We start from the raw sequence: 101,823 nt of genomic DNA on the forward strand, positions 1-101,823 counted from the left end.
AAGCGAGATTTCAGTTATTTTTACCATTTTCTTGCTTCTGCACATGCGCGGAAGCAAAAATATCGAGATTTTGGCAATTTTCATCGATTATTTTGCTTCTGCGCAAGCACGGAAGCACAAATATCGGCGAAAAATGCCAAAATCTCAATTGCACAAGTGTCTTCACCCAGGATTGCTGCGCATGCGCAGAAGCGAAATCTCGCGCTGATGGGCGCGCACACACCCGCGACAGCATCAGAGGGTACACTGGTAGTGCTGAAGACAACAGGCCTTCACTGCAGTGATGGCCCTAGGGATGACGTTGAGGCCTGCGCTAATGTTCAGGGTGGCCTAGATGGGGGTAGGGAATTATTTCTTGTGCATGTGTGTGAGAGAGAGAGAGGGAGAGGGAGACAAAGAGAAAGAGAGAGAGGTCAGCAGTTAGGCATTTTCTGAACTTTTGACATGTCGAGCCAAAAGGTTCGCCATCACTGGTCTAGGAACTACCCCTTCCTTACCTGCCGCGGAGTGGAGGGAGGAATCTTTTTTTGTTATTTATCTGTGTCTGTCATTCCCTAGAGAAAATGCCCACTGCTCCTCTCTCTGAGCATCGCCAACTGACTCCCTGCTTTGCCCACATTTTCTCACAACCTGAACTGTCTCATCTAACCATGCCCACTGCCAAGCTGCCAAAAAACCAGACTGTCTACTTGCTGTAGATGTAAGAGCCCTGGATTTCCACACCATGAAGCCACTAATTTCTACAACGAGCGAGGAGAAAAGATCTTTTGCAGCCAACGTTATAAGCAGGGAAAGGTGGTAGATGAATGGAAGAACTCCCACCTCTCTCTCTGTTTCATCCCTTATGTATATGCTGTATAATGGCTAAGCTCAGCTAATGATATAATTATTGAATAAAGATTTTTTTTTTTTAAAGGATGCACCTTTCTTTTCTTTTGTGTGGTGTGTGGCAAATTAAATCATGTAAGAAAGTTAAAGGAAGATTGTCAGAGTTATTTTGAATTTGCGTTGGAATCGTGGTGGATACCAGGTACAAGGTAGTTTTCTCAGTAAGGATACAACAGCAGGAGTTCGTCCTTCAGAAGGCTCTTTTACTTCTTCAGTAGTACCAAAAAGTAACTACTCTACACTATGACAGAACAAGCCACCAACTAACCAATTACTATTAGACCATACTATACTAAACCACTAAACCAAACCAGACCACACCCACACAAAAGGTGTATTACATTATATATATGTACTGACCAATCAGATCATAGAGCAGATTGCATCATTCTGCTGAAGCACCATGACTCAGCATTCACTTTACTTCTACTGTACAGTGGTCCCTCGATTTTCACGGGTTCGAACTTCGCCAAACTGCTATACCACGGTTTTTCAAAAATATTAATTAAAAAATACTTTGCTGTTTTTTCCCCTATACCATGGTTTTTCCCACCCAATGACGTCATACGTCATCGCCAAACTTTCGTCCACCTTTAATAAATATTTTTTAATAAACTTTAATAAATAAACATGGTGAGTAATAATCTAACTGGTTGCTAAGGGAATGAGAAATTGCACTTTAGGGGTTTAAAATGTTAAGGGAAGGCTTGTGATACTGTTCATAGCCAAAAATAGTGTATTTACTTCCGCATCTCTACTTAGCGGAAATTCGACTTTCGCAGGCGGTCTCGGAACGCATCCCCCCGCGAAAATCGAGGGAACACTGTACAGTACTTGTAATATTACTTCAGGTTTATACCCTGACAAAGATTACTGTCCATTCTTCCCTTGGGGTGGCATCTGCAGACAGACTGGGGGGAAGAGTTAAGAGGGGGCTGAGTTTAGAGTCTTTGCACTGCAGAAAGGAACATCGGCCTTGTTATGTAGTGAGGTAGGGGATAAATTTGCATGTCACTCACTGATTGGGCCAGTTGCAAGCGGGAGTTTTGAATGGCTGTCAGAAGCCGGCAGCCTCCAAAGCAAGCCCTTAAAAGCAGTCTGCCTGGAGCCTGCTGGCATTCTGCATTCGATACAGCTGAGATACTATAAAGCCTTTATTGTGTCTCCGATCTCCTTGTTATAGGAATCTAAAAGGCCTGACCTACCTCTGAATCCCTGAAGGTTTAACGGACTTTCCCCAAGGGAATGTGCTCAATCTAGTGAGATATTTTTTTTTTGCAACAAGTGACTTAACAATAAAGCTACTGCTTGAGACAATTCACGAGTGGTTCTGGATGCTAGCACTTGACATTCCCTAATGAAACTGTCTCCGATGAGTAACCAACCAAATTATGAAATACTTGATCTCCCAAGGTGGGAGTCCTAAGGACCTCATAAGTGATCTCCTGGGGATAAGAGGGAAAGGCAGAGTAAAGTTTTAGAATAAGAGTAAGTAAAACACTGCATTTTTTGGAGTATGACAGTCCTTTTTCCTCCCTAAAAGAGGCTGAAAATTCAGGTGCATCTTATACTCTGAATGTAGCTTTTTTAAAAGCTTTTTTTAATCCCAGCCCTAACTAGATGCTAACAATCTTCACAGCTCTTACCTTGCTAGTTCTTTCATTGTTACTCTTTGCGAAGAATGTTTTCCAAGCCCTAAGTCTTTGCAGGGGTTTTTTCATTGCTCTACTTGCTCCGAATGTTTCTTTCCAGCTCTAACCAGGTGCTAATGATTTTCCCAGCTCTTACTGGCTTGCAAGCTCTTTCATTGTTACTCTCTCTGAATAATATTTTTTTAAAAGATTTGACCAGAATATAAAATAATGTGCTGAAGCTGACCAGACTAAGGTTGCTAGCCAGATGAATATCTGGTAAGCAGATTATTTTCCCTATTTTCCTCTCCAAAACGAAGGTGCATCTTATACTCTGAAAAATACGGTAGTTCAGCCAACCTGCCTGGGTTGTGTAAGGCAGGAAAGATGTTGGCTGTCTTTAGTAATGAATGTGTGCAAATACAAACATGCATAGAATCTATTGATACAATTTTGGGCATGGGGCCAAACAGGAGAAGATGTATGTTGTATGAGTCAGATGGTCATTTAGAAGAAAGATTAATATTCTCAATCAAGAAGATTCCAATTGACTAAGAGAACTCCAGACTGTCTAAGCAAGCAGACTGGTCTCAAATTAGAACTTTAACAATCTAGCTGTGCGGATTATTTTTTGTCAGCCTAAGTAAACTGACAATAGCTGAGCAAAAGCATATACAGTGATACCTCATCTTACGAACCGCCTCTTCTAACGAACTTTTCGAGATACGAACCCGGTGTTTAAGATTTTTTTTGCCTCTTCTTCCGAACTATTTTCACCTTACGAACCCAAGCCGCTGCTGCTGAGATGAAGGAGTTTCTTTTTTCCCCCTTTTTTGAAGAAAGAAAAGGGAGGGGCGGCTTGGAGGGGGAAAGAGTTTGCATTTTAAAAAGTAGGAGAACAGTGTGCTTGCACAGGCACTGAAAGGGTGCCTTTTGAAGAAAGAAAAGGGAGGGGCATCCCCCTTGCCTTTCTTCCTTCCCACTCACCCTTTAGCCTAGCTTTGCTTCTTCCACCCCGCCCCCCTTTAGCTGCTCCTCCCCTGCCCTCTGTTCGCCTCCATTCTAAAGTTTGGGATTTTCCTGAAGGATTTGTATGCATTATTTGCTTTTACATTGATTCCTATGGGAAACGTTTCACCTTACGAACTTTTCACCTTACGAACCTCCTCCTAGAACCAATTAAGTTCGTATCATGAGGTACCACTGTATAACAATCACTATCATTAGAGTGAGCCCTACCATTAGACAGATTTTGGAATATAAGTGAGTCTAAAATGATTGGTTGCTGCTGCAATACTCAATTTTTACTACTGATTTGACAGTCAGACGTTTAATCAGTCTGGGTAGCTTTAGGTAGCATACATCTTGCTATGGCTGACGTGTCATTTGCTGTTCCACTTCAGCAAAAAATAAAAAATAAAATCTTGGTACCCATTAGCATGAAGCAGGAATGTTCCCACATAATGTGTTGTAGGTGAATCAGTGTGTGAAATTAGTATCATTTGTAACAATGCACGAATGGACCATAATTAAGATTTTCTGTAATTTGATCATTGAAATAATCTGATTTAGCAGGTTGTCTTGATTTATTAGGATTCTGAAACTGCTGCTATAAAAGATAAGTATTTTCTGCACACCCGTTGCGTAGTATTATCCTATGAAGCCCAGATCTGAATTCTGTCTTGTTCTTGTGATGATGGCGTGTTGCATAGCCTATGGTAGTCTTTGGATAGATATGCGGTAATAAGTTACAAGTTCTTTTTAATTGTTCTTCATTTGTTTTTATGTTCTATGATGTACACGAGTCAGTTACAGAGATGGGCAGTTCTAGAAATTAACTAGAGAGATTATAAATATAGATGATATGGATAGATAGATGGTGATGATGATAGAATAGATAGGAAAGAGAGGGAGAGATGAGAGGAAAAGAGAGCGGGTAGATAAAAAAACTGCAATTTTTTAAAATCTCAAATTATTATTTTAAAACATACCATAAATGGTAAAACAGTTGGGGGTTAGATAATCCTAGGCAAATAGAATGTAATGAAAAAAATAGTTCTCCCCATTCTCTGATAAGAATTATGATTTGGCAATTGCATATGGAAAATATATTGACAATTGCTAAGAAGTTAAATGGTTTGGGGCTTTTGTTTTTGCAATAAGGAGGCTATTAAAAGGCCTTTTTAAAGAGTAGAATAGAATAGAATTCTTTATTGGCCAAGTGTGATTGGACACACAAGGAATTTGTCATTGGTGCATATGCTCTCAGTGTACATAAAGAAACGATACATTTGTCAAGAATCATGAGCTACAACACAATGATTGTCATAGGGTACAAATAACCAATCAGGAAAATCACTATTAATATAAATCATAAGGATACAAGCAACAAGTTACAGTCATAAAGTAATAAGTGGGAGGAGATGGATGATAAACTAATAAGAGAAGACTAATAATAGTAGTAATGCGAATAGTAGTAATGTGAATAGTTTGACAGTGGTGAAGGAATTATTTGTTTAGCAGAGTGAGGGTATTTGGGGGAAAACTGTTCTTATACCTAGTTGTCTTGGTGTGCAGTGCTCTATAGCGTCCCTTTGAGGGAAGGAATTGAAACAATTTCTGTCCAAGATGTGAGATGTCTGTAAATATTTTCACAGCCCACTTTTTGACTCATGCAGTATTTCCTCAATGGAAAGCAGGTTGGCAGCAATTGTTTTTTCTGCTGTTCTGATTATCCTCTGAAGTCTGTGTCTATCTTGTTGGGTTGCAGAACTGAACCAGACAGTTATAAAGGTACAGATGACAGACTCAATAATTTAGTTGCCATCTATCTCATCTCTCAGCAGATGCATCTTAAGGGAGACTTCTGAAGATTATATTAACATCTGGGCAAGAGTGTGTGAAGGAAAAGTGTGGTCCCAGACTGATTAATGTTTTAAGGGGAGTATTAACACTTTGAACCAAGTCTGGAAATGAACTTATCAAGTATCATGAGGCATAGACATAACATGATAATATCAGCCAGTTTCCTATTAACTATCTCACTGTCTTTTTAAGTCTGTTGAAATTTCTGGCATTTTCAAAGACGACACACCATTCACCATACTGTTAAAATTCAAACACAGTACAGTATTACCAATTTCTTCCAAAACTAACTTTCTGGAGTTGGATGTTGATTTAAAGATCAGGAAGATCTTTAATTCAGATCTTGTCCATCCTAGACAGCTCTAACTACACCATTTGTTCAAAAGATTGGCTTATTATCTCTCATCAAGGAGGGATTCATCATTTCCTGGACACAGCTGGGCATGTCATAAGTAACAAAGGACAAAAATCAAACTCACAGATAATCAGTAAGGTTTGTTCAAGCAACTTTAAAATGAGCAACTTGGTACAAGAACCCACCCTGATTCTAGAGCTTTATAAAAGCTATGGTCCATTTATAATTTTTTAAAGAGATAATTTATTGGATATACTTTCTTTGCTTTCTTTGTTCTTTTCAGAATTAACAAGATCTCAGCTGCTCACAATACAAGAGAAACCCAAACAATAAACTGACTACATACAATACAATTAAAATATTAAAGTAATTACAGATGAGCTAGAATATTTTAATTGTTGGGGTTGGTTTTATGACTGGGTGGAAAAAAGGGAAAAGCAAAGTCAATTAATGTTAGAAAATTGGAGAGTAAATGACAGAGGAACCGTTTAAAAGGGAAAGAAGAGATACCTGAATATGACCAATGTATAGAAATGATGTACATTGTCAGCCTCACTATGTTTCATCTCTCTACACGCTTCAGCTGTCATAAGTAACGGGGGTATGGGATATTTGGGAGGGGGAAGTTTCTGGAGGGCCCTGATAAGTTTTGCTTCTCTGGCAAAGACCAGAATTTCGATTTCCTGGAGAAGAGGTGAGAAGAAAGTCCTTTAGAAGATGCATTCCATAAGTATGACATGGGTGTGAAGATGCGTCCACCTGACAAAGACGGACAATGGGGATTGACTATTTCCCAAAGGGGGGGGGCAAATGGACTCTGAGTTTTATTTTTCTTAAATTGTGATTGAAGCTAACCTGACATACATTATGCAAATATAAGCTATGTAATAGAAAACAAGTACACTTAGAGCTGTATTACAGGCACGTTACACAATGTCCAACAATTTTAAATGTTTTGTTTTTCTATAAATCAAGTTTATTTTTTTTTAAAAGATATACGTATTAAAGTAATACAACAGTACAGATAGTCCTCATTTAGCTAGCACATTTGGGACTGGCTGCTCTGCCGGTAAGAGAAGCAATTGTTAAGTGAGAAATCACATGACCATGACTTTGCTTTCTTTTTCCTTTCCCCATGTTTTGGGTTGCTTGCCTCACTCCTGGAATAATCAAGAAGAAAGGAAATACAGCAATATTACATTCATTGGAGAAGAAGGGATTACAAGAGAGTAACAGGCTCACAATGCGGAATACACCAGGCTGTAGCATGTTCATAGTTCCCGCCCGAGATCTGAGAGTGTTTGGTCTTGCCAGCAACATCACATTGTTTTTGATGTGTATTCCCCATTGTGTGCCTGATTAGTCTCTTGTAATCTCTTTCTTTTCAGTCTCTGCGAGTGGAGAAAGGAGAGAAGGAAGTCAGAGCAATGGGAAGTGATTGTAATGACCATCATCATGACTGAGAGACGCTGCAAAGGTCATAACTGTGAGCATTGATTGTAAGGATTTTTTTTCTCAGCACTGTTATTTACCTCAGCCATTGAATGAAGCAGTTATTAGGTGAGGACCACGTATAAGGGAATCTTCTAACACAAAATGTTGATGGCATCAGTTCAACCTCTGAAAGCTGTCTAAAAATGAATGAAAATCAATGATATAAGGGGCCAATCAAATTTTCAGGAAAAGCTATTCCATAATATAGATGAATCCCCAAGAAGTAATATCTATAACTGCAGCTTCATGCCTTCATAGATCACCTTCCCTTTTATAAAGCTATATGATTGCTTGAGAAGATCCTTTGATCGATTAAATTGGTCAACATAAAAAAATCATCAGCAAAAGTAATATGTCTGTTTTATAGAGTTGGATGTGCTGATTCCAAAAATATGTTTAGTTTTACTCTATTAAATAAAGTGTCTGATATAGAAGCATTTTTGTTATTACATTTTTTCTGATATGTAGATTACTGTTTTCTTAATGTCACCAGTATATTTTCTATACCCCAATCACACTTGGCCAATAAAGAATTCTATTCTATTCTATTCTATTCTTATAATGATGCTGCTCGGTGGAAATTCTACCTGCTACAGAAAAATATATACTGTTTTTGAAATCAAAACAAAAAATTATTCAGAAAAGTACAAGGTCAACTGCGATGATTACAAAAAATCATCATCATTTTTTTAGAAAATGAGTTATGTGGACATGGCTTAAGCAGGATGCCCTGCATTTTCTTTCAACATCTTTCAGTGCAAATTGGGTGCTCTGGGGTGCTCTACCCCACTGCATTCCCCCCCCCCCAATCCAGGCAGTATCCCACCCCGGTTATGTGCCATCATATCATTCTTAGCAATCATTTTTTCCATGACAATCTTTCCTATCATCCAATGGTACACTTCTAATCTAATCTATTTGCCTTGCTGCTAGTATTGTCAGGCCAAAGCCATTTTACTTGGCCTGCCACACTTTATGCTATTTAAAAATGTATTCTTTTTTGAGGGAATCTGGGAGGGGTCGTTGCATGAGGGATGTCTGCATGTAACCATAACAAAGTCCTTCTAGATTGTCAAGGTCATCCTTTGTCTTTGCACTCCTGCACCTGCACGGAAGGAGATGGGAGTTTCTGCCAAGTCGTCAGATGAAGATTGGTCAATGTGATGGATTTGGGGGTGTGGAGACAAGGGCTCAAACTTTCAGCTGGATGGAGAAACCCCTCGGACGTCAGATTCGAGTTTCTCCCTGATGTGCCAACATAGGGACCTGCACTGGCTGCCGATCGGTTTCCGGTCACAATTCAAAGTGTTGGTAATGACCTTTAAAGCCCTACATGGCATTGGGCCAGAATACATCCGGAACCGCCTTCTACTGCATGAATCCCAGTGGCCGATAAGGCCCCACAGAGTTGGCCTTCTTTGGGTCCCGTCGACCAAACAATGTCGTTTGGCGGGCCCCAGGGGAAGAGCCTTCTCTGTGGCAGCCCCGGCCCTCTGGAACCAACTCCCCCCAGAGATTAGAACGGCCCCCACCCTCCTTGTCTTTCGCAAATTACTTAAGACCCACCTTTGTCGCTAGGCATGGGGGAGTTAAGTTATCCTTTCCTCCTAGGCTATTACAAGTTATGCATGGTATGTTTGTGTGTATGTTTGGTTTTTTAGAATAAGGGTTTTTTAGTTGTTTTTATTAATTGGATTGTTCATGTTGTTTTACCACTGTTGTTAGCCGCCCCGAGTCTGCGGAGAGGGGCGGCATACAAATCCAATTATTATTATTAATAATAATAATAATAATAATAATAATAATAATAATAATAGCTCTGTTAATAAATTGGAACTTGGTGGAATACTTTGCCTCGGTCTCTGATTTAGTTTTCGATGCTATTTGGAACCATGATGGGTATTCCTCTTCTTCCAATATTTTCAGCATCATGGTCTCCTCCAGAGAACTCCGTCTTCACTTAATATGTCTGAAGTCGGTCAATTTCAGCCTATTCATTTGTGCCTGAAGTGAAAACTCTGGATTGATTTATCGAATAATACCTTTATTTACTATTTCAGTAGTCTTAAGAGTCTTCTCTAAAACAAAAGTTCAAAAGCATAAATTCTTCCTATCTTACTTCTTCAAAGCCCAATTTTACCTTCTACCAGTAATAAGAATGTCACAGGGAATATCATGGCTTGCCCAATTCTGTTTTTTAAAGGTATAAACCTCTATTTGAATATGTTTTCTAATGCCATCATTACATCTACCAAGTGCTACACTGTGATGTATTTCTTCACTTATCATGATGGCTGATCCTATGGGGAGTGCTTAAATAGTGGATTGCAATCTTGTGGGTACTCAGAAAATTATCTTATGATGCTCGGATATTATATGTTTTTGTTTTACGTTATATATTTTATTTTTATTTTTTATTTTATGGTAAGCCACCCAGTCACATATTTGAGGTGGGTGGCTATACAAGTAGAATAAATAGACAGGCTTTCTCCCTGGAGGCGCTTGATCATAAAGAAATCTTATCTCTGTTATTCAAAGAGCCCTTTTCATATAATTAAAAATCCACTGTTTCACCCAAACTTCCTTTTGGGTGAATTGCAGGCAAAATTTTCTTTCTTGTTTACTTCCATCTATTTTAATGAATATCTTATGTTAATTGCTTTATTAACATTCATCATTAGCACTTCTATTTCTACTAGTTTTTTCTCATCATTCTTATCACCCATTCCCTCCCACTTAAGACTGTATGACTGTAACTTGTTGCTCGTATCCTAAGATTCTTATTACTATTGATTGTTTCTTCACTGCTTATTTGACTCCTATGACAACCATTAAGTATTGTACCACATGATTCTTGACAAATTTATATTTTCTTTTATGTACACTGAGAGCATATGCACCAAGACAAATTCCTTGTGTGTCCAATCACACTTGGCCAGTAAAGAATTCTATTCTAATCTATTCTATTCTATTCTATTTTAGCATTAGGGCTTAAACTGCTTCAAGATAGCAATAGAAATTGTTTGTTTAATGACTGCCCTGCTTAACAATCATTTGAAGTTACCATGGCTCTGCAAAAGCTTTATGATGGTGCTTACACTTATGACAATTTCAGAGTGCCCATGAACGCATGATTGAGATTCAGTCAATTTACAGCTGGCAGGTGTTTACAAATGCTGCAGTATCCCACAATCACATGGTTGCCATTTGAGTCTTACTAATCAGCTTCCAATAAGCAGAGTCAATGGAGAAATTAGCAGTAAAATTGCAAATTGTGATCTTCTGATGTTGAGATGACTTTGAGTGATTTGTTTAACAATCACAGTGGAATTGTGATCATCAGCTCATTGTGGTCATCTGATGCCTTAATGACCGAGCAACAAAGATGCCCAATCTAGGACTCCCTCTATACAAATGTTTTAAGTGTATAAATGAATGTTCTTGTGTGAACGATTAGAAGTCACCAGGTAAAACTAGAATAAACAGATTGCATTAATAGTAGATTAAAAGCCATGACTGATGAAAAAAAGGTTTTCCTGTTCAAAGTGCTTTTCAAACTCCACAGCATGTAGTTGAGATTCAATTTTTCCCCTTAGCCCAGATGCAGCAGACTGTGAATCACTCAGAAAAACACTGCAGGATGACAGATCTACCCGCAGAAAAGACTCCCCCAGAGCTCCACAGAAACTATTAGACATTTTAACATTTAATTTCACTTGTAGAGCGGAAGGGTCCAACGCATTTAAATTTAGGAGGGAATATCTACCCTTCACAAGAAGGTAGAAATTTCCACCCAGTTTCAAATTCTGCTCAGTGAAGAAAATGAAATAAAAAGGCGTCTCATATGTATTGAGCCAATGAATTATTGGGTTGGAACATAAAAGCACTCATTTGGCACACAAGATAAAAGCACTCATTTGGCACTTTAATAGACTCGAAGCTGGTAACGGACTTACCCTACACAAGTACAAAGAGACACATTAATAAATCAAAAGAATCATCCATAAAGGAATAGCTGGCACGTCATTTAGCTGTTTGGCAGCTTGCAGCTGACAGCAATGAAGCTGATAATGTTGTTGAGGCATGGAGGAATAGAATAGAATGGAATGGAATGGAATGGAATTGAATGGACTAGACTAGACTAGACTAGAATGGAATGGAATGGAATGGACTAGACTAGAATAGAATAGAATGGAATGGAATGGACTAGACTAGAATAGAATAGAATAGAATGGAATGGAATGGACTAGACTAGACTAGAATAGAATAGAATAGAATGGAATAGAATGGAATAGAATAGAATGGACTAGAATGGAATGGAATGGAATGGACTAGACTAGAATAGAATAGAATAGAATGGAATGGAATAGAATAGGATGGAATAGAATAGAATGGAATGGACTAGACTAGACTAGACTAGACTAGAATAGAATAGAATAGAATAGAATATTGGCCAAGTGTGATTGGGCACACAAGGAATTTGTCTTTGGTGCATCTGCTCTCAGTGTACATAAAAGTAAATATACATTTGTCAAGAATCATGAGGTACAACACTTAATGATTGTCATAGGGGTCAAATAAGCAATCAGGAAACAATCAATATTAATAAATATTAATAAAAATCTCAAGGATTCAAGCAACAAGTTACAGTCATACAGTCATAAGTGGGAGGAGTCCACTTATGACAAATTGTCTAGTCCAAGAAACACTATACCATTTCAGATAAATGTTTGTCCAATCTCTTCTTAAAAACTTCACAACTTCTGTAGGAAAGTTGTTCCATTGGTTAAGTGTTCTGTCAGGAAATTTCTCCTTATTTCTATGTTAGAAATAAGGAGAAAGAACCGGGGTGGCGCAGCAGGTAGAGTGCTGTATTGCAGGCCACTGAAGCTGACTGTAGATCTATAGGTCAGCGGTTCAAATCTCATCACCGGCTCAAGGTTGACTCAGCCTTCCATCCTTCCGAGGTGGGTAAAATGAGGACCCGGATTGTGGGGGCAATAGGCTGGCTCTGCTAAAAAGTGCTATTGCTAACATGTTGTAAGCCGCCCTGAGTCTAAGGAGAAGGGCAGCATAAAAATTCAATAAATAAATTGAATTGAATAAATAAATAAATAAATAAATAAATGAATGAATGAATAAATAAATAAGTAAATAAATAAATACTTCTCTCCTTGATTAGTTTCCACCCATTGCTTCTTGTCCTATTATTTGGAGCAGGGGTGGGCAATTAATTTTGCCATGGGGCCGCATGAGAAATTGGGATGGTTTTAGAAGGCCGGACTAATATAATTAACTCAGTTCTACCTGATACTGTATGTACGTTAGACCAAGCAGATAGCATAGCTGACCTCTGACTTAAGATGACCTTTCTGGCCTCTTCCAACTCTATCATTCTTGGCTGGCTGGGAAATCCTGGGAGTTGAAGTCTTCAAGTGTCCAAGTTTGGGAATTCCTGATCTAGGCCAAGACTGTTCAAGCTTGACCAGTTGTAAAACTTCAACTCCCAGAATTCTCCTGACTTAAGCTGACCTTTCTGGTCTCTTTCAGCTACCCGCTTCCTTCCTTCCTTCCGCTCTCCTCCACAGAATCCCGACTTTCTTGCTTCTACACGGGGTGAAGCACCTGGTGTCCCCATACACACACATATACACCTGGGCTAGGCCCAACAGCTCATCTTCTGGATGGTAACCGGCGTTACCCAAAGATGTTGGGGCCGCAAATGCCACCAACATCTTTGCCTGAAGATGCCTCAGCGCAGCATGACAGCTCCCTTCTTGACACCTCTTGGTGGCCCCAAATAAAAAAAGATGTTTAAAAAATCCCCAGAAAAGACGGGCTACTTGAAGGGAGGAAGCAGTTACAAGTTGGGCAGAGCCATTAATTGCCTCAAAAAGTGTGTTTGTGTGTGAGGTGAAGGCGGGAGGGCCTGCTATGGCGGGCCAGTCACAGACAGCAGGCCCGATGTGGCCTATGGGCTGCCCCTTGCCCAGGTCTGATTTGGAGAATAGATTGACTCCCTCTTCCTTATGGCAACCCCTGAGATATTGGAACACTGCTATCATGCCTCCCCTGGTCCTCCTTTTCATTAAACAAAGACATACCCAGTTCCTGCAATTGCTCTTTATATGTTTTAGCCTACAGTCCCCAATCATCTTTGTTGCTCTTCTCCGCACTCTTTCTAGAGAATTTGCCAGTAAATCGCTTAGGCCAGTGTTTCCCAACCTTGGCAACTTGAATGTATCTGGACTTCAATTCCCAGAATTCCCCAGCCAGCATTCGCTGGCTGGGGAATTCTGGGAGTTGAAGTCCAAATATTTTCAAGTTTCCAAGGTTGGGAAACACTGGCTTAGGCAATGGATCCTTCCTGACTGACAACAGAGATGTTTGAGAATGATAGATTTCTTTTCAGTGAAGATGTTGGTGAACTTTGGTGAGGTGAGCTACTACATATTTGGCCACCCGACTATACGTTGTGAAGGGCTGCCGGTTGATATTTATATACACAACAATTCCCCTTCTTGCCCCTCCCCTCCATCTGGACTCTGCATTGTTAGGAATCACATGTATTCCAGCAACAAAAATGTGATTTTGGATAAAATATATTAAATGATGATTAGATAAAATATTTTATATGTTTTGCTTCCCATCAGCTATTTGTTGTTAATAAATCTGTACCACCAAAAATAAGACCATTACTTTTCTCCTGTTTACCACTTTCTGATTTTCTTTGTGGACATTTTTTTACAATTGTGGAAGTAGGTTTTAGCTATGCTTTCCTACTGTGGTTATTTAATTAAAAAAAAAACCCCACCCCAAACATTAAAAAAAAAAAGTAGCCAGAAGGGCTAAGTTGAAAAAAGTTACTCTTCACTATTCCCTTGGTCTGACTACATACATACTAAATTAGAGCTCTGGGCCATGAGTTATTGAGGAAAGAGATTGAATTGTGGATTGAACTGGTAAACCAAAGCAGAGTTAGGCCTGGGGACAAAAAACAGCATTATATTCATAGGAGAGGAAAAATGTGAAAAGGGGATTATTGTAAACATGGCGGGTTGCTTTTCATCTAATTTAGCCTCTTAATCCCACAAAATTCTCCCTCCTCACCTGAGAGCTTCAATAACTTATTTGTGAGTCTTGGAACCATGTTATATGAATTTTCCAAGTATATATTAAAACTGAAATACAAATTGGAGAACCTCTATATTCTCAGATAGCTTTACAGATAGCATTACATATGTCAACTAGTTATCAATCAATGGAGAAAGATGTGTGAGTGCTTATCAGACATAGAGTTTAAGAAAACCCACAGGATTGGGCAGCATAGAAGATAGATAGATAGATAGATAGATAGATAGATAGACAGACAGACAGACAGACAGACAGACAGACAGACAGACAGACAGACAGACAGACAGACAGACAGACAGACAGACATAGACAGATAGACAGATAAAAACATTTTGATTGCTTTTAACATTTCTGGTGGGGTTATTGATGGGGAAATTTTTCTGGTGGTGGTGGTAAATTTCCTTGTTTTGGTATAAAAGGAACTGTACATAGCTTAATACAATACTTGCAAAATTAAAAATAGATTAGCCTCTAACTTAGCCTAACAAAAATGCTCCCCTATTACATCCACCAAGCTCACCAGGATAGAGAGGCAGGCTATGTTGTGACCCCTTTATTAAGGATATACATCTGGTGGGACACAAAAAAGGCCTTCTTGGGGATGACCCTTTCTCTGTGGAACATCATTCTTCCAACATAGGATTGGTCCCCATCCTGTTGCTTTTTTGAGAGGCCCTAAAGATATTGTTTTGTCAAAGAGTCTGGGGATCACAAATGGAGTTGATCAAATGATTGATTTAACTGCATTGTTGCTGGCTGCTATGGGTGAAAGGGGTAGCGTGAATTTCTAATGTTGCTTGCAAGTCACCCAAAGTCACCTATTTTATTTATTGTTAGAGTTGAAAGGGACCATGAAGGCCATCGAGTTCAACCCCCTGCCCAAGCCGGAACCCTATAGTACACCAGTCATGTGGCAGTTCAATCTTCTCTTAAAAATGTCTAGAGTGTTGGAGTTCACAACGTCCGCTGGTAGGTTGTTCCATTGGTTGATCGCTCTGACCGTCAGGAAGTTCCTCCTTATCTCCATGTTGAATCTCTCCTTGGTCAGCTTTCAGCCGTTGTTCCTCGTCCTGCCCTCTGGTGCCCTGGAGAATAAAGTGATCCCCTCCTCCCTGTGACATCCCCTCGTATACTTGTAGACTGCTATCATGTCCGCTCTGGCCCTCCTTTTCTCTAGGCTATCCATGCCCAGTTCCCTCAGTCTCTCTTCGTAAGTCTTTTTTTTTTTTTTAATAATTTTATTTATTGATTTTTAACAATTTTAAAATCACACAACATAAAACAGTGTGTAGTGAAATGTGAATTGTGCCCACCACCCCGACATACACACATTCCCCACCACCAAATTGGGGGTATTTCTTTTATAATCCACTTAACCCAAGAGCAATATATCTGTCTACATATTATAGAGTGATTCTAGTTTATTTCTTGTAGCTTGGTCTCGGATTCTACTCGTCATATATCGTCTTACCTTGACCCACCGTCCCATCAGCCGTCCCAAATCAGTTTCATTATCCAAATTTATCCTTTTTTCCATAATTTCAAATTGAATATGATCCACCATGTACCTATACCAATTTTGCATTGTCCATTTTGTCGCATCCTTCCAACCCAAAACTATTACTGCCTGAGCACTTTCTATTGCTGCTTTTTTTATTTCTCTAAATTCTCCCATCGCATTGCTTTTTACTAGTACTGCCATTTCCTTAGTGATTGTCCATTGTATATTTAACATTCCATTGATATCCTCTTTCACTTTTTGCCAAAATTCCTGCACTATCGGGCATTCCCAAAACATATGCATAAACACTCCTTTATCTTGACAACCATGCCAACAATTCCCCCTGACATTCTGCTGAAAATGTGCAAATTGAATGGGAGTAAAATACCACTTATGTAATATTTTCCTTCTCATTTCCCTAATTCTTGTATTTTTAATTTTCCTTATATCTTCTACTATATTTTCCATTTCTTGTACCTCTACTAATATCTCATTTTGCCACCATTTAGTCAATCCGTTGTTCCTCGTCCTGCCCTCTGGTGCCCTGGAGAATAAAGTGATCCCCTCCTCCCTGTGACATCCCCTCGTATACTTGTAGACTGCTATCATGTCCGCTCTGGCCCTCCTTTTCTCTAGGCTATCCATGCCCAGTTCCCTCAGTCTCTCTTCGTAAGTCTTGGTTTCCAATCCCCTAATCATCTTGGTTGCTCTTTTTTGCACTTTCTCCAGAGTTTCAATGTCTCTTTTGAAATGTGGTGACCAGAACTGAATACAGTACTCCAGATGTGGTCGGACCAGGGCGTAGTAGAGTGGTATTAAGACTTCCCTGGTCTTGGAGTGTATTCCCCTGTTGATGCAGCTTAGGATTGTGTTGGCTTTTTAAGCTGCTGCTGCACATTGTTGGCTCATGTTTAGTTGATTGTCCACCAAGACTCCGAGGTTTCTTTCGCAGTCGCTACTGCTAAGAGGGGTTTCTCCCAGGTTGTATGTGTGTCCAGGGTTTTTTCTACCAAGGTGAAGAACTTTGCTCTTGTCGATGTTAAACATCATTTTGTTGGTGTGGGCCCACTGTGTTAGTCTGTCTAGGTCTTTCTGTAATTTGAGCCTGTCTTCTAGGGTATTGGCTACCCCCGCCAGCTACCTGTGTTAGAAGGGCGGCCATATAATTTTTTATAGTAAATAAAATATTCATACAATTGCTTTCTAGTCTAGTGCAAGACCCCTTCAGCCATACCATAGATTAAAGGACAACATCCAGGAATCCATTGGTTTACACAGCTGTCTGCTATGGTTCCATTGCTTAGAGAACAAGGAAAGAATGCAAATAAGTTCAGAATTATGCCTCTGAGTGAAGTAAACCTCACGCAGCAGATAGTATATTATCTAAAGTGCAAAATAAACCCAGTTTTAACAATAAAACATTTCTGCTTGTTCCTGCTGCTCATTGGAGCTAAAAAGACAAAAGGTCAACTTCTGCACACAGAACATAATACATTATTATGTATTTCAGTAGACAATCTTCTCAGATCTCAAAAACCTAAGTGAAGTTGGATTTGATTAATACTTGGATATCAGTCCACTGGAAAATACCATGGTTGACTGCTCAACTAAGAAGTCTAGAAAACAACCTAGGAAAAGGCAATGGAAAACTACTATATTGCCAAAATTTAATACCACATGTCACTGAAAATGTCAGGAGTTGAGTTTGACTTGAAAGATATTTTATCTTCAGGGAGAAAAGATACCATATATTTTCGCACAGGTGCTGAACCAAACAGAGCTTTCAACTTGATCTAAGTGGACTCATAATTCAGTCCAGCAGCCCTTTTTATCTCCTTGATACCGGTAGAAAATAATCTAATAGATCAAAGTATGTATTATTGTTAGTTCTCAGCAAAAGGCACCTAGGGCAGAAGATGCAGATTAGAAATCAATGACTGTGATTCATTAATGAGGATAGATTAAAACCAACCAAAGCTGTATTCTTACAATACACATGATTCAGCTTTTTGTGGCATAGCGTGTTGTGCAAAACTGATTGGTTTAATTTGTGTTCGATTCAAATTATTGTGTGAGCCCAGAAAATTGGTTAATTCAATAATCAAGGTGCATTATGTGAATGTAGCTAGTGTTTGTTTCTTGGGAGAAATTTATGAGCTGAGTTCATTTATTTATTTTGTCCAATACATAATACACATTGAAGAGAATAGATATGTAATATTATAAGTAAAGAAAAGAATAGAAGAAAAGATATAAAAGTATAGGTGAACATATTTGAAAGGAAGAAAAGATAAATGAGATAAGGAGAGACAATTGGACAGGGGACGGAAGGCACACTGGTGCACTTATGCACGCCCCTTACTGACCTCTAAGGAACCTGGAGAGGTCAATCGTGCATAGTCCAAGGGAAAAATGTTGCGGGTTAGGGGTTGACACTGCTGAGTCAGGTAATGAGTTCCATGCTTCGACAACTCGGTTGCTGAAGTCATATTTTTTACAGTCAAGTTTGGAGCGGTTAATATTAAGTTTGAATCTGTTGCGTGCTCTTGTGTTGTTGCGATTGAAGCTGAAGTAGTCATTGACAGGTAGAACGTTGCCTTAATCTCTTCCTTAATTTTGATTTGACATCCCTCCCTTGTCCTACCACCATAATAAGCTTCTCTCCACACTTGACCAACCTTTCCCTTCCCTCTTTCTTCTTGACAAATATCTTCTCTTTTCCAGTGCTACCCATTTTCTCTATCATTCATCAGCTTTTGTTCCTTTCCTCTGAATTTATTTATTTCATTTACTATTTATTCTTGCTGTTTTAATCCTCTTTCTTCTATCTCTGCTCTTCAGCACTTCTGGCTTCCTTCACCCTTCAAAGATTCTTCAGGAGACTCAACAATTACTTAATTATTAGTGCAAACTGAGAATGCAGTGTGTAGTTATAGCATTTCTTAGTGTCCTCCTATTGATGGTATGGTTGATTGTTTTCTCTACTCACTCTTATCAATGCGCTAACACACCATGATTCCAGCTTCAGTTGTTTGCCATGTTTGCCGTAATTGGATTTTTAATATTCACAGAATGGGAAACATATCCCTTCACTTTCTTCCTTTCTGTTGAGGCTCCTCAGAGAGCAGCTGTTATTCTCCTTTTCTTTTTCTGCAGATCATTCTTGAGGGCTTCTAAATATTCTGTGATTTTCAGTTTTGCCTCTGTGAAGGCAATCATCTGCATATGTATGATTGATTATCTGCCAACTTTACTGTTCTCTTCTCCTTAATTCTACACTTCCAATCCTTTTTTAATACTCACTTTAGATTATACATATTGTTTATAAGCTTAGCATATAAGCATATGTTTATAAGCTTAGCATCTTGACAAATGTATATTTTTCTTTTATGTATACTGTTGTGGTTAGCTCTGGCCCAGCTCCTGCCCCGAGGACTGTGGATGTGGGGGAGACATCCACATGCTGCAGGCCTGTTTTGCTCCCGGTGGAATCTGATGATGAAGGCTCCTCTGACCAAGAAGACATGAGTGACAGGGAGGAGGAGAGTGTGGCAGACAGCTCAGAAGGAGATCAATTATCTAGCTCCTCTTTGGATTCGGAACAAGAGTTAATGATACAGCCAGGCATGCGGAGAGCGATGCATAGGCAGCAATAACTGAGAGATTATTATCAAAGAAAATGAGGCCACCTGTGGTTGGGTGGGGCTGTGGTAATTAGTGAAGCTGCTATAAAGAGCAGCCTGTGGGTTTAGCCATTGTGGAGGATTATCTGATCGTTGTGTTTCATGACTGCTTTACTGACTTTGACCTTTTGTGTGCTGATTTCCCCCCGCTTTGAAACTAAACCAGGGCAAAGTGTGTTTCACTTTGTGAAAGAAGGACTGTGAATTGCCTCACAGCTGCAAGCTAAGTATCACAGAACTGATAAGGGACTTGTACAAATTACCAGTTTCTTTGGAGACAGGTGCTCTTTGCTATACAAAAAGAGTGCTCCATTTATTTGCATTTTCGGTATAAAGAACATTGTTTTGAATTGTCAAACGTGTGTGTGTCTGAAATTTTATCTGTGCATTTTCGGGAGGATTCTACTACAGAGCTCGACAGAACATATACTGAGAGCATATGCACCAAGACAAATCCCTTGTGTGTCCAATTACACTTGGCCAATAAAAATTCTATTCCATTTTATTCTATTCTATTCTATATTAACACCTAATTATTTCTTTCTTCCAAAACTCACTTCCTTGGTTCACTCCTTTTTTTAATGGACAATACAGTGATCCCCCGATCATTGCGAGGGTTCCGTTCCAGGACCCCTCGCAATGATTGGTTTTTCTGAAGTAGCGCTGCGGAAGTAAAAACACCATCTGCGCATGCGCAGATGGTGTTTTTACTTCCGCCGCAGCAGCGAGGAGCCGAAGATTGGGGTTTCCCCGCCGCCCACGCAGACTCCTCGCTGCCGCTCGCCCGCCCTTCGCCCGCCCACGCCGTTCGCTCGCGCCGCTTCCCAGCTGAGTCCTGAAGCGAATTCGCTTCAGGACTCAGCTGGGAAGCGGCGCGAGCGAACGGCGTGGGGCGGGCGAAGGGCGGGCGAGCGGCGGGCGCGCGGGCAGGCAGGCGGCGGACAAGCCGTTCGCTCGCGCCGCTTCCCAGCTGAGTGCTGAAGCCAATTCGCTTCAGGACTCAGCTGGGAAGCCGCGCGGCTGTTTTAAAACGTCGCCGCCGGCATGGGGGGCTTCCTAGCAGCCCCCCAAACCTGGGTTGGGGGCCCGGGGGGTGCTGGCAAACCCCCATGCCGGCGGCGACATTTTAAAACAGCCGCGCGGCTTCCCAGCTGAGTCCTGAAGCGAACTTCCGCGTTTGGCTTCGGGACTCAGTTGGGAAGCCGTGCGGCTGTTTTAAAACGTCGCCGCCGGCATGGGGGGCTTGCCAGCACCCCCTCGAACCCGGGTGGCCGGGCGAGCAGCGAGCGAACGGCGGGTGGCCGGGCGAAGGGCGGGCGAGCGGCGAAGGGCGGGCGAGCGGGTGCTGGGGGGGCCTTCTCGCCCTCCCGCCAGCAAGAGGGGGAAGACCCAGGGAAGCCGCCCAGCAGCTGATCTGCCCGGCGCCATCTACGCATGCATGGCCATAAAAAAAAGGGCGCGCATGCGCAGATGGTGTTTTGACTTCCGGGTTGAAAAATCGCCATATAGCCGTTTCGCAATGATCGGGATCGCAATACCCAGGGGATCACTGTATTGCCTTCATCATGCTGAACAATTGCCTTTCTGTTTTTATTCAAGCATGATTTTGTAATAGGAATATTGTTAAAGGTCATGCTATCCCCTTACAGCAGTGATAGCGGACCTATGGCATGGGCGTCCCAGGTGGCACGTGGAGCCATATCTGCTGGCACGCAACCCGTTGCCCTAGTTCATCTCCAACGTGCATGCGTGCCAGCCAGCTGATTTTTGGCTCTTGGAGGGTGTTTTTGGCTTCCAGAGAGCCTCCTGGGGGATGGGAGAGAGTATTTTTACCCTCCCCCAGCTGCAGGGAAGCCTGGGGCGGGCAAAACACGAGCCTACTGGGCCCATCAGAACTTGGGAAACTAAACTAACCATGGCAGTCAGAAATGAAACTGAGTCCTCATTTAATAACTGTTGGGATCCCTTCTACAGATGGTTTTTTAAAAAAAGAGAATAATATGCTGTAATAATGGAATGATCTGTATAAATTTGACCAGATACAAATCCGGTATATAATCTTTTTTTCCCCCTTTTTAATAGTTACAAGAGATATTAGATATATAAATATGAAATTTTTATTTTTAGTTTCAAAATCTCTATATTTCGATTAATTCAACGCTTGATTCTACTTATCTACATGACTAATCTGACCCAAGGTAACTGTTCTGTCTGGGTTCCCCCAGACCTCAACACCAACTGGAAAAAACAGCCAGACACTCTGGTAAAAGCCAAAAGTATTTTATAACTGGAAAAAATAAGCACAGAGGAAAACCTGTTCTTCCCAACAGACAGGATATAATACGGTACAGCAGGGTCCTGATGTCCAGACAATACAGCAAGCTTCTTGCTGGCACCCCCCCCCCCCCAAGGTTTCAATAGTCAAAGGCACAAACCAGGATTCCAAGACGCCAAAGTTCACAGTCAGGTCCCACGACTCTCAAAGATAAAACTCCACAAGCCAGGAAGGGTGGGTCTGCCTTTTAGCCTTTCCCAAGAGCACCACACCCAAACCCAGCTGTTGCCACTTTAATGCTGAAAGTATTTAGCCAATTGATTCCGTCTCTGAGTAGCTCTTCGTTGTCGCAGATCAATTATGGCTTGTGCACTTTCCTCTAAGGAATCCAGGCTGCTTGCTGGGGAGAGCTCCCCCTGGTGGGACTCTGGCTGTCCTCCCTCTTCTTCAGCCTGGGATTCCTCCTCCTCGTCTGTCTGCACCTCCTGTTCCTCAGCCTCTCCCTCTGAGCTGGAAACCGACAGAAGGTCAGCCGTTCCCGGAGGGGCCTCAGACGGAACCACAACAGTAACGAGCTAATAAATTTGAAATCAGTTCACATTCTCAACACAGCTCCACCGTACACTCGCCCACCCCTTCCTTTCCCTTTTCTTTCTCCTTTCTTTTGTCTTCTTGCTTCTCCCCTTTCTCTTTCCCCTTCTTCTCCTACCTATTTTCTATCTTCCCTCTATCCCCCTCTCTATAAGTCTATATGTTTACTAACTGTTATACTTTTACATTTAGACATATTGTATTGTACTAAGACTCAATTGTTCATTGTTATGATTATTTTTTATGTTTTGTATATTTGTAAATAAAAAATTTATTAAAAAAAAAAAAGAACTTGGGAAACAGGCCGTTTCCGGCCTCCAGAGGGCCTTCAGGGGGAGTTGATAGTGTGCGAACACATTCTTTCAGTACCCAAGGAAAAAAAGATTCGCCATCACAGTAGGCTCGACTACTGTAACGCTCTCTACCTTTGGGCTACCTTTGAAAAGTGTTCGGAAACTTCAGATCGTGCAGAATGCAGCTGCGAGAGCAATCATGGGCTTCTCCAAGTATGCCCATATCACTCCAACACTCCGCAGTCTGCATTGGCTGCCGATCAGTTTCCGGTCACAATTCAAAGTGTTGGTTATGACCTATAAAGCCCTTCATGGCACCGGACCAGAATATCTTCGGGACTGCCTCCTGCCGCACGAATCCCAGCGACCGGTTAGGTCTCACAGAGTTGGCCTTCTCCGGGTCCCGTCGACTAAACAATGTCGTCTGGCGGGACCCAGGGGAAGAGCCTTCTCTGTGGGGGGCCCGACCCTCTGGAACCAGCTCCCCCCTGAGATTAGGATTGCCCCCACCCTCCCTGCCTTTCGTAAACTCCTTAAGACCCACCTTTGCCGTCAGGCATGGGGGAACTAAAACACCTCCCCCTTGCCCATGTTGTTTTGTTGATTGATTGACTGTGTGCCTGTTTTTTATATATACTGTTTTTATGAGATTATTAATTTAAATTGGAACTAGATGGGTGGGCATTGGATTTGGTATTATGTACTGTACTGTTTTTTATTATTATTGTGAGCCGCCCCGAGTTTGCGGAGAGGGGCGGCATATAAATCCAATAAACCTAAAACTAACCTAAACCTTATAGCATGGACAAAGTGAAGCAGCAAGAAGGATGTTAGTGGTACAGAGTGAGAAAGAAGCAGAGGTGGACCAATGATCTTCCTGAATGGCATCCTTTCCTTTCAGCAAAATTTCTAATCCATGTCTGCTTCACTAATTCTAATTTTAGATTTAGACTTACTAGTCCACTAACCAAGGGACCTGAAGAAATAGCTAGTAAATATTCAATAAAACTCTTTCTACAGTAGTTCAGAGGTAGGTTCCTCCTGGTTTGTTCTGGTTCTATAGAACCGGCAGTAAACCAATAGTGACTTTACAGAGCTGGTTCTATTAGTGCTAGGCTGTCCAAACCGCCATGTATTTATTATTATTATTATTATTATTATTATTATTATTATTATTATTATTGTTATTGTTATTGTTATTGTTATTATTGTTATTATTATGTCAATACAACACAGCAAACGAGATCACTATACTGGATTTCGTATTTCATCACCAGTCGGGCACTTCCCAAGCACCTAGGACTGCATGATGTAGCGGCGAATTATGTGTACCGATCCCAGTAAAGCGGCCTTTTGCAATTGACAGATGGAGATTTTGTCAATTCCGATGGTTTTCAAATGTCTGTTGACATCCTTTGGCACTGCGCCCAGCATGCCAAGTACCACTGGGACCACTTTCACTGGTTTATGCCAGAGTCGTTGCAGCTCGATTTTTAGATCTTCATATTTCACTAATTTCTCTAGCTGCTTCTCCTCAATTCTGTTGTCCCCTGGGATTGCGATGTTGATGACCCATACTTTCTTTTTCTCCACAATCAGGATGTCTGGTGTGTTATTTATTTGTTAATAATAATAATAATAATAATAATAATAACAACAACAACAACAACAACAATAATTTTGTGTATGTTGGTTTTTGCTTCTGTGCATGCACATAAGCCGAGTTTTCAGCATTGTGCATGAGTGACCATGCGTGGGGGGCTTTTTTTGATATTTTCTGCTTGTTTTTCAGCAATATGTGCACAGCCACAGTGCAGGAGGAAGCAAACCGGCAGCAAGGTAAGTTAGAAACTACCCCTGCAGTTGATAATTCAGGTAAAAGCTGACCTTTTCTTGGCCTTTCCAGCAAAAGCTGGAAATAGCAGCTATTCCAGCAAATGGCAATAGCACTTATATATTGCTCCATACTGCTTTACAGCCACCTTTAATTCAGCCTATTGCCCCCAACAATCTGGTTCCTCGTTTTGCTGACCTAGGAAGGAGGGAAGGCTAAATCAACCTTGAGCTGGTCAAGATTTAACTCCTGGCTTTGGGCATTTTTAGTCTGAAATACTGCATTTAACCACTGTGCTACCATGGCTAACTACTGTGCCACTACGGCAAATGACATTCAACAATGACTAAGACTGTATAGTAAGGAAAAGCAACACAAGAGTTAAAACGCTCACTTTGGAAATGTGTGATTGATAAGAGACAGTATCTTTCAGGCATGCTGACATGTTTGTCCTCTCTTTTGGGAAGAGGTAAAACATATGCTACCAGTATTTGTTCTCTGTTGCAGCTTCATGTAAGTAAAGACATATTCCAGATATTTCAAGAGTTTAGCTTTCAAATTTAGAGAAAAGCTGGGATTAGCCCAGCTACATGCAAATAAATGAATACAATAGCATGGATATGGGAGGCATTTGTGTCAGAGTAACTAACATCAGAACAACCGAACATGTATGTACAAGTAATCTCTGGATTACACCCTCCCCGACTTACAGTGTTTCGTGGTTACGACACGAAACCGGCCCCCTCCTCCTGCCACACTGCACTCTTGGTTTGCTCTCACCGCCACAAATTTTGGCAGCGGGCTCCAGAATCGCTGGCATTCGCCGGCTCCGGTGCTTTCTGAACCGCGGGGGGTTGGAAGAAGGCATGAATGAAGCGCTTTAGCAAGCAGGCAATTTTTTTAGTTGCCGCGGTGACGTCATGATGTGACGACCCGGGGGCAGCAAGGCCCTCCAAATTTGTGTATTCAAAGCTCAAATGGAGCTTTAGAGTAGCTGGCCATGCTACAGGCTTGGGGGGAATCAGGCGAAACAGCGTTAGAGCGAAATGGAGGAAGATTCCGACTTACACCAATATTCGGCTTACAATCCACCATAGGAACAGATCGACGTCGTAAGTCGGGGACTACTTGTATCTATCAACCACCCTGCTCCTACTGATTTTTGTTTTTAATTTATTTTTCTACATTATATACTGCTCAAAAAAAAATAAAGGAAACACTCAAATAACACATCCTAGATCTGAATGAATGAAATATTCTCATTGAATGTTTTGTACAAAGTTGAATGTGCGTAACAGCATGTGAATGTGATTGTCAATCTGTGTTGCTTCCTAAGTGGACAGTTTGATTTCACAGACGTTTGATTTACTTGGAGTTATATTGTGTTGTTTAAGTATTCTGTTTATTTTTTTGAGGAGTGTAGAAAGATTGTTTACAGAACTGGAAGAATATTAGTATAGTTCTCTGAGAAGAAAAACAAGACAACAAACTTACTAGGGCCATTTACGTAACTACTCTCACTCCTTTCAAGATCTGTTTATTCAGAATCTGGTTTTGGTGGTTCACAATACTCAAGGGAAGGAATGTGTGTGCTGCATAGAAACCAGAGAAATAAATAAACACGTAGTGCAGAGGCCCTACTAGTAATAACACCAATCTATCATTAATTTGTTAGCAGAAAACTTATTGTTCCAAGTAATAGAGCCCCAATATAAAGGTGCACCTCTCGTGAATTTAAAGGCCTGGTCAGATCTGGGCAACCTACAGGTCCACTCAAGGCCCTCAGCCTAGTTTCAAATTCCTTCTTGTGCAAGGAATCAATTCAGATCTCCATTCTTTACTCTCTCTCTGTGTGTGTGTATGTGTGTGTGTGAGATAGAGAGAGAGAACGAGAGAGAAGATACTGTCAAATAGAAAAAGTTGGTATCCTCACCCTAAGCCAGTGATGGTGAACCTTGGTGGGTGCGAGTGCCCACACCCATAATTCAATGCTTGGGGACAGCGAAAATGGCTTTCCCCGCCTCCCACCCAGGCCCTCTGGAGGCCTGAAACAGCCCATTTCCCAAAATCTGGCAGGCCTGGTGGCTCGTTTTTCACCCTCCCAGGCTCCAGAAGCAAAAATGCCCTCTCCACCCCCCCAGAGACTCTCTGGAAGCAAAAAATGTCTCCCAGAGCCTCCGGGTGAGCCAAAATTCAGCTGGCCAGCACACACATGCACATTGGAGGTGAGCTAGGGCCAGGGTAGGCAAAGTTGGCTCTTCTATGACATGTGGACTTCAACTCCCAGAATTACTGAGCTACCATGATTGGCTCAGGAATTCTGGAAGTTGAAGCCCACAAGTCATAGAGGACTATGCCACCTGTGCCATAGGTTAACCATCACTGCCCTAAGCTCTCACCCCACCCTTTCTTTGCTTCAGTATCAATGCTCTGCAGCCCCACTTCCTCTCCATCTCTTAAGACCATGTGGCCAAAAAAAAGGTTGCCCACCTAGTGAGGAAGCCATCTTTAAATCTAAGGACTGAAGGCAGAAAAGATTTAGAATCCAGAATGGAGATGAGTCAGTCACACCCACATAAACACCCCTCACACACACACCTCGCCGCCATGTCTGATTCACAGAAAGTGAGACCCAGACTGTCCTCTGAATGTATTTATTCCCCACATTGAGCAGCACAACACAGGAAGACAACCATCCTCACTCACAGTGACTTTGCCCACTGCAATAATCTGTCGGGAGACCCCGAAGCAGCAGTGGGGAGCGAGACAACAGGAGGGGCAGTCTAGTCTCTGCCAAGCACTGAAGAGAAAGGTAGAAAGGCAGGAGGATAGCAAGGCAACAGGCCCCTCTTCAGGAGCATCTGGTTGTAGGAGTGGGAGAAGTTGCTGGGGTGACTCAGATCTCTCAGCTAGGCCTCCAAATACCCATCCAGTCCACGGGACCTATAGGGAGATGCCTCCGATCAGGCCTTTTCCCCGCAGCCCCAGAAACTCAGAAATCTTCATCCCAGCCGGAGAACTCCTCCTCGGGCAGCTGCCGTGAAACAGAGTACCGCTTGAAATTGATGTAAGGAAAACCCTGGAGGAAGAACAAGAAACCAAATACCGTGGTACCTCTACCTAAGAAAGCCTCTACTTACGAACTTTTCTAGATAAGAACCAGGTGTTCAAGATTTTTTTGCCTCTTTTCATGAACCATTTTCCACTTACAAACCTGAGCCTCCGAAACTGTAACCGGAAAAGGCAGGGAGAAGCCTCCGTGGGGCCTCTCTAGGAATCTCCTGGGAGGAAATAGGGCTGGAAAAGGCGGGGAGAAGCCTCCATGGGGCCTCTCTAGGAATCTCCTGGGAGGAAACAGGCCCAGAAAAGGCAGGGAGAAGCCTCTGTGGGGCCTCTTCTAGGAATCTCCTGGGGGGAAACAGGGCCAGAAAAGGCAGGGAGAAACCTCCGTGGGGCATCTCTAGGAATCTCCTGGGAGGAAACAGAGCCAGAAAAGGCGGGGAGAAGCCTCCATGGGGCCTCTCTAGGAATCTCCTGGGAGGAAACAGTGCCGGAAAAGGTGGAAAGAAGCCTCTGTGGGGCTTCTCTAGGAATCTCCTGGGAGGAAACAGGGCCTCCACCCTCCCCGTGGTTTCCCCAATTGCACGCATTATTTTATTTTATTTTATTGATTCCTATGGGAAAAATTGCTTCTTCTTACAAACTTTTCTACTTAAGAACCTGGTCACGGAACAAATTAAGTTCATAAATAGAGGTGCCACTGTACAAATATTTGAAAGCTAAAAGAAAATGTGTTTTCTGCTGTTGTTTTCGTAAGCAGAGGTACCACTGTAGTAGGAACAGGAGCAGCTTTCCAACCTGTTTGGTATGGGGAAAGCAGAAGGATAGGGCCCCTGAAGGTTATTTTCATACCTGTTTGAGCAGCACTGTGGTGGGAGCCTCTATCTGACGCAGTGCCAGCTTCTTCCAGGAAAGAGAGCTGAACCACCTGAGGACAGAAGAAGCCCATCTTAAAGTTGCCAAGAAACACTGTTCTAGAGTACTAGGATTCATAGAAACATAGAAGATTGATGGCAGAAAAAGACCTCATGGTCCATCTAGTCTGCTCTTATACTACATTTCCTGTATTTTAGGATGGATATATGTTTATCCCAAGCATGTTTAAATTCAGTTACTGTGGATTTACCAACCACGTCTGCTGGGAGTTTGTTCCAAGCATCTACTACTCTTTCAGTAAAATATTTTCTCATGTTGCTTCTGATCTTTCCCCCCAAAAACCTCAGGTTGTGCCCCCTTGTTCTTGTGTTCACTTTCCTATTAAAAACACTTCCCTCCTGAACCTTATTTAAGCTTTTAACATATTTAAATGTTTCGATCACGTCCCCCCCTTTCCCTTCTGTCCTCCAGACTATACAGGTTGAGTTCATTAAGTATTTCTTAAACTTTCAAAGCCAGATAAATGAAAGTGTCTGCAGACTCTGCAGTTGAGCACTTACCGTATTTTTCAGAGTATAAGATGCGCCTTCCTTCCCCCGAGAGGCTGAAAATTTGGGTGCGTTTTAAACTCTGTGGCTTTTTGAAGCTTTTTTTTCTAGCTCTAATTTATTTTTTGTTTGTTTATTTGTTTGTTAGATTTCTAAGCCACCCAACTCCTTACGGACTCTGATTTTTTTATTCCTACACCCTGCAAATAAGGTTTTTTCCAGCCCTAAGTCTTTGCAGGCTTTTTTTCATTCCTACTCCCTCCGAAGATTTCTTTCAGCCCTAACCAGGGGATAAAAGAATGTGCTGAAGCCAACCAGACTAAGGACGCTAGCCAGATAAATATCTGGTAGGCAGATTCCACCCCCCCACGCACACACTATTTTCCTCCCCCAAAACTAAGGTGCGTCTTATACTGTGGTACATCTTATACTCTGAAAAATATCCTATAATGCACTTGGGGAAAAGGAATCCTCAATCTGAGTATTGCATTGGCAGTTCTGTGTTAGCAAAAACTTCAGAAGAAAAGTATTTAGGGGTAGTGATTTCAGACAGTCTCAAAATGGGTGAGCAGTGTGGTCGGGCAGTAGGAAAAGCAAGTAGGATGCTTGGCTGCATAGCTAGAGGTATAACAAGCAGGAAGAGGGAGATTGTGATCCCCTTATATAGAGCACTGGTGAGGAGACCTCACCTACAAAAAGATATTGACAAAATTGAACGGGTCCAAAGACGGGCTACAAGAATGGTGGAAGGTCTTAAGCATAAAACGTATCAGGAAAGACTTAATGAACTCAATCTGTATAGTCTGGAGGACAGAAGGAAAAGGGGGGACATGATCGAAACATTTAAAAATGTTAAAGGGTTAAATAAGGTTCAGGAGGGAAGTGTTTTTAATAGGAAAGTGAACACAAAAACAAGGGGACACAATCTGAAGTTAGTTGGGGGAAAGATCAGAAGCAACGTGAGAAAATATTATTTCACTGAAAGAGTAGTAGATCCTTGGAACAAACTTCCAGCAGATGTGGTTGGTAAATCCACAGTAACTGAATTTAAACATGCCTGGGATAAACATATATCCATTGTACGATAAAATGCAGGAAATAGTATAAGGGCAGACTAGATGGACCATGAGGTCTTTTTCTGCCGTCAGTCTTCTATGTTTCTATGTTTCTATTTACAATTGTCACATTTCCCCAAGCCATACAGTGAACATGTTCTAGTAACCTATTTAATGCTGTGTTTTTAAGATATTTCCTACATGTACCCATAATTCATAGCTGAAGCCACATAAGAATTATTTAACTGATATTTATATTTATTTATTTTGTTTATTTATTATTTGTATTTATATGCCGCCCTCCTCTGAAGACTCGGGGCGGCTAACAACATATAAAAGAACAACAGAAAACATCCTAAATCCAAAATTAAAATTAAAATTTCACTAATCTAAAACCCTAATTCCTTGTTTCCATGATAGCATTTTTGGCCTTGACATAGTTTTTGCTATACAGTCTAGCATTACTTCATCACCGTTATGGATGCTGACACTGTCCAGAAGCTCAGATATTATTGGTCATTTTGAACCCTGTCCCTTTATCTCTGGATTGAAACCCCAATAGCCATTTTGATACAAGCTTCAAGAAAAAGTGGAGACTTCTTCATGTAATGCACTCCTTGGAAGACTGCTAGATTAATTTTCTGAGTTTAGCACTAGAGCAGCAGACTTGTGTTAAAAAAACAGGACTAATACTATCTAGAGCAGACTGGGCAAGGGGTGGTCCACGGGCCGCATCCGGCCCACCCACTGCCTGTGATCGGCCCGCAAGCTATCTGTGACTGGTCCGCGGAGGTCGGGGTCTGCTCCAGTGTGAGGATGAAAGAACTCACCACATCTGCTGGGACTCCTCCGGTTCCTACTTTCCTGATCAGGAAAGCAGGAACCGGAGAAGTCCTGGCAGACGCGGTGAGCCCTTTCATCCTCATACTAGAACAGCTCCCGACCTCCTACCGAGAGCGGCGGAGCACAGAAACAAGGCAAACACTCCAGCGTAGTGACTGTGGTGCACCGGGTTGCCGTAAAGCAAACAATTAGGGGTCTGTAGAGTGGGTCTGGGTGTTTAAGTCAGGCCAGGGTCTGGGTCTTTACAGTATTGGGTAGAACTGAGTTAATTATATTAGTCCGGCCCTCTAAAACCATCCCAATTTCTCATGCGGCCCCATGGGAAAATTAATTGCCCACCCCTGATCTAGGGAGTAATAGCATTGATGATGTTACCTAGTTTGGTAATGAAATGTCTACAAGAAAACAACCACGCTCAGAGAGCCTCATGGATGCCACAGTTCAATCCTGAGCTACAAATGTTCACTTCTGTAGGGATATTTAGTGCTAGCTAGCATGCCATAAACAAATAACAAACTATCACAATAATGATCTGATCATTGTTCTCAAATAGTTCTCAAAAACAGTTCATTAGCTACAAATGAGCATTATGCCTTTCAGTGACAATAGGGAAATTGAACATCTGGAAATGCATTGATCTTCTTACCAATTTCTGTACATTTTGAATTACTCCACAGCTCCATCCTATTTTTCTATAGCATATGGTCCTTTTTTATTACTCCTGTGCCACCTTTTGGCAGAGACAGGTTCTGCAATTTGAGCTGATAATTTTTCTCTGCCCGGGATTATTTATTTATTTGTTTGTTTGTTTGTTTTGTCAAGTAATATTGGAGGTATGTAAAGATATAATAATATTTATGTACATACTAGTAAAAAGAAAAATAAGAAAAAAACATTAGATATAATAATATTCATATACATGGTACTAGTAAAAATATAAAGAAACATTAGGACAGGGGAAGGAAGGCACGCCAGTGCACTTTAAGTTCGTATCTGTTGTGTGCTTGTGTGTTGTTGTGGTTGAAGCTGAAGTAGTGGTTGACAGGAAGGACGTTGTAGCAGATGATTTTATGGGCTATGCTTAGATCATGCTTAAGGTGACGTAGTTCTAAACCTAGGATTGTAAGTCTAGTTGCGTAGGGTATTTGGTTGTAAGTGGAGGAGTGGAGGGCTCTTCTGGTAAAGTATCTCTGGACATTTTCTAGAGTGTTTATGTCCGAAATGCAGTGTACCTGTGCTTCCGAATGCCCCGAATCCCACTGCTGGTATTGCCCAGTCTCTGCCCTGGTCGACGCCTGCCGAGGGGGTAAGGAAGGGAAGAAAAAACAACAGCACTGTTTTCTTAGCATACGTTTAGTGGGATAAATTGGCATACAACAGGTAATGAAATGATTTGATTCCTTTTCGTACAAGAAAAGGTTACCAGCGTTTATGATCTATTATTATTATTATTATTATTATTATTATTATTATTATTATTATACTGTATTATTGTTTTATATTTCTCCTCCATACATCAAAAAATTACATCAAGAATTATAGTAAATATACTTAATTGATTTAGAATGTATACAGAAAAAAGAACGGTAAACTGTTGAAATGTAAGCCTAAGAGTTTCAACCAAGGCTAAGCATGTTTGTTAATTTTGTTTAATTGTTCAAATAAAGTCTTTCTTTTAAATAAACAAAAGAAAAAACAAAAAATTACATCAACATACACAAAGCATAATAAAAAATCACAAAAAATACTTTGCTTTGGCTTCAATCTAAACCATTACTATCAATGTTTGCCAGTCTGACCTTCCATTATCTATTCACTCAACCTTCCTTTCCCTTCCTCTTCTCCCCATCCTTCTACTTTCTTTAACTTTCTCTCCCTTTTCTTTCTCCATCCTCTTCACCCTCTATCTCCTCCTTCCTTTCTACTTCCTCTCCTTCTTTTTTTCCCTTCCTTGAGTGGAGTATCTCTAATTCTGACAGTCATTTGTTGAAGCAGCCTGGCAGTTTCTTTCTACTATCTTGTATTCTTGCCAAAGCTTTTATTATTGTGCTATCATTTTCAATCTGACCTGAAGATTTATCTTGGATGTACAATCTTTATCCGTGCTGCCTTCCTGCTCCCTACTATTCTCGTCACCTGGGTTGATAATAAAACTTCTAATCCCCCATTTCAATTTATTCATTCATTCATTCATTCATTCATTCATTTATTTATTTATTTAATGGGATTTATATGCCGCCCCTCTCCGAGGACTCGGGGCGTCTCACAGCATGTACAGAAAAAACAGGAAACAATAATAATCCAATTATACCTTTAAAAAAACAATCTTAAAATTCTAATTAAAAACTATTAATATAATTCATTCAGCAGTCAAACTAAGCATTCATCGGTCAGGGTGGAAGGTCTAAGGAACTCCAGGCCTGGCGGCAAAGATGAGTTTTTAAACTTTTTTAGAAGGGAAGGACGGTGGGGGCAGTACGAATCTCTGGGGGAAGCTGATTCCAGAGGGCTGGGCCCCCCACAAAGAAGGCTCTTCCCCTAGGTCCTGCCAGCCAACATTGTTTGGTCGACGGGACCCTAAGGAGACCAACTCTGTGGGACCTCACCGGTCGCTGGGATTCTTGCGGCAGAAGGCGGCCTCGGAGAGATTTATTCTTTAATCAATTTCTTTCCTAATTAAATTTCTTATTTATTTATTTCTTTATTCAATTTTTTTATGCCGGCCTTCTCCTTAGACTCAGGGTGGCTTACAACATGTTAGCAATAGCACTTTTTAACAGAGCCAGCCTATTGACCCCACAATCCCTTATCCAACTACACATAGAATTTCGCCCACAGTTTATAATATTCAGAGTCTTCTTTGTCTTTGATCCTCATTGTCAATCTATTCATTTCTGCACATTCTAGTATCTTCTTTAACATTTATCCTTCCGTCGGCACCACCTTTAACTCATTTATGACCTTTTAATTTACAAAACAAAACAGAGGTGAGATATGGAGTGTCAGGACGGATAGAAGTGCATAAAATGATTAGAATAGACAGAAGTGATATTTTCCTCCCACATTTACAATATTTAGCACATGTGTATCTTCCACTCAAGGGCTGCAGTGGTTCAGTGGCTAAGGTGCTGAGCTTGTTGATCGAAAGGTCGGCAGCTCAGCGGCTCAAATCCCTAATGCCGCTTAATGGGGTGAACTCCCGTTACTTGTCCCAGCTTCTGCCAACCTAGCAGTTCGAAAGCACATTAAAAAATGCAAGTAGATAAATAGGGAGCACCTTTGGTGGGAAGGTAACAGCATTCTGTCCGCCTTTGGTATTTAGTCATGCCAGCCACATGACCATGGCGACATCTTCAGACAGCACTGGCTCTTCGCCTTTGAAATGGAGTTGATGAGCACTGCCCCCTAGAGTCGGGAACGACTAGCATGTATGCGCGAGGGGAACCTTTACCTTTACTATCTCCCACTCAGTTTCTGATTTTATTTTATTTTATTTTATTTTATTTTATTTTTTATTTTATTTTATTTATTTTATTTATTTTATTTATTTTATTTATTTTATTTATTTTATTTATTTTATTTATTTTATTTATTTATTTTATTTATTTTATTTATTTTATTTATTTATTATATTATTTTATTTATTATTTTATTTTATTTATTTTATTTATTTTATTTATTTTATTTATTTTATTTATTTTATTTATTTTATTTATTTTATTTATTTTATTTATTTTATTTATTTATTATATTATTTTATTTATTATTTTATTTTATTTATTTTATTTATTTTATTTATTTTATTTATTTTATTTATTTTATTTATTTTATTTATTTTATTTATTTTATTTATTTTATTTATTTTATTTATTATTTTATTTATTTTATTTATTTTATAATTTAATTTAATTTAATTTAATTTAGTTTAGTTTAGTTTAGTTTAGTTTAGTTTAGTTTAATTTAATTTAATTTAATTTAATTTTGTTTGTTTATTTATTAGATTTCTATGTTGCCCTTTTCCTCACTCAGGGCAGCTCACAACCAAATGAAATACAAAAACATGTAGAGATCTAAAATTAAATACATTTCTAAAACCCCAATGATTTAAAACCAATCATCCACATTCATTCTATCATACATATAAATTCATTCATTAGCCAGGGCTAGATGTTAAACTTTGTGGCCCCAAACCTGCCAACAAAGATGAGTTTTTAAGGCATTGCGGAAGGCGGGGCGAGTGGTGGCAGTACGAATCTCTGGAGGGAGTTGATTCCAAAGGGCCGGGGCTGCCACAGAAAAGGCTCTTCCCCTAGGCCCCGCCAGATGGCATTGTCTGGCTGACGGGACCTGGAGAAGGTTAACTCTGTGGGACCTGACTAGCCACTGGGATACATAAAGCAGAAGGCGGTCCCATAAGTAATTTGGCCCAATGCCATATAGGGCTTTATAGGTCACAAACATCACTTTGAATTGCGTTTGGAGACCAATCGCCAGCCAATGCAGCTCGCAGAGTGCTGGAGAAAAATGGACAGATGAAAAACTTATGGTTTTCTTGGCAAGGTTCTTTGCAAGTGGTTTGCCACTGCTCCTTCCCAAGGGTGAAGGAGAATAACTGGCTCAAGATTCCCCTGCTCACGTTGTATCTAATGTGGGACTCACAGACTCCTGGTTTCCAGCCCGAGGGGGATCCTTGAGGGTCTCTGAGCCTTGCTTGTTTTCTTGCAGACAATTCATCACCCAAACTAGTGATGCCTTAACCACTACACCAAACTGCCTCTCTACTAGAAGTGGGGATTGTTTTAGCTGAACAGGATATCTCTGGATATCACTCACAGATTATTATCTTTTGTTTTTCATGGGAGCTTTTCAGAGGCATGATGGGCAATTTCACCAATTCTTTTTATGTTCATGCTTTCTGGAATAGGTGGCCAGGGGCCTGGACTCTTCACATTATTGGGGTTATTTCACATTTGCTAAATTGCAGTTGACACCGAAACCAGACATTAATCTGCAGGCCGGGGAAGTGCCATTATTAAAGCCCTCGTCTACATTTTCCACTACGTTCTCGCTACGCCCATTTGTCTAGTTTGAATTAGGTTGAGCATGTTTACCCACCCGATTCCTTCCTTCAGTTTTACTTAAGGGAGAACTTAATCGTAGCACAGCCCTGTCTGCTGTCCTATTGATTGGAATGAATGGCATCAGGAAGTCATACCTGCAAAGCTTGGCTACGAGGGAGCATGCAGCCTCACTGACAAAGGCAGGAAAAGAGAAGACACCATCCATGATCCTGCTGTATATCTTTTGAGGTTCAGTACTGTGGAATGGGGGCCTAAGAAAGAGAAGAGGAAAACGTGGATGTATAGATACTACTGTGAGACAGACCCAGCCACATCCCCACAACCAGAAGTTCCTCACCAGTGATGCCCACTCTTCAACTTGTCTAAATAGCATGACAGAGTTGGAAGGGACCTTGGAGGTCTTCTAGTCCAACCCCCTGCTTAGGCACTTGAGACAAATGGTTATCCAACATCTACTTAAAAACTACCAGTGTTGGAGCATTCACAACTTCTGGAGACAAACTGTTCCACTGATTAATTGTTCTAACATAGAAACATAGAAACATAGAAACATAGAAGTCTGACGGCAGAAAAAGACCTCATGGTCCATCTAGTCTGCCCTTATACTATTTTCTGTATTTTATCTTAGGATGGATATATGTTTATCCCAGGCATGTTTAAATTCAGTTACTGTGGATTTACCAACCACGTCTGCTGGAAGTTTGTTCCAAGGATCTACTACTCTTTCAGTAAAATAATATTTTCTCATGTTGCTAACCGTCAGGAAATTTCTCTTTAGTTCTAAGTTGCTTCTCTCCTTGTTTAGTTTCCACCCATTGCTTCTTATACTTATTCTTATTCGCCCGTAATTACAGGGTAAGCATCCAGGTGCTTTGGATAATAGTTCTGACACCCTTTTCTTTGTGGCAACCCCTGAACACTGCTATTATGTCTCCCTTGGTCCTTCTTTTTTCATTAAACTAGCCATGCCTAGTTCTTGCAACCGTTCTTCATGTTTTAGCCTCCAGTCTAATCATTTTTGTTGCTCTTCTCTGCACTTTTTCTAGAGTCTCAACATCCATTTTACATCGTGACAACCAAAACTGAATGCAGTATTCCAAGTGTGGCCTTACCAAGGCCTTATAAAGTGGTATTAACACTTCGCGTGATCTTGATTCTCTCCCTCTGTTAATGCAGCCTAGAACTGTGTTGGCTTTTTTGGCAGCTGCTGCACACTTTTGGTTCATACCGTGTTTCCCCGAAAATAAGACACTGTCTTATATTAATTTTTGCTCCAAAAGTTGTGCTACGTCTTATTTTTGGGGGGTGCCTTATATTTCTCAAATAAGACAAATTCACAGGCAGAAAAGCTGTCACCCCCCAAAGAAACTGTACCATACGGTACACTGATTACGGTACGGTACCTGTCAGTATGGCGCCCACACACACAAACGACGGCACTTATATGGTACAACAGTATACTCCCGCTATTGCAGCTTCCGGCCACCAGAGGAACTACAGTAGTCCCTCACCTATCGCTGGTGTTACGTTCCAGACCTGGCCGCGATAGGTGAAATCCGCGATGGGGAATTTATCGACTGATAGTACTTATTTAAGTATTTATATTGTAATTGTTTGGTAAGTTTTCATTGTTTTAAGTGTTTATCAACCCTTCCCACACAGTATTTATTTTAGATACAGTATTTAAATACAGTTTTTACAATTTTAGATATATATTTTTTTTGAAAAACCTGCCGATCGAGTTTGGCGGGCTGTTTAAATCTGCCAATTGACTTCCTCAGAAACCCGCAATGAAGTGAAGCTGCAGTAGGTGAAGCGCGGTATAGCGAGGGACTACTGTACAGTCTAAGCACTGTAGTGGAGACTGTAATGGCGGTGAACAGCAGCAGACTGTGTCTGCTGTACTGGACAGTACAAAGCGATGGAAGGGGCCAGCAGGGGACGCCACATTATTACGGTACCGCTATGAACAGCTTTGAATGGTACTGTATGTTTTTCCACCGTACCGTATGTAAACTTGACTACGCCTTATTTTCGGGGGGTGCCTTATATTAGCAAATTCTGCAAAACCTCTGACATGCCTTACTTTCGGGGTACGTCTTATTTTCGGGGAAACAGGGTATTTAAATGGTGTTCCACTAGGACTCCAAGATCCTTCTCACTGTTGAGCAATGTACCACATATACTGTACCAGTGCATTTTGAATGATGGTTTATCACCAGGAGGAACAATCCTTGCTATGTCCCAGCAGCAACTATAACTGAACCTCTACCATGTCTGCCTGTATTGTCAGCTTGGTCAACTGAACTCTAAACAAATCTAATAAATGGCTCTGAAATGCCATTCAGAATCTATAGTGCATAGTTAATGCTTTGTCTCTCTTTCTCCAGTTCTTGCCAATTCCACCCCCACCGCCCGTAATTACAGGGTAATTAGTCCAGAAAGACACACACCACACGATAGAAGGAAAACCCAAAAGTCTTTATCAACAGAAAAACAGAAACAGCTCCCTTTTTAAATGTCAAAAGGATTTTCTGGTACACACAAGGCACAGGTGAAATGCAATCCAAATTCTCACCCAATAATTGGGAAATTGAGTCCAATTCTAAAGTCCAGAAAGTCCACACACAATCTTGAACAGAAAAAACCACGATCTTGACGAAACTATGAATCAGATAAACTGCCATGAGGCTAAAACAGCAGGCTGCTCTTTTATCTGTAGCACTAATTACAGCAGCCCCACCCAACCACAGGTGGCCTCATTTATCTCCTATAATAATCCTTCAGTTGTTGTCTCCTATGCATCACTCTACGCATGCGTGGATGCGTCATATATTCTTGTTCAGAATCCAGGGATGATAAGGATGATTGATCTCCTCCTGGGCTGTCTGCCAAACTCCCCTCTTCCAAGTCACCCCCACCTTCTTCTTCTTCCGAGGAAACTTCACTACCTGACTCTGTCAGCAATAAAACAGGCCTATGACATGTTGATGTTTTCCCTGCATCCACCTCCACATTCCTTGGGGCAGGAGCTGGGCCAGAGCTAACCACAACCCCCCCCACCCCCCAAAAAAAATTCTTCTCCCTCAACAATTACTTCTAGAGGAGAAGAAAGGAAGAAGATACACCAGGAAGTAGTGTGTGTCCCCCATTGCTGAACGCCTGGAGAAATGCAGAGACAGACTTACCGTCCTACAAGCATTTCAAAGATAAGCACACCAAGTGTCCAGAAGTCCACAGCATAATCGTGTCCTTCATGGCGCAAGATCTCAGGGGCCAGGTACTCAGGAGTCCCACAAAAGGAGTAAGTCTTCTCCCCGCGTCTGAGTGCCTTGGCAAAGCCAAAGTCCACCTATTAAAAAAAGTATTGGGGAGGGGGGGAATAGTATTTATTTTATTTATTTATTTATTTTGTCCAATACACAATGAGGGTTTTAGTGGGTATATATCTATATACACATAATAAAATACATGATGAAGGTTATAGAGGAGATACTCATAGTAAAATATATCTAAAAATAATAGAAAAGAAGATAAAGTAATAGAACATATCAATGAAAGAATAGCATAGGAATAGAAGAGAGGTATAGGAAATATAGGAGAGCAATAGGACAGGGGACGGAAGGCACTCTAGTGCACTTGTACTCGCCCCTTACTGACCTCTTGGGAATCTGGATAGGTCAACCATGGATAATCTAAGGGTAAAGTGTTTGGGGTTTGGGGATGACACTATGGAGTCTGGTAATTAGTTCCACGCTTCGACAACTCGGTTACTGAAGTCATATTTTTTACAGTCAAGTTTGGAGCGGTTAATATTAAGTTTAAATGTGTTGTGTGCTCTTGTGTTGTTGTGGTTGAAGCTGAAGTAGTCGCCGACAGGCAGGACGTTACAGCATATGATCTTGTGGGCAATACTTAGATCTTGTTTAAGGCGTCTTAGTTCTAAAATTTCTAGGCCCAAGATTGAAAGTCTAGTCTCATAGGGCAGTGATTTTCAACCTTTTTTGAGCTGCGGCACATTTTTTACATATACAAAATCATGGGGCACATTGAGCGGGGGGAGTGGGGGGGCTAAAAAAAGTTTGGACAAAACAAATTTCTTTCTCTCTTTTCCTTCCTTCCCCTCTCTGTCCATCCCTCTTTCTTTCTCTCTTCCTTCCTCTCTTTTTTGGTCTCTTTCTATCTCTCCCTCCTTCCCTGCCTCTCTCTCTCTTGCTTTCTTTCTCTCTCTCTCTCTTGCTTTCTTTCTCTCTCTCTCTTGCTTTCTCTCTCTCTCTCTTGCTTTCTTTCTCTCTCTCTCTTGCTTTCTTTTTCTCTCTTGTTTTCTCTCTCTTTCTCTCTTGCTTTCTCTCTCTCTCTCTTGCTTTCTTTCTCTCTTGCTTTCTCTCTCTCTTTCTCTCTTGCTTTCTTTCTCTCTCTTTCTCTCTCTCTCTTGCTTTCTCTCTCTCTTTCTCTCTCTCTCTCTCTCTTTCTTTCTTTCTTTCTCTCTCTTTCTCTTTCTTGCTGAGCTTCGCGGCACACTTGACCATGTCTCGCGGCACACTAGTGTGCCACGGCACACTGGTTGAAAAACACTGTCATAGGGTATTCTATTTCGAGTGGAGGAGTGAAGAGCTCTTCTGCTGAAGTATCTTTGGACATTTTCAAGGGTGTTAATGTCTGAGATGCGATATGGGTTCCAAACAGATGAGCTGTATTCGAGGATGGGTCTGGCAAAAGTTTTGTAAGCTCTGGTAAGTAGTGTGAGATTGCCAGAGCAGAAGCTACGTAGGATTAGGTTTACAACTCTTGAAGCCTTCTTGGCTATATTGTTGCAGTGGGCTTTGGCACTTAAATCTTTTGTTATTAGTATACCAAGGTCTTTAACCGAGTGGGGATTATCTGTGATAATTTGATTACTCAGTTCTTATTTGGAGTTCAGATTCTTCTTCCCAATGTGTAGGACAGAGCATTTGCTAGTTGAGATTTGGAGTTGCCATGTGTTAGTAGGTAGGAATGGAGGACAAAAAAAATGACACTTGTTTTTCCGCTGAATCCCACAGCCCCCCCACCGTATGTATATTATGCTCTAAAAAAATGGCTTTTAAAAAATTAGAAAAATAAAGGGAGTAAGTGGAAGAGAATTCAGGCAGTGGTGGGAAAGTAATTTTTTTTCTATTTAGAGATACTCTGACATGGGAAAAAAACAAAAACCCACCTAACTGTAGCAGTGAAGAAAAGAAAGAAAGCAGTTTTCTCCACTTGACCGCTCCAAACTCGATTGTAGAAAATATGACTTCAGCAACCGAGTTGTTAATGCATGGAACTCACTCACAACTCTGTTGTTTCATCACCAAACCACCAAACCTTTACCCTTAAACTATCCACTGTTGACTTCACCTGATTCCTAAGAGGTCAGTAAGGGGCGTGCATAAGTGTACCACTGTGCCTTCTGTCCCTGTCCTAATTTTTCCCTCTTATTAGTACCAGTATTATGTATATAAAACAGTTTTATTTCTCTATACACTACCAATAACATTAATAGACTTTCTACTTTACTAGCAAATCCACTTCTGGAAAGGGTCCAAGGAAAACAATTGAGAAAAAAGCCACACAAATCCAACTCACTACCTGAGTCTTTAGTATCACCTAACCCCCAAAACTTTACCCTTCGACTATCCACTGTTGACCTCTCCCGATTCCTAAGAGGTCAGTAAGGGGCGTGCATAAGTGTACAGTACTAGCATGCCTTCCGTCCCCTGTCCTAATGTTTCTCTCTTACTAGTATCATGTATATAAACAGTTATATCTTTGTATACCTCCCATGTGTAACTGACAAAACAAATAAATAAAATAAAACAAATAAATACAGTGGTACATCATCTTACGAACGCCTCTTCTAATGAACTTTTCAAGATACGAACCCGGTGTTTAAGATTTTTTTGCCTCTTCTTCCGAACTATTTTCACCTTACGAACCCAAGCAGCTGCTACTGGAATGAAGGGGTTTCTTTTTCCCCCTTTTTTTGAAGAAAGAAAAGGGAGGGGCAGCTTGGAGGAGTAAAGATTTTGCATGCTTGCAAAGGCACTGAAATGGTGTCTTTTTAAGAAAGAAAAGGGAGGGCAGCTTGGAGGAGTAAAGATTTTGCATGCTTGCAAAGGCACTGAAACGGTGTCTTTTTAAGAAAGAAAAGGGAGGGGCAGCTTGGAGGAGTAAAGATTTTGCATGCTTGCAAAGGCACTGAAACGGTGTCTTTTTAAGAAAGAAAAGGGAGGGGCAGCTTGGAGGAGTAAAGATTTTGCATGCTTGCAAAGGCACTAAAACGGTGTCTTTTTAAGAAAGAAAAGGGAGGGGCGTCCCCCTTGCCTTTCTTCCTTCCCACTCACCCTTTAGCCTAGCCTTGCTTCTTCCACCCGCCCCCTTTAGCTGCTCCTCCCTGTCCTCTGTTCGCCTCCCTTCTAAAGTTTGGGATTTTCCTGAAGGATTTACACGCATTACATGTATTTGCTTTTACATTGATTCCTATGGGAAACATTGTTTCATCTTACGAACTTTTCACCTTACGAACCTCCTCCTGGAACCAATTAAGTTCGTATGATGAGGTACCACTGTAATAGATAAGACAATCAACCTTTTATATGGGGATTGCAATAGAGGAGGCCTCGTAGCATAGTCTATCAATGGAAACCCTCACATCCTCATGAGATCATGGAAAGAAAAGTCACTGGTATTTGTTCCCTAGGAGCAGGTTGGAGGGGTAAAGTAGCAGGTGGATTCACAAATATCACCATTGGGAAAGGACATCTGGGCTGAACTGTTGCCACAGCTGAAGAACAGCTTAAAATCTGGAGAGCAATGTCATTTCCAGCTGTTTTCAGCGTGGCAGATAAGCAGCTTAGGGCCGCTGTGTGGAAAAATGCTTAATTCCTCAGCCTCCGTTACCAGTTTTATGTAGCCCTTGGCATCCAACATGAGGTTCTCAGGCTTCAAGTCACGATATACAATGCCCTGTCCGTGCAAGTAGTCCAGAGCCTCAACCACGCAAGCAGAACAGAAGATGGACACAGGTTCTGAGAAGCAGCGGCTGGAAATTAAAAAGAAAGGATTTAAGTGGTAGAGTATATTTATTGGCTGTTCACATATAACACACCAGATCTAGTGACTGCCAGTGATGGGCTGCTGACCCCACGGGGGTAGGCACAGTGGGGGCAGTAGGTTTATGCATTATTTATTGAATAATTAATTGTTTTTTATTGGCCTTCCTTCTCTAGTACATTAGTATGATCCATAATTACTTTTAAAATAGGAAATAATAGTATGTTTTTACCCATAAACACATAGAAACATAGAAGATTGACAGCAGAAAAAGACCTCCTGGTCCATCTAGTCTGCCCTTATACTATTTCTTGTATTTTATCTTAGGATGGATATATGTTTATCCCAGGCAGGATTAAATTCAGTTACTGTGGATTTACCAACCTCGTCTGCTGGAAGTTTGTTCCAAGCATCTACTACTCTTTCAGTAAAATAATATTTTCTCACATTACTGTACTTTCATCATTTTAATCATTATCTAGAACTGAACTTTTATATTAATTAAAGAAACTTGAGCTACTTGCCTAATCTGTTACTGTACTGAACCTTGTGGGTTCAGTACAAAGCCTTAAAATGTTACTGTGCTCCTCAACAACTCAACGAGTCTACGCAGAGGGGGGGCATACAAATCTAATAAATAAATAAACAAATAATGATGTCTACCATTTATCCTTTTTGTGGCTATTCAAATAATGTGACTTAATCAACTGAAAAAGAGTCCAAGAACCTGTTTGAAAACATATCTTGGTCGATAAGCCACTCCCACCCAGTCACATGTCATTTAAGCCACCCCGTTCACAATTGTCAAGCCACTCCTACCCAGTCACATGACCATCAAGCCACACCCACACAATAAGCCAGTCCCACAGTGTGGTAATAAAAAAAATTTCAGCCCTTCAATATATTTAATTCAATAGATTGTGCAAATCCAGAAAATGGATTAGCTGTCAACTATGAAGTGAACCTAGGTCAGTGTTTCGCCTACCGCACCAGTAGCAACCCACCACTGATGTTAATACAATTTGAATACAAATGATCTCATATTCAGTCCAGGTTATCTCCAATTTGGGCCAGGAACAACTCTTATGTGCCCTTCTGGGATGCTGCTGCTTGAGGTAGCTTCCCTCATGAACAGAGAAGCCACTTCATCAGCTCCGTGTTTTCTCTCCTGCCCATCCCTCACAAGCAATTGTAGGACAGGACTCACCCCCCTATTAGACTAGTTAAAGTGGAGCTGAGTTTTCCAGAGGTAGAAAATTGTGTGGACCTTCCTATTATTTTAGACTGTTGTTCCATGAGTACATTAAGCCATGATGCAATTCTTGTTTAGGGGCATAACATGCTTCAGAGAGATAGCAATCGACTGCATTACCTACATTTTCAGTTGTTGCCACAAACTAAGCCATGAACAAAAATCTAACCAAAGTTCACACTAAGAGTCACCTTTAGTTCTTTACCTGAGTTGGTTCAGCATACTGTATAGATACTGTGCTTTACTAGCCAAGTTTTAAAGATTGTTATGTGAACTTATCCAATATCTACATGGAAAGCTCGAAATCCTTCAAAACTTAGATGGTGATAATTGAGGGCAGTATATGGAGGACAAAGCATTGTCTGTGACTCTTCCTTGGCACTGGGTCAGAAGTGTATATCCTAAGTGGAAGGTGATGGCAAACCTTTTTTCCCTTGGGTGCTGAAAGAGTGTTGGCGCGTGCTAGCGCACAGGTGTGAGTGCCCACACCCATAATTCAATGCCTGGGGAGGGTGAAAACAGCTTCCCAGGCCCCCCGGAGGCCGGAAATGGCTTGTTTCCCAATTTCTGATGGGCCCATTACGTTTGTGTTTCGCCCTCCCCAGGTTCCAAAGGCTTCCCTGGAGCATGGAGAGGGTAAAAATGCCCTCCCCATCCCCCCAGAGGCTTTCTGGAAGCCAAAAATGCCCTCCCAGTGCCTCTGTGTGAGCCAAAAATCAGCTGGCCGGAACACACATGCACATTGGAGGTGAGCTGGGGCAACACCTCGCGTGCCAGCAGATATGGCTCCGCGTGCAACCTTTGGCAACCGTGCCATAGGTTTGACATCACTGGTATATTTATTTATTTATTTGTTTGTTTGTTTGTTTGTTTGTTTATTTATTAGATTTGTATGCCGCCCCTCTCCGGAGACTCGGGGCGGCTAACAGCAACAATAAAGCAGTGTACAATAGTAGTCTGGTGTTAGAAATAACTAAAAGCCCATTAATATATATATAAAAAAAAATCCAAACATACATACATACCATGTATAGAATTGTAAAGGCCTAGGGGGAAGAGGGTCTCAATTCCCCCATGCCTGATGGCAGAGGTGGGTTTTAAGCAGCTTACGAAAGGCAAGGAGGGTGAGGGCAATTCTAATCTTTGGGGGGAGTTGGTTCCAGAGGGCCGGGGCAGCCACAGAGAAGGCTCTTCCCCTGGGTCCCGCCAAGCAACATTCTTTAGTTGACGGGACCCGGAGAAGATCCACTCTGTGGGACCTAACTGGTCGCTGGGATTCGTGCGGCAGAAGGCGGTCCCTGAGATAATCTGGTCCGGTACCATGAAAGGCTTTATAGGTCATAACCAACACTTTGAATTGTGATCGGAAACTGATCGGCAACCAATGCAGACTGCGGAGTGCTGGTGCAACATGGGCATATTTGGGAAAGCCAATGATTGCTCTCACAGCTGCATTCTGCACGATCTGAAGTTTCCAAACCTTTTTCAAAGGTAGCCCCATGTAGAGAGCGTTGTGGGCCAAGAAGCAAAACTAGCAACTTCCATATGAGCGCTTTTTTAAGGCCCGCAAACTCCTTGACCTCCTTGAATAACTGGAAAAGACGTGCAGGAGATCATTTTCTACCCCACCCCTTCCATCCTGCCCAGTGGTGGGCTACCAAAATATTTACTACCACACTGTGGGCGTGGCTTATGCAGATCACCCTGCATTTTTTTGCAACATCTTTCAGTGCAAAATGGGTGCTCTGGGGTGAAGTTCCATTTTTACTACTCCACTGCATTCTCCCCCCTGGTCCGGGCAGTAGCCCACCCCTGGTCCTGCCCCACACTGCCCAAGTCCCATGGCTGCATCTTCATACACTTCACGCAGCTTGGCCCATAGCTCGCCTCCTTGGCAGAACTCCAGCAGCAGGTAGACATGGCGGCTATCTCGAAAGGTTGAAAAAAGCCTAGGGAGGGTAAAAGAGAGATGGGCAGAATTAATCCCAGTGGCATCGAAGGGAACTGAAGCACTTTAGATCAATCAACAATGGACAGGACAATCCACGTTCTTCCTCAAAGCCCCTTTGCCTTCAAGATAACTCTCCTGTAACTCTCCCAGCAATAGCCTCCTTTCACTAAAGCCACCAAGCTCAGAGAAGGCATTTCTGTTAAAGTCATTTTAAACCTTGGAGCATGATCAAAAACAATGCTTTCTTTGCTTTTTCCAGCTCCTGTAGAGAAGGCTCCTCGGGCTACTTTCGCTTTTTGCAAAAGCATTTGTCCAGCTCCACAGCTGGAAACAGACTATGGTGTTTTGTTTAATTGGGCATTTGACTAGAACAGCGTTTCTCAACCTTGGCAACTTTAAGATACGTGGACTTCAACGCCTCGGTTTCCCCAGCGGGTATGAAGCAAGAGAAAAAGAGCAAAATGCACAAGTACGACACTATTAAAAGCACATTTGATGAATAGGGAAAGTTCTGAGTTTCTGGGCCACTATGTGAATGCAAATGAATATACGAAATGTAAATAAGACATTAAATATTCTCCAGAGCCCCAGGGTTAATTTAATTCAGCTACTTATGAAAAATCCAACGGAACGCTAAGTACCATGTGAACATAAATTGTCTTTCAACTACCAAGGTAGTTGCAGCCATAATAATTTCAGTTTGTGGGAGCTTTTTCCCCATATTCCCCTATATTATTGTTCTTTTTCAAGCTGGGATAAGTAATATTATAGAACAGGCGGCTTCTGGGCCAGATGCGTCACGTGCCGGCCACACCCAATTTAGCAAAGGGGGAGGAGTCATGATACATCATGTGACATCATGACAACGTGAGTTTGACACCCTGGTGACAGAAGAATCTGGGCAACGTTTAACCTGTATGGACTTCAACTCCCTGAATTCAAACCCCACTCCTTACTTGCACTGAGGATGTTTGGGTAATTGGGATAAAATGAAATATCGACAAGAAAATAACCGAGCTCAAGGAGCATCAAGGACCCTTCAATTCTGAGAGTTCTATTGAAGAATTATTTATTGTTTATTTATTAGTTGGGCTTATATGCCGCCCAACTCCCGAAGGACTCTGGACAGCTTCCAACAAGTTAAAACAATTCTTAAAAATGACATTAAAGAACCATTAATTAAAACAATTCTTAATAACATAACAACCATTAATTAAAAACCTCACTGAAACACACATATTCCCACTATCATTTGTCATTCATGGCCGGATCTAGGTCTCATTCAATCAGAAATTAGGATTTGAAATGATTTTACAAGCAACAAGGCTGAATGCAAGGTAGATGAATATGACATTCTATGTTTAGTTATAAAGGATATTATAGCATTAAAGGGGTGTCTGGATGGAGTACAGGTGAAAAAATGTGTTTCCCAGTTGGATGGACAAGGACTAGTAGCAATTTCAAAATGTATTGAATCCGACAGGCTTAACCAAGCATACTATTGGAGGCCAATTAAGTGTCTTGCAGGAGGCAGGATCAACTTGGCATCTATTGGCACGCTTAGGCTGTTATGAGTAGTGATGGGCGAACTGAACCCGCACAATTCGGGTCCGTACTGAATTTTGCGGTGTTCGGTATGCTGAACATGAACCCGAAATTTTTCCAAACTTTAGGCAAAGTTTGGGGTCATGTTCGGCATTCGGAGCTTTGATGTCACCTGCAGGTTGCTAAGGACGCCAAGGTGATCACTTCCTGGATTCCATGGAATCCAGGAAGTGATCACCTTGGCGTCCTTAGCAACCTGCCGGTGACATCAAAGCTCCGCCCCCGGAATCTCTTCATGGGAGGGATTCTCCGTTCGGGTTCGAGTTCGTGTTTGGTTCAGGTTCGGCCGAATTTTGCGTAAAATTCGGCTGAACTTGCCGAACCCGAACACTATTGGGTTCGCCCATCACTAGTTATGAGCCTGTCTTCCTCTTCAATTCTCTAGTACGCTCTTCTACAACCCCCCTTTTCCCCTCCTCCAACTCTGCAGAAAGCTGAAAGGCTGAGGTTTTCTGAAAGAGGGGATTCTGGCTCTTTTATAGCCCCAACACCAGGGTGAAATGCTATTGGTTTGGCCCACTTTGGGCATACCGGCACACACTTCCAAACCTGTAGGGAACATAGGTACCATATTTTTTGGAGTATAAAACACACCTTTTTCCTCCCTAAAAGAGGCTAAAAATTTGGATGTGTCTTATGCTCTGAATGTAGCTTTTTTCCCAGCTCTTATCTTGCAAGCTCTTTCATTGTTACTCTCTGCAAAAAATGTTTTCCAAGCCCTAAGTATGTGCATACTTTTTTTCATTGCTCTACTTGCTCTGAATGTTTCTTTCCAGCCCTAACTAGCTGCTAACAATCTTCCCAGCTCTTACCTTGCAAGCTCTTTCATTGTTACTCTCTGCAAAGAATGTTTTCCAAGCCTTAAGTCTGTGCAGGATTTTTTTCATTGCTCTAATTGTTCCAGATGTTTTTTTTACTTATTTATTTAATTTATTTGATTTTTATGCCGCCCTTCTCCTTAGACTCAGGGTGACTTACAACATGTTAGCAATAGCACTTGTTAACAGAGCCAGCCTATTGCCCCCACAATCTGGGTCCTTTTTTCCAGCTCTAACCAGGTGTTAATGATGTTCCCAGCTCTTACCTGCTTGCAAGCTCTTTCATTGTTACTCTCTCCGAATAATGCTTTTTTTAAGCCCTAACCAGGGATAAAATAATGTGCTAAAGCTGACCAGACTAAGGACGCTAGCAGATGAATATCTGGTAGGCAGATATTTTTTCCTATTTTCCTCCCCAAAAACTAAGGTGCGTCTTATACTCCAGTGCATCTTATACTCCAAAAATATGGTAGATTTCACCATTGCCCAACATCCACATGTTTGAAAAGTTGATCATTGGGCTTATGGAAATTCCAGGATTGAAAGAGAAGGTCTCCTCTACTTGACCAGTGCCTATTTGCTGCTTCTTCAAAACTCTATTCACCCAACTCTATTCGTTTCAATTCAATTTGAATCAATTTCTGGCATGGTTGGTGGATGATTTCCCACTATTTGACCATTTCCTGAAAAGACGGTAGCCAGGTCAGAGCGTTTACTCAATCCTTTTGAAAAACGTCCTATATAAGACAAAAGAGTTCTATGCGAACTCAAGGACAAGTAGATTGTAGTTTAACTTTCCTTTGGGGAAAGCCATTCATTAATGAGCAGAATAGCAGAAACATTTGAGGAAACTAATTTTACAATGCTTGAGTTTGATTTTAAGGGAAATGGAAGCTTGACTCAATTGAACACATGTTTGAAACTTTAAAATGCTCAGAGCAATGATAAATATAATTTAATGGCAAGAGAAGCAACAGTAATGGGCTAACAAAAACTATCACAAGGATGGAAGTTCTTTAAACAGAGATGCTTAAAGTTCACTTGCAGGTCATTGAGACAAAATAAAGGTCAGGAAACAACAACAACAACAACAAAAAACCTTAGTGAAGTTCTGAAAATAAAAGAACACAAACTGAAGCAATAAGATGGGCTGGCAGATACAGTCAGCCAGCCTGGGTTTAGAACTGTAGGAAGATTTTAGTCCAAGCTACATAATCAGCTACAAGAAATCACAAAAACGGCAATAGAATTCACACCGGAACTCTTACTATTGGGAATATTTAAAAACAATTATAATAAGAATATAAAATATTTTATCTTACATATCGCTATTGCAGCTAGACTAGCATATACGCAATGTTGGAAAAACACTAAAGTACCCACAGGAAGTTTAATAATTAAAAAACTTATGACTGCATGGAAATGGACAGATTTACGATAGAATTATGAGGACAAAAAGAGTCAACTTACTATAACATATGGGAAAAATGGTATCGGTGGATAGAACACAGAAAGAAAAAAGGAAAGTTAAATAAGTATAGAATTCTGTAATTAGGTAAATGTCAATGTCAATGTAAATATGGTGAATGATAAGATAATATGCAATATATTAATATAGTAATGAATTAATTAGAGATGAATGCACATGAGCTAATGTAGAATTACTTAAAGATGTACCACGGTGATTTTTTAAAAAAAGACTTGAAAATTAATAAAGTTTATTTTTTTAAAAAGAACTGTAGGATTTGTAGGAAATGGTAAGATTGGTAAACGATGCTAAGAATGATCCAAATACCTCCTTAACTATTGTAGAAGGAAAACAAAACATATCCCAGCATCTCATGAAAAAAGGACATAATAACATACAATAAGAAAAAGGCCCAGTTGATCAACCATTAACAGAGGTCCATCTTCTCCAACAAGATGGTTTGTCTTTCAACATTTTAAACTTAGCAACTTCAAGATGTGTGAACTTCAACTCCCAGAATTTCACAGCATGCTGGCTTGGAAATTCCAGGTGTAAAATTCTACGATGTTAGCAAGGCTGAGAAACGCTGCATTAGATGTTTCCCTAGTATCTCATTCACCATTATAGGAATTTGGGGGTCTTATTATTCAAGGGGGTGACCTTCTTACAAAATACACCAAGACAAATTCCTTGTGTGTCCAATCACACTTGGCCAATAAAGAATTCTATTCTATTCTGTTCTATTCTATTCTATTCTAATCTATTCTATTCTATTCTATTCTATTCTAATTCTATTCCATATCAATTGATTTTTATTTTAATTCTCTTTCCTCTTAGCTGCTTTCTTTCAGACTCTTTTACAAGCTCACCCAAGCAGTCTATTAAAACGATCACATCAAATAAGTCAGAAACCATGTTGGTTGGCTAACGGCCTTGTACTTGCAGAGCTGATATAGCAACCATTACTCATCTTTGAATGTTACATGTACTCTAATGAGAGTAACCAGCAAAAATATGTCCACTGAAATCTTGATTCTCAGGCTGATTTTATGCTGCAGATCTCATGACTGAAACACCTAGCGCAGCTTACTTCTTTCTTACCACCCATCTTTGTACTCTCTGGAAACGATATTTTCTAAAACCTTGCCCACTTATTTGCATCAGTGTGGATGGATTTGCTAAAGATATTATCCAATTATGGATTTGGGGTTTCCCCACCCCCTGAAAATGGAAGAGTTATGTTTGCTTTTTACGTACTAGGCAGGTTCTTCGCAGGGCCCTTGTTAAATACGAGGGTCACCCAGAAAGTAATGCACCACTTTTTTTTTCTCAGCCTATTGTAATGGTACGAATGCGAAACTTTAGATGTTATTTGAATTGTAAGGAATGTGTGTGTAAATTTTGCGTTTCTTCAGATGGCGTAGCTGCAGCAGTGTTTCGAAATGGCGTCTGTAAGTGATGTACTTTACAAGCAGCGTGTCATCACTGAATTTCTCACTGCGGAGAAGGAAACTATTGGGAACAGTCACAAACGTTAGTGTACAGTTTATGGACACTCTGCAGTTGACAGAAGTACGGTTAGTCGCTGGGCACAGAGGGTGAGACCAGAACAAGGAGTGGTACCGACAGGGCATACACACCCTTGTGTCTCGCTGGAGGAAGGTCATAGAACGGGACAGAGATTTCGTGGAAAAATAAGGAGTGTAGTAGAAACATCATTCTTTCCTGTGTGTAAGTTTGATTGTGTTTAATAAATAATTGTTGAAGAAAAATAATGTGGTGCATTACTTTCTGGGCGACCCTCATATCAGCTAGGGCTATGATACCTTGGCTCAAAATTTTGGACACACCTCTAAACAGCAGGAACAAGTCCTAATGATCATACAGACTTAGGATAGTCTTTATCGAGGCATCGGGGCATATGAGACCAAAATCTGGCTTCTGAAACGTGGGCCATGATCGTTGCTATCTCTGCAGTTCCAGCCGTCACCTCATCCCCATCCCACTGTGTGACACAGAATGCTGGACTTGATGGACTTTGGCCTGATTCAGCATGGCTCTTCTTATGTTCTTATATCTGTCTGTCTGTCCTTCTTTCCTTCCTTCCTTCCTTCCTTCCACCCACCCACCCACCCACCCATCCATCCATCCATCCATCCTTCCACCCACAGCATGAGAATTCCAACCTGACAATGAAGGGGCAGTGGCTTTGCTGCAGGACTTTCTTCTCCATCAGAACATGGTCTTGTTGACGCTTCTGCACCACATGGTCCTTCCTCAGGCGCTTAAGGGCAAAGAAATAGTCCTGGCCCTCCACTGTGTTTCGGACCTGCAGAAGGAAGGTAACTCAGAAATTCTCACTCCTCCGACCCAAAGAGCAAGATGCGTGTAAACCCAGATGCGTTTGATGGCCTCTTCTTAGTGAGCAAATGGAAGATCTAAGCTTGGGAAGATAATGAAATAGGTGGGCCAGATAGGTTTTATCCATGTGGGAGATTGAGAACCTTGTTCTCTTGGAAGAAAAGAGCTGGCAGTCCCACTTCTTGTTACCATTTCAATGGCACAAAAATACCATATCAGCCTTAATATTTCCCCCTTCAGTTCACGACAACTGCTGTATTTTGAACCTAGCCCAAGATTTCAACATTTTGTGCCAATACTTGTTATAGCGCAAGCTCATTTTTTTTCCTGCTTAAACTCACATAAAGCTAGATTTGTGGTTTCATCATAGTACTAGGCTGCCTTTTTTTTTTTTTTGGCGAAGATGTGTTCATGTGACCAGATCAGCTTTTATTAGTCATCAGAAGATTCCCAGAGGGGTAGCTCTCTTAGAAGGCAAGGTGAGAAATTCATGTAATTGGCTTCTTCCAAAAAAAAAACAACTACCAAGGAGGCTACTTCGTTTTGTTAACTAGCTAGGACAGCAATGAAAGTCAGATCATCAAATCTCTATTCCCCCAAAGCCATTAGGAACGTATTTCTTATTCCATTACCAGCTTCCTCCCAATTAAGATGACCCCCTGCTGTTAAAAGAGCACCTTCGCTTTGCTGCAGATATAGAAAGATTGCAAGAGTAGCAGATCCTCAAGGTATCTCTTAAAGAGCCAGGAGGCAGCAAGCTCCTGGTGTAGACCAGTAGGAGCAAAGTGATGAGCAAAGCCTTAACAAACAGGTGTTCCAAGAGCCTTCTTCCATCTATCAATTGTTCTTTAGGTTGCAGGTTCTTATGCAATGATCATTCTTATTTACAATAGGTCTCTATATTAGAATATACAGTGATACCTCGTCTTACGAACTTAATTGGCTCTGGGAGGAGGTTTGTAAGGTGAAAAGTTTGTAAGACGAAACAATGTTTCCCATAGGAATCAATGGAAAAGCGATTAATGCGTGCAAGCGCAAAACTCACCCTTTTTGCCAGCTGAAGCTCCCGTTTTTGCGCTGCTGGGATTCCCCTGAGGCTCCCCTCCATGGGAAACCCCACCTATGGACTGCCGGGTTTTTGTGATGCTGCAGGGGAATCCCAGCAGGGGACTCCCAGCAGCGCAAAAATGGGTGCTTCGCTGGCAATGGAAGTCCGGAGGTGGGGTTTCCCGGCGAGGGGAGCCTCAGTGAAATTGCAGCATCGCAAAAACACGTAAGTCCTCGAAACCCTTCCAATTTCGCTGAGGCTTCCCTCGCTGGGAAACCCCACCTCCGGACTTCCATTGCCAGTGAAGCGCCTGTTTTTGCGCTGCTGGGATTCCCCTGCAGCATTGCAAAAACACGGAAGTCCAGAGGTGGTGTTTCCCATGGAGGGGAGCCTCAGGGGAATCCCAGCAGCGCAAAAACGGGTGCTTCAGCTGGCAAAAGGGCGCTTCGCTGGCAACAGAAGTCCAGAGATGGGGCATCCCAGTGGCGGCGGCTTGGGTTTGTAAGGTGAAAATAGTTTGAAAGAACTTATCTTAAACCCCGGGTTTGTATCTCGAAAACTTTGTATGATGAAGGGTTTGTAAGACGAGGTATCACTGTAGTGTGAAGTTTGTGTGATGAGATAGCTTGCAGGGTGGTGGTGGTATAATTTTATTCATACAATATAATCAACAGGTCACTTTAAGATATAATGCTGCCATTCATGGCATGTTAAACCTGATTCATGTTGATTTGGTTAGGTTTGTGAAAACAGGTTTTCCATTAAATAGATCCTCAGCTGTCACCCTGAAGGCATTTTTTCAGTTTGCTCAGTCAGAATTCCCATCAAACCCTTTCTAATCCCCATGTCCATACATTCATCTGTCTGCTAGCTTGAACTTCCAACAATCTTCTGCCTAGCTTTTGTCCCAGCATTGTTGAGGATGCCAGTGTCTTGAGAAGACTGTCTGGGTGGAACAGAAGCTTCCATGGGACTAAATTTCCCCATAAAAATAGCCTTGTTGAACCCAACCAAGGCTTCTCTTAATTCACATTTTATTTTCAGTCAAATGCCTCTGGAGTCCTCATAATTCTTACAAATGGCATTTGGAGACAGGTTGTACCTCGTACAAAAATCTTAAAAAGATGAATAGCTCTTGAAATACTTGTCCTTGGGACTTTATCTAATCTCCCTTTTTAAAGCTGCCCAAATTAGTGGCCATCAACACAATCTTGGGTAATGGATTCAAACAGTCAGTTATGCAATGCGTGAAGAAAATACCTTTTTGCCTGTTCTAAAGCTACTTCCAATTATTCATCGAATAACCTTTGATCCTAATACATGGAGAGACTCTTCTCTAACTAATTTCTCCACACCAGATTTTATACACTTACTGCTTTTTCTTTCTCAGCTAACTAGTTCTAAATATTTTAGCTTTTTCTCATGAAGCAAGTTTTAAGTAATTTTTTTCCTGTAGTCCTCTTGTGCACTTTTTCCATCTCTACTATCTATCTATCTATCTATCTATCTATCTATCTATCTATCTATCTATCTATCTATCTCTCTCTCTCTCTCTCTCTCTCTCTCTCTCTATCTCTATCTATCTATCTCTATCTATCTATCTATCTATCTATCTCTATCTATCTATCTATCTCTATCTATCTATCTATCTATCTATCTCTATCTATCTATCTATCTATCTCTATCTATCTATCTATCTATCTCTATCTATCTATCTATCTATCTATCTCTATCTATCTATCTATCTATCTCTATCTATCTATCTATCTATCTCTATCTATCTATCTATCTATCTATCTATCTAATCTATCGATCTATCAATCTATTGATTTATCTAATCTATCTATTGATCTATCTATCTATCTATCTATCTATCTATCTATCGATCGATCGATCTATCTATCTATTAGATTTGTATGCCGCCCCTCTCCGGAGACTCGCAATACAAAACAATACAAATCCATTGATTAAAACAATTTAAAACCCTTAATATAAAAAAAAACAATCATGCATCTCATATAAACCATACATAAAACGGAAAACGGCCCAGGGGGATCAATTTCCCCATGCCTGACGACAGAGGTGGGTTTTAAGGAGTTTGTGAAAGGCAAGGAGGGTGGGGGCAATCCTAATCTCCAGGGGAAGTTGATTCCAGAGGGTCGGGGCCACCACAAAGAAGGCTCTTCCCCTGGGTCCCGCCAGACGACATTGTTTCATCAACGGGACCCGGAGAAGGCCAACTATGTGGGACCTAACCGGTCGCTGGGATTCGTGCGTTTCCTTTCAACTATGAATACCAGAATTTCACACAGTATTCCTGGTTGAAACATATATCCCACAGATTTCTACAATGCTCTTTTATGGTAAATTGAGCGGCTGAATATAGTTGGGAACAACCTAAAATGATATAACAATAATGAAGTTAGCCCAGGGCTAGAGAGACCAAGACTCAGGTTTTTCCTCAACTATGGAAAACACTGGATAGTTATTCTTTCTCAGCAAAACATACCTTGAGGGGCCTTGGTGTTCTCTGAGTTTGGTTGAGCAGATGTTTTATTATCCAAATTACATAAAATCACCTGTGCTTTCATCGGAGCACTGATGATGTCACCTATTTGGGTAGTGAAACGTCTTCAAGAAGAACACCAAGCTCAGAAAATACCAACCTTCTCTCATTTCAACCTTGAGCTTGAACTATTTTCTCCTTTATTGGTAAAACATGTTGGATTCCACAGAGTTGGAGAATTACTTTCAATAGCACTGAGGGATTTCTAACATTTTGGATCAGTAAGTTTGTGTTACATATTCTGTTCTTTTAGCGTGTGGCACCCATTTGCTGAATTAAGAAATCAAGCCTTAATTGGGGATTGAAATTTTGGATAATGAATTTCATATTAAAAAACCTTTGAAAATTGAGGTAACAGGAAGGCATACATAACCCAACCATAATCATCCCATTTACCCCCCAAAAAAATTTGAACATGAACACTTATGTTCTTAAACACAAAAACACAGGGATTGTTTAATTGTGTGGTCTATGATCAGAGCAAATTTGAATAATAGTCTAATGAGGGGGAAATGGATATATTTCCCTCCTTGGCTATAGGATCAAGACAAATTGCCATACCTACTCAGGGCATGCATCCACAGTATAAGCTAAATCTTATAGAGGTTGACAACTATTTTCTCCTTTATTGGTAAAACATGTTTTGCCAAGTTCCTTTGGTTGGAAAACCTGGAGGTGGGAACAGTATGTACGCAATCCTGAGTTTCAGGAGGAAAGCTGTAATGTAAACCCAACGGCATATTTCTGGTGTCAGGCCACCAAAAGCTGTGAGATAAGTCAAAGTAGATACAAGCTTTAACCTCTGCACACACACCCCCACGCAAACCATTCTTTACCAGCTCAACAGTGCCAAATCCACCAGTGCCTAAAACCACTGGCTTCCCTCTCTGCTCCCCATCCTCATAGAAAACAGGCAGAAGATCCTGGAGTCGCACTGGAGTTGGGGGGCCCTCTAGGAAGGAACCCCTGGGAAGAGGAAAGAATAAGGAGAGGAAGAGAGAGAGAGAGAGAGAGATTGCCCATCAATAATATGAAGATTCAGGATTTCCCAAGACCAATATTAATAATCAATCTTTCTTCCACAGACAGCAAACAATCGATCTGCTACAAAATGGATTAAGAAACCTGCAGAAAAATGTCTGCTCTTCCTCTAACAACCCAACATCACAAATTCTCTGTGTGATGCAGAGAAACACAATAATCTGAAGGAACAGATCTGGCTATTTATTGAGAACATCCCCATTCTTTACTTTATTCTTAGTGAAGTCTACAATACAATGCATTTTTTTCTTCTTCATTGCTTATATGGACTGAAGTTATATACTGCTCAAAAAAATAAAGGGAACACTCAAATAACACATCCTAGATCTGAATGAATGAAATATTCTCATTGAATACTTTATTCTGTACAAAGTTGAATGTGCACAACAGCCTGTGAAATTGATTCTCCATCAGTGTTGCTTCCTAGGTGGACAGTTTGATTTCACAGAAGTTTGATTTACTTGGGAGTTATATTGTGTTATTTAAGTGTTCCCTTTATTTTTTTGAGCAGTGTATAATAATAATAATAAGGTTTGTTTCGGGAAATCTGCAAAATCAGAAGACTTTTAGCTATTATATTTCAGCTCATTAGATTTGTTATTTGAATTAAAAAATAGCCACTTGCTCATTTCAAAGACTGCACTGTGCTTTGAATCAAATAGGTGCACTTCACACATGATGCTATACACCTAACCAAGGATAACATGCTTGTCAATGCAGCTGCTAAACTGCCAATTGTCCTTGTTTAACGTTTTGTGTGAATGTAGCTGCAGGAAGGCCTTCCTTGGGACAGGGTTTTAAACTGGTGACTTGATGCGCTCCATTCTCGAGATTAACTTTGCTCAAAGCATCAGTCTAGCACAGTGATGGCAAACCTATGGCACGGGTGCCACAGGTGGCACGCAGAGCTATATTTGCTGGCACGCAAGCTGTTGCCCTAGCTCATAGAAACATAGAAACATAGAAGTCTGACGACAGAAAAAGACCTCATGGTCCATCTAGTCTGCCCTTATATTATTTTCTGTATTTTATCTTAGGATGGATATATGTTTATCCCAGGCATGTTTAAATTCAGTTACTGTGGATTTATCTACCACGTCTGCTGGAAGTTTGTTCCAAGGATCTACTACTCTTTCAGTGAAATAATATTTTCTCATGTTGCTTTTGATCTTTCCCCCAACTAACTTCAGATTGTGTCCCCTTGTTCTTGTGTTCACTTTCCTATTAAAAACACTTCCCTCCTGGACCTTATTTAACCCTTTAACATATTTAAATGTTTTGATCATGTCCCCCCTTTTCCTTCTGTCCTCCAGACTATACAGATTGAGTTCATTAAGTCTTTCCTGATACGTTTTATGCTTAAGACCTTCCACCATTCTTGTAGCCCGTCTTTGGACCCGTTCAATTTTGTCAATATCTTTTTGTAGGTGAGGTCTCCAGAACTGAACACAGTATTCCAAATGTGGTCTCACCAGCATTCTATATAGTGGGATCATAATCTCCCTCTTCCTGCTTGTTATACCTCTAGCTATGCAGCCAAGCATCCTACTTGCTTTCCCTACCGCCTGACTGCACTGTTCACCCATTTTGAGACTGTCAGAAATCACTACCCCTAAATCCTTTTCTTCTGTAGTATTTGCTAACACAGAACTGTCAATACAATACTCAGATTGAGGATTCCTTTTCCCCAAGTGCATTATTTTACATTTGGAAACATTAAACTGCAGTTTCCATTGCTTTGACCATTTATCTAGTAAAGCTAAATCATTTACCATATTACAGACGCCTCCAGGAATATCAACCCTATTGCACACTTTAGAGTCATCGGCAAATAGGCAAACCTTCCCTACCAAACCTTCCCCTATGTCACTCACAAACATATTAAAAAGTGCATTATTTTACATTTGGAAACATTAAACTGCAGTTTCCATTGCTTTGACCATTTATCAGTTCCAATGTGCATGTGTGTGCTGGTCAACAGATTTTTGCCTTGCACAGACACTCTGGGAGGATGTTTTTGGCTTCCAGAGAGTCTCTGGGGGGATGGGGGAGGTTGTTTTTACTATCCCCCAGCTCCAGGGAAGCCTTTGGAGCCTGGGGAGGGCAAAACACGAGCCTAGTGGGCCACCAGAAGTTGGACAATGGGCCATTTCTGGCCTCCAGGGAGTTTGAGAAGCTGTTTCCACCCTCCCAAGGTATTGAATTATGGATGTGGACACTTGTGCATGCCCTCACTTTTTCGACACCCAAGGAAAAAAAGGTTCACCATCACTGGTCTTGCAAAATAAGAGCAGCACACACACACACACACACAAACCCCCACGTTAGCAGCTGCTTTATTTATTTATTTATTTATTTATTGGATTTGTATGCCGCCCCTCTCCGCAGACTCGGAGCGGCTAACAACAATGATAAAAACAGCATGTAACAATCCAATTAATAAAACAACTAAAAACCCTTATTATAAAACCAAACATACACACAAACATACAATGCATAAATTGTAATGACCTAGGGGGAAGGAATATCTTAACACACTCATGCCTGGCGGCATAAGTGAGTCTTGAGTAATTTACGAAAGACAGGGAGGGTGGGGGCAGTTCTAATCTCCGGGGGGAGTTGGTTCCAGAGGGCCGGGGCCGCCACAGAGAAGGCTCTTCCCCTCGGACACACCAAACAACATTGTTTAGTCAACGGGACCCGGAGAAGGCCAACTCTGTGGGACCTTAACGGTCGCTGGGATTCGTGCAGTAGCAGGCGGTTCCGGAGGTAATCTGGTCCAATGCCATGTAGGGCTTTAAAGGTCATAACCAACACTTTGAATTGTGACCGGAAACTGATCAGCAGCCAATGCAGGCCACAGAGTGTTGAAGAAACGTGGGCGAATCTTGGAAGCCCCACGACGGCTGTCGCGGCTGTGTTCTGCACGATCTGAAGTTTCCGAACATTTTTCAAAGGTAGCCCCATGTAGAGAGCATTGCAGTAATCGAACCTCGAGGTGATGAGGGCGTGAGTGACTGTGAGCAATGACTCCCTGTCCAAATAGGGCCGCAACTGGTGCACCAGACGAACCTGGGCAAACGCCCTCCTCGCCACAGCCGAAAGATGATGTTCCAATGTCAGCTGTGGATCGAGGAGGACGTTCCTCTCAGCAGCCTCATTTTCCCTTCCCAGAAATTAGCTGAATCTCGGCAGTTGCCTCCTCTTCTGCGGGAGTAGGTGTATATGATTGACCCTAAATATGACTTTGCATTCAATGTGAATGTTGTAAAAAATGCAAATAGCAGCCACTGGGTAAAGGAATGGCTTTTCATTACCAGGAACAAAAGTATCGTGGACCACAGCCCTTTCATCTCAAAGCAAAGAGCACACAGCAGTGACTCTCAAAGTGTGGTCCACTGCAGCCTCCCTCACATGTGTGGGTCAGAGTCCCGCTCATTGTCTCAGCCCTTCATTTCCTCTGCATGCTGACATTTAGTTCCCCCATGTGCCTGGCAATCAGTGGATGGATCAGAGGCTGAAAACTGCAAGCCATAATGGGAGTAGCAACTGTGAGATTAATATTAGGCCAATCTAATAATAATGAGCAAGTTCGGTTGGCAGCTGTCAGTCTGCGCGTGTAATGCTAAGTGGATGTGAGATCCCTCGCAGTCAACCAGAAAGAGTTACAAATAGGCACTGTTACAATGAATAACAAAAAAATTGTATTTCCAGAGTTGGAGAATGACTTTCAATAGCACTGAGGGATTTCTAACATTTTGGATCAGTAAGTCTGTGTTGTATATTCTGTTCTTTTAGCGTGTGATACCCATTTGCAGAATTGATAAATCAATTTAGGATTTAAATTTTGGATACTAAATTTCATTTTAAAAAACCTTTGAAAATTGAGGTAATAGGAAGGCATACATAACCCAACCATAATCATCCCATTTCCCCCCCAAAAAATTTGAACATGAACACTTATCTTCATAAACACAAAAACGCAGGGATTGTTTAATTGTGTGGTCTATGATCAGAGCAAATTTGAATATTTTATTTATTTATTTATTTATTTATTTTTATTCATTCATTCATTCATTCATTCATTCATTCATTCATTCATTCATTCATTGGATTTGTATGCCGCCCCTCTCCACAGACTCGGGGCGGCTAACAACAGTAATAAAAACAGCATATAACAATCCAATATTAAAACAGTTAAAAACCCTTATTATAAAACCAAACATACATACAGACATACCATGCATAAAATTGTAAAGGCCTAGGGGGAAAGAGTATCTCAGTTCCACCATGCCTGATGACAGAGGTGGGTTTAAAGGAGCTTACGAAAGGTGAGGAGGGTGGGGGCAATTCTAATCTCTGGAGGGAGTTGGTTCCAGAGGGCTGGGGCCGCCACAGAGAAGGCTCTTCCCCTGGGTCCCGCCAAGCGACATTGTTTAGTTGACGGGACCCGGAGAAGACTCACTCTGTGGGACCTAATTGGTCGCTGGGATTCGTGCAGCAGAAGGCGGTCCCTGAAATAGTCTAATGAGGGGGAAATGGATATATTTCCCTCCTTGGCTATAGGATCAAGACAAATTGCCATACCTACTCAGGGCATGCATCCACAGTGTAAGCTAATTATATATCGGTTGACAAGATACAAACATGCTAAGAAAATAATCGGGCCCTAAAGAATGCTGGCTTACAAATTACCCAACCCCCATTTTATCATAGACTACGATGTACTTCAAACCCAGCTAGGGCATAAATTAGGGTTAAAGGAAAGTTTCCACAACCCGCAAACTCTTTTATCAGAATTTTGAATAAGCTGTTTGTTTTCAGCACATGCTTTTCCTAATTTTGAGACGCTTCCTTGAGAGTGCAAACTTCCTAAATGCGTAGAGAAACCCCACTTCCTCTGTGACTGTGATCCCTATGGATTTAGGTTTCCTCTTTCAGTCTTACCATCAAAGGATTATTCTCAACAGCACAGACAATCTATCATAGGTTTTTGGAGCCATTCAGCTCCTCCTACCTTATTCAATGCACAAGGGAAAAATAGACGTTGCTAATGGGCCTTTGTCATTTCTGCAATACCTGCTAGTTAGATGCTGTAGTTTGATTTATCTATTATTGCCAGCTTTTCAACCCACAAGAGTTCTCAAAGTGAAGAATAATATTAGACAGCCATCTGAATAATAGAAGCTGCAATATTATTTTAACAGCAGGACAAATACATAAAACCTAGCAACTGCTCTGACTGCTTAAGTCAGAAATCTCTCATCCACGGCTTTCATCCTTCTGGAACCTCAACTGGAGATGGAAAAATGAATGGCACGGTGGACCACGGAGAACTTATTGCAAAATAAATCCCTTGCTTTTAAGGTAGCAAGCATGCCAATCCAGAGAACCATCTGGGCGACTCCTTTTTGAAAAAGGGTGTGAAATAGGCAGACTAGGGTGGGCTACCAACAATCTTAGAACCATATGAGATAGTGATGGCGAACCTTTCTTTCCTCAGGTGCCGAAAGAGCGTAAGTGCGTGATATCATGTACGTGTGAGTGCCCACACCCATAATTCAATGCCTGGGGAGAGCGAAAACAGCTTCCCTGTGCCCCCGGAGGCCCTCTGGAGGCCAGAAATGGCCTTTTCCCAACTTCTGGTGACCCCAGTAGGCTCATGTTTCACCCTCTCTAGGCTCCAAAGGCTTCCCTGGAACTGGGGGAGGGAAAAATGCCCTCCCCCACACCCTTGGAGGCTCTCTGGAAGCCAAAAACACCCTCCCAGAGCCTCTGTGCAAGCCATAAAACAGCTGGCCAGCACACACATACACGTTGGAGCTGAGCTAGGGCAACAGCTCGTGTGCCAGCAGATATGGCTCCACGTGCCACCTGTGGAACCCATGCCATAGATTCGCCATCACCGATATACAGTCTTTAGCTATTTCACGCAGCAACAGTAGTGGCAAATATCCTCTGCAGAACATTACTTTGAATCCACTGTTACAGTCTCATCTATCATGTTTTCCTGAAAACAAGACCTTTTTTAAAAAAAAATTCTGAAGTAAGCGCTTGACTTTAATTTGGGGGAAGTCTATTTTGGGGTGTATGGAGTGTTGTGTTTGGGCCTGGGCCAGCTGTTGCTCCCACAGATGGGAGAGACGCGGCACACACTGAATGCGAAAGCCTGGCTGACAGCCAGGAAGATGTGGCAGACAGCCAGGAAGACGTGGCAGACAGCCAGGAGGACGAGACCACTGGTACGCAGGATTCAGCAGACAGCCCAGGGGATTTGGCATACAGTCCCTCAGACAGTCTTTCGTCTCTGGATTCTTCTGCAGATCAATATATTGATCTGCGTAGCAGAAGAGCTATGCAGAGAAGGGATCGACTGAAGGAGTATTACAAGTCATCATAGTAGCACCTGGGCTGTGCGTGGTTCTTATACTGAGGGCTGGGTGTGGTTCCCTTAATGAGGGCTAAAGGGATAAAAGGGAACAGAGGCCCAAGGCAAACTGTGGCTGTTTATCTGTGTTATTTTGTGGTTCCTGCTCTGAAGTTTCTGTTCCGTGCCATTGGGAGTTTTCAACCCAGCTTTTTCAGACAAGTGGGAGGTGAAAACTCTGGGACTTGCTGTTTGCTTCAAAGATTCAAAAGGACTCCTGAACTGTTTTGAGTAACCCTTTTTTGTTTATTTAATACAAGTTTGCTGATTAGCAGAGCACGATTTCTTTTCCTTGGACTATTACGCATTGCCTGAGCCAGTCAGGCAGAACATGGAGCAAGACAGAGTTCCTCTTGCCATCTTACCTCATTTCCAGCACTGTCTCCTTAACCCTAACCAGGGGAAATGGCAGGGATTGGCTCTGCGTGCGTTTACATATTTTCGGGGAGGATTTATCTTCCGGGGAGGGTTTTATGTAAAAATCACTGACACGGAGACATGATTTCTAGAAATTTTGTCCAGGTTGGAGATATCTCTCTGGGATGAGCAGAACTGTCTCATGTTGAGAAGCTCTCTCTTTCTCTGGACTTACATTTTATTATTTATAATCAGTTCTTGTGTATCCAAATATAAAACATTAATTCTTCACTTAACCTAGTTATAATGTGAATGATTAATATGTGACATATAGCAAGCAGACAATCATCCTGTCAACAGCATCTAATTAGTTTTTGCCTTAGACAAACAGAAGGATTTCAATTACTTAAGGTCAACGGAAGCCTAAATGATTATTTCCTTAAACTAATCAAAGGGGTGAGTTACATTTGACCAGGCATGTAGATTTAATCTTATCATGTCTACAGAGGGCATTCCACATTCTTGCAGACATGGATAGTTAAACCACATGGCTTATTTTCCGGGAAGGGCTTATTTTCAGAGGGCGGCTTATTTTGGGGGATGTCTTATTTTTGGGAAAACATAGTACCATGGATAACATTACTGGTGAATGTTTTAAAATTAAGGGGGTTTTAAATACCATTTTATTGTTTTTATATTGTTGTTCGCCGCCCAGAGTCCCCAAGGAGTTGGGCGGCATACAGATTCAAATAATTAAATGAATGAATAAATAAATAATAAATTACTGAAATGTAGCCTGAAAGGAAAATTATTTCCACACCATAAAACAGATTCATCCTGATTCAATTCAACAAACCTCAGTCAGTCAAGAGTCCCTGCTTTGATACAACTGATCAGTATTTGTATTTCCTCCAAAGTCTTCTGGCTGCATAGAAAGAGCTGAGAGTTCTTGCCTTTGGCTACATGTGTTGCTTGACTTCTTTAATTGAGACAGCTTCATTTAAATCCTTTTTGGTTTGACATTGGCATCTCTGTTTCCCCACTTGCAGCCTACCAAATTTTGACTTGTGTAGGTTGATGACCATTCCTCAAAGCAGGGAAGCATCAGAGCTTCCAGGATTTTCTGTCCCTAAATTTGCTCCTTTATCATTCCTATTTAGTGCTATTTAATCTATAAGATGTACAGAAAATAAAGTGGATACTTCATGCAAATGTTCCAGATTATGGACATGATGTTTCCTTGATTAGCAGGGGGGAAATATTCCCTTGCTTGTGCGATATCCTGATCTCAACAAGACAAATGGACTGTTAGCAGAGGTCTATTTTTATGAATAACTTCACTGCTGTTACTACCGTTGTCTAGGGCAACCTCTAGATTTCTTAACTCCCCCGATGGAACTGGCAGGAAAAAGACACAGTTTTGATAAAATCCTGGAGGCTATAAGCAACAAAAGAAATCCCAATATGTCCTTTAATTGGGCAAACCTAGAATTTGAAAACCTAGAACTGTTGTTTCAGTAGGATAAATAGCCCGAGAATATTGTCAACAAGCTTTAACAAAAAAACAGGTGTTTGAGATGTTGCCTTCCATTGGTTTCTGTGACTTTTCTAACCAGAGAAAAAAAATGATATTTGCTAAGCAAGTCATGGAATAGCAACCCCATGGCCTGGCGGGAATGGGACTTTTTGCCTCCGCCAGTTGGATGAAGCTCTTTCCTCCGCAGCAGCTGATCGGCCGCTGCCTTCACTCCCTCGCCCAAAGGCCCCTAGCTCTTGGCCCCAGCCCTTTGGCCACAAAAATCCAAATTCAGCCACAGCTAGACTAGATGGCCACTGAGTTCCCTTTCCTCTCTATCATTCTGTAAGTCTCCTGAATGAGAAGGTGGGTCAGGTCAGACTAGATGGCCACCAAGGTCCCTTCCCTCTCTATCATTCTGTAAGTCTCCTGAATGAGAAGGTGGGTCAGGTCAGACTAGATGGCCACCAAGGTCCCTTCCCTCTCTATCATTCTGTAAGTCTCCTGAATGAGAAGGGGGTCAGACTAGATTGCCACCGAGGTCCTTTCCCTCTCTATCTTTCAATGTGTGTGTTTGTGTATGAAAGAGCAAACTGTCCCATTCTTTCCTTCCAAAAGTAGCATTTTGTAACAACCGTTCTGATTGGATGGTGGCGAAGTGTCCCATGTGGCCAAAAGGCTGTGGCAGAATTTGGATTTTTGTGGCCAAAGGGCTGGGGCCAAGAGCTAGGGGCCTTTGGGCGAGGGAGTGAAGGCAGCGGCCGATCAGCTGCTGCGGAGGAAAGAGCTTCATCCAACTGGCGGAGGCTAAATGTCCTAAACCCTGGCCTGGCATCAAGGCAGAAACCAACCAAGTAAGGTTTCATTTGTCCTGACAGCTGTCAGTCTTATTTGATCATTTTTCCATGAATGTGCTCCCAGGATCAGCATCAGCAACTGAGGTGGATACCCAGCAATGATACACCAGTATATTCATAAAGAAGGTTTAACACTGACCGTCTTGTTTCAGAAAGAGGGAGATCCTCTTGTACCGCGACTTCCCTGGGAGGGTGGGAAAGGAGAAGGAAAAAAAGACATTAATAGAATAAACAAATCAAGGTAGAAAGATGGTTAAGAGAAATAACACAACAAGAAATCAAGAAGACTCCCGAATTTTTCTTATTAGGTATTACAAAAGATAAATATAAAAAAGAAATATACTACTTAATAATTCATATTCTAGTAGCTGCAAGGATTGCCTTTGCACAAAAATGGAAAGATATGGAAATCCCCAAGGACGATGAAGTTTTTGGTAAGATTATGGAATGTGCAGAATTAGATATTCAATTCAATTCAATTTATTAGATTTGTATGCCGCCCCTTTCCGAAGACTCGGGGCGGCTCACAACAATAATAAAAACAATATAACAGTGTTGTGGTTCAGCCTGAGGCTGCTCAGGGACCGGCTGTGTCTCTGCTGGCTCCATGCCCGGAGGAGGATGACAGCGAAGAGGAGGGGGCTGAACAGTCGGATGGGGGAGAGGAAAATCAGGAATGGGATGAAGGAGAACAGCATGAGAGCCCCGGGGGGGGGGGAGCTCTCCCCAGCCAGTAGTTTGGAGTCATTAGGTGATGAAGCTCAAGCCGTCATTGACATGCGACAGAGACAGTCAGATCAAAGAAAGGAGCAATTAAAGAAGTATTATCAGCACTGAATTAGGAACAGCTGGGTTTGGGTGTGGTCCTCCTTAGCAGGGTTTAAAAGGCAGGCAAGCCCTTGAAGCTATGTGGAGTGTTATCAGTTTGGAGTTGCGTTATCCTGTCTTGTTTCTCGGCGTCTCTGTTCCTGGCTTGTGGCCCAGCAGCTTTGGAAGACCCGTGGGAGGTGTAGGTCTGCTATCTACTGCCTCGGCTTGGCAGCAAGAATTCTGTATTGCTGCATGGACTTTTGCCTTCGTGGATATATCTGAAGATACAGCATTTTCCTGTTTGTAAGGACATTTTCTGTTACCTGTGTTTTTCTTGAATTTTATAAAACTGCCTTTGCCTTTTACCAGTGTGTCTGGATTCTCTTTTTGGGTTGGTATTGGCTTCTGGAGTGACCCAGACAGAACAAACAGTAAACAAATCTAATATTAGATATGTAAGAAAAGATATATAAAACCCCAACAATTAAAACCATACAACACATACATACCAAACATAAAATATAAAAGCCTGGGGGAGGTGTCTCAAAAGGTTTACTGTTGGTGGAATAAAAAATGCTTAATGATGCTGAAGTATAGAGTTTTAATAGTTAAATGTATTAGATATAGAATAGATTATATAAAGAAATTTTATAGAGACGTTTACTTTTCTGAACAGATCTAAATTATAATCAACTTTTTCTTTCTGTATTAAGAAGACTTCTACACTGAGCGGAGCAATTGTAGCTCCTTTTTATGTTAGATGTTATGTTTTGTTTATTTTATCTTTGTCTGTCTTGCAATGTCTTATTATTTTGAAAATAATTAAAAAAAATTAAAAAAATAGAATAAACAAATCCCGTCTCTTTCTCTTTTTTTTTAATTTTATTTTTTTTTTCTAAGTGATTTTATCTATATCAATTTTCCTGTTCCTATGTATTGTCCTTAAGGTCACTTCGATGCAGTGCAGTTGATTCATTTTTCTTCTTTTTGTCTATCCAAATGTACCATTTATCCCATACTTTGTAGTAGTCAGTGTCTTCTTTCTCTTTTATTCTCATGGTTAACCTGTTCATTTCCGCCACTTCCAGTATTTTATTTATAATCTGTGTGTTGGTGGGGGAGGTTTCTTTCTTCCAGGATTGGGCAAAACAGATTCTTGCAGCTGTTATTACGTGGATAAATAGGTATCGCATATCTTTGTGTATTTTTTTGGTCTATCATGCCTAATAAGAATATCTCTGGTCTTAATTCTAGATTAATTGGTTGCCGATCAGTTTTCGGTCACAATTCAAAGTGTTGGTTATGATCTATAAAGTCCTTCATGGCACCGGACCAGGATATCTCCAGGACCGCCTTCTGCCGCACGAATCCCAGCGGCCGGTTAGGTCCCACAGAGTTGGTCTTTTCCGGGTCCCGTCGACTAAACAATGTCATCTGGCGGGACCCAGGGGAAGAGCCTTCTCTGTGGCGGCTCCGACCCTCTGGAATCAACTCCCCCCAGAGATTAGGACTGCCCCCACCCTCCTTGCCTTTCATAAACTCCTTAAAACCCACCTCTGTCGTCAGGCTTGGGGGAACTGAGACATTCCCCCCTTACCTATGTAACTTTGTGCATGATATGACTGTGTGTATGTATTTTATCTATTGGGTGGTGGGGGTTTTTTTAGACTTTGTAATGTAAAACTGTTATTTTAGATTTTAATTATTAGATTTGTTAGCATGTATTGTTTTTATCACTGTTGTGAGCCGCCCCGAGTCTACGGAGAGGGGCGGCATACAAATCTAATAAATAATAATAATAATAATAATAATAATAATAATAATAATAATAATAATTAATGTGATATCCTTCAACCCTCTCTTTCTCTCTCGCTTTCCCCCCCCCCCCGCACACACACAAACCATACACACAGTTTTCCAGGGCCAGCAGAGCCCCCACCCATAGTTACATGTATATTATCCTGCTTCAGCTCTGAATAATTCGCTTAACAGGATGCTTTATCGTGGATGTTGGACATATGTGTGTGCAGGTTTTCCTTAGAATGGGAGCAAGTTACCAAAACAAGAATAAGCCACGTTTCTCAGACTGGAGGCAAAATTTACACCTGCACAAATCACAGGAGGCGGCAAAATCAGACCTTTTCTCTTTAGGATTCCATAAAAAGAAATAAACTTAATTGGTACTCTTATTTGGCAAGAAAAAGGATCTTCCCAGGCTCAACACTGCAGGCAGAAAGAAAGCACCCTTCGTTTTTAATTAAGAGAATAGAAGGAAGATCATCTAGGACAGTGTTTCCCAACCTTGGCAACTTGAAGATATCTGGACTTCAACTCCCAGAATTCCCCAGCCAGCAAATGCTGGCTGGGAATTCTGGGAGTTGAAGTCCAGATACCTTCAAGTTGCCAAGGTTGGGAAACACTGATCTAGGAGATCCAAGTTAAAGGTCTGAGCCTTTCAGCAGGAATGGAGGAGGAAAAAATTAAAAATTATCATCTCCTGATTATATTCATAAACAAAACAGGGAACTGGATACTATGTTCTCACTCACCACGTTCATTTTCTGAACTTAAAAAATACACTGATTTATAAATTAACCAAACTAGTTGAATCTGAGCAACATATTAAGCTATTCCCAGCAAAATAATGAACCCAAAAAACAAATACATTATGGTTGCTAAAAATTAAACCTCAACATGTATTACCTGATCTTTAATTGATCTGGTTAAGTATACTTTGTGAACGTAGCTAGTATATATCTTGAACCAACCCAAACAATAGCCCGATAAATATTTTTCACAAGATCACTGCGTTAAATTTTGGGTACGCTATCAAACAGGATAATCAGTTCTGTATTTTTTTCCCATAGGCATTTTCCCAATCATTTATTAAATTCAATTTGTACACTGCCCTACTGTGACATGACTGTATGTGGTTCACAAAAAGAGCGACAATAAAAGAAGCAAGGATTGCAGTAGCAGACAGCTGCAAAAACAGAACAAAATAGCAAAAATAATATTTATGGGAATCAAACGAACCTTTTTCCTGGGCTGATAATTAATGCAGAATCATACTTAGGATCCTACTTTAAAGTGTTATCATCACTCGCGGAGCCAACAATAAAATTCGAGTGTAAGATTTGCTGTCCCCATTGGCTAGCTGTATGCTATCATAGACACAACGGCAGCAAATGGTGCTGTCATCATTTACAGGGCATACTAAGGACAGTGATTGATGGATTCCTCCGGCTTTATTTCCCTCCCCCCCCCCCCTCCATATGTTAGCAGCCAGTGGGAAAACATCCCCCAATTACTCTGCTTAATATGGAATGATAGGGGATGAAGAAAATTTTGACAGATGGTTAAATAAGTAGGCTTAGTCCTCTGTCACAATTCGTTCTGGTTTGGCGCTGTTTTGCATGGAGGCATTCAAAGAAAGGTTAAATGTCGGCTGACCTCCGAGAATATTCGGACAAGGGTGGACAAGCACCATTCCAAAACTGTGTTGTTTTCAAATAACACTAACCCCATGTTCCTTTGATTGCATCCCCACTAAACTCTTGCGTCAAACTAGACCGGATGACTGATGCCTCATATGCAGAAGACCTCATATGCAGAAGATACCTGGGTCAGAGACACGGATTAGCCAAAACACAAAGTAGCTAGAAAAGGTCTCTCTCACACACAGGCTTCTCTGCACAACACTACCACTGCTGGTCAGAAGTACTCCAAAAAACAATGCCCAGGTGGGAAAAAGCATGTCCAGCTCTGCCAAAACTGGCCAATCAATCCAAGTTTATCTCATTCCTTATGGGTTGTTTGCCTGCAGCTGCGAGAGCAATCATGGGCTTTCCTAAGTATGCCCATGTTACACCAACACTCCGCAGTCTGCATTGGTTGCCGATCAGTTTCCGCTCACAATTCAAAGTGTTGGTCATCACCTATAAAGCCCTTCATGGCATCAGACCAGGTTATCTATGAGACCGCCTTCTTGCCACACGAATCCCAGCGACTGGTTAGGTCCCACAGAGTTGGTCTCCTCCGGGTCCCGTCAACTAAACAATGACGTTTGGCGGGACCCAGAGGAAGAGCCTTCTCTGTGGCGTCTCCGACCCTCTGGAGTCAGCTCCCTCCAGAGATTAGAACTGCCCCCACCCTCCTTGCCTTTCGTAAACTTCTTAAAACCCACCTCTGTCGTCAAGCGTGGGGGAACTGAAACGTCTCCCCCTGCCTATGTATGGGGTTTTTTTGTGTGTGTATGATATGACTGTATGTATGTTTTTTATATATTGGGTTTTCTTGTTTTTTAGACTTTTTAAAATGTATTATTGTTATTTTAGATTCTAACTATTAGATTTGTCATTGCATATTATTTTTATCATTGCTGTGAGCTGCCCCGAGTCTACGGAGAGGGGCGGCATACAAATCTAATTAATAATAATAATAATAATAATAATAATAATAATAATAACAACAATAATAATAATAATAAAAAAACCCAGTGATGACAAACCTATGGCACCGGTGCCACAGGTGGCACATGGAGCCATATCTGCTGGCACGCGAACTGTTGCCCTAGCTCAGCTCCAGCACACATAAGCTCACAGGCCAGCTGATTTTTTACTCACATGGAAGTTCTGGGAGGGCATTTTTGGCTCCTGGAGGGCATAGAGAAGGCATTTTTGCCCTCCCCAGGCTCCAGAGGCTTCCTTGCGGAGAATGAAAAACGGGCCTCCCAGGGCCACCAGAAGTTGGGAAATGGGTGGTTTCTGGCCTCCAGAGGGCATCCAGTGGGGGGGCAGGGGAAACAATTTTCGCCCTCCCCAAGCATTGAATTATGGTTTGCCATCACTGAAGTAGACCGTAAAGATGCCAAAAGGAACCCATAATAACTGGGGTGATTTATCGCTTGTTTTAAGGGAGAAAAAATACTGTTACAAGATTGGAGCAGCTAAAAGCCCTGATGGGTAGATATGAAATAGGAGGATTAATAACCTGTTGTGATTTTTATTTATACTGGCCAATAGAAGGCACTGCATAACTGATTATATACTATCTCCCAGTGGTCGACATAAATAAAAGCATCACACAGGATAAACTGTTGTATGAAAACAAGAGTTATTTCTTATGCGCAGAGTGTTAGACATTTTAAGACTTAATTTGGTTTACTAATTATGCTGTTTCAAATGATAGTGCAAGTAAAAAAAAATGGAACTACAGTAAGGCTCACCTTCAGAATCATTATACAAGAGTATTTTTTAAAAACCCAAATAATTTCATCTTTACAAAGTACCCATCCTCAAGACCATATGGCAGGGGTCCTCAAACTTGGCAACTTTAAGACATGTGGACTTCAACTCCCAGAATTCTCCAGCCAGCATAGCTGGCTGGAGAATTCTGGGAGTTGAAGTCCACAAGTCTTAAAGTTGCCAAGTTTGAAGACCTCTGCCATATGGAATCCAATTTTGGGTGGCTCTTCCACACATAGGTCTTAGGGCCCAGGTTTGGATGATTTTGTACAGGAAATAAGAAAACAATTATTAAATTTACCTGGTGATTCTGGGCATGCCAGTACTGTACCCTTCAGCTATTCCTAGCCCATGCTGATGCTAGTTGGACTTTAAACTTATTTAAGAAAATTCTGTCTGGATTGTGATGCTTCGGCAGCAACTTGATGGGTGTTCCTTCTGCACTGCTGTCTTTCATGATAACAGGCGACATTTATTTATTTATTTTATTTCTCATCTTTTAAAACCATCTTTCTTTCTCCCTTAATGTTGTATCCTCTCAATTGCCAATCATATTCCTTTCTCTGGGCAGGTCTTGTTGAACAGATACTGTATACTTTTATATGCACATATAACTGTAAAATTAAAGTTAGGTATAGAAAATTAAAGCATTCAAATATAAATGAATCCAGGCAACTTTCAAATGCAAAAATAAATAAATCATTTTTTCCCATGTTCCTAAGTTTGGCTTGCCATTCTTGCTGCAGGAGCCTCTCAAATGAACTGGGTGTAACACTTTCCTGACCTACAGAATGTCACTGGTCGAAACCCAGCAGAATTATTATTATTTAATTATTAGGGGGTGTTTTCCCAGAGCAGCTTCATTTGTTATCTGAATGGTCTTTGGTCAGGGGTAGTATAAAGTTACCTTCCTTACTAGTTCGCAAATCTGAACATGCGAACTGCACATGCACACCACTGCACATGCACACAGTCTCCTGCGCATGTACTTTATTTGCACACGTGCCTTCGACTCATGTGCCCAGCCTCAAAAACGTGACTAAATAAGATGACATTGTCGCTACCAGTTCTCCCGAACTGGTTGGAACAGGGAGAATAATGTCCTTGGTGCTCTCTGACTTCGGCTGTTTTCTTGCAGATGATTCATTACCCAACCTAGGTAACGTGACTGGCGAAGTTATCTAGTTTGGGTAAATAAATGTTTGCAAGAAAACAGCCGAGCTCAGATAGCACAAAGGACCCACTCAAGGTGTATGTTTGGTGAGATAGAATATACAGTATTGTTTCACGTTCTTTCTGATATTAGAGAAAGTAAGGATATATTTCAGCTCCAAAATAAGGATTTTGCAGTTCTTATTCACATGGGCTATTTGGAACAGGATTTTTCAAAAAGGAAGGGAAGGGGAAAGGGAGAGGAGAAGAGAGGTGAGGAGAAGAGAGGAGAGGAGAGGAGAGGAGAGGAAAGGAAGCAATGTTTCAATGGTGCATCAGTGGACTTTTTTTTAAAAAGCTGGTGGAAAAATGGGTAGCTCCAGGGAAGCAATATTAATTTCAAAAATGTATTTGTGCCAGGTTCTGAACCAGTGAGATTGCATGGCAGAGAAATACTGCTGGGAGACCACTGGCAACAGAAATCAGAGAGTTGTAAGGCAACAACCCTTAAGCCAGCTGAAATGACATTTCTGCCACTGCAAGTAGTAATAAATCAAAGTGCCAGACTTGCCTATAGCTATGTTTCTTAACCTCAGTCACTTTAAGGTGCACGGGCATAAACTCCTGGAATTCCTCAGCCAGCATTCTAGTGGGGGAATTCTGGGAATTGAAATGCACACAACTTAAAAGTCAACAAAGTTGAGAAATACTGGGCCTAGGAGAAAGAGAAGCACAGCAGGCAAATCGGATGAACAAATCCTGTGACTGCACGAACAGGAAAAATGGAATGGGAGTACATGGATGGGAATCACACCCAGTGGGGATGGGATGAGTAGAGGACACTGTTGCCCATTTCTGCTTTCCAAAAACAATTGGGAGTTTGTTGATTATATTAAAATAGGCATAATTAGTTTTAATGAAATGTATTAATAAAGTAAGTTGAATTTGATAAGTAAAACTGGAATATAAGAATAGAGATGGTTTGAAAGATTTTTTTTTTTATTATTATTATTATTATTATTATTATTATTATTATTATTATTATTATTATTATTTATTAGATTGAAATTGGTTAAATATTAGGTCTACTGATTATATTAAAAGAGGTTTAATTGAATTTAATGAAATGTACTAAATAAGTAAGTTCATGTTTAGAATCTAGGAAAATATTTGGTTTGCTGAATATATCAAAACAGGTTTAACTAACCTTGATGAAATATATTAAGGAAATATTAGGTTTCTTGATTAAAACAGACTTACTTAGCTTTAATGAAGTGTATTAATAAAGCAAGTTGAATTTGATAAGTAAAATTGGAATATAAGAACAGAGACCGTTTAAAAGATTTGTAAAAATGGAATTAGTGATTAACAAATGATTTATGTTGTAGTGACTGGGTCTTTTGTTGAACTGCCTCAATGCAGAGCCCCCCATTCAAACCCCCCCCAGAAGCAAGAAAATACTTACGGCTCACGAGCACACATTGGACTCAGCTCCTGGAAATCCCTGGAAAAGGGTAGAGGGGTGGATTAAAAAAGATAGGAGAACAGTAATGAAAATTCACTTTGGAAGTATTCACAGGCTCCCCATACAGGTAGCCCTTATGATCCCAACTGGGAGCAGAATTTTGGTTGCCAAGCAAGGTGGTTGTTAAATGAATTGTGAACTACGTTACAACTTTTTCTACTTCAGTTGTTAAGTGAATCATGCAGTTGTGTCACACATCCAACCCCCCACCCCACCCCGTTGACTTTGCTTATCAAAAACCAGGTGGGAAGGTTGCAAATCACAGTCACAGGACCCAGGAAATTGCAACCATTGTAAATTCATGCTGGGGCCGTTGAGCTATCTGCTCCGGCTCAGAAGTGATGTTTTTATTGATTGTTTTTAATTGACTGTTTTATTGGGATTTTAATTGTTGTATACTTTTTATTATTGTATGCCGCCTAGAGTCCGTCAGGAGTTGGGTGGCCTATAAATCCAATATAACTTAAAACCTAATAATAATAATAATAACAATAATCAGCTAGAGAAATTAGTGAAATACGAAGATCTAAAAATCGAGCTGCAACGACTCTGGCATAAGCCAGTGAAAGTGGTCCCAGTGGTACTTGGCACGCTGGGCGCAGTACCAAATGATCTCAGCGGACATTTGGAAACCATCGGAATTGACAAAATCTCCATCTGTCAATTGCAAAAGGCCGCTTTACTGGGATCGGCAAATATAATTTGCCGCTACATCACGCAGTCCTAGGTGCTTGGGAAGCGCCCGACTGGTGATGAAATACGAAATCCAACATGGTGAACTCATTTGCTGTGTTGTACTGACATAATAATAATAATAATTTATTAGATTTGTATGCCGCCCCTCTCCGAAGACTCGGGGCGGCAAAGACCGGTTGTCAATTTATTCAGTGCCATTGTAAACAGATGGTTGTAAGTGAAGGACTAGCTATGTTCCCCTCCCCACTATAAGAGGAGTTGCCACATAGAACAACTATCTCCTCACTGCAAGAATTCAGATTAAAGCATCTGCAAGAAATAATTGATTCAGCCTCTCTTTAGATACATCAAGAAAAGAGAAGCTCAGCATCTCCCTCGATAACTGGTTCCAGATTTGGCAATTTGAAACACATCATGCAGCATGGCAAATGTAATCATTTTTAGTCGGGTTTCTAAGGGAGCCTAAATGTCTACAAATATTGCAAATCAGTTAGATGTATTAAAAAAGGGGAGGCAGAAACTCTAATTATTTTCTTTTTCCTTCCTCTTTCTTTCTTTCTTTCTTTCTTTCTTCCTTCCTTCCTTCCTTCCTTTTTTCCTTCCTTCCTTCCTTCCTTCCTCCCTTCCTTCTTCTCTCTCTCTCTCCCTTGACCATCCCTCACCTCTCTCATAATTAAGTTTGTTTCTCCCACCTCAGCCACCTTAACATCAACTCATAGAATTAGCAAATCATTAAATTTGCTCTACTTTTTCTTATATTCATAGGTACTACACAAAGTAACAATATAAGGGAGACTTTAATAAGTAATCAGCTATTGAAACCTCTAATATAACAATTATTTTGATGCGAGTCATAATGGTTCTGTTACACTGAATTTTGGATGAAAAAGCTAAATAATTTTACGCTTATAAAATTGGCGGCCTAAATTGTAATTAACATTGATAGACTATTTTTCTATCCTTAATGTCGAAGCTATTTAAATAATAGAATGTTAATAATTTTAACATATTGTGCAAACATTAATGAATGGAAACAGTGAATAACCATATAATGTACTAAGATTTATAACAACATCATAAAAAGGGAATTTTTATTTTCCTTTTTCCATTAGAAGTAACTTTGCCATACACATCATTATTATTCAAGTGCACTATATTGGTTTCAAAAGTGGATCACAAACACTAACCATAATACAACAGCCAATTCTACCCTTCCTGAGAGGTAAATAGTGAAAGTGATTGTTGATACCTCTACTTCATTTTAAAATCCTATTATTCCTAGTCTGAGCTACCAGTAGTCTGAGCTACCAATTACTCAAAATTGTTTCAACTGGAATGTTGTGAGACTGTAGCCACTATATTTCAAACAATAATCTTCTAAGCAGAGGACTATCTCATTATTATACAGTTACTGAAAATTTTTGTTGTGATGTAAAGCTGGGCAAGTTGAGATAGCAAAGAGCCATAGATTGTCCCTAACTTATATTCTGGGTGGATAATTACATCCCCAATACTATATCGGCTTCTCACAAGCTCTTTTGTGGAGTTCCCATAGAGATCTCACCTACAAAAACGATATTGACAAAATTGAACGGGTCCAAAGACGGGCTACAAGAATGGTGGAAGGTCTTAAGCATAAAACGTATCAGGAAAGACTTAATGAACTCAATCTGTATAGTCTGGAGGACAGAAGGAAAAGGGGGACACGATCGAAACATTTAAATATGTTAAAGGGTTAAATAAGGTCCAGGAGGGAAGTGTTTTTAATAGGAAAGTGAACATAAGAACAAGGGGACACAATCTGAAGTTAGTTGGGGGAAAGATCAAAAGCAACATGAGAAAATATTATTTTACTGAAAGAGTCGTAGATCCTTGGAACAAACTTCCAGCAGACGTGGTTGGTAAATCCACAGTAACTGAATTTAAACATGCCTGGGATAAACATATATCCATCCTAAGATAAAATACAGAAAATAGTATAAGGGCAGACTAGATGGATCATGAGGTCTTTTTCTGCCGTCAGTCTTCTATGTTTCTATGTTTCTATCCCTTGATAGATACTGTAGAATAGATAGACAGAATTATTTATTGGCCAAGTGTGATTGGATACACAAAGAATTTGTCTTTGGGGCATATGATCTCAGTGTACATAAAAGAAAAGATACTGTATATTTGTCAAGAATCATGAGGTACAATACTTAATGATTGTCATAGGGGTCAAATAAACAATCAGGAAATAATCAATATTAATAAAATCTTAAGGATACAAGCAACAAGTTACAGTCATAAATTCATAAGTGGAAGGAGATGGGTGATAGGAATGAAGAGAAGACTAATAGTATTAGTAATGCAGCCTTTGTGAATAGTTTGACAGCGTTGAGGGAATTATTTGTTCAGCGTAGTGATGGCATTCGGGGGAAAAACTGTTCTTGTGTCTAGTTGTCTTGGTGTACAGTGCTGTGTAGCGACATTTTGAGGGTGGGAGTTGAAACAGTTTATATCCAGGACAGGGTCAATAAATATTCTAATATTTAATACTTTAAATATTTTAGTAAAAGTGATCACTGCTGAAAACCGGTGGCATAATTTCTCAGCATTTGAGGAAGGAAGCAGAGCTTAGAATAGTTTTAAAGCAAAGATTCTGCCACTGTCTACCTCAAACAAGAAAGAAAAGTCCCTTTGATGTGACTCTCGAGCTTTCTACAAAATTGTTGACTCTTCTATTTGTGCTGAAAGCTGACCTAAAAATGTTCAACTCTCTTGTGTTTCACAGCTACTAATTTTGTGCCCTCTGCTTCTTCCATATGCTACTGAAGATAATCTTCCAGGCACCATTGAAATGTTCTTAGTCCATCACTGTGGCTGCAACAATAGAAACATAGAAGTCTGACGGCAGAAAAAGACCTCATGGTCCATCTAGTCTGCCCTTATACTATTTTCTGTATTTTATCTTAGGATGGATATATGTTTATCCCAGGCATGTTTAAATTCAATTACTGTGGATTTATCTACCACGTCTGCTGGAGGTTTGTTCCAAGCATCTACTACTCTTTCAGTAAAATAATATTTTCTCATGTTGCTTTTGATCTTTCCCCCAACTAACTTCAGATTGTGTCTCCTTGTTCTTGTGTTCACTTTCCTATTAAAAACACTGGACCTTATTTAACCCTTTAACATATTTAAATGTTTCGATCATGTCCCCCCTTTTCCTTCTGTCCTCCAGACTATACAGGTTGAGTTCATTAAGTCTTTCCTGATACGTTTTATGCTTAAGACCTTCCACCATTCTTGTAGCCCGTCTTTGGACCCGTTCAATTTTGTCAATATCTTTTTGTAGGTGAGGTCTCCAGAACTGAACACAGTATTCCAAATGTGGTCTCACCAGCACTCTATATAATATCACTCAAGGGTTTCCCACAAGCACCCTGGGCCTTTTCTACAGCTCAGTTTCGGTGTATCCTTTGATTTGTGAGGTGTTGGACAGCCCTTGAGTGCCTTTGCTTCTCTGGAGCTAACTATCTGTCACCATTGCCTTCTCTTTCCTCCCAGGCTAACCCGTCATCAGTGAATGTTTTCTACAGAATGGAAAATGAGGCACGCTAGGTTAGAAGCAGCCTCTACAATACTGCTTCAGGGAGTTTGCATTTCTGACTCAGGGAGAAATCATAGGACCCTTTATGGCAGCAGTTCTCAACCTTTCTAATGCCACGACCCCATTAATACAGTTCCTCATGTTGTGGTGACCCCCAACCATAAGTCTAGTGCCAATTCTCCCAGCAGAGAATAAGCTGATTGGCAAGAAGATCAGAGGTAAACGCCTGATTGGTTGGATTGTAAAAATATGTTCCAAGGCGCCATAATAGAAGCTTTAGTTCCTATTTGTGCTACTGCACGAATCCCAGCGACCGATAAGGTCCCACAGAGTTGGCCTTCTCCGGGTCCCGTCGAATAAACAATGTCGTTTGGCGGGCCCCAAGGGAAGAGCCTTCTCTGTGGCGGCCCCGGCCCTCTGGAACCAACTCCCCGAGTCTACGGAGAGGGGAGGCATACAAATCTAATAAATAATAATAATAATAATAATAAATAATAATAATAATAACAACAACAACAACAACTCCCCCCGGAGATTAGAACTGCCCCCACCCTCCCTGTCTTTTGTAAACTACTCAAGACTCACTTATACCGCCAGGCATGGGGGAGTTGAGATAGCTCTTCCCCCTAGGCCATTACAAGTTATGCATGGTATGTTTGTGTGTATGTTTGGTTTTATAATAGGGGTTTGTAGTTGTTTTTATTATTGGATTGTACATGTTGTGTTTATTATTGTTGTTAGCCGCCCCGAGTCTACGGAGAGGGGCGGCATACAAATCCAATAAATTATTATTAAATTATTATTATTAATACCATGGGAAATTTGTCTTTTCCCATGGTCTTAGGCGACCCCTGTGAAACAGCCATTCGATCCACAAAGGGGTCCCGACCCCCACGTTGAGAACCACTGCTTTATGGCCAGTTCTGTGCAGAGGTTCCATTATACATCTTTGCACACTAAGGCTCCATATGTGCAAGAGGCCAACATTACTTACTCTTTAGCTACTGCAATGCAGGTCACTTCACCCTGTGCTCGACAGCTGGCTGTCCGGCGAATGTTGCTGCAAGTGTAGAAAAGCGAAAAAATAGCCTCTTATGATCTCCGATTATTTAGACTACAGCCCACAGCTAATAACAGTGTGGGACGTATTGATATACAAGGACATATAAGAGCTGTGATAGCACAGTGGCCAGGATGCAGTATTACAGGCTAACTCTGCATTCCCACTGCCAAGAGTTTGATCCTGATCGGCTCAAGGTTGATTCAAGCTCTCATCCTTCTGAGGTCAGTAAAATGAGGACCCACATTGTTGGGGGAAATACGCTGGCATTTGTAAACCAGTGCTGTAAAGCACCGTGAAGTGGTCAAAATGTAAGTGCTAGTGCTATGTGTATATAACTTCTCATCCAAAAACAAACCGGTAAAAGGATCTGTTGTGGTCCGCTCGCGTACTGCACAATTAGTCATGGACCCAGAAGATCCAGAGACAGTGGAGGCATCTTGTGTTCCTGACACCTGAGACTGACAGCAAAGAAGACGTGGTGTCAAAATCTGAAAAGCAATCAGGGCCTTCTGCATCTCCTGAGATCAGTGACTCAGGAGAAGAGGAGGAGCCTCTTCTGGATGCTAGGGTTTGCAGGGCCTCTAGGAGGCATGAATGGTTACTCAGAAGGAGGTTAACTCATTGAGTGAACTCAAGAGGCTAGTGGGTCACACCCTCAGACTATTTAAGACAGAATCATGCGTCATTCCAGTGCAGAGAACAATGTATTTCATTCTAGCATCTAGTTTCCAGTCCTTGTTTTTTCAGGTTGTGATTTAAAGAGACACATTCTTGGTTTTCTGAGGAACTCCAGGCTTCCAGCTAACCCCTGAACGTCTCCGGTTCTGCATATTATTCCAGCTGGGTAATTATTGTGGTGCTTATCTCTTTCTGGGACTCTACCCAGCTGATAAGACTTTATAAGCAATACGGCGAAGCCATAACTCTTTAACTGCAAATAATTGTTGTACGTAGTAAATCCTTTATTATTTAAAAATGGTGGTGTGCATCTGATTTCTGGGGGGCCCAGTGCTGGAACAGAGCAGGATCCTCCCTGAGAAGATTGATCTAGAGCAAGGGAAGATGCCTGCATGGGAGAGGTTTAGTGGAATATATGTCCAAAACTCTTCACCCATTTAGATCTTCCATGGGGGCCTCCTGGCTCAGTCAATGTCTCTGTGCTAGCAAATAGTTACATCAATGTGCATGTTTGATACTACGATATTTCTGCCACCTCCATTGGGCATTTGTATCAACTGGTGCACAAAGGCTGTGAGTGTCCCACACTTACCGCAAGAGGGAAAGCTCCCCAAAGTGGTCTCCAGCCTTTAGCACTCGGATGTGCTCCTCCTGTCCATCCACATTCCTGGTCACCTCAACCTGCAGAGGCCGGGAAAGAAATGAGGACCAGGCAGCATGGCAGAAAGGTAGGAGGGGACTGGTCTCCAGTTTGGTATGCAAGACAGGTAAGCTATTTTTGTATCAGGTGCAACAGATGGGAAAGGTAATAAAAAAAGCTCAAAATGGACAGATTCACAAAACACACTGAATTGGAAACTCTGGTTGACAAAATGCAACTGTTGCATTCACATAACATGCTATACCCAAGAAAAGGAAGTAACATAATAATGGCTTGGTTTGCATGACACACTAAAATAGTGACTAGGTTACTGGGCTGAGCCACAAACCCCATTTTAGCCTAGTTGGGCAAATCACTTTCATGCTGTTGTTAAGAACACTTGGATGCATGAAATTCTTAAGAGTTGAACTCAAGTTTGGCCGTAGCTACATTATTATATTTTGTATTGCTCGTTCCGATTCTGAGAAGCATACTGGACAATCCAGGAGTCAAGGATGTAAGCAGGAGAAATCAGCAATTTGCTTGAGATGATGGAAGGATCTGCCAAAATATACACGGCTCAAAAAAATAAAGGGATCACTTAAACCAGTGTTTCCCAACCTTGGCAACTTGAAGATATCTGGACTTCAACTCCCAGAATTCCCCAGCCAGCATTTGCTGGCTGGGGAATTCTGGAAGTTGAAGTCCAAATAGCTTCAAATTGCCAGGGTTGGGAAACACTGACTTAAACAACACAATGTAACTCCAAGTAAATCAAGCTTCCGTGAAATCAAACTGTCCACTTAGAAAGCAACACTGATTGACAATCAATTTCACATGCTGTCGTGCACATTCACCTTTGTACAGAACAAAGTATTCAATGAGAATATTTCATTCATTCAGATCTAGGATGTGTTATTTGAGCATTCCCTTTATTTTCTTTTTGAGCAGTATAATTTCAAGAAAGCAGAGGGTCTCTAGCAAAAATCCCTGAAAAATGTCAGATAAATTCTGCATCCAGTCAAGAACAGCTCTGGGTAAAAAGGCTATTTAAAAAAAAGAGGGAACTCTGATTTAAGCTTGTTTGCCAGGCACACTTGGAGCTTTGTACCTTCACGTTACTCATATGGAAAGCTAATTGTAAGGAATAATTTGTAAAAAATTGTAAGGAATAATTTGTAAAAAAAACATGACTTCAGTAACCGAGTTGTCGAAGCGTGTAACTCATTACCAGACTCCATAGTGTCATCCCCAAACCCCCAACAATTTACCCTTAGATTATCTATGGTTGACCTATCCAGATTCCTAAGAGGTCAGTAAGGGGCGAGTACAAGTGCACTAGAGTGCCTTCCGTCCCCTGTCCTATTATTTATTTATTTATTTATTTAATTTATTTATTGGATTTGTATGCCGCCCCTCTCCGTAGACTCGGGGCGGCTAACAACAATGATAAAAACAACATGTAACAATCCAATCCAATACTAAAATAACTAAAAAAAAACTTATTATAAAAACCAAACATACATACAGACATACCATGCGTAAATTGTAAAGGCCTAGGGGGAAAGAATATCTCAGTTTCCCCATGCCTGATGGCAGAGGTGGGTTTTAAGAAGCTTACAAAAGGCGAGGCGGGTAGGGGCAATTCTAATCTCTGGGGGGAGTTGGTTCCAAAGGGCCGGGGCCGCCACAGAAAAGGCTCTTCCCCCGGGTGCCGCCAAACGACATTGTTTAGTTGGCGGGACCCGGAGAAGGCCCACTCTGTGGAACCTAACTGGTCGCTGGGATTCGTGCAGCAGAAGACGGTCCCTGAGATAATCTGGTCCGGTGCCATGAAGGGCTTTATAGGTCATAACCAACACTTTGAATTGTGATCGGAAACTGATCGGCAACCAATGCAGACTGCAGAGTGTTGGTGTAACATGGGTATATTTGGGGAAGCCCATGACTGCTCTCACAGCTGCATTCTGCACGATCTGAAGTTTCTGAACACTTTTCAAAGGTCCCTGAGATACTCTGGTCCGGTGCCATGAAGGGCTTTATAGGTCATAATTCCTATATGACCTGCTCTCCTATATCTCCTATACCTTTCTTCTATTCCTATATCTCTTCTTCTATTCTTTCATTGATAAGTTCTATTCCTATATCTTCTTTTCTATTCTTTCTTAGATATATTTTACTATGAGTATCTCCTCTATAACCTTCATCATGTATTTTACTATGTGTATATATATATATATATATGTACCCACTAAAACCCTCATTGTGTATTGGACAAAATAAATAAATAAAAATAAAAGAATGGTAAACATGAGAAAGTCTTCCCTTTCTCAAAAATCTCTTCTTTGTCAACTTTACTATTCCAAGACTCACCTCTCCCGTGAGAATGAAGAAAAAGGCTCTCCCCTCATCGCCTTCCTGGATGATGAATTCGTTGGGCATGAAGATGCGCTGCAAGAATATACAGACTTAATGTTCAGTCTCTTGGAAAGCGCTGGGGTCACCTCAGTGCTACCCCCTTTACCGCACGATCCTAGCCAACCCCGAGTCAGAGAGAGAGAGAGTCTCTCAATTATGGTTGCAATTACCTCTTCTGCAGAATCCAGCAGCTGTGAAAGATCAGCATCGGACAGGCCTTGGAGAGGCTTCACCCTGGGATGGCAAGATAAAGAGAAGAGGGGAGAGAGGGTGTCAGCCTCCACACTGCTCGCTCGCTTGCTTCCTTCGGCTGCCATAGAAACAGGGGTGGTGGAGGAAGGTTAGGTATTTGTGTCTACTCGTGTCTGATTAGGAGGTTAGGGAGGAAAGTTCTCATCACGTACTGCCAGGCTACATGGACATGTTTACAGCTTGCTCAAGCTGTAAACTGCTGCCATGGACCAGATGTGGAAGCCCAAACAGTCGGTGCATTCAGCTGACATCATGGGACATGGGCAGTAATGGGTTCCAGGTTACGCTATCTAGTGCACCGTCCCAGTAGGGACATCTAGGATGTACACGCAGCTGCATGTCCCTGAGGTGCGTATGCACACAAACACACCCACACCCCACATGAGATTTAGTTTTTGATCATGCACAAGCAAGAAAAATCTTGTGTGAGGGCTGTTAATATGTCCAGCCACTAAACCTTCAACACACTTTAAAACAGAGTGTATGTAGGAATGTGGGCCAATCAGACAATGAATCAGACTTAGTATCAATATACAACAATACAGTGGTACCTCTACTTAAGAACTTAATTTGTTCCGTGACCAGGTTCTTAAATAGAAAAATTTGTAAGTAGAAGCAATTTTGCCCATAGGAATCAATGTAAAAGCAAATAATGCGTGCAAACCCATTAGGAAAGAAATAAAAGCTCAGAATTTGGGTGGGAGGAGGAAGAAGTGGAGTTGAACAGTCGCTACACAAGGAAGAAGGGGAGGTGAGGGGAATCAAAAAAATCCCAAACTTTAAGGCTTAAAAAAAAAAGATGGGCTCTGAGGCAGCGAGGAGGAGCATGCGCCTCCCATACACCCGGCACGAGGCTGTCTCCGGTACATTGCGCCAGTAAGAGAAACCCAGGGGGAATGGCAGGAAACTGGCCGGGCCTTCGTGCTGCCCTCAAATTTCCTGGGAAATTTTTCCGGGCTTGGGTTCTTAAGTAGAAAATGGTTCTTAAAAAGAGGCAAAAAAATCTTGAACACCCGGTTCTTATCTAGAAAAGTTCTTCTTACATAGTGGCGTTCTTAGGTAGAGGTACCACTGTATTATTATTTACAAACAATGAGCAATACAGATATAATACTACTAATAGTTTAGAAACCACTCACACAGCAAAAATATAGCGCACAGCAAATATATAGAAACATAGAAGATTGACGGCAGAAAAAGACCTCATGGTCCATCTAGTCTGCCCTTATACTATTTTCTGTATTTTATCTTAGGATGGATATATGTATATCTCTAACAAAGAACTCCCCCTGCCCAAGAGGAATTGCTTTGGCTCCCTCTTATGGACAACCAGCAAATGTTTCTTAAAGGAACAGTTTTTACATTGTAGAAACTGATATTGTTGGCTACTGTATGGCAACACCCAACTAGGTTACGTACAGTATACTAATAAGGATAAGATTCTGTGCTTGGCGAAAATTGCCGAAATCTCACTCGCACATGTGCAGAAGCCAAATCACACACCAATGGGCCTGCCCGTGCATGCTGGACACGCGCATGCCCATGATGGCCTTGGAGGGCGAACCAGTAGCACTAAAGATGAGCGGCCCCTCACTGGACATGGGGATTGGGTGAACTGCCCATGGGGGCAATGCGGGAGGGTTTTGGGATTCTTTGTGTATGCATTGGCGCGCCTTTTGATTCAGAGATTGCTTTCCTTTTGTCGCTATCAGTTATTGTCTAGTAAAAGTACTCCTCATCCCTATCAATATGGAGTTGGGTTCCCCCCCCCCCCTGGACTTTGAATGGAAACGTGCCCGACAGAGGGAGAAGCAGCACACACAAGGAATGCTTTGGAAATCTACGACACAGGAGCTGCAGGACTCTCTCCCGATTGCTCATAATAATTTGGAATCCTCAAACTCCCCCAACTGTCTCTGCCATTGATATCCGAGCCGGGGGTGGCGCAGTGGTTAGAGTGCAGCACTGCAGGATACTTCAGCTAACTGCTAGCTGTAGTTCAGCAGTTCAAATCTCACCACCAGCTCAAGGTTGACTCAGCCTTCCATCCTTCCAAGGTGGGTAAATGAGGACCCAGTTTGTTGGGGGTGATATGCTGATTCTGTAAACCCCTTATAGACGGTTGTAAAAGCACTATGAAACAGTAAATAAGTCTAAATGCTATCTTGTTTGTTTGCTTGCTTGCTTGTTTATTTATTTATTCGATTCAGTATACAATATCAAAGTCTAAAATCCAATTAATATAGTTAACTACTCTAAAAACCCTGGAACTTTAAAATTCATTCATTCACATTCAACAACAAGCATACATCGCACTCGTAGGCCAGAAGCTAGGGTCCAGTCACCCCAAGCCTGGTGGCATAGAAGGGTATTCAACTTCTTACGGAAAGCAAGGAGGGTGGGGCAGTATGAATCTCTGGGGGGAGCTGATTCCAGAGGGTTGGGCCCCCCACAAAGAAGGCTCTTCCCCTAGGTCCCGCCAAGCGACATCGTCTAGTTGACGGAACCTGGAGAAAGCTGACCAGTCGCTGGGACGCATGCGGCAGAAGGTAATGTTGCCTATTGTTTTTTCTATTACTTCTTTTGCCAAAACCCAGCCAATATTCTTGGAATCATGAGCCGGGGTGGCGCAGCAGGTAGAGTGCTGTACTGCAGGCCACTGAAGCTGACTGTAGATCTGAAGGTTAGTGGTTCAAATCTCATCACCGGCTCAGGGTTGACTCAGCCTTCCATCCTTCCGAGGTGGGTAAAATGAGGACCCGGATTGTGGTGGCAATAGCCTAGCTCTGTTAAAAAGTGCTATTGCTAGCATGTTATAAGCCCCCCTGAGTCTAAGGAGAAGGGCGGCATTAAAAAAAATTGAATAAATAAATAAATAAATAAATAAAATCAAGAAGGGAAAATTCGTCATAGAACTGATATTCCTGTCCTGCCCACATTTAGTTACTTATTTATACTGCGCTTGACCTCTGGTGAAGAAACGTTACTTCCATTAGTCTTTTCCTTCCATTCTCGATCACCCTCCCTTCCTTCTATCCCTGGCTACTTACCCTCGCAAGCCTGCGAGGGCCAAAGCACGTTTCCGCTTGGCGTTTTCGGTGATGATGCTGCGATATATCTGTCGGTCAATGGCCCACAACTGCACCACCGTGAGTGCTGGGAAGACAGAAGTTACGGTTAACCAAGAGAGAGTTCAGCTTTACTTCTTTCCCAGCATAAATCCTTTAACATTTGGTAGTAAAAACAAAACATAGAAACATAGAAACATAGAAGATTGACGGCAGAAAAAGACCTCATGGTCCATCTAGTCTGCCCTTATACTATTTTCTGTATTTTATCTTAGGATGGATATATGTTTATCCCAGGCATGTTTAAATTCAGTTACTGTGGATTTACCAACCACGTCTGCTGGAAGTTTGTTCCAAGGATCTACTACTCTTTCAGTGAAATAATATTTTCTCACGTTGCTTTTGATCTTTCCCCCAACTAACTTCAGATTGTGTCCCCTTGTTCTTGTGTTCACTTTCCTATTAAAAACACTTCCCTCCTGGACCTTATTTAACCCTTTAATATATTTAAATGTTTCGATCATGTCCCCCCTTTTCCTTCTGTCCTCCAGACTCTATAGATTGAGTTCATTAAGTCTTTCCTGATACGTTTTATGTTTTAAAAACAAATGTTTTTATTTCTGGGTTTGTTTACTGTCATCAGCAACACTAGCGAGCAAACCGTTGGCGTGGCCCCCATAGCATTCCTTCCTATATAATGCTAAAAAAATAAATAAGTTGATTTAAAAATACACGTTCTTTCACCTCTCACAGAGAACTGCCACACAGGGTATTTCAGAAGGAAACTGCAATTTTAAAAAAGCAGCGTGGGCAGCTTTCGCCATTAACTTTCTGAAACACTCTTGTACACCGCGACTGACGCACACAGCCTTCGGAATCCTGTAATATTTCCATTTTCCCCCCCGTCAGCACTCGTTTAAATAAGGCATCGAAGTTAATGCTATGGTGGCTCGAACAAGAGAGCTGAAATTCAAAGGCACGCCAAAATCCCAATAGGGCAAACGCATTGAGACACATTATCAGCAACTAGCCATTCGCATAGGGAAGAAAACAGAGGGATGCAGATTCCGCTTCTGTTCCAGAAGTAGAAGGGAAGGATGCAATTGTACAATTGCCATAGCAACAGAATCAAGAATGCCCCAGCCCGCATGACTTGCAAAGGCAGGACACACCAAGACCTGAGTGCTGTTGGTGGGCATCGCGGGGAAAGGGGTATTTCGACACCAACTCGCCCCAGAATTGCCCTGTCTCCCCTGCCCAAGAAGCCAAAATCACCTTGATGCCCCTGGTGGTCAGTACACTTGCCGTAGGTAGCCACCCTACTTGGCACGCTCATCATTTACGGGGAGGGGGCCCTGTGAGTGAAATCTTAGACATGTTGTGCTAAATATAAAATACTTTATGTAAAATATAAAAGCTTCCCCTCTCAGTTCTCAGGCTAATTATTTTAGATGGGTGGAAATATTCCCCAGCCGTTACATTTTATGAATAACTACTATCAAATTATTGCATAACATTCCGGAGGCATAATTGTGTGAGAGCCTTTTATGGCAAAGCTAAATGAGATGGAGCAACGTGAAGAAGACACGTGAATTCTATGTGTGCGAAAGTTTATTTATTATTTATTATTTATTATATGTGTATGCCGCCCCTCTCCGTAGACTCGGGGCAGCTCACAGCAATAATTAAAACAATGTACAATAACAAATCTAATATTTAAAAATATCTTTAAAACCCTTATATAAAAACAAGACATACACACAAACATACCATACATAAAACTATATAGGCCTGGGGGAGATGTCTCAATTCCCCCATGCCTGACGGCAGAGGTGGGTTTTAAGGAGTTTACAAAAGGCAAGGAGGGTGGGGGCAATCGTAATCTCTGGGGGGAGCTGATTCCAGAGGGTCGGGGCCGCCACAGAGAAGGCTCTTCCCCTGGGTCCTGCCAGACAACATTGTTTAATCAATGGGACCTGGAGAAGGCCAACTTGGTGGGATCTAACTGGTCACTGGGATTCGTGCGGCAGAAGGCGGTCTCGGAGATATTCTGGTCCGATGCCATGAAGGGCTTTATAGGTCATAACCAACTCTTTGAATTGTGACCGGAAACTGATCAAGAAACAATGCGACCAGTTTCTGGCCCCCAAATTTAGTGGGTCACAGATCTTCGTTGTTTTGCCATTATTTGTTTAAGAATGCATCAACCCCTAGTTATCACTTCTTCTCTTCCATTTCTTCCTAACCCCCCCCCCCCCATTTTCAACTTCTGAACCAGTGATGGCAAACCTTTTTTTTCCTCGGGTGCTGAAAGAGCGTGGGCGTGTGCTATTGTGCATGTGTGAGTGCCCACATCCAGGGGTGGGCTGCTGCCCGGATGGAGGGGAAAACAGTGGGGTAACGAAAATGGAGCTCCACCCAATTTGCACTGAAAGACGTTGAAAGAAAATGCAGGGCATCCAATGCATAATACAATTTTGTAATTGTATTATATTATTTTGTAAGCTGCCCTGAATCCTTCAGGATTGGGCAGCATAGAAGTCGAAGAAGAAGAAAGAAAGAAAGAAAGAAAGAAAGAAAGAAAGAAAGAAAGAAGGAAGGAAGGAAGGAGAAGAAAGAAAGAAGGAAGGAGAAGAAAGAGAGAAGGAAGGAGAAGAAAGAAAGAAAGAAGGAAGGAAGGAAGGAAGGAAGGAGAAGAAAGAAGGAAGGAAGGAGAAGGAAGAAAGGAAGGAGAAGAAAGAAAGAAAGAAAGAAAGAAGGAAGGAAGGAAGGAGAAGAAAGAAGGAAGGAAGGAAGGAAGGAAGGAAGGAAGGAAGGAAGGAAGGAAGGAAGGAAGGAAGGAAGGAAGGAAGGAAGAAAGAAGCCATGCCCACAATGTAAAAATTTTGGTAGCCCTTCACTGCCCACATCCATAACTCAATGCCTGGGGAGGGCAAAAACAGCTTCCCCTACCCCCCTAGAGGCCCTCTGGAAGCTGGAAATGGCGTGTTTCCCAACTTTTGGTGAGTCCGTAAGTTCATGTTCTGCCCTTCCCAAGGCTTCCCTGGGGCTAGGGGAGGGTTATAAACACCCTCCCCCATCCCCCTGAAGGCTCTGGAAGCCAAAAACACCCTCCCAGAGCCTCTGTGCAAGCCAAAAATCAGCTGGCCGGCACACACATCCATACTGGAGCTGAGCTAGGGCAACGGCTCGTGTGCCAGCAGATATGGCTCCGCGTGCCACCCGTGCCATAGATTTGCCATCAATGTTACAGCCTTTTATAGCAGCTAAATCAGGTGCACAGCTGACTTAGCTGGTTCTAAACAGTCCCGTGGGAACTGGTAGGCACTCTATTTTATTTATTTATTTTATTTATTTGTCAAGTAAGTAGTGGTAGTACAGTCGTCCCTCGATTTTCGCGGGTTCGAACTTCGCAAAACGGCTATACCACGGTTTTTCAAAAATATTAATTAAAAAATACTTTGCTGTTTTTTTCCTTATACCACGGTTTGTCCCGCCGATGATGTCATACATCATCGGCAAACTTTCGTCCGCCTTTAATAAATATTTTTTAATAAACTTTAATAAATAAACATGGTGAGTAATAATCTAAATGGTTGCTAAGGGAATGAGAAATTGCAGTTTAGGGATTTAAAGTGTTAAGGGAAGGCTTGTGATACTGTTCATAGCCAAAAATAGTGTATTTACTTCCGCATCTCTACTTCGCGGAAATTCGACTTTCGCGGGCGGTCTCGGAACGCATTCCCCGCGAAAAGCAAGGGAACACTGTATACATAAATGTAACACTGTTTTGAACTTACCCAATCCAAAAAGTGTTACACGTTGGCCCTAAGGAAGATACGAAGCTGTTGGGAAATGTATCAATTGGTGGACATGGGTTGTTGGGGACCCTTCAGAAGGAGAGAGGCATAGCTGATAAAACCCGGAGTTGACATTCACGGCAGAGAATTTTGACAAGCAGACACACATCACAATTCCTTCCTTACCCATGACGGTTGCCGTGCGCTGGCAGTTGTACAGCACAGCCAGCTCTCCAAACACGTCCCCTGGGAGCAGCCTGCGGAGATGGCGCCCCTTCTGCGTCACGCCAAGCTCCCCCTCTGCAACAGGAGAACAAGGGCCATGAAGATGTGTCATTCCCACCTGCAGCTTCATCACTTGTGGAATTAACTCCCCTGACCCGAGATAAACACAGGCCGGACTGATTCATGGAGGGAGGAAGAGATCTTTCCATGGTTATTAGCCATGCTAGTAAAATGCTACCTTCCTGTAATTTGCCATTAACACTAATTCTTCCCATGCCCACACACAACAGTGGTGCAAAGGCGTATGAGTAAGTGCAGCAGTCTATTTGGTTCCACCGCTACCGTTAGCCACAGAAATGTATATTTATAGACTATTTGTTTACTTGTTGAATTTATATGCCACTGTGGCAGTGACTTTGGGAGGCTTATAGGAGTGGTAAAAAAAGATAAAACAAAGTGATTAAAATTAAGGAAGATTAAATGAAGACTGAAACTCAGGAGGATAGGCGACAGAGGGTTGAGGGATCCTCTTTCTACCCCAGTGATTCTCAACCTTTTTAATGCTGTGACCCCTTAATACAGTTCCTCATGTTGTGGTGGCCACCAACCATAAGTCTAGCACCATTTCCCCCAACAGAGTTTTACACTGATTGGCAGGAAGGTCAGAGGGACACCCCCACTGTAAATGCCTGATTGGTCGGATTGTAAGAATATGTTCCAAGGCGCCAGAATAGAAACTTTAGTTGCTAACACCATGGAAAATTTGTCTTTTCCCATGGTCTTAAGCGACCCCTGTGAAATGGTTGTTCGACCCCCAAAGGATTGAGAACCACTGTTCTACCTTGCCAGACACCCTCAGCAAAGAGCACCCCCCTACTGAGGCTCCAGACCAGCTGACAGAGCCAAGCTTGAGGGTTCTTCTAGAAGGCCTGGGTGAGGTAGGGGACAGACTTCACCTCCTGCCGGAGAATAATCCAAAGGGAAGGGGCCACAGCAGAAAAGGCTTGTCTCCTGGACCCCGCCCCCATTTGGCAGATGGGATCCAAAGTAGGTTTCTTCCACTGGAGTGAGTGGGATAGGCCAATCCCATTGGGGTGAGGGTGGCTCCTCAGATACCATACCTAAATTGTTCTGACCTAGGCGTTCCCGAAACCATGAATCAGACCCCATTTTTGTCCCGACAAAAGTCCCTTTTTAAAAAAAGTTACTGTGGATTCTTCTCATTCGTATCCGGCAAAGTCTTTCAAGGCTAAATTTACAGCCGCAGACCTTAACTTGCTCCTCTTTTTATTCCCTATGGGGGGGGCATTCACTGTCCACCTGTGGCCTTACTCACAAGTCGTCCCTTGTTCCTCAGCTGTTCCCTTTGTCTGGCAACTCTGCGCATGCACCCATCGGAACAGGCTCCAGCTGTCTGCCTGCCTCACTGATGCCTGACTCCAAAGGCAACAGATAACTGCCAGACTGCCCTGGTCCCATCTCTGTCTCTGACGCAGAGCATTCGTCAAAGCCTTCCCCAGACTCTAGGGCTGGCCCAGGTGTGGGTTTCTTCTTACCACCGCACACCAGTACGATGATGCAGCTCAGTTTGACCAGTGGGTGCGCGCATGTATCCCAGTGAGATTTTGCTTCTGTGCATGTGCAGAAAGCAAAAATCTTATGAGGGGCCGCGCACAAGAGAGATTTCGGCAATTTCCACATGTGCAGAAGGCAAAAGATCACCGAAATTCTCTCACGTGTGCATCCCCTGTGAGATTTTGCTTCCTATGCATGTGCAGAAGAAAAATCTTGCCAGGACGCATATGCCCACCCGCCAGTCACCCAGAGTTGCACATGCATGGTTTTATTAGCAGTGTGCAGTGTGGCCTATACCGGCTAGCAACCCAATACTGGATTGGCCCATGTTTGTTGGTTGGTTGGTTGGTTGGTTGGTTGGTTGGTTGGTTGGTTGGTTGGTTGGTTGGTTGGTTGGTTGGTTGGTTCGTTCACTTACTTACTTACTTACTTACTTACTTACTTACTTACTTACTTACTTACTTACTTACTTACTTACTTACAGTATTTATTCTATTTTTATGCCGCCCTTCTCTTTAGACTCAGGGCGGCTTACAGCATGTTAGCAATAGCACTTTTTAACAGAGCCAGCCTATTGCCCCCACAATCCGGCTCCTCATTTTAGCCACCTCGGAAGGATGGAAGGGTGAGTCAACCTTGAGCCACTGATGACATTTGAACCGCTGACCTACAGATCTACAGTCAGCTTCAGTGACCTGCAGTACTGCACTCTACCTGCTGCGCCACCCCGGCTCATGTTCTTCGCCAACCTCCTCACTGTCCAAATCTTCTGCCAGCTCCTTCGGGCCACTGGGGGGCCACAACATAAACTATGAGATAATCAATTTTCTGGAAGGTGAACAAAGTTCTGAAGGAGGAGGCTGACCCATCGGGACGATTCCTGCATCATTTCTGCAGACTCCAAAGAATGGGCTGGTAGAAAAGCCCAGGCTCTTTGAGAGACACTGCGCAGAGTTATTGCATTGTGTATCTATGGCATATGCAGAGCATCTGTTTCCAATCTGCCCTGCACGGTTATAATTTATCCAATTTTGTTAATGGTGTCTGAAAGTCAAGGCGGTTGTTATCAGCCTCACGCTGTCTGGCAGTGGCCTTCGTTTCCTAAAGCTCACTCATGCGAGTGGAAGGCTTCCTGGAATTTGGCCAGCAAGTCTAAGGTTCCCCAGGGAGTAAAAAGCCAAGCTAATAAAAGCTTCATTACAGTTTCACTTCTCCTATGGCACAAGGGGGATCAAGGTCTTGGTCTACAATGGCTGCGTTTCCATACCATACGATGCTCAGACAAATATTGCTTAATAATGACGATCTAGTTCCCATAACATGTGAACCAGATTAGGTTTCCACAACTTCCTATTTTAGCTGAACATTCCATACAAAGGGAAACAAGCGAAAACCAACTGCTACTTTCATAAATTCTGGATCAGGTGGCACTGTTATACTAAAGGACAAGGTAAAAAAAAAATTCTGTTTCACCTGGAGCATCATCTTGCTCCAGGATGTTGATCTACCTGGTTGGTTATCACTCATGAATTCTGAACGGGTCCAAAGACAGGCTACAAGAATGGTGGAAGGTCTTAAGTATAAAACGTATCAGGAAAGACTTAATGAACTCAATCTGTATAGTCTGGAGGACAGAAGGAAAAGGGGGGAAATGATCAAAACATTTAAATATGTTAAAGGGTTAAATAAGGTTCAGGAGGGAAGTGTTTTTAATAGGAAAGTGAACACAAGAACAAGGGGACACAATCTGAAGTTAGTTGAGGGAAAGATCAAAAGCAACGTAAGGAAATATTATTTCACTGAAAGAGTAGTAGATCCTTGGAACAAACTTCCAGCAGACATGGTTGTTAAATCCACAGTAACTGAATTTAAACATGCCTGGGATAAACATATATCCATTGCAAGATAAAATACAGGAAATACTATAAGGGCAGACTAGATGGACCACGAGGTCTTTTTCTGCCGTCAGTCTTCTATGTTTCTATGTTTCTGCGGCAACGTCAAGAGACAATGCCAGAGATCTGCTAACAAAGGCTGGAACTGGTTTCAACAGGTATGTTTAAGATGTTTAAAGACAACCAATTAAACATGAGCCAGCAGTGTTTAGCAGCAGCCAAAAAGGCCAATGAAGTCCTAAATTGCATTAACAGAAGGGTGCAATCAAGATCATGTGAGGTACTAATACCACTGTATAAATGCTTAGTAGCGCCTTGGTAAGGCCACACTTGGTTCAGTTTTGCTCACCACAATGTAAAAACGTTGTTGAGACTCTAGAAAGAGTACAGAGAAGAGCAACAAAGATGATTAGGAGACTGGAGGCGAAAACATATAAAGAACAGTTGCAGGAACTGGGCATGACTAGTTTAATGAAGAGAAGGACCAGGGGAGACGTGATAGCAGTGTTCCAATATCTCAGGGGTTGCCACAAAGAAGAAGGAGTCAACCTATTCTCCAAAGCACCTGAGGGTAGAACAAGAAGCAATGGGTGGAAACTAAACAAGGAGAAAAGTAATTTAGAACTGAGGAAAAATTTCCTGACAGAACAATTCGCCAGTGGAACAGCTTGCCTCCAGAAGTTGTGAATACTCCAACAGTAGAGGTTTTAAAGATGTTGGATAACCATCTGTCTGAAGTAGAGTAGGGTTTCCAGCCTGTTCTGCCGAGCTCTATGGTATGAGTCTCCCAAAAATTCAAGGGTACAAATTTCAGACACACACACACACACTTGAAAGTTCAAAAACAATGTTCTTTATCACAAAAATTCAAAAGAAACAAAGCACCCTTTTTGTATTGCAAAGAGCACTCATCCCAAAACAACCTGGTAGTCTGTACAATCCCCTTAATCAGTCCTTAAGTACTTAGCTAGCAGCTGTGAATGAGCATCACAGCCCTTCTTCTTCCACAAAGTGAAACACACACACTTTGCTCTGCTTTGGTTTCAAAGTCATGAAAAATCAACAAAGTCTGGAAACAGCAAGGCACAGTCCTGAAGAAACAACTATCAGATAATCTTCCACAACGGCCAAGCCAGCATGTTGCTATTTATATCAGCAGCTCTAACTACTGGAGCCCCACCCAAACACAGGTGGCCTCTCTTATCTCCTGTAATATTGCTTCAGTTGGTCTCTTCGATGCATAATTCTGCGCATGCGTGGATCTAACACTTCCTCATCCGAATCGACCGAAGATAATGGAGATTGGCTTCCTGGGCTGTGTGCCAAGCCCCCCTCTTCCAAGTCACCCCCACCTTCTTCTTCGTCCGAGGAAACTGCACTACCTGACTCTGTTGGCAATAAAACAGGCCTATGACATGTTGATGTCTCCCCTGCATCCACCTCCACATTCCTTGGGGCAGGAGCTGGGCCAGAGCCAACCACAACACTGCCTAAGCAGGGGGTTGGACTAGAAGACCTCCAAGGTCCCTTCCAACTCTGTTGTTGTTGTTGTTGATGATGTTGTTGTTATACGACTACATCTAGAATACTGCATCCAGTTTTGAGACTCTGGAAAGTGCAGAGAAGGGCAAGCAAGATGATTAGGGGACTGGAGGCTAAAACATATGAAGAACGGTTACAGGAACTGGGTATGTCTAGTTTAATGAAACGAAGGACCAGAAGAGACATGATAGCAGTGCTCCAATATTTGAGGGGCTGACGCATAGAGGAAAGGGTCAAGCTATTTTCCAAGACACCCAAAGACCAGAGAAGGAATAATGAATGGAAACTGATCAAGGAGAGATTCAATCTAGAAATAACGAGAAATTTTCTGATAGTGACAGCAACCAACCAAAGGAACAGTTTGCCTTCAGAGTTTGTGAGAGCTTCATCCCTGGAAGCTTTCAAGGACTGCCATCGCCCAGAAATGGTGTAGGGCAGTGGTGGGGTTGGACTAGATGACCTACAAGGTCCCTTCCAACTCTGTTTGTCTGTTACTCCAATATCCATGAATTCAAAAGGGGAGCTAGGCCGCATTAAAAAAAAGAGCTCATTCACAAATGCTCCGTAACAGAAAAAATAGGAAACACCTTATTTCACACCATTGAGAAGCAGAGCGTTGTTAGTCTACGCTAGCAAAAAAAAGCAGAAGGCATCTGGCAGCAGCTTCATTTCGTGCTTTCTACTCCACTTCTACTCTTCCTCTCCCCACCCATCAGTTCTCAACTCAACTTCACTCCGGTGCTGAAAGCAAGAAGATGCTGTCAGTGGCTGGAGTTGCCACCTTTTCCTCTCTCCTCCCTTATCAATATTCCTTGAACAGCGGTTTGTGTTTGTTTGGTTTTCTCTGGGGGCTCAACCTCCCTGCCAAACTTCAAGGGAAATGTAAGCCCATTGCATTAGGAAAACAGCTTCGATACAAATGATGTTGTAGCTCCTTGGCAACCAAGTGGCCAACTGCTTTCACACGGAAGAGCCAGGGAACAGGACCTAGTTGGGAGAAGCTCCCTTTTTAGCAAAAGGGAGCAACGGAGAAAGCAGTTGACATCCCGTAATCCTGAAGAAAACCTTTCAAGAGCAGGCTGTCACCACTGAGTAGTTAAGAATAAGTACTCCCTACTGACTCAGAGACATTCTCCTCTTAAGTGCCTTTGCTTAAGCCTAGGTTAATTAGTACATCACAAGTGGTTGGATTTTGTGTATCATAAACCATGCTAACAATCTGAAATTTTGAGATAACGTAATAGGCAGATTCATTTCCTCCCCCCCCCCCCAAATTTCAGTTGACTGTGATACGAATACTTGTCATTATCGCACATAAGCTCTCCTCGGAGTCCTCCGAGGAACATGGGGGGAAAATCATCATATACTATATGGAAAAAGGAGATGCAGGAGTGACTTCCATTTTTTTCCATTGCACTAGAGCCCTGCCTGTTTTGGTAAATTCTGTAAATTCCCAATAATACCCTGAACCTTTGACGAAAGAAAGCTGGACAGCCTCTTTGTCAAATTACAAGAGCAGAGCTAAATTTCTCAGATGACATTTGTCAGAAGAAAAGACTCACATTTTGACATTTTCTTCTCACACACGCATCCTTTTGGAAAAGGTCACTGTAGAATTTTCTCCAGGACCCCCATCAATTGGGGGAAGAGGGAACGGCAATTATCGTTGTCTATTCCACTCCCGCCCACCCACAAAAACACAAACAACGTGCCCTTAGAGAGCATCATTCTTTTCTGGGGGGAAAAAAATGCAGGATGAAAATGAACCGACACTTACAATTGGGTAACAAAAAAAAACCCTAACAAAAAAGTAATTTTGGGGCAAACAAAAGAAGAAGAAAAAAGAGCCCTGTGTCTCGTGTGGAGAAATTGTTGGAGAATTGCCTCTCCCCCTGGGAAAATGTAATTAAACGCTCTTCTCTCTTTTTGGCTTTTCATTTCTCATAGAGGCAGTAATCAGTTAACTGAAGGCAAAGCAAAATGAATGAATAATGAATTGGGGGGGAGGAGAAACCCTCCCTTTTTTTAATTGAATATCAGCTGAACCTGTTTGCAATGATAGGGAAAGTAGAGAGAAAGGCTATCCCAACCCCCCAGCCCCCCCATGGATCATCCAGGTGGGGATAAGTGATGGAACTGGTCAGTAGGCAAACACCCCTTCTTGCCCCACCGCACCTGCCCCATAGCTCCCTCACCAGCCACAATGTACATAGCGTGACCATCATCGCCTTCAGCCACGACAACGTCACCAGGCTGGCGCTGCTCTGAAGTGAAGCTCTCCACTAGGGTCTGGCTCTGACCATCGCCCAGACATCGCAGGAATTCATTGCGTTTCACTGCTTCCAGAATTAGACTGGCATCTCTGGGGTAAGGGAAGAAAAAGACCCAGTAGTTATTCCTGCGGCTTCGCCCACGCCTGTCCCATGACATCCCTTTATCCCAAGCAGAGACGGGAGTTCCAAATTCTGCCTCCCGCTTGTAACCCCGAGGACCGATATTCCACTTAAGCAGACAATATGTGTTTACCTTGGGGATTTGGGGACACACGGCATCTGCCAATCAGCATCCATAATAAGGGGTTCGGGGACAATGACTTTCCCCCTACTGCCTCTTCTGGCTTCTTCCATTGGGGACTGATCCAGAGCGCTGTCATTCATTGGCCCTGGAGCCTGCTCTGAATTAACTGCGAGAGAAAACAAAAACAAAAAAAAAGTGCCTTAATTTGGAAACTTTAAACATCTCCGAGTCTTCAGAGAACAGCGGCACACAAATCTAATAAATAAGTAAGTAAGTAAGTAAGTAAGTAAGTAAGTAAGTAAGTAAGTAAGTAAGTAAGTAAGTAAGTAAGTAAATACATAAATACATAAATTCATAAATACACAAATACACAGATACACAGATACACAGATACACAGATAGATAGATAGATAGATAGATAGATAGATAGATAGATAGATAGATAGATAGATAGATAGATAGATAGATAATAATCTCCCCTTTTTTCTCTCCACCGCCCTAATACTCTGCCATCTCAACAAATCTGGGTAATAATACTTAACTGAAGAAAGTTTTCTTAAAATATTTGACTAGGAAGGAAGGGGTTAGTGATTGCATACACTTAATTTGCTCACAAGATTAATTTATTTTCTGGGTTTAACAGAATATAATGGACTATAAATTAATTCTCATCTAGCCACACCGACACAAAAACAGCCCTTAAGGTTAACGGGAACTGTAGCTTATTGTGTGAAAGTGTCTGCTTGGTCTATATCTGATCTGCTTAAAAATACGATGTGTGAACACAACTACTTACAGTAGTAAATTTGAGTCAGTTGCTCCCCCACCCACCCCTCAAACCAACCAACCAACCAAAAGAAAGCGTTCTGAGGAAAACAGGTAGATCACTGTCATCTCTCTGAAGAAATCACTGGGCCGTTAATTAAGCAAATGGTTGAAATGCATTGTTTTCCTTGCTGCGTAATGGGGTGCCCCAGCTGATGCCAATGGAAGGTTCATTTTAGGAAGATGCCCAGGCTGACACGGGGTTTGTGGTCAACACAGCTGCCTCCGTTCTGCAGCTGTGAGATGCTGGGCTCCTCAAGATGTGACCACTGGCAGCAACAGTGTATGAAAGAAGCAGCCCCTAACATCCATTCATCAAAAGCTTCAGACACACCTGTTGAACTGTTGCAGAGTTCCCTTTGGTGTGTGAACACACAGCAGGAGTCCTGGAGGAGAAAGGACTACTAGAGATTGTAAAATAGAACTAAAGAGCCTCCTCCGGGGTGGAAGGTGGGAGCAAGTAGCACTCTTGTCAAAGACTGAACAAACAGATCTCTGCCAGCATAGAACCCAGTCTTAAAAAATCTGGACATTTTCATCACCCAGTGACCCTGGAGCAGTGTTTCCCAACCTTGGCAACTTGAAGATATCTGGACTTCAACTCCCAGAATTCCCCAGCCAGCATTCGCTGGCTGGGGAATTCTGGGAGTTGAAGTCCAAATATCTTCAAGTTGCCACGGTTGGGAAACACTGCCCTGGAGATAAGGGTAGTAGGTGGAAGTGGACCATAGGTGGGACCTGGAGGCGATATCTGACATCCCCTCCTAACTACAATCTCCTGCGCAAGCTTCGTTCTAATGAATAGGAGCTACGCATCAATGTGGCCAATTTGGACCTCGCTTTCATTCGCGGGAAGAGCAATTTGGAATATTGTGCCCTGGGCATCGCAGCCAGCCTCGAGCCAGTCGGACACCTAGAGAGAAGCCCGACAAAGAACGGCGATTCCTCGCCTTCCAACAGGCGCTCTGGCTTTCTGATCGCGACGGGAAGGGGACTTTGGATGGGGGTTCCTCTTATCCGCCGACACCCCCCACCGGTGGCTTGGATCCTTTTTTACCTGGCTGAGGTAGCGCCACGCTCTCCAGAAACTCCCTTTCCTCCTGAAGGCGCAGATCCCGCAGCCGAAGGTCCATGGTCGGTCTCCAAGAGGGTCGACTCGCGAGTCAAGCTGCAGCGGAGTTGCCCCGGGATCGCCTGCAAAAGAGACGGCGGGAGAGGTTTTATAAAAAAACAAGTCACCCACAGTTCGCGGATCCCGCGATCCAAGCTGGCTGCGCTTGCCCCACCGCGGAAGGGAGCAGCGGACGGGTCAGTCCCCCGATCCCCTCCGAAGATCCACGGGGGACGGGGGATCCTACCCCGCGCGTGACTTTCTGGGATCTTCCCCACGAGGTGCGCCCCACCGCCCGCCCGCCCGCCCGCCCGCGCAAGGCGGCACCTGAAAGCGCCGCTCCAAAAAGTGCTGCGAAGTGCTGCGGCGCCTCCGCGCTGCCAGCCGCTCCAACTGCTGCGGAGTGAGGGGCTGCCTGTCGGGGGAAGGGGCGGGCGGAGGCAGTGAGTCACCCCGGTGTCCGTGGGTGTGCGGGGAGGGGGCAGGTGGGCGTGCCGACGATCTTCGCCGAGGCTCGGGGGGCCCGGCGCGCTGCCCTGCCCTCGGCGCTCCGCACCGCCATTCCTGATGCCAAAACGTGTTACTAGGCAACCGGCGGGCTCCGAGGCAGGTCGGGGCGAACTCGCTGGCTTTTTCCCCCCCTCACAGTCGGCGGCGAGGGCTTCCCTGAGGGCCTAGCGCGCCAAGTAGGTCTCGAGAAAGGAGACGGAGGCGTGCGGAGGGGCCCTGGCGCTCTTTCCCGACGTGAGAAGTGGGGTGTAAAGAGGCGCAGGTCACTCGGGACAAATGTGCCACGTTTTCCTGGCAAGCCCAAAGTGAAAATCGAGTCCAAATTATGGCTTGTT

At 42.0% G+C, this 101,823-nt stretch overlaps 1 protein-coding gene across 3 annotated transcripts; it reads right to left on the minus strand.

The window, feature by feature from the left end:
- Positions 1–27,182: 27,182 nt before the first annotated feature.
- Positions 27,183–101,547, minus strand: LOC139157804 (cGMP-dependent protein kinase 2-like). 3 transcript variants are annotated; one of them, XM_070734965.1, is made up of 21 exons: positions 101,306–101,547; positions 100,925–101,061; positions 99,052–99,208; positions 98,721–98,887; positions 91,475–91,588; positions 87,471–87,576; positions 84,339–84,402; positions 84,124–84,201; positions 81,703–81,791; positions 80,364–80,429; positions 75,022–75,060; positions 66,488–66,532; positions 56,987–57,116; positions 52,362–52,504; positions 46,193–46,282; positions 42,929–43,070; positions 39,196–39,359; positions 36,142–36,258; positions 32,159–32,221; positions 28,457–28,532; positions 27,183–27,623 (listed from the first exon to the last, which is right to left on the minus strand). In XM_070734965.1, the coding sequence occupies exons 2-21, from the start codon at positions 100,998–101,000 to the stop codon at positions 27,537–27,539; spliced, it is 2,013 nt and encodes a 670-aa protein (XP_070591066.1). In that variant the 5' UTR covers positions 101,001–101,061; positions 101,306–101,547; the 3' UTR covers positions 27,183–27,536. The 3 variants fall into 3 exon arrangements, with proteins under 3 accessions (XP_070591066.1, XP_070591067.1, XP_070591068.1); XM_070734966.1 differs by lacking the exon at positions 101,306–101,547 and adding an exon at positions 101,226–101,259; XM_070734967.1 differs by lacking the exon at positions 91,475–91,588 and having other exon boundaries at positions 101,306–101,396.
- Positions 101,548–101,823: the final 276 nt, after the last annotated feature.

The sequence above is a fragment of the Erythrolamprus reginae genome, chromosome 1 (genome assembly GCF_031021105.1).
Source record: "Erythrolamprus reginae isolate rEryReg1 chromosome 1, rEryReg1.hap1, whole genome shotgun sequence".
In the NCBI taxonomy this organism is placed as follows: Eukaryota; Metazoa; Chordata; class Lepidosauria; order Squamata; family Dipsadidae; genus Erythrolamprus; species Erythrolamprus reginae.

Excerpts from the sequence above, each read along its gene's own strand:
- LOC139157804 (XM_070734965.1), bottom strand. The coding sequence starts at position 101,000 with ATGGACCTTCGGCTGCGGGATCTGCGCCTTCAGGAGGAAAGGGAGTTT. Across the intron at positions 46,283-52,361 it reads CACTGCCCCTTCATTGTCAG|GCTTTTTTCAACCTTTCGAG; the intron begins GTTGGAATTCTC and ends TACCCTCCCTAG. Across the intron at positions 32,222-36,141 it reads CTCGTAGCCAAGCTTTGCAG|GCGTCGACCAGGGCAGAGAC; the intron begins GTATGACTTCCT and ends CCCCCTCGGCAG.